Genomic DNA, 144,179 nt, shown 5'->3' with positions numbered 1-144,179 from the left:
TTTCTTCTCTCTGTTGAGCTAAGTACCCATTTCCCTTCATTGCCATCGTTGTTTGTTAGAGTTTGGCTTTGCTGCTTAGAGCAATTGTCTCCGTGAATTTGTGAACTTATGTATTTAAGCATTTCTATGATCCTGCCAATAGAGTAACTGATTTAGGGGTAAAGACTTCAAGCTAGTTCGAACGGTGGTGCTTGGAGTTGCACTTATGGCCAAGGAAATAAGGGAGTACTACCTTGAAATTAGAGATGTAAAAACTTCAATGGTTTCTTGTAAAATCTGGAAAGAATAAAACAAAGAAAAACATGGAGTGGGACAGAATCTCTTTATCCATCCCTAAACTAATGGATGTTGTAGTCTCACCACCATAAAAGGAGTCACTATTCTCATCATACTCAAAAATCTTCAGAAACCAAAAATACATCTTGCATATACTTCTAATAGCGTTGTCTTTTTTTTTTTTTTTTTTGGAGTAAAACATTCATGAATCTTGTTTTGTAGTGACACTGTGAAAGGTTTTTTCATAATTACATAATGGCAAAACCTGAAAAACTTTGATTGCTGCAGTAGGGACTCCAATCCTGCTGGGTTTGGGATGTATGGGGTTTTAAGTAGGGCAATCTCTTTACTTCTATTCCTAGGTACAAAGAGAGTGGCAAATTCTCCATTTTCCCCCTGAAACCAAGTCACAGTCTATGACTAATTTGTGAGCCAAATCAGTTGGATGATTAATTAGTGCAATTATAGGATTCTTCAATATAGCTGAACTGGGTGATAGGGATTGGCGATGACAATCAAATCATTCATTGAAATTTTTTATGTAATGGATATCTTGTTCAGACACTCCAATATTGTAAGGGGCAGGGTCCCTTCCTCCATACCCAGAAAGAGAGGGAGTTTTGATGACCCACTCTCGGGTGATTCCTTATCATCTTCCTTGTAATTTCTTTTTATTTTAATAAAACTTATTTTATCTGAAAAAACAAACAAGTGCCGGGTGCTGTTTTTGTTATTGGTAGAAGGAACATTATTACCCAAAAATATGAAATGAAAAATTTTGACAACTAGATGGATCCACAAATCTTTATATATGATAAAATACTGGATAGGCTTTCGGAATTATTTAAGGGCATGTCCAGCTGTCCAGCCATCATTAGTTGTCAAAGACCATTATACTGCAATGCCATTTCAGTAAATGAAGGAATTTTTATATTTCTTTCTAAAATTTCTGTTCTCTGTAGGAAGTTCCGTGGTCGCATTTTATGGAACTTGATGCCAAAGGTGTCAAAATGACATAAATTACAAGTTTTATCTCCAGTTGCTATTCCCCTTTACTAAGATTTTTTTCTGTGTTACTTTTTATTAAAGAAGAACAGTGGGCATTGCCTCACATCTCAGTACCTTGCATACACTTTTTCAGGTACACTGGCGAAGATGGCTTTGAAATTTCTGTTCCTTCAGAGCATGCAGTGGATCTTGCAAAGACAATTTTGGAGAAATCCGAAGGGAAAATAAGGTTGACTGGGTTGGGTGCTCGTGACAGTCTCCGGCTTGAAGCTGGACTTTGTTTATACGGAAATGACATGGAACAGCACATAACCCCTGTAGAAGCTGGGCTTACGTGGGCCATTGGAAAAAGACGAAGAGCAGAAGGCGGGTTTCTAGGTGCTGAGACAATCCTCAAACAACTTGAAGAGGGTCCATCAATCAGACGTGTTGGTTTTTTCTCTTCGGGCCCACCTCCAAGGAGCCACAGTGAGATTGTGGATGGTACAGGCAAGGGCATTGGAGAAGTGACAAGTGGTGGATTCAGTCCATGCCTCAAGAAGAACATAGCCATGGGTTACGTAAAATCTGGATCACACAAGGCAGGAACAAAGGTGAAGATTGTAATTCGTGGAAAATCCTATGATAGTGTGATCACTAAAATGCCATTTGTTCCTACAAAATATTACAAGCCATCTTAGTTTATTTCTGTGCCTACAAAACAGTACTCTGACCAACCAATTTCACTGAAAAGTCTGAAATGCTGGGTTTCTGTTCTGTCGGCTACCTTCTTGCTTCTTTTCGCTTTACATGATTCTACTGAACCAACTGCTGTAATTAGCATTGAAATTGGTTTTTGTTGCGAGAATTCCATGGTGAATGTGGACCATTTTCTCTCTTTGTGGTGCCTTTATTTTTTTCTTTGTTTTTGTTAATTTTCTTTTGGCGCTCAGGGAGTTAAAAGGTACAAAGATAATCAGAAGAAAACAGCTCTCTCTCTCTCTCTAAATAATTTAAATGACTGGTAGGGATGATGTTTGTATGGTTTGGCCAAGAGGTATGCGGTCTACCATGTGTATGTAAATTTGAAACCTAGAGAAGGGATTATGAATTTGAGAGTTTGAAAAGAAAGACAAAGCAATAAAAAAAAAGTGTGTGTGGGGGGGGGGGGGGAAGAAGGACAAAGCAATAAAAAACGTGTAGTTATAAGAAATAATAAGGGGACGATTTTTTTGGATTTTGAGAGGGGGAAGTTGGTGAATGGGATTTTAGTTCCCATTGTCCAAGAATTTTATGTTCTTTTTTCAAATTTATGTAGGGATCAGGGAAAGTTTATTTTCTTGGATCTATCTCCTAGGTGGGTAAATAACTTTCCCACATAGGGGGTTGTCAACGCTTGAATGGACAAAAATGCCCCTTTTAGTAATGGATTTTTATGGCTAAAATGGCCATTTCCTTATTTGCATGAAAAGTTAAAGAACATGGGTAAATTCACTTACCTAGGTAATGTTTCCCAGGAAAAACTTACCTAGGTAGCATTTACTCGGGTCAGAATCTTACCAAAAAGCGAACAAGGCCTAAGTATCCATATATCCAATATGGTTCGGAGTATCCATATAGGGTTTGGAATCTTCCTTTGCTCCGCATTTTTCTTTTTAATTTTTTTTCAAGAACACCCTCAATCCACAAGGGGAGGATAATGTTAGGGCCTTCTCCTACTCTTGTTTTGGATTTTTAGAGAATGAAGTTGGTCAATCAGATTTTTGTTCTTATTGACTAAGATACTGATCATATTCTTTTTTCGGATTTATGTGAGGTCTATGCAAAATTTATTTTTCTTAGGTATTACAAGATGGTGTGCGACCTGGATGCTCTTAGCTGTAGGGCAACTCGAACGATTGTTGCTAAGTAGATTGCTTGAACTACAAAGAAATGGAAGTACCAGAGAACCCGGGGTGACTAACACGACGAGGTTGCTCTGATGCTTAAGTCAATAATAGTATATAAGAGTTAAGAATTTGAGAAATAGGAGAGTTAAAATGCACTTAATCACGCGTACCTCTTCGTGTCATTGGGGTTGGTGCCTTTATATAAGCTTGTTTGGCGTGGGCATCACACACTGCATCCGAGATTTCCGAGAGGTCGCCTAACCGGTCCGAAATCCCCAGAGGTAACCGCCAGGCACGTTGGTCATCCTCTGGAATACTCGGTACATGGACCAATTTCCGAGAAACTTGGGAGTGTTGAGATATGCATACCGAATTTGTCGACGATCACAACTCGCAAGTCGCCTCCTGGAGCTCAGTCAAATCGACAAGCCCTCAAGGGAGGTTGCTCCTCGTGTCGACGTCACATCGGCCAATGATGAGGTGATACAGGTTGGCCCTAGACGAGGTGCTCTTAGCCAGCCTAAGTTGTGGTCGAAGTCGCTAGGTTAGCAGTAAAGGCAGGTTGCCAGGTCAGGGCGAAGATGAACTATGATTTGGGACTCCAAATCATTGCTTAGGTGGCATCTAGGTGGCATCCAGCTGTTTCAGGATGCCATGTTGTGATGGTCTGACACAGGCTTAGCCTTGTCTACGCTTGGCAGGCTTACGTTAGGGACATGCCCGCCATTTCTGCCTGTAAGATTTTTGGGAGAACTGATGTCATCTTCAGGCAGACCACCAGAAGCTTAACGTACTCTTTGAGGAGGGGTGGTCGACCTCCTTGGGTGCCTAACTTTGGGACTCCTAGACCTTCTTCCCCTTGCGGGGCGGCCCTGGTTAACGGCTAGCATGGCTACCAAGGTTCCTCATGGGCGCACACTTGTTCATGGGGACAATGTTGGACCGGCACTGCACTACCGGCTCTCAAGGGAGGCTTGGCATGTGGGCTTGGCTCAAGCACGTCCCTTCACCACACCAGCCCCTTGCCCAAGCTGAGTGAGCTACCCCGTTGCCCTTGGCGCACGGGTGTGTTCCGGCCCAAGCGGTTGCCTATCATCATGGCACAGGTGCCTGTCATCATTGGCATTCAGGAGACCCATTACATCGGTGCAAAGTCACTACATCGGCACATGGTCGCCTTGCATTATGGTTGTCCCCCCTTTAGCACGTAAGCGCGCCTCCCATGGACTGGTCTGAGCCAAGAGAGTGCCCCAGCCATTAGACTTGAGGTCATGATCTAGTGCTACTGACTTTGGTGGAGCCATCCCATCGGGAAACTCCTAGCCTCTATGCGTATAAAGGCTTGTTCTGGCCTGCCTTGGCCAGGATGCCGCACAGGTTCTTCCGCTGTAGAACTACCCCGTGACAGTTGGTATCGGAGCAAGTTGGCCAATTGCAGCTGCAGTTGGTTTTCAGCAAATTAGCCCAGAGCCAGTTGAAGCGGTCATTTCGACAAGCAGCATTTTGTGGGGTGCGGTCCCTAGGCACTTCCACCCAAGATCGAGCAGATTCCAAATCAGGCCTGGCAAGAGGCCATTTCATTGTTCGTGTCCCCATTCCAATGACACTAAAACAATTTCCCTTGCGGTTGCAGATGCATTGGTTGCTGTCCTCATGCGGGGGCAGACACGTGAGCCTTGATTGGAATGTGGGTACACTGCCCGAGCAGATTGCTTATCAGGCCTAGCAAGAGGCCATTCCTTGTTTGTGTTCCCATTCCAATGACCCAAAAACAACTTCCCTTGCGGGTGCAAACGCATTGGTTGTTGTCTTCATGTGGGGGTAGATGCGTGGGCCTTGTTAGGAATGTGGTTACGCTGGTCGTTGGAGCATGACGGCCCTACACCGCCAAACTTTCAGGTGGACATGCTCAGATTTCAGGTTGAACACTTGCAGCAGCAGAAGCTCATTACAAGGCGAGTGTATGTTCGACAACTCATGGGTAAAAGTTGCCACACTCACACAGATTGCGGTCAGGTCTCCTTGAGGCAGCAGCAGTGGGGCCCCCTCGGAGTGAAGATGTAGCCCGAGTCGGCGAGGCGAAGCGTAGTTTCGAGGGCAAAGAGAGCATAAGCCATGGCTAGGTTTGAGTAACCCGCACAGGGCGAGGTGAAGTCTGCAGGCCAACATGGTGAAAGGGTACCCAGGTCATCGCCAACATGAGGAGTAGACCTATTAGTGTGTTCGGTAGCATCACTGAAAAGCTACCAAGAAGACGGTTGAGCCTTGAGGTAAGATGATACATGGGGCGGACCTCCGCGAAGCACCACACACATTTTTTCGAGGGCCCTTCTTTCACAATTCAACAACATAACCATTGCGCGGTTTGAGTAACCTCAACATTGGAGGGGTGAAGTCCAGGCAGGCCGGCATGGTGAAATGGTTCTGTCCCCATAAATGGACACCAACATAGGCAAGACTCGGGTTGACCAGGTGAGCCCAAGAACTGGTGGAGAAGTGGATGGCGCGGGACAAAGACGCGCATTCACGTGAAGACCATTGTCGAGGTCGACAATGGATTGAGTGGGGGAGCCTGTGACAATTTGACACAGGCTTAGCCTTGCCTATGCTTGGCAGGCTTACGTTAGGGACATGCCCGTCATATTTGCCTGTAAGATTTTTGGGAGAACTAATGTCATCTTTAGGTAGACCACCAGAAGCTTAACGTACTCTTTGAGGAGGGATGGCCGACCTCCTTGGGTGCCTAACTTTGGCACTCCTAGACCTTCATCCCCTTGCGGGGTGGCCCTCGTTAACGGATAGCATGGCTACCAGGGTTCCTCATGGGCGCACACTTGCTCATGGGGGCAGTGTTGTACCGGCACTGCGCTACCGGCTTTCAAGGGAGGCTTGGCATGCGGGCTTGGCTCAAGCACGTCCCTTCACCATGCCAGTCCCTTGCCCAAGCTGAGTGAGCTACCCCATTGCCCTTGGCGCACGGGTATGTTCCGGCCCAAGCAGTTGCCTATCATCATTGCACACAGGTGTCTGTCATCATTGGCATTCAGGAGACCCATTACATCGGTGCATGGTCGCCTTGCATTATGGTTGTCCCTCCTTTAGCACATAAGTGGCGCCTCCCATGGACCGGTCTGAGCCAGGAAAGTGCCCCGACCATTGGACTTGAGGTCATGATCTAATGCTACTGACTTTGGTGGAGCCATCCCATCAGGCAACTCCTAGCCTCTATGCGTATAAAGGCTTGTTCTGGCCTACCTTGGCCAGGACGCCGCACGGGTTCTTCCGCTGTAGAACTACCCCCGTGACAATGTGTCACAATGTCATTGGAGGTCCAAATTCGTCCTCATCAATTGCCCCCCACTCCCGAGCTAAAAGTAGCTCGACAAAGGGAGTAGATCACTCCTTTTGGCCCGGAATGACTGATTTGATAAGCTCTTAATCATAAGCGTCGGTCCAATTTGCTTCTCACGTCGGAAGAGTCCAAGTGTTTGTAGCCTTACACAAGACCTCATCGTCTTGATTATCGGGGCATGAGAGCAAATTCATCAGCTCGAGAAAAGGTGGAGCAGGTACCCCGAGGACATATTCCTTGTTAGGGATGGAACCGTCAAGGGGTTCAGCAATCCGACCATTACCTCAAGAGCGAAGTTTATCATGTCATCCTCAAGAAAGGGTTCTGTGTGACTACTTTATCAAGTCGCTCCACCTAGGTAGACTTCAACGCAGCTTCCTTCGAGTTGGTTCTCAAAAGAGTAGCCAGCGAGTTCGATGCAGAGCCTGAAATTGAGGTGGAGGTCTACTATGAAGAAATCGACTAAGTTTGCGTCTGTCATGGTGCTGAAAGCAAACTAGTCTTTCCTTTGTTCTCTTTCTCATGTTGAATGCGAACTGCTTTTTATTTTGCCCGTGCAAAAGAGGCGACTGGGTCTTATGTGGTGCCGAGGTCTTTTATCAGCTCAGCACCTTAGCCCTTAGGCTCTAGGCAGGGGTGTCCATAAAAAACCAAAAAACCGAACTGAACCGAGAAAACTAAACCGCAAAATGTGGTTAATCAAACCAATCGATTCGGTTTTCAGTTAACCTAAAAAAAACCGACGGTTAACCAAACCGATCGGTATATATATTTTTATGTATATTTTATATATATCTTTAATATATGTCACATATTTTCTATGTATTATATATAAATATATATATATATAAATATAAACTTATATTGTATTTATAATGATATATTTATAAATATATTATATATATTTCAAATATTTATAATATTTTATATATCATTTATTATTTATTACATAATATTATACATATATTTGTATAATATATATTATAAATATAAAAAACTGAAAAACCAAAGAACTGAACCGGTCAAAAACTGAAACCGACGGACCGATTAACTACTGGTACCGGTTTGGTTTTGGTTTGGAGAATTGGAAAAATCGGTACCACTGATTCGGTTTACAAAAAAGTGCTACGGTTCAGTTAACCAAACCATGGACACCCCTAGCTCTAGGAGTGACTCGCGGTCCACTCTCCTTATCCTTGATTTTGCCCATGCCGAAGAGGCGACTGGGTCTTAACACGCCTATGCCGAAAAGGCGACTACGACTTATTTGCCCATGTTGAAGAGGCGACCAGGACTTAGCACGCCTATGCTGAAGAGGCGATTAGGACTTATCTACCCATGCCAAAGAGGCGAATGGGCCTCATGTAGTGCCAATGTCTTTTATTAGCTCGGCACTTTAGCCCTTAAGTTCTGAGAGCAACTTGCGGTCCACTGTCCTTATCCTTATTTAGCCAACATGCAGCCTAACCTTTCCGCCTAAGCGGGTGGTCATTCTATAGTAACTTCTCATATGGCTACTTCTACGTCATCCCGTGGGATTATCTTCCTGCATGAGTGCTTGTGAGACCACGGCATACTTGTTTTTCCCCCCCTTGCAAGGGCATAATGTTGTTGTCGATGTGAGTCAGAAGTTTGGGGCCACGGCTACGCTACATTAGCCTCGTAATGATGTTGGTCGTCCACTCCTACGAGAAGCCATAGGGAGCGACCTCCAGTGTTAGGTCTACTAACTGTAGATCGCCGACTCGCTCGGGAGCCTTGAGGGCCTTGATCCGCAAGGGGGTTTGCATAGTTCGTAAGCCGCTAACTCCCGCAGGAGCTACGAAGGGTTCAATCTATAGGGGAGACCTCGCAAAAAGGACTAATGAGGCTTATCTAGGCTGAAATAAAGTCGGCATAGCTGCTTAGTCTGTTGGTCATCAACTTCCTGCGAGAACCATAACTAGCTCGACCTATGGGGACAGCCTTACTCCGAGGTGCCTGTCGCCAGACTACTGGTTGTTAAGGTCATTTTGCTACTGCCTAATCTGCAGGGACATGAATACGTCAAACTACTCCCATGCTCACATCTGAAAATTCATGCTTCATCTCATGGAACTGCTGCGCTTCGATCCCAACGGGAACTGTTGATGGCTCTACTGCGGGGAGAGGGGCGTTAACATGCGATAGTGGGGTATTTATCTGGGGCACTAGGGATGCTGAGTTCGGCCTGAACTTGTCTGATTGTTACAGGGGGAGTTCTCTAGGTTCATCATAGATGTTTTTGCCCCCAGTAATCAGTATTCGTTATGGGTGTTGATGCTGCTCAAAAGTGCCTTTGAGTTCATAAAAATGGAAATTAGAAAGTGAGAATTTTAATTTCTAAAAGGTGAGATCTTTAGTTTTCTGGAAGATGAGGACTTAGCCTTTTAGAATGTGAGATCTTAGTTTCTTGTAGCATTTCCCACAGACGGCGCCAATTGATAGTGTGCGATTTGGATGCTCCTAGTTGTAGTGCAGCTCGGATGCCTGCCGCCAAGTAGACTGCTCGAACTGCAAAGAAAGGGAGGTAAGAACTCGGGGTGGCTAACCCGGTGAGGTCGCTCTAATGCTTAAGTCAGTAATAGTATATGCGATTTGGGGTTGGTGCCTTTATATAAGCTTTGTTTGGCGTGGACTTCAAACACCGCATCCGAGATTTCCGGGAGGTCGCCTAACCAGTCCAAGATCCCTGGAGGTAACCGTTAGGCATGTTGGCCATCCTCCAGAACACTCGGTTCGTAGGCCAACTTCCAAGAAACTTGGGAGTGTCGGGATATGCATACTGATTTTGTTGGCAAGCACAACTCGCATGTCGCTTCCTGGACCTCAGTCGGGTCGGCAAGCCCTCGAGGGAGGTCACTCTTCGCATCGAGGTCACATCGGTCAATGATGAGGTGCTACAGGTCGGCCTTAGACGAGGTGCTCCTAACCGGCCTAAGTTGTGGTCGAAGTCGCTAGGTTGGCAATAAAGGCAGGTCGCCAGGTCAGGGCGAAGACGAACTACAATTTGAGACTCCAAATCATCACCTAGGTGGCGTTTGGGAGTCGTCTATCTGTTTCGGGATGCCATGTGTCACAATGTCATTGGAGGGTCAAATTCATCCTCATCATTACATATATGGGTAAGTGATACCCATTTGCACGGAAAATTGTCATCAATACTTGGATGGGACAAAATGTCTCTTTTATAATAACTGGCTAAAATAGTTATTTTCTTATTTAGAAAAATATTTCCAAAATATCACTTACCCAAATGTCTGCATTCCTCAACAACGCTCAAGGATTTCCAGTAACAATTAAATAAAAACTATCTTGAGAAAAACTAAACTTAATCCAATTCTCCCAACAAATTAAACATCTATTAGTGACTTAACATAACATGCCGTCTGCTCAACACCACCAATAACAACAACAAACGACGACCACCACAAACCTTGACCATGACGAGACGATAATGACGACGATACAACCTTGCAAGGATACGCATACATCTAGTAATAATAACCATAACCTATATGGATTTGCCGCGTGGAACGAACATGTTCTTGAGCCACATATAGAGTGGTACAAGCATAAAGTATGTTGATGCAATGTAACCGATGATGAAGAGCAGTATGAATTGCGCCGTTCCCACCTTCTTTTCTTCTACTTTGCTCCCAAGCTGCATTAATATAGAGATCATCATACAGACATACACATTCTTTAGTACTATCTCATTTGGTTTTGAGTCTAATCAGTTCAATATCAGAGGTTCGGTCAATTGTGAATAAAACCTATAGGCTCCTTTTGATTTGCAGATTGGAATTAAAATTAAAATTGGAATCAAAATATTTTAGAATCAGAATTAAAATGATCTATTCCCATAATCTAATTAATTTAGATAAGAATGTGAATGAAAATTAGAATAAACAAGAATAATATTTTATTTCTAAGCGAAGAACAGAGAATGACCATTCCCTCAAATAAAAAAAATACAATACTAGCAGGAATGAGAAATAAGATTCAAATTCCACCCAACTTTGGATTAGATGAAGGGAGATGCATCTAGGTGGGGCCACAGCAATAAATTTAAGGTCATGATTTAAAAGCATTGAAGGGAGATGCATACCTCTCTTAATTAATTTTTTATTTGTATTGTCTATCTAATATTGGACAAGTTGGAAAGCATTTAGGTTTCATGTGGTATTAAAAGAAGATAATATTAAGAAAAAAAATCACTTCTAGAAATAACCCCAACCATATGTTTGAAGATGAATTCCCTTGTATCTCTGTCTGAAAGTTTATAAATATTAACGAGATAGATTGGTTGGTTGGGTGGTGTCAAGACATATAGCAGCTGCATGGCGCTTGAATCGACTATCTCTACCCAGCATGGAGTTAATACTTGATTTGTTGTCAGAGATTCAAAATCTCCAGACAGACGAGAATAAATAACGGAAGACAACGTGAATAAAATATATAACAGAAGGACGCATTAATCTGACGGAGAGCGATCGCTGCCGCTAGTGGTATTCGTTCGTATGGATATGCAGACACGTCGAAAAATTAACTCGACGAGTGGTATTCGTTCGTATCCTACATCCTTGCTTACAGGTTACGTGTTTTGTCTGTTCACCGGGTTCGCTAAACAGGTGATCGGGAACTCGTGAGAGTGTGTCACTCACCTCGAGAGCAGATGGACCATGATCAGCCTTGGTGCCGGTGACAACGCAGCCGATGACCAGGCCATGCCTTCGGACTCCCCTGTACCACTCTGGTCCAATCCTCTTGAGCTTTACATCGGTGAAACCAGCCTTCTCGAACCACAGGAGGTAATCTTCTTCTTTAGGAAACAGCATCCAGAGGTCTGCGAAGAATTTTGAAAGCCAGAAAGTCGGATAAACAGGGCCTATGATACACGCCTTTCCTCCCTTCTTCACCACCCTATAAGCCTCCGCGATCCCTCTCTGTGGATCTGGCCAATATTCTATGCTGTGTGCACCAAGTTTACCAAGCCAATTAAAAACCTCTGAAAGAAGGAATGAAATGAAGAAGAAATAACAGTACCTACTGATGATGATCTAAGTACAAAAGGGAAAAGGGAACTATACATACTTTCATGGGTGTGAGTGCAACCGATAATAATAGCAACATAGCAAGGTAGGTAGAAATTAGTAATTAAAATACAGGGTAATTAAGGTACCTTCCGGCAGAGACGTATCTGTCCGCAAAATCGTCGGGGAAAGGGAGATCTTCAGCGTTGCCCACAACAAAAGTAGAATTTTTGAGGGGTGTTTTAGCCATGGCTTTGGCTAACTGATGAGGCGACTGATCGAGCAGAGTAATGTTTTCAGATTTTACGTGGCGTACGAGGCCCAGTGTTGTAAAACCGGTGCCACCTCCAACGTCCACCACCTTGAGATTTTCTTCAGTCAAGTCCAGCTCCTCTATAGCTTCGTCCCTCATCGACTCCGTCCACATGACACACTTAGCAGAATCATAAAAGATCGATAGTACCCTGTAGAACCAGAAGGCCAATTGTTTATTCTGGCAAGAACGCAGAGGCTTCCGCGTCAGCGATTCCATGTCGATAAACTAATAACTTAAAACTTGACCTCTGAACTACTGATGATATTAGGCTTCGACCTTCAACTTTCAATATAACTTTAGGCTTTTCTTCATATCCCCCTCCCCTTCCGTCTACACTACTTATAACCATCGGTTGTCTAGCGTAGGTGGGTTAGAATTTAGTGTTGTTAACAAATCAAGATTGAATTTACAAAACCACCAGACCTTGTCATACGACCCATTTGGCACCAACCCAATGGCGAGAAGCTTCTTTCACGGCGGTTGCATTAGTTATTGAATTGTCATGTACCCAACCAGAAACTACATGATTTTGACATTGTTTGTCCGACCTTATCTTGTCACTTGTCATGTGCCCGCTACAAGCCTTCGATACCAATTCATTGGTGAAAATGTTGCGCATGAGTGAAAAGATAAGGGTATTTGGATGTTTAAAATTCGACGGGCCAAGTTGACAGGGTTCACCCGACATCGAACATGTAAACCCAAGGTTTTCTTACTGATAGTTTCTCAAAAAAAAAAAAAAAAAAAAGGTTTTCTTACTGATAGGATCAATTGGGGGTGGCAATTGGATGGATCGGGTGTAAGTTGAAAATCAACCCACCCACTAACCACTAACCATAATTAATCAGGAGGACAATCATAAATATAGTGGGAGCTGGAATCAGGTTGAAATTAACCACTCATTCACAACACGTGTCCATATATATATTATATCATTGTTTGTACATGATTTAAAGCAGTAAATATTGGAAAAATAGAATACTTTGCAGTGTTTTAACCAGGGTTCAAAATATCGATATGCTGCATGGCGTATCGATAGTTTTTTTTAGTTTTTTTTTTTTAAATCCGGTTTAAAGGGGTCGGTTTAAGTGGTCCTCCGTTGATATTTTGAATCGGTCAAAACCCTAATACATCCTCTGTAGAGGTGTATTGGGAGTTTCCGATATGATGTGTATCAGTCGATACGGGCCAATATGTATCGATACTTTGAAGATTATTTTGAACCGTTTTTTTACTTGAATGATCGGATCGTTCAGCCCATAAACTATTCGGGCAACCAGTTCTATTTCACCCTTAACCCGTTCCTAGGCCAATAACTTGGTCAAAGAACCACTGACACGAGCGATTGAACCATTAACCCGTTAAACCAAGATAGCAGTTCGCGGGCATAGTAGAGAGAGAAGAACATCTCAGATCTCAGATCACTAGATACCATATACAATAGAGAGAAGAAGAAGATTATAGAAGTTGGAGACCGGAGAGAAACTGGATCTCAGATATGAGATCTGCGTTTCTATTGTTGTCGTCGCCGTTGCTATCATCATCACCGCTCCACCTCTTCCTTCTTCTTCCCTCCTACCTTTATTTCTTTATTTTCTTTCTCTCTCCTTCGTTTTTTTTTTTTTTTCTTTTCTCTACTTTCTTTCTTGATCGATAACCACAGGCTCCCATAAAAAATTAATTACCTAAAAGTCTAATTGCCCTAATAATGTAACTGATCCGAACCAATAGACCCGGACGATAGAAACCTGTGGCTAGTCGTTCCATCTCTAGGCCAGCTTTTAAAACGGTAATATTTTGACACATGATATAATGCATAGTTATTTGTTTTAAGATAGGCACCATACATGACACATGAATTGAAAATTTCTACTATTTATAATATAACAAAGAAGGAAATTGATTTTGATATAATTTATAAATTAAAGCTAAATATTATTCTTTACTGTATGCATGCATATACGCTCTTTCAATAGTAACGAAAAACGTCAAAATTGTGCTTCTTCCAAAAATCATATTCACATAACACAAAGTAAGGGATGATATATATACACAATTGTACGATCCTAACCACACACCTCACTATAATGGGTCAGTCTCATGGTAAGATGTGAACATAGGTAATGTTGGAACGTTTTGGAAAAGTATTCCAAACACACACATTGCATGACACTCATATAAACACAATAATATGGACTAGCGGAGGGGGGCTAGAATGCATAGAATTGTAACATTACAATTTATTATATTAAAAAAGATAATAATTTCTTAATAAGAAACTTGTAATTATAAGTATTCAAGTCTTAAAAGTTCATAAAGACTTAAAAGAGATTATCATGTGCTCGTTTTTTAAATATTACTTCAGTAAAGCATTTCATATAAAAGAATACGATCATACAGTGATAGTTCTAAGCTCTATTTCATAATTGTCATTTGTCTCATATCGAAAACTCCCAGTTGACCCGAACAATAGGATTGTTCGGCACGGGAACCATCCAGGCAATCGGTTCCATTTTACCCCAAACCCAATCCCTAACTAAAAATCGTTGAATCAGTTAACGACCTGTTGAACCAGGTCGTCAACCCAATGACCCGTTCAATGGTTTTTGGCCATTTTTTATTTTTAAATTTTTGTTGTCAGAACGGACCACCTATTCAAACCAAACAATCGAACCGTTGACCTAGAAACCAATGGCCAGATTGGTTCCATTTTCGGGTCATTTTTTTCTAGATGTTAATAATTAGATGAAATAAATTTGTAGTCATAGTCATGGGAAGGGTAGACATTGCAAGGGATTCCAAAACCTTGAAAGATAAATTCAAAGTGACCTTAAACATAGAAAAAATTGGTGCTAAGTCCACCAAACTGGAAAAACCAAGGAAAAAAATCAGAAAATCGACGCTTTGAGACGGAGCTCAAGGTTCAAAGTATCGCTACGTATCGGCCCGTATCGACCGATATGTATCATTCCTGAACCCTTCCGATACGCCCCTACAGTGGGTGTATCGGGGGTCTGACCAGTTCAAGGGATGGAGGGGTCCTAGACCGGCTCCCCTGAACCAGTTTTGGGAAAAAAAAGTAAAATAACGAGTATCGAAACGCCCAATATGCCCCTATCAACGTATCGGGAGTATTGATATTTTGAACCTTGATGGAGCTAAACATACATGCAATCAAAGAAAGTGACAAAGCAAGTCGTCTTAAAAGAAAATTAAAAAAAAAACAATGCACAAGAAAACCTAAAGAAAAAACAAAAAGAAAGAAATAAAATGGTGGTAAACCCTAGACTGTTTTGGAGGATCTTAAAGAAGAAGACCAAACACAAAAAAAAAAAAACAAACAAAAAAACAAAACAAAAGTAGAAAATGAAAAAAAAGGAACATATCGCATACGTTCGAATAAAGCCCATAGTAGAAGAAACATTTGAATAGTGAAAATCCAAAAGCATAAATACCATGGTTTTCGAACCGTCGCTGACCCGGATGAACAGACATATCGGCCTGGGAACCGTCCAAGCAACCAGTTCCGTTTTACCCCACTCCCGGTCTCTGGCCAAAAACCGTTGAATCGATCAATGACCCATTAGCACAGGCAATCAAATTGTTGACTGGTTCAATGGTTTTTGGCATTTTTTAATTTTTTTTTTTTAATTGAGAATCGTCCAAGCAACTGGTTCTATTTTATCCCAATCCCAGTCCTTGGCCAAAAACCGTTGAATTGGTCAACGATCCATTGACCCGAATGGTTGAACCGTTGACCCGTTCAATGGTTTTTTGTCTTTTTTTTATTTTTGTTGTCAGAATAGGCCATCTGTTCAAACCAAATTGTCGAACCGTTGACCCGAAAACCAGTGGGCAGAACGGTTCCATTTTCGGGTCATATGAGTCACATGCTCAAATGACATAACACATATGGTACTACTTAATGAACTTCACACTTAATTTTTTGCCTATAATTTTTGTTGTCAAAATGAGTCATCCTTTTGAATTGGGCGATCAAACAATCGTTTTTTATTTTTTTAATTAGGAATTGTCCAAGCAACCGATTCCGTTTTACCACCAAAACAAAAAGGCCAAAATTTTTGAATTTTTTAGTGCATACAACTAAGGAAAGCTTTATTTATTATCTTTACTTCTTTACTTATTATATTGAATGTAGCATTGGAAGATGGGAGAGATGAATACTGTATGAAAGAGAAAAATAGATGGACTAGGTTTTTCACTCATTTATAAAAAAAAAAAAAAAAAAAAAAGTTTTTTCACATGATGGTTTAAACCTATAGAATAAACAATGTGAAATATAAGACTGCCATTTGGCGAAAGAGGAGACCACCCCTTTCCTATTAAAAGATATACTAGCGGAGGGGCATTGCTTCGCAGGGGCTGGAATGGAATCATTGACCAAGTCCTTCGCCAAAAACCGTTGAATTGTTCAATAATCCATTGACCCGAGTGGTCGAACCATCGACCCATTGACCCATTCAATGGTGTCGGCCATTTTTTTTATTTTTTTAATTGGGAACCATCTAGGCAACCAGTTTTGTTATATCCTAATCTCAGACCCTGGCCAAAAATCGTTGAATCGATTAATGGCCCATTGACCCAGGTGGTCAAACCATTGACCCGTTAAATGGTTTTTGGTCTTTTTTTTTTATTTTTTGTTGTTAGAATGAGCCATCCATTCGAACTGAGTAGTTGAACCATTGACTCAAAAACCAGTGGCCTGAATGGTTCCATTTTCAGGTCGTATGAATCACGCGCTCGAATGACATAACACGTATTGTACAACTTAATGGACCTCACACACTCAATTTTTTTTCTTGTAATTTTTGTTGTCAGAACGGGTCGTCCATTTTTTTATTTTTTTAATTGGGAACCGTCTAGGCAACCAGTTCCGCTCTACCCCAATCCCAGTCCCTGGCCAAAAACTGTTGAATTGGTCAATAACTCATTGACCTGAGTGGTCGAACCATCAACCCGTTGATCCATTCAATGGTTTTTGGCCTTTTTTTTCATTTTTGTTGTTAGAGTGGACTATCCGTTCAAACTGAATAGTCGAATCATCAACCTGAAAACTAATGGCCAAAACAGTCCATTTTTTAGTCGCATGAGTCACACGCTCGAATGACATAACATCATGATTTTCAAAACTAACCCAGAGATCAAACCGATCAGGAATTTGGTTATTGGGTTAAATGGTCCAACCGTTTGAACCGAACAGTCAACCCGTTTTAACAAAAAAAATTTATATAGGAAATAGGTTGCTCTCCTCACTGAGGGAGCACCCCTATCCTATTAATATATATATATATATATATAAAGATTCCAAAGGTGCCCATATTTATAATTCAAATTCAACCTACTAAAACCATGGAAAATTGATAATTATAACAATTCACTATTTTTAAGGTGTCTACTGGTTGCCCATATTATAACAATTCAAATTCTCCCATGTTCGTTTGCTGTGGAGAAGATGGAACTTCAAAGCAAGAGAGGGAATTAGAAGGCAAAAGGGGGAAGAAGAAAGAGAAGATGAAGAGATAGGAGGGGTGGTGAGAGAGAAAAAAAACAAAGAACCACTAGTGGTAGGGGTGTAAACGGATTGAATTCGAATCGGATCAGGCAATATCTGAATTTGAATCCTGAATTTGAATCCGATTAAAAATTTTGATTCCATTCGAATTTGAATCAGATTGAATATTCAAATATTTGGTTCAATTAGAATTCGACTAATTAATTATTTTAGGTAATTAATAAATATATAAATTATTTATATAATTTATATTATTATATATATATATATATTATAAAACATTTAAAAATTTTATAGATTATATATAAGAATTAAATAATGATCGAACTAGAGCCGCCCCCCGAACACATAGAGGAGTGAGCTATCCCAATGGAGGAGATAGTCCAGGTCCCGAGCCGACGAAGACCCTCTAGATCGGCGCTCTACTAAGCAAACCACTTTGGTCACAACTAGTAAGTTTCTTACTTAGTAATTAAGATATTTTTGCTTGGTCCACGTAAGAAATGTCTAACATTGACCCAAGTATTATAACTCATAAACTTAATGTGGATCCCTTAGTCGGGCCAATTAGACAAAGAAAGCAGAACCTTACCCCGGAGTGGTTGAGGGTAGTTGATGAGGAGGTCAGGAAGCTCCTCACAACAGACTTTGCTAAAGAGGTCTAATACCGGAGCAGGGTGGCCAACCCAGTGCTCGTGAAAAAGGCTAACGGAGAGTGGCGCTTGTGCGTCAACTACCCAGAATAGATCTCCTAGTAGACGTGACCTCGGGGTATGAGTTGGTGAGCTTCATGGACACCTACTCCGGCTACAACCAGATTAGGATGGACCTAGCAAATTAGGATAAAATTGCTTTTGTAACCTAACTGGTCTTATACTGCTATAAAGTAATGCCCTTTGGATTGAAAAATGCTGGAGTAACCTTCCAGCGACTTGTAAACAAAGTTTTTGAACCACTTATCGGAAATAAAGTTAAATGCTATGTTGATGACATGGTCATGAAGACCTTTCAAATTCTTTAATCAATGATTTAAGTTCTATTTTTCAAATTCTAATGAAATATAACATGAAGCCCAACCCAAACAAATGTGTCTTCGGGGTCATGTCAAGAAAGTTTATTGGCTATATAGTGAATCAACGTGGCATCAAGGTCAACCCAAACAAAATAAAGGCCATACTAGATATGTGACCACCTCGAGAGATAAAGGAAGTGCAAAGACTAACTGGCCAGGTAGCCGCCTTAAATCAGTTTAGGTCTAAATCGGTGATGAGAATAAAATTTATCATATTTTTATCCCCAAATATTCAGTCTTTTATACTGAAATAGTACTTTTTTGGACTCATATTTCTTGTATTTCAGTTCAGGGCATGGAAGAAGGCATCAGGAGAAAAGCAAGGCAAATTGGATGATTTTTTACAATTTTGGCACCGTTCAGTAATCTGGACCTAACTCTCATATACGAGATCCGATTGGGCTGATTCAAGACTCACTGGAAAGATAAGAGAGAAAAGCTACAACTTTCATATTTTGGGCTTTCGCAGATTCGGCCTAAATTGAAGTCAAATCCAGGCCTGAATTTGGGGCAAATTCGTAGGAAGGCCCAATTCGCAGATAAAGCCCAACTTGCAAAAAAGCCTTGCAGCAGCCCAATTCGTAGAGGAAGCCTAATATGAATGCAACAAGAAACTGAGAAGAGTCCTACCAGATTTAAATTTGTGATGTAATCCTAGAAAGATAAAGAGATTGAGTTCACTACATAAAGAGATAAGAGTAGGATTAGACTAGGACTTTCTATTTTTGAAAGATAAACTCCAAGGAGTTGGAGACCACCCCCTCCCCTTTAAGCTATATAAAGGGAGCAACCAATCCATCAAGCAAGAGAGGTATCAAGAAGCAGAGGAGCAACCAATCCAAGGAGATAAGACTAGGATTAGACTAGAGAGGTATCAAGAAGCAGAGGAGCAACCAATCCATCAAGCAAGAAGACTGCAAGAAGGAGGTGGCGGCAAGGAGAAGAGGAAATCTCAGCTCCAAGGGCGATAACATGAGTTCTTTCTTTCCTCTTGTTTGCTTTATTTCCTCTAGTATGAGCTGATTTATTTGTAGCTAGGGGTGTGGAAAGCCTAATCATAATAATGAATATATGTTTATTTTGATTTTTTTCCAAGATCGTGATTTCCATATAGTCTATGAGTTATCTTGCTTAATGCTATTAGGAGTGACCATCTCTTAATTGATTAAGTTTATGTGAATGAATTGAGAGAGGATTTCATATAGTAGACCAAATAATTCATGGTGTGAATTGAATGGTACATAGGAGTATATACACATGATTCATCTGAATGTAATAGTTTTTCCTTGAACTTTATGCATTGCTATCTTGAGAACTCTAGTCGAGAGATCGAGGGGTTACCTAATTGAAGTAGTTTTGATATATCTTGAGAAAGAATATTGAATAAAATTGGAAAAACTTCAGCTTATGGGAATGACAAGTTATCTTCTATAATCTCATCTATTACCATTCATTGGAATAGTTAGGCGGACCAAAGGTCCTATCGAATTCAGTCAATCGTCGCATACTTCAATATTGATACTCTTGCTCTTGTTTTCTTTTTCTGTTTTTTAGTAGCTTTTACTCTTAAATCTGAAATTCGATTGTCCACATAATTAGGGAAGGTTGTAATTCTAATACTTATTTTGTTAAATCCTCGTATGAACGATATTTTTATACTACTTGATAACTAGTGCACTTGCTAGGATTATAATCATAGCTATCAAGTTTTTTGCGTCGTTGCTGGGGATTTAATCCTAATATAATATTAGAGCTTGTTAACCTTGGTTAATTTTGCCTTTTTATTTCTGTTTCTATTTTTTTATTTTATTTGCTCGAATTCTAGTTGTGTTTAGATTCACTAGTGCATGACACGCACTAGACAAGAAGGACTAGCATGATTTGATCCTGAAATAGAGAGGACCCTTCGCTTGTTGCAAAGAGCCAACAAGAGGCAAAACGAGAGAGGAGGTTGAAATTGGCAAACCAGCAATAGAAGTTGAGGAAGAGATGGCAGAAGCAAATCACACCCTTTTGGACTATGCCTGTCCAACCATTGATGGGGCTACTTCCAGTATTTGCAAACCCACAATTCAAACCAACAATTTCAAAATCAAGTTTGCAATCATTCAAATGATTCAGACAAGTATTCAATTTAGTGGGTTGCCAAGTGATGACCCTAATGCACATATTGTTAACTTCCTAGAAATATGTGATACATTTAAACATAATGGAGTTAGTGATGAAGCCATTAGGCTTAGACTATTTTCATTTTCATTGCGTGATAGAGCTTAAGATTGGTTTAACTCACTCCCTACAAGAAGTATCACCACTTGGAATGACTTGACCCAAAAATTCTTGGCTAAGTATTTTCCACCCTCTAAAACAACAAAATTAATTAATGATATTACTACTTTTGCTCAATTAGAGAGGGAATCTATGTATGAAGCATGGGAACAATTCAAGGAGATGCTTAGGAAGTGTCCTCACCATGGGATGCCAACTTGGCATCAAATTCAAACCTTTTATAATGGTATTACCCCTTCTAATCGTTCTATTATTGATGCAGCTGCAAGTGGCACAATCATGATAAAAACACCAGAGGAAGCTTATGATCTAGTAGAAGAGATGGTGTCGAACAGCTACCAGTGGAGTAATGACCGAACTGATCGAAGGGGAGTACACCACATCGATTCCCTTGGAGCCATATCTGCTCAACTTGCTAGTTTGAATAAAAAATTTGATACTTTTAATATTGCGGCAATGAATACATCATCTAGCATCCCATGTGATTTCTATGGTGAAATAGAATGTACTAATTATGACTGTCAATTAGGTAACCCTTTTGCATCACATGAGCATGCTAATTTTATCTCTCATACTGGCAGGCCGAATTTCAACCCCTATTCAAACACATACAACCCAAGGTGGAGGAATCGTCCAAATTTTTCAATGAACAACAACCAGCAAAAAGCACCCATTGGATTCCAACAACAGTCGCCCCCACAAGAAAAGAAGAGTAATTTGGAAGAAATGATTTCTAAGTTCATCAATACTACTGAAGCAAAGCTCCAAGAACATGATAAGAGATTCTTAAGTCAAGAAGCATCAATCAAAAACTTAGAAGTCCAAATGGGGCAGATTGTGAATCTGTTGTCAAAAAGAAAGGAGGGACGGCTGCCCAGCAATATGGAGAAGAATCCAAGAGAGCAAGTAAATTCTATAGCTTTGAGAAGTGGGAAGACAATTGGCAAGACCCAGAATGATGACAAGGAAGCTGAAATAGCAGATTCACAAAAGGATACTGAAGGGAGTACACCTAAACTGAATTTAGATTCTATTAAACTTTCCCTTCCCTACTCTGGAAGAGTTTTGAAAGCTAACATGGATAAACAATTTGAGAAATTTTTGGAAGTGTTTAAAAAGATACATATTAACATCCCTCTTCTTGATGTATTGTAACAGATGCCAAAATATGCCAAATTCTTGAAGGAGGTGATGTCGAACAAAAGGAAATGGGAGGAATGTGAGATGGTGAAATTGAACGAAGAGTGCTTAGCCATCCTCCAAAATAAATTGCCCCCAAAGCTTAAGGATCCAAGGAGTTTTTCTATACCTTGCACCATAGGAAATGCTGAATTTGAAAAAGCTTTATGTGATTTGGGTGCTAGTATAAATCTAATGCCATATTCTATTTTCGAAAAACTTTGATTGCATGAACTAACACCTACTACTATTACCCTTCAATTAGCTTATATAAGCATTAAATATCCTATGGGAATAGTAGAAGATGTTTTAGTCAAACTGGGCAATTTTATTTTTCCTACTGATTTCATTATGTTGGATATGGTGAAAGATAGGGCAATGCCTCTGATTTTAGGGAGACCTTTTCTTGCTAGGGGTAATGCTTTAATTCATGTGCGAAAAAGGTTTACTTACCCTTAGAATCAATGGTGAAGAAGTGGTGTTTAATGTATTTAAAACCATGAAATATCCCAACACAATTGAACAATAAATATATGCAACCGATTGCATTGGTGTTGGCGCAGCTGAAATTAGCACATCTAAATTAGATGATCCTTTAGGAAGCTGCATTCCTAATTCTTGTAAAACTATATAGGTCTTGGATAAATAAATTAAGGAGATTTTGAACTGTTTGGTGGCCGGTCAAGAAGAGTTCAAGACAAGGTAATGCTCATTATATTATGTTGTCGATTTCTAATGAGAGACCATTACCCTCTGCTTTGCAAGCCCCTATTCCAGATTTGAACCCACCCATGATGGATGAAAGGAGAGTACACCGAAAGTTGCAACCACGAGAGTTAGAGGATCTGAGTTCATGATATTAAAAATAGGGAAGTTTGTTTTTACATTTCTAGTTTAGTTTTTCTGCACTTTCTTTGCATTTAACCTTACATTGGGGACAATGTAAGTTTTAAGTGTGGGGGAGGGGATTTAGGATTTAAGTTAGAATTTAGGTTGTGTTTTAAAATTTTATTTAGGTCGTGCTTTTCGGCAAAAAAAAAAAAAATACTCAACTCTTTTGAAATCAATTGAAACAATATTCTGGGAAAATTCTTGTGAACTGAGTAAAGAAATATGATCAGGGAGTATACCATTCATTTGAAACCATCCCTTTTTAGCTAGTCCTAAAGTTAGGTTTAAGTAAATAGGGTAAATATTTTACCAAGCAATTCAATTGGTAGGATAGAGCATAAAATGCACCTACCAACCAAAGCAATTCAAATAGTAGGATGGAGCATAAAATGCACCTACTAGCCAGCAAATTCAATAGTAAGACGGATCATAAAATGCACCTACTGACCAAGTAATCCTAAAAGTGAGATGGAGCATAAAATGCACTCACTTCCACCATGTTTTTTAAAAAGAGAGAGAGAGAGAGAGAGAGAGAGAGGAAATGAAAATGTTTTCCCAAGTTTACTACCTGGTTTGTAGTAGCAAGAATTGGATTGACTGATGAATTAGTCATGTATGAATTGGTTGTGTTGATTTAACGGTTTGCAATAGTTAACATAGAATATTTGTGGAGAAAGATGAAGGAGAGTTGAGTTTAAAAATCATTAGGATAGGTAGTTTGTTCTTGTTTCATTTTTTTCTTGAGTTTTGTCTTGCTCGCTGATGGGAAAAGTTTAATGAGCGGGTCAGTGCCTACCTTTTTTCAAGGAAATTAAGAAGAATGAGGACTTCTAATGGTCCGACGAGTGCCTGTTCACGTTTGACGAGCTAAGGAAATACCTAAGTATACCACCGATTTTAACCCGACTTGAAGTAGGAGACGAGCTGAGACTGTACCTCTCTACGAGTGACGAGGTGGTCAGCTCGGTACTAATGAGAGGAGTAGACTGGGTCCAGCGGCCCATCTATTATGTAAGCAAAGTTTTGTAGGCAACTGAGACAATGTACCCCGACATCGAGAAACTGGCCTATGCCTTGGTTATTGCAACTCAAAAGCTACACCCTTACTTCCAAGCTCACACGATCATCTTCTTCACCAATAGACCCCTGAGGCACGTCTTGCAGAAGCCCGAGGTCTCAGGCAGACTAACGAAGTGGGCCATCAAGCTGAGCGAGTATGACATCCAGTTCAAGCCACGCCCAGCGATTAAAGCCCAAGTCTTCACGGATTTCATCGCGGAATGCATGTTCAGTGCGCTAGCCCCTGAGGTGTCTGAGTTGATTAGTATGTCAGAGGCGTCAACCAGAGTGGCACCAGTTCCAGTCAGGGAAGGCCTGATCTGGGATGAGAAGCCCTGGATCCTCCACATTGACGGCTCGTCTAATCAGCGAGGAAGCGGTGTTGGATTCATATTCGAGGCATCGAACAACGAGGAGTACAAGGCATTGATAGTCGGGCTGAACTTGGTGAAGGAGGTCGGCGTGAAGTACGTCATGGTATGTAGTGATTCCCAGCTGGTCGTGAACTAAGTAAACAGAGAGTACGAGGCATGGGAACCTATCATGATGGTTTACTTGGCCAAGGTGAGAGAACTCTTGCCCGGCTTGCTTTCTTGGTTCATCCAGTAAGTACCGAGGTCATAGAATGCCAAGACCAACACACTATTGAAGTTGGCAAGCATAGACGACAACACAATGAGGACGGTGTAAATAGAAGACATGCCTCGACCCAACATTCTCAGGGGGGGCAGAAGAGGTTGCTCTTATGTTGCAAGCAGAACCGAGCTAGGTCAACCCGCTTGTTGACTATTTGCTCCACGGGACCCTACCAGCAAACCGTACTGCAACTCGGAGTGTAGAGCGTCAGTCAACCCAGTACATCCTTATTGGCGGGCAGTTGTATAGGAGATCCTTCATGCTCCCCTACTTGCATTGCTTGCAGCCTTCAAAAGTAGACTGGGTACTGCACGAGATCCACGAAGGTCTTTGTGGAGGACATCTAGGGGGTAGGGTGCACACCCAAAAAGCGCTAAGCTAAGGGTACTACTAGCCCACAATGAAAGTTGATGCACTCGAGATCATCAAGAAGTGTGACAATTGCTAGAGGCATGCTAACATCCTTCATCAACTTGTCGTTGATTTGAAGTACTTGACCAGCCCGTGGCCTTTTGCCCAGTGGGGAATAGATATCCTTGGTCCATTCCCACCAGCAACCGGGCAAAGGAGATTTCTAGTCATGGCAATGGACTACTTTATGAAGTGGGTGGAGGCCAAGCTGCTGGTGACGATCATAGCCCGGAACATGCAGAATTTCTTCTACAATAACATAGTGTGCCGCTTTGGACTACCCAAGGTGTTGATATCAGACAACAGGAAGCAGTTCGAAGATATCAAGTTCTAGAACTGGTGTGCTGAGATGGGGATCCAGCAGAACTTCACATCGGTAGCACACTCGCAAGCAAACGGACAGGCCGAGGTGACAAACAGGGCCATCCCTCGCGGACTGAAAGCTCGCTTAGCGCGAGCTAAAGGTTTGTTGGTGGACGAGCTGTCCAGTGTCCTTTGGGCCTACAGAACAACTATCAAGACTGCAATAGGTGAGACACCCTTCAATTTGACGTACAGTACGGAGGCTGCCATCCTAACCGAGATCGAAGTAACGACCCTGCGGCTTGAGGTGTATGACAAGGAGGTCAACGACAGCAAACTATGGATGAACCTCAACCTGATCGAAGAGGTATACAACCTGGCCTACATCCGGACTATGACCTACTAATAGCGAGTAGCTCGATACTACAATGCCCAGGTCAAGAGGCACCAGTTCCGAGTTGGCGACTTAGTACTCCGAAAGGTGATGGTACCTAAGCCTGACGTGGGTAAGCTCGAACCAAACTAGAAGGGTCAGTACAGGGTGAGACGGGTTTTCGGTGAAGGTACGTACGAACTCGAGACACTGGAAGGGAAGTAGGTGCCTCGTGCTTGGAACATCGATAATTTGAAGAAGTACTACCTATGAGCTCAAGAGTAAGACATCCACAAACTTTTTAAAATCTAGAAGACCAGCGAATTGGTTAGGTCACACAATGGAGAGTGGACTATGAGTCACTCCCAATGCCCAAGGGCCATGGCACCGAGCTACTAAGTGACCCAAGTTCTAAAATAAGACCTAGTCGCTTCTATGCATGGGCAATGGACAAGTCCAGCTTACACCTCATCGGTGCGCAAACAGGTCGGGTCTATACCCTACAGTGTCTGCTCACCTCGGCTTACATCAAAGTCAGGTTACTCCTAACTGTGCTTCGCTCGTCACCTCAACACCTCAGGGTAATCTATACTCAGAAATTTTTTGCAAACATATGTTATTGTACACGAAGTGACAAAAAGGTGGCATTTCATTACTTTGTAAAAGTAGTTCCAGTATAATAAAAAAAAAAGAGAGAGAGAGATAGGGAGAAAGAGGCAAAACATCAGTCTTCATTGGGCTCCTCACCCCCACTATCGATATGCTCGGAGTCCTTGGATGGCTCAACCTCCATAAACTCATCTGTAGCAATAACCTCATCGGTCTCCAGGACCTCGTCGACTGCCGCATACAAACTGCCCGACTTCTCCCCAAACTCCTCGCCGACGCAATCATCGCCTTCTTCCTTGGAGTCAGGGTCTTCCTTCTCTAATTGGATCACCATCTCCATAGTAACCCTAGCAATGGTTAGTGGTCTGAGGTTGGGCTGAGGAAACACATGCCTGGCCAACCAATGACAAAGTTTAAAGCCCTTACGGAAGGCCGAGGTAGCAGTATCTTGTACAAATTTGCCAAACTCTAGAGAATCTTTATAAGATCGCCTAACCTACCGAGGTGACATGTCAAACTTCTAGAAGCATGCCAGCTGTATCTGAGCTCTTCGGGGTCACAACCGAGGGACTTATTCATATCCCACTCGGATCGGACGGACACGATGGGCCTTATTAGCTAACACGTTATTCACCTCCCAAGGTAGAACAGACTCCTAACAACGCGGGGCGAGGATCTTGAAGGTGTTTCATGAGACCCACGACAGCCCAACTATATAAGGGCGTCAGCCCCTACAGTCCAGGTATGCACGATTTAGTGCATTCTAGCTCCTTCCAAACTGAATTGTAAGGTCTATAACGATAAACTCAGAACCCATCCAATTATTCATTGGGATTATTAGGCCCAACCCAATACATCCGATTAATCTCTTTTATTATTATTATTATTATTATTATTATTATTATTATTATTATTATATTATTATTATTATTATTATTATTATTTTGGTATTTGGTGATACAAACTACACTAATAACCCCTCCTCTTCCCCAAACGTTGATGGTTGCAGGAATCTAATATGCATCCATGTTGAATATAACCAACCAATATACCAATTGAACCACTCCTTGATACATTTGAACATAATAATATAATACAACATTACAAGTATACCATGATAAAAGAGCGGCACTATCTGTTTTGGATGTTCAATTCCACAAGAATCAAATACAATGTAGTTTTCTCAGATAAAATGGTCAATCACGGGTACTGGAGAGTGTGATTACAGCAATGGGGGAGAAAAGGCACAGTATGGATCAGGTAGGCACAACCTTATAAGTTATAAGCACATTCACTTAAAAAAAATTTGGCATCTGTCCCTTAAATTTAAATACCCCCAACCTATCCTTGGAAAATATTAAAATCCACTTTTTACAGTTGTCAAAATATTTATCAAGTACTTATTGAACGTGCTTACTATTTCTGCATTCCTCAACAATGCTCAAGGCTTTCTATTAGCAAACAATTAAGACAATTAAATAAAAATCATCCTATTTCACCAGAATAACTAGAATCCCCATCACCCAATAACAAATTAAATACCTTATTGACATTAATACATGCCGGGTTTTTTCAACACCACCAATGGCATAAATAAAAATATCATAAATGTGTAATTCTTTCTAATTTTTTGTAATTTTATATAATTATTTTCTATTTTAAAAAATTTATTACCTAACTATGATTTCATAATTGATCGATTTGATTTGAATGGTTGAATTGCTTAGCCACCACTTAGATAAAGAGTGCTTTTGTTTTTTAGTCAGTTTTAAAATATATGATATTATATTGCTAAAAATATTGACATAGATATAATTAGTATCATTTATTATTGAAAAATAACTTAAATATATGATTTAATAAAAGAAAATGGGATTTAATACCTTAAATATAAGACTTAATGATAAGAGATTAAATGAAGTGGAAAGTAATACTTGAAGTTACGCTTTCAATCCTTATAATTAGACATGGACTAAATACACAAATATAAACATTTTAATAGTCATTAAAACTAAAATAAACCCTTTCTCAAACAAAAAAAAATAGAGGGTAATTTTAGTCCAAAAAAAAGTTTCACGCTGCATCCACACTTTTATATATAGTACTAGTAAATGTGCACGTTCTTTGCACATGACAATTCTAGATGATGATAATGATAGTAATAATGTATTCACAATTTTCTATAAATTTTATGTATTTTTTATTTTTTGTTATTATTGATAATATATAAATTGCAAAATCCAAATCTGATTACATAAATACCTCACCCAAATATGTAATAATTAGATAAAGTTGTATATCTTTATTTTGCTTTTTTTTCAAAATTTATGTATTTTTCATTTTTATATTTTAGTAATTTTTATTAGTTATCTATGATATTAAAGGTTAAGACATTTGACCCGAAAGTTGAACTATTGATCTTTTCTAAACAATAAAATAATTTCATTTTTGATCAATTCTAAATTATGTATTTCATTTTCACTATCAGTAAAAATAATTCATGTTTATTACACTTAGTTTTTTAATTTGATTAATAAAAATATCACAAATGTGCCTTATTTTTCTACATATTTATAAATTTCTATATTTATTTTTATTTAATAAATTTATTACCTATAACTTCATATGTTGATCAATTTGATTCAATGGTTGAATTGTTTAACTACCACTTAGATAAAGAATGGTTTTATTTTTTAGTCAATTTTAAAATATATGGGTTTGTATTGTTAAAAATATTGTCATAGATCTAATTAGTAGCATTTATTAGTGAAAAATAACTTAAATATATGATTTTATAAGAGAAAATGAAAGTTAATACCTTAAGCATAAGACTTAAAAAGATGAGATTAAATGAGATGGAAAGTAATAATTGAAGTTGCATTTTAAACATTTACAATTAAAGAATGACTAAATGCACATATATGGGTATTTTATTAGCCATTAAAATTACGAACAAGTACGGATACACACGATGCAGAATTCTGAATTCCAGTCCACCCCCCTATAAACCACATCCTGCCCGTGAATTTGGCATCAATTCATGGTCAGGATGCATTCCCCCTGTACTTTGGGGCTATAAAATTCTGATCTGTGTTGATTGGTCATTCTCCCTTAAAATTATAATAAAATTACTTTTATAACATTTATGAAACAAAGAAATAGAGGACAAATTTAGCACAAAATATTTTCACTCTACATCTACACTTTTATATATAGTATAGATAGATATAGATATAGATTCACACTTTTAATAGTAGGGCTAAGACAAAGCTTGAAATTTTCTGGCTGGACTGATCACCCCTGTGCACAACCTATGCATACAAATTTTAAGAAATTCATAATCAAGGATGTTATGTCAAATTCCAGATTGCAGGTATGATTATAGACGAAGAGAGAATGCATTAACTTTCAGTCAGCACTTATCGTATAACCTAGTTAATTTTAGTCCATCCCATCTCTCTCTCTCCCTCTCATCAATAAATAAATTAGTTGAGATTATGAGAGGTTTAGATGAAGACATACAACTGATTATTTCAACTCGAATAACACCCATGCCTACCTCCATTAATCGTGCGTGAAGCCATGGATTAGTGTTTATTTTCAATCAAGAACAATTGCACACCCTCATGTTGATTGGAGAGGCACAACTACCACACCAAACACAACCTCTCATTCTCTGAACCTTAAGCCGATTATTTGGCTGAGCTCTTGCTAAGAACTCAGAGCTGCTACCCACAAAATATGTAACTGCTTTTTAGGAAACTCATCCAGCATTCTACTGTTAAAAAAGAAAGAAAGTTTTGACTAAAATGCAAATCTTCTGTGCAAAGGAGTGTGCCACGTGATTATAATAGAATGCCCTTTGAGAAAAAGCTCGTTCAAGAGCTTCATCTCAAATTTTCAATATTGATAGAGATTAGACTAAGCGCACAGTATAATTGGTGTTTATTGTTTAATGCAGAAAAAATTAAAAAAGAAGAACCAATAAAAAAATATGTACTGGCCTACTAGTTAATTTCTTTATGTTCCATTATATTATCATATAAAGAACACAAAAACAAATGAAGCCCTATTAAAAAATGGAAATGTTTTTTGGGTGAAGTTTATCTATACATACCTCCTGAATGGACCAGGATAAGATTAGCCAGAACGCCTGATATTTGGTGTCTTAAGTTTACATTGACCTGTCCATGGGCCAGGCTTCGGGCCCAATTTTACACTGTCTTGAGTATACTTTGATAAAAGCCAAACCCAAACCCGGCCTACAGGTTTACTTACAAGTTACGGCCTAAAATGACACTTCAGTGTAGGGTCAACCCTAAAAAGGCATTAAATCTGGTTTTTATTAGTTGGGTCCAAAGCCTAATCCCAAAGTTGACTTTGAGTCAACTTGATGAAGATGTCAATAGAACTCAAGGAAAAAGGAAATTAATGAAAGCAAAATAAGTATATATACCATGGCATAAGGCAGGGGTTTTCCGGTGGAGTCATCAATGTTTATGTTTATGTTTATATTAGAAAGAGAAAGGAGGGGATGTGAGGGGGTCCTCTCACCACAAATCTCCCTCTTCCTCCTCTCATTTATCATACATGTGGGTATTTATTTTTAAATCAAATTATGAGAAAAATAAGAAGTCAAGGTAAAAACCCTCTAAGGTCTTAACTGTTTTTAATAAAATCCATTACTCTCTCTCTTTCTCTAATAAAGTAGGAGAAATTTTTTCAATGGTTTCTACTCCAAGCCTAAGGAAGTTGAAATTTTTCAAATTTGGCAACCCAACTTGCAGCCTTAAATTAGTGGTGCTCATGGGTAGGGTTGGTCTAGGCCTTACACCTGTGATAAGGGCTTTAGCTCAGCCCAAGCCTGACTTAGCCCAGGTTCCGGGCTGAAAATGATCATCCCTACTCTAATTCCAAACTTAGTCAAATTTCTACTAGGGTTTACTTTCTAGTCCTTAGAAGTCTAGAACCAAAAGAATTCCACAGGGCCCTAATGGCTGTCGTGCAAAATTATCCAATCAATTAATTCATGCCTTTAATGAATAGAGAGTGGAGTGATGGTCTGATCACTTCAGATCTGCTACCCACAAACTGTTCTCACACCCCTACCCACAAAACACCACCATTGTGTCTAGGGAACATTTCCCCATGAATGAACAACTCTAATGTCCAGTGGGTAGGGATGTGGAAATAGATCGTAGTATTATGCATTTGTAGTGCAAATTAAACTGCATGGAAACATAGCCTAACAAACAATTTAATGTACATTGTGGTTACAATACTTGGGTACTATGTTCCCTTATAGATGTTGAATTGCCGTTCAAGCTTTTTTTAGATGCGTTTGGTTCCACTATTATTTACGTTTTAGTGTAATGAAGGCATAAAACTGTAATTTGAGGCAGTTTATAGTTGAAACATGCATATTGTGTGAGGCTGCTTGTAGAAATGTCAAATTGATGCTTCTTCCTCCGGGGTGAAATGTTGAATTGATGTAGTATGCCTAATCGATTCAAAATGTTTCAAGTAGAAACAACACTGGCAACAAACACAACTCTGATCATTCTAGCTGAATAGACTTTTATGTCATGTGACAATACATGTTTCTCACCAATTTGTATTGATCAACCTAATATTTCATGTAAAAACAACAATGATAGTAAACACAATCCGAACTGAGTCTCATATGTGATGTGACAACACATGTCTTTCACTATTTGTCTGATGAACCTGATGAGGGCAGATTTGGTCCTCTAGTAAAATTATGACACGTGGCACCACGTGACAACTAGGAAAACACCCAGCCAACAAACTTACGAAGTTGGTGACCCACCCGGGCACCTGTCTGGCCGGCCTAGCGCGACCTGCACGCAGCCTGACGTGCGCCAGCGCGGCGCGCACGCGAACTACGAGAACTGCGCGCGGCCTGCGCGACTTGGCCGACCTGGACCAGCCTAGCGCATGATCCGACCAAGGCGCCAGTTTGACGACCTGATCTAGACACTGACCCGCCGACTGACACAGGCGCCAGCTTGACGACCTGATCTAGGCACTGTCCCGCCGACTGACACAGGCGCCGACCTGGCGACCTAGCATAAACACTGACCCGCCGACTGATGCAGGCACCCCTCTGAGAACCCGGCCCAGGCGCCGACCTGGCCGCCTAACACAAGCGCCAGCCTGACGACCTCGAGGAGTTCACCACCGTACCCCGGTTCTGACAGGATGCGACGAGTCTTACCGTTTGGAGGCTTTTCACCCACCTAACCCACAAAGACTCCGGTATATAAAGACCTCACCCCCCAAAGGGGAGAGGAGGGAAAAGAAAGGGAAGTAACCCTGCTCTCTAGCTCTCTCATATTATCTTCAAAGCTCTCTACAATAAGAGTGTTAACTTAAGCATCGGAGAGCCCCCACCGGGAAAGTACCCCCGGGACCTCTGATTCGGTTCTCGCAGGTCCTTCAGCTCCCGCCGCCTACGAAGAGGAGGAAAAGATGCAGTTCTCGGAAGTCACTCAGCTCCCCCGACCTACAAGGAGGAGGAAGAGATGGAGTTCTCGGAGGTCCCTCAACTCCAGCCACCTACAAGGAGGAGGAAAAGATGGAGTTCTCGGAGGTCCCTTAGCTCCCGCCACCTACAAAGATGAGGAAAAGATAGAGTTCTCGCAGGTCTCTCAGCTCCTGCCACCTACAAAGAGGAGGAAAAGATGAAGTTCTCGCAAGTCCCTCATCTCCCGCAGCCTACAAAGGAAAGAAGGCCACCTCATGCTGAGGGCAGTTGGATTGCGCCGCACCAGGGAGCTCCAACATTCTCTAAGGCATCGACCGCCTAGTAGGGAGTTCGCCACCAGGCATTCGCCCCCAGGCGTTCGCCTCCAGGCAGTTCGCCACCGAGGCAGTTCGCAACAAGGCAGTTCACCCCAAGGCAGTTCGCCCCCAAGTAGTTCGCCACCAGGCAATTTGCCCCCAGGCAGTTCGCCTCCAGGCAGTTCGTCACCAAGGCAATTTGCCCCCAGGCAGTTCGCCACCAAGGCAGTTCACCCCGAGGCAGTTTGCCACCGAGGCAGTTCGCCACAAGGCAGTTCGCCCCCAAGTAGTTCGCCACCAGGCAATTCGCCCCTAGGCAGTTCGCCTCCAGGCAGTTCGCCACCAAGGCTATTCGCCCCCAGGCAGTTCGCCTCCAGGCAGTTCGCCACCAAGGCAGTTCGCCCCGAGGCAGTTCGCCCCCAGACACTTCGCCACCAAGGCAGTTCGCCACCAAGGCAGTTAGTCACCAAGGAGTTCGCCACCAGGCAGTTCGCCCCCAGGCAGTTCGCCACCAAGGCAGTTCGCCCCCAGGCAGTTCGCCCCCAGACAGTTCGCCACCAAGGCAGTTCACCCCCAGGCAGTTCATCACCAGGCAGTTCGCCCCCAAGCAGTTCGCCACCAAGGCAGTTTGCCACCAAGCAGTTCTCCCCCAGGGAGTTCGCCACCAAGTAGCTCGTCACTAAGGCACGCCACCACCGGGTCGAATTACGAGGTACTTTGCCAAAAAAATTTACATCACAAAACATTGGTACGTGGCCGAAAACGGTTACATCAATTGGCGCCGTCTGTGGAAACCCGCTACAAAAAGCTAAGCTCTCATCCTACCAAAGCTAAGTTCTCATCTTGCCAAAACTAAGTCCTCACTTTTTAGAAATTGAAGCTATCGCTTTATAGTTTACATTTTTTATGAACTCAGAGACTGTGCAGGGAGCTAACGGACTAAGTAACTCTACCAACCTTACTTTCAATTCAGATAATGCCACATCAGTCCTCTCCTCAAGGTCCCCCTACAAAGATGAGCTCTTCGTGGCTTCCGCGGTTGTTGGCGGCCAACTAACTACATAGGCGCCCTTACTGGTCGAGCCTTCCAAGGCTCCCGTGTGAGCTAGCAACCTAAAGTTAGTGGTGTTGCCCCCGAAGGTCGAGCCCCTAGTAGCTTCTTGTAGAAGTAGGTGACCGGCATTACGAAGCTGATGCAGGCCAAGCCTACGGGCCACCTCACTACTTAAGACCCGGTTGCCTCTCCGGCATGGGCAAAAGTCATAAAAGAGTAGACTACGAGTCGCTCCCAAAAGCCTACAGGCCACATTACTGCTTAAGACCCGGTCGCCTCTCCAGCACGGGCAAAAGTCAAAAAAGAGTAGACTACGAGTCACTCCCAAAAGCCTACGGGCCACATTACTGCTTAAGACCCGGTTGCCTCTCCGGCATGGGCAAAAGTAAAAAAAGAGTAGACTACGAGTCACTCCCAAAAGCCTACGGGCCACATTACTGCTTAAGGCCCGGTTGCCTCTCCGGCACGGGCAAAAGTAAAAAAAGAGAGTAGACTACGAGTCACTCCCAAAAGCCTACGGGCCACATTACTGCTTAAGACCCGGTCGCCTCTCCGGCATGGGCAAAAGTAAAAAAAGAGTAGACTACAAGTCACTCCCAAAAGCCTATGGGCCACATTACTGCTTAAGACCCGGTCGCCTCTCCGGCACGGGCAAAAGTCAAGATAAGAGAGTAGACTACGAGTCGCTCCCAAAAGCCTACGGGCTACATTACTGCTCAAGACCCGGTCGCCTCTTCGGCACGGGCAAAGTCAATAAAGAATAGACTACGAGTCGCTCCCAAAGCCTACGGGCCATACTAGCAATTGGATCAGCACTTACTAGCTCATCGACTTACAGGCCAAAAGAAATCTACTCCCTTCGCTGAGTTACTATCAACTCAGGAGTGGGGGGCTATTGATGAGGGCATATTTGGCCCTCCAGTAAAATTATGCCACGTGGCACCCCGTGACAACTAGGAAAACACCCAACCAACAAACTTACGAAGTTGGTGACCCACCCGGGCACCTGTCTGGCCGGCCTCGCGCGACCTACGCACGGCCTGACGCGCGCCTGAGCGGCACGCGCGAACTGCGAGAACTGCGCGCGGCCTAGCGCGCGGCCTGCGCGACCTGGACCAGCCTAGCGCATGATCCGACCAAGGTGCCAGCTTGACGACCTCATCTAGACACTGTCCCGCCGACTGACACAGGCGCCAGCTTGACGACCTGATCTAGGCACTGTCCTGGCGACCTGGCCTAAACACTGACCCGCCGACTGATGCAGGCACCCCTCTGACAACCCGGCCCAGGTGCCGACCTGGCCGCCGGACACAAGCACCAGCCTGACGACCTCGAGGAGTTCACCACCGTACCACGGTTCTGACAGGATGCGACGAGTCTTACCGTTTGGAGGCTTTTCACCCACCTAACCCGCGAAGACTCCGGTATATAAAGACCTCACCCCCCAAAGGGGAGAGGAGGTAAAAGAAAGGGAAGTAACCCTGCTCTCTAGCTCTCTCATATTATCTTCAAAGCTCTCTACAATAAGAGTGTTAACTTAAGCATCGGAGAGCCCCCACTGGGAAAGTACCCCCGAGACCTCTGATTCGGTTCTCGCAGGTCCTTCAGCTCCCGCCGCCTACGAAGAGGAGAAAAAGATGCAGTTCTCGGAAGTCAATCAGCTCCCCCCACCTACAAGGAGGAGGAAGAGATGGAGTTCTCGGAGGTCCCTCAACTCCCACCACCTAGAAGGAGGAGGAAAAGATGGAGTTCTCGGAGGTTCCTTAGCTCCCGCCACCTACAAAGAGGAGGAAAAGATAGAGTTCTCGCAGGTCTCTCAGCTCCCGCCACCTACAAAGAGGAGGAAAAGATGAAGTTCTCGCAAATCCATCATCTCCCGCAGCCTACAAAGGAAAGAAGACCACTTCATGCTGAGGGCAGTCGGATTGCGCCGCACCAGGGAGCTCCAACATTCTCTAAGGCATCGACCGCCTAGTAGGGAGTTCGCCACTAGGCAATTCACCCCTAGGCAGTTTGCCTCCAGGCAGTTCGCCACCGAGGCAGTTCGCCACAAGGCAGTTCGCCCCAAGGCAGTTCGCCCCCAAGTAGTTCGCCACTAGGCAATTCGCCCCCAGGCAGTTCGCCCCAGGCAGTTCGCCACCAAGGCAATTCGCCCCCAGACAGATCGCCTCCAGGCAGTTCGCCACCAAGGCAGTTCGCCCCGAGGCAGTTCGCCCCCAGACAGTTCGCCACCAAGGCAGTTCGCCACCAAGGCAGTTAGTCACCAGGGAGTTCGCCACCAGGCAGTTCGCCCCCAGGCAGTTCGCCACCAAGGCAGTTCGCCCCCAAGCAGTTCGCCCCCAGACAGTTCGCCACCAAGGCAGTTCACCCCTAGGCAGTTCGTCACCAGGGAGTTCGCCCCTAGGCAGTTCGCCCCCATGCAGTTCGCCCCCATGCAGTTCGCCACCAAGACAGTTCGCCACCAAGCAGTTAGTTACCAAGCAGTTCTCCCCAGGGATTTCGCCACCAAGTAGCTCATCACTAAGGCACGCCACCACCGGGTCGAATAACGAGGTACTTTGTCAAAAAAATTTACATCGCAAAACATTGGTTCGTGGCCGAAAACGGTTACATCAGAACCCAAAACATTTCAAGTAGAAATGGATATTGTACCAAACAGGCAAACACCCCTTCATCTTAGAGAGAGAGAGAGAGCATCTTATTGCTAGTTAGATTTCTCTTTGTTTTTCTCATATTTCTCTTTTATACATGTGACCAAGGTTTTTAAAATTGAACTAGACAACGAACCGGTCAGGGTTCCATTCCCAGGTCAAATAGTTCGACTGTTCAAATCAAACAATCGGCTCATTCTGAAAAAAAAAATTAAAAAATAAAAAATGATCAAACCGTTGAACGGTTCAACGGCCCAGATTAGTAGTTTGCAGACCAAACCAACGGATTTTGGCAAAATAACGGTTCTAGAATAAAACGAAACTGATCACCTGACTGGTTCCCGGTTTTTCCAGTCCGACTGTCCAGTCTAATCCAATTTTAAAAACGATGCATGTGACTAGGTCTTCCTCTAAAAGGGCTAATGAAATTTGAGTTAAAAATTAATATATTAGACATATGATCCCTATCTTTGATCAAACAAAGTCTAACTTTCTTTCCTATGTTAAATTAATGGTACATTCAAAGGTCCTATCTATTACTATATTCTAAAATCTTATTCTCTTTATTCCTTGACTTTTCATTGAAAAAAAAAAAACGGCTCAGTTTCCTTTTTATTAGAAAATTGAAATCACTCCCTTGCAAAATATAATCATTCTTTAACAACATCCCGTGCATCGTACAAGGCTTTTCTAATTTTAGATCGGTTTTTAATCACAAATGGTATTGAGATGGCCACTCTGCATCCCTCCAACAAAGACGCATGCATCAAACTTGTATAAGTGCATGTTTTCTGTGGTTATCATTGGCCCACACCTGCACCTGGCTTTATCCCCACCTCCTTATAATATGTAATACCAAAAACATACAAATGGAATCTTAGTTTCCAAATCAAAAAAAACAAACTCAGTCCAAGGGCTATTTAGTGTTAGTGGAAACCTTACTGCCTTGTAGTTTATGGCATTGTGGCATGTTTTAACCAGTGGCATATTTAGATCGTTAGAGTGCATCTTACATAGCTACCCAATGTAGATGATGAACTTACATATCTAATCTATTTATGAGGCGACGAACACCACTTACATAGCTATCCTGTTTGGGGGGAGGAAGTCATCCCCAAACAGGATTCAATTCCAACTCCCAAATCTCTACTATAACCACTCAAGATAACTTTAGCTATCAATCAACAAGTGGTTTGTTGGTGTATTAGCTAGTTTGTTTCAGTACTGGTGTGTTATAGATACATCATTGTGGTGTAGTTACAGGTAGCGGCATGCACAACAGGCCGCGCAGCAGCACGCACCGCCCGACAGCGCGCAGCACGCATCGCACGACAACAGCATGTGCCACACGACAATAGCATCGTGAGACATGCACGTCGCCCGGCAGCAGCAGTAGGGTGGGACCCACATGATAGCTCATCAGGGTGGGTCCACACTTATCATTCCTCGCCAACTCGCCGCCAGCTACGCCATCTTATCTTATCTTATCTAAAACAGGAGTTGTGTTAGTAGGTAATTAGGAGTTTGAGTTTAAGTTGGAGTTTGAATTTAATTAGGAATTTCCTTCTGTAATCTCCTATTTAAGGATCCACGAATTAATGAAAAGGGATAGAATTTTCGATCAAGAGAAGAGCTTAGGAGAGTTAGGGTGATCTCTTGGACAAATCACCCCCTAGTTTGCCACAATAGGGTCAGCACGCAAAGGAAAGGGCAAGGGAAGGCTAGGAGTTTTACCTATGGACCGCCCTGTGACGAGATCCTATGCGCGGGCCCATAACATTTTGGTATCAGAGCCAAGCGTCATGGGCGACATGGAGCAGCTGTCATCCAAGGTCCACTAAATGGAACACCGACTCGTGGAAAACCACGCAAAAGTAAGAGAAGTCAAGGAAGATGTTAGGGAGCTTCGGCATCTACTAGAGTTATACTTCGCCACCAGAGAAAGGAGCCCTGAAGAGGCAGCCAGCAACCACAGCCGCCGTCCCGATCAGGCCAAAGGCTCTGGTGAACGACAGAACGCCACCCCAGCTACAGCAGTCATACCCAAATACAGTCGTTTGGAGTTTCCCTTGTACAATGGCAACGATGACCCACTGAGATGGTTGTACCGCTGTGAGCAATTCTTCCGTAATCAGCGCATGGAGGAGAAGGAAAAGGTCAGTCTGGCTACATTTCACCTAACCGAAGAAGTGCTGCTCTAGTTCTACTGAGTAGAGCAGGGCGAACTAGGTCTTAGTTGGGAGCAGTTCAAGTTGTACTGCATCCTTCGAATTGGACCCCCATTAACAAGCAACCCCGTGGGGGAACTCATTAACCTCAAGCAGACAAGGACCATAGCAAAATATCAGTGGCAATTTCAGACCCTTCACGCCAGAGCCTCTTCAGTATGCCCAGACGAGCAGGAGGATATGTTCACAACTGGCCTATCCGAACCTCTGCGAGTTGACGTAGAGATGCAGAGCCCGCCTAACCTGGTCACAGCAATGAATTTAGCCCGAGCCTTCAAGCGCAAGTTGTAGATTAGCAGAGGGTCATCCAGCATGAGACGCCCAGCAACGACTTGGACAAACCCGAAGCCTGCTGGAGGAGGATCTTCGCTGGCAGCCAACAGGGAACTACAGCCTTTCAATAGTAACCCTCCCCGATCTACAACCAGCATAGGGAGCAGCACGACGGCACCTCCCATCAGACGCCTATCCAGAGCCGAGATGGCAGAACGCCGAGCCAAGGGCCAATGCTTCAACTGTGATGAATTGTACTCTGCCGGCCACCGCTGCAAGCGGTTGTTCTGCCTCCTGGTAGATGAATTGGAGGAGGAAGAAGAGGAGCAGACAACTCTAGAACCCGAGATCTCCCTTCACGCCATCACCGGAATACAAAACTCTCAAACCATGCAGCTGCAGGCCCAAGTAGCAAGAAAACAGGTACGGGTTCTGGTGGACTCGGGGAGCACACATAATTTCATCAGCAAGCAAGCGGCGCTCCAACTGAAACTACCGGTGGAAGACAGACCACGGCTTCAGGTAGCCATAGCAAATGGGGAGAGAGTTCACAGCCCAGGGATCTGCCAAAACATCCAAATACATGTGGATTTTGAACCATTCCTTGCTGATCTGTTTGTATTGCCCCTAGACGAGTTTGATGTAATATTGAGAATCAAGTGGCTCATCACCCTCGGCCCTATCCTATGGGACTTCAGTGCCTTGACCATGATGTTTAACCTACATGGAAAACAAGTTACCTGGAAAGGGACCAAGATGAGAGAAAAAAGACGACAAGTACATACTCTCCATGGCGACGCCTTGCACACTGCCGAGATAGAGAAACTTCTGGCCGGTTTTCCAAACATGTTCTCAGAACCCAAGGGCCTTCCCCCTGTTCGATCGTGTCACCATCGGATACCATTAATACCAGGGACAGGACCCGTGGTCGTTCGGCCATACCGCCACCCACACCTTCAGAATGATGAGATAGAGAACCAGTGTACAAAAATGCTGAAGCAGGGTATTATCCTCCCAAGCCGCTCCCCATTCTCTTCGCCAGTCTTGTTGGTGACAAAACAGGACAGCACTTGGAGGTTTTGTGTAGACTATCGGGAGCTCAACGACAGGACTGTCAAAGACAAGTTTCTGATCCCTGTGGTGGACGAACTGCTAGATGAGCTCCACGGGTCTCAATATTTCTCTAAGTTGGATCTCAGGTCAGGCTACTTCTAGGTTCGAATGGCCCTAGAAGATGTGAAGAAAACAGCCTTCCGAACGCATCACGACCACTTTGAATTCTTGGTCATGCCTTTTGGTCTCACAAACGCTCCATCCACATTTTAGGCCTTGATGAACGAGGTATTTAGACTCCACCTCTGCAGGTTCGTCCTAGTATTTTTTTACAACATCCTGATTTACAGTGCGTCGTGGGTGGAACACGTTTGGCACCTACGAACAGTTTTGGAGCTGCTTCGCCAATATAAGCTCTTCCTAAAATGAACCAAGTGTTCCTTCGGAGAGCAACAGGTCCTTTATCTTGGACATATAATCAACAGGGAAGGAGTCTCGATAGATGACTCCAAGATTCAAGCCATTCGAGAGTGGCCCAAGCCTCAGTCCACTAGGGCTCTCCGTGGGTTCTTAGGTCTCACAGAATACTACCGAAAGTTTGTAAGAGACTACAGACTCCTGACTGCCCCATTAACCAAATTGTTGAAGAAGAATGCATTCCAATGGGATGAAGCAGCGGATGCCGCCTTCACAAACTTAAGAGAGGCACTCTCCTCTACCCCCGTGCTGCAGCTACCAAACTTTAATCAGGAGTTTACGATTGAGTGTGATGCTTCTGGCATGGGCATCGGCGTAGTGCTGCAACAGCAAGAGCACCCCCATAGCCTTCTTCAGCTGCAAGCTAGCAGATCGGCACCTAAAGCTACCCGCCTACAAGCATGAATTAATTGGGCTTGCCAAGGTCGTCCAACACTGGAGGCCATACTTGTGGGGCAGACCTTTCATTGTCAAGACAGACCATTACGGCCTCAAGTACCTTCTAGAGCAGTGGCTTACTACTCCACCCCAGCAACACTGGACAAGTAAACTGCTAGGGTTTGACTTCCGCGTCGACCACAAGGCAGGGGCCTCAAACCAGGCTGTTGATGCACTATCTAGGCGTGATGAAGACACGGTCCACCTTTGCCCCAATCACCAACTTGGAGGGATCGGTTTATGACAAATTAATTACATTCAATCAGTCTGTGACAAATTATTTTTATGGATGACAGCCCAATGAACTTCGACACACAAGTTCTGGATGCACACCTTTTACATGAGTTTGGATGGGCTCCCAGTCCCTACAAAGGGCGCCCAACAGACACATCCACCCATGCGTTTAGAACATTCTCCCATATTTTTCAAAGATGTTCAAAAGACATGGGGGATGTGATTGTTGGGTCCGTGTGACGCATACAGTGCCTCACACCAAACTTACAATCCAGATTTGGTCCTCACACCAACATCACAATGCCTTTTCTTCACACATCGGGAACATTTCCCATACTTTGTATTATTATTTACAAGAAAATATTCTCAATACACGATGATATAAGGCTATAAGGTCAGTGTGAAGGGCATTATGCAAGAGTAAATCCTAATTCAATAAATATATAAATATATAGATTAAGAAAAGCATTCAAAAAACAAATTCAACTTCTCCAAAAGAAAACTCAATAGCCACAACAAACTAATTGGTGCTTTTTGTCCATGGTCCAAACTCGAAAAGTACCTCACAAATTTTAGAGTCCATGTATTTAATGTCTAACTACGGGGACTTGTGCGATGCACGGGGTTTGTTAAGCACAAGTTAAATAATTTTTTATATTTTTAACTTTTCAAATAATTAATAATTATTTATATTTTATATATTACTTATAATATTTTTTATAATATAAAAATAACAATAATTAATTTCAGTTTGGTTTGTTCATCAAATTGATGAAATGATAAACCGGCTAATTCGACTGGAGTTGGTCGATTTTTTAGTATATTCGATCGGCTTTGGTTCAACAATTTTCAAACCTGACCAAATTGGATCAGTTTCACTTTGTCTACTTTTAGACTAACCAAAATCGAACGACCTGACTATAAATATATATTAATATTTTATATTTTAAATATTTTTTTAATACAGGAAAGTGGGAAAATTAACATTTTTTTAGTTAAAATGTTTTATATCACAAAATTATTTTTTAATAATTCCACTACAATTTTTTAAAATGTATTTTTATTTTTTAAGTTTAAATCATTTAACACAACTAACAAAATTGAAAATTGACCCGATAAAACCCGAGTTGGCCGATTTTCACTAATGGTCAATCAGTTTCAAGTGGCCAACTCCCCAATCTGACCAAGTTGATTTGGTTGGCCAAACAACATAGAACCAAACTTAACCAACCTGTGAAACCTCCTAATCTCAACTAAGTTAAAAGTCTAATCTCTAATAAATGCACAACTATTAAAAATACATTGATAATGAAAATACAATAAATAACTAATAAAAATACAATAAATAAATAATTGAAAAGATACAATAAATGCTAAAAGTCTAATCTCTAATAAATGCACAACTATTAAAAATACATTGATAATGAAAATACAATAAATAAATAATTGAAAAGATACAATAAATGCTAAAAAATATTAAATTAGTTAATAAATAGTGTAATCTCAAATAATAGTTTAATCTCTAATAAATATTACTAAAAAATTATAATAAAAATATAATAAATAAAATAAACTAAATTTAAAATGTTAAATAATAGTAGTTAATCTTCAATAAATATTGAAATTTTTTTGTTAAATAAGAAAACAAAAATAGATTTATGCATAATTATTGAAAATATATATTATAAAGAGCAAAAAATAATTACTGAAAATACAATAAGTATTAATTTTAGAATATATAAATATATAATAAATATAGATTAAGATTTTAAAATTATTATTAATAAATATTATTTCATAAAAGATATTTTTTATAATTATTAATAGATATAATTGAATTTAGTTATTTGCAATATTATTTAGCTATTAAAATAATATAATTATTTAAAATTTAAAATATTAATTATTTAATAATTAATATATTATTTAGAATTATTTTTATACTTTTAATTTTTTTAATTTATTACATAATTTCGTTATTTTAACTATTTAAAATCTAGTTATGTTAAATATTTTTTATTTAAAATATTTATTTATTTATTTAAATATTTAAATAATATGTAAATTGTTTAAAATTTTTTATTTGAATTTATTTATTTAAAGTTATTACAAATTATTAAATATTTTTTATATAATTAATTAGATATTTTTAATATTTTTCTGTTTAATATATTTAGTTATTGAAATATGTAAGTAATATTCTATTTTTAATGTTAATTTTTTATTATTTGAATAACATTTAAATTGTATAATCCAGAAAATCATAATTTATATTATTAGTACATAATTTTGTGACAAATTTTGTAAAAATATAAAAATATTGATAATATGAATATTATTAAATCTTTTATAATTATTTTATTGTTTTAATAAATGTTTTAAAGTTTTTATATAATTCCGTTTGAATATTTAAATAATTCTGAATTTTTTTAATTCAAACTTTCTTTAGATAGATATAGATAAGAAGTGGGGGAGTGGATAAATAAGAATTAGAGATAATTTAGGAGAAAGTGGGGGATAGTGGAGGAGGTAGTTTAGGAGAATTTTTAGGAGAAGAGAATATTTAGGTTATTGGGAAGGAGAACATGTTTGGTTGTTTCGGAAATGATATAAAATAAAAAATAAATAAATATTTCAAAAATAGGCATAGTGTATTGTGTTGGTTGTTGGACGTTTGTTGCCTTGGTAAGCAAAAACTTTGGACTCGATCTACTTCTCACCTAGCGTTCCTCACACATCTCACAACAACCACACATCATAAACATCTCCTCATAAATGAAACATATGAGTAAGGGAGATGTTCCAATGTTAGCTCGAATTGTTGTGAACTTGTGATGTTGGTATAAGGAGTATATCAAGAGTAAATCCCGTTTCCTTCCAATCTTGCCTATAGCACCAATATAGAGGTGTAAATCGGGTTGTGTTGGGCCAGCATGGCATGACACGGATGTGACCCGTGTAAAGAGTGGGCCGAGCTTAGCCGTACTTCCCTCCTCTAGGATAATTTGGGGGGTCGGCATTGTGTCATGCCATAAGGTTTAGCAGGTTGGGGCTATGGGTTGGATCTTCGGCCTAGGCCGAACCAAGCTAAAAAGGTCCATACTATTCTTTTTTTGGTATTTTTAACATTTTGATTTTTAAATTTTTTTTTCTAAGTAAAACTAAAACACTTAACTTCCCATTTGGGAACAAATTGAAAAAATAAAAATTATAACAAAGAATTGAAAAAAAATACTTACCAAAATACAAAATGGACAACATGTTAGAAAAAAAAAGAAATTTATTTCATTTAAAATACAAAAAATTACATTGTTGAAAAAATAACAAATAATTTAAATAAATTGAAAAGATTACTCCATCTCCTTGACTTTAATCGTTGTTTCATCAGGTGTAGTAGTGTCATGCCCTCCTTTGTCTTGTAATTTATCCTCAACATTCAACAAATCTTTAAAGTAAAGTAAATGTCTTTTTTTTTTTTTTTGTTTCTCATGGAAGAGCAAATGTTTGCCCACGCAGTCAATACCACCCTTGCTACTAAATCTAAAGTCTATCTTACATTTTTAGCAAATGGCTCTTTTTCCCTTCACCTCAACCTCCTCTACTTTAAATATTTTCCAAATTGGGCTAGTGAACTTATTGTTGTGGAATTGGTTTCGGGAGGAGGAGCCGGCCATTTTTTCAATTCTAAAATTATAAAAATTAATTTGATTGCACTTACTTGAATGACCGAATTGCCGGTTCAGAATCTTAACTTGATATCAACTGTTGAAGACTCAAAGCCTCCTAAATTGCTAAATTGGTGTGATAAAATTGGTGGAGGATAGCGTTATTTATAAGAATTGAAAATAATTCAATTCTTATAAATAACCTAAAAACTAGTCATTTTTAGTTGTTGAAAGGAGTATTTTGGTCATTGTAAAATCACTTATCACTTTACCCAAATGCCCCAAAAGTCCCAAACTAGTTGTTATATAAGATATAGTTACAGGAGGGGCATTATTGTCTTTTTCTTCCCCTAAAACCAAAATACATAAATACCCTTCTATATAGCTATTTATAGGTTTATAACTATTGATTGAGGGGGTATTTCTGTAAAAATCCCCTAAAAAAAACTGAAACTAACCTTTTGGGGGTTCTCTAAGGACCACAACGGCTTGTTTCTTGAACAGGTTGCTATGCCGACCCACGGGCCTAAAACCCTCTGCCCAGCATGGCCCACACGATTATGCCGTTGTGCTAGCCGATCCAAAATTGTATCGGGTCATGCCGCCCACAACTGGACCCGATTTACACCTTTACACCCACAATAACATATGAATTGCCATGTGTCAAGTGTTAACTGATTGGGACCCACAATTTATTAACATGTGTAGTGGTAAGGGGATCATATTATCCACACTGGTTTATAAATTTACAATTCTATATGGGGCGTGGGGTGGCAGGCAGGGGAGACCCTATTACGATGTTTGAATGTGGTGATAATGATTATGGTTTGATTTAGAATATCATGATTCCACAATACAAAGTGCTATGTCATTATGTTCCGTGTATTTCACTGATCTTCCAATTCTTGAGTACCAACTAACAAGAAGCTTCATCATCACTGATCTTCCGAACTTAAGGAGAATCAGAAGTGTCCCACCTATGGGCTATGTCCTATACTCCTACGTCTATGTGCAAGTCGGGCCGGGCGCCCGGGCCCATTCACAGTTTAACATGGTCACAATCTGGAATAATCGTATGCAATTTGACAACGTGAGCATCCCTATCAATTTGAAGAATTTCCAGTTTTTCACTGCATGGCCCTTAGACATTTGGGCCGGGCCCAGCCCCAGCCCAAGTTGCACCCCATGTTAAAAAGCATTTCTGGCACTATCGCAGTAAGGATCCAGTTTGGTAACAGTCTAAATGCAAATATGTACAATGATGGATGCACAGTTTTCATCTTCTTTACAAATACTCTTTGCTTCAAGAAAAGGTAGATGATATTATTGGGTATATAACGTAACGTCTCAGTTGTGGAATTTCTTCACTTGAACGACTTGTAAATGTTTAAGAAAAATTCTGAACGACAAACTATTGGATAAGGAGGACGAGTGTAAGGAGATGAGAAATTAAAGGATGGTAGCCATTCGTTAGGGTGAGTGCCCAACTTGTATTTGATCATTCATCTATGAAAAGGCGAATAATATGAGAGATGATTGAGTTCAGGACTTTTGCTCGGTTTATTTGTGTATATATTGATTATTGAATAAATGTTTAGCAGCAGTTTACTGTTTAAAGAGAAATCAAGAAAGGATATCTAATCCTGATTTCTTTCGGGGTGGAAAGTGGAAAGCCCATGAATGAAGCATCTACGAAAATTGACACTCATCTGTTTTTTTTTTTCTCTTTCTTTTATTTTTATTCCAATTAGTGGGGGTGTACGTGTATGTTTCAGTTGCCAAAATTAGGGTGTTCACGGTCCAGTTCAGTGCGATTTAGAGAAAATCTCTGACCAAACTGGTAAATTACAATTTGAGAATTGTTTAAATCAAACCAAACCATTTTATTACAGTTTGAGAATTTTGGACCATTTTATCTTCTTTTGGGATTAAACCAATTAGAAAGCTCAAATAGCTCCCCTAAAAAGTAAAACTTAAAAACTTTTATTTATTAAATCATTCATTATATATTTATAATTTTATGCATTCCATTTAGATATATTATATATAATATTTATATATCATATATTCATATTATATATATATATATATATATATATATATATATATATATTTTTGGTTCAGTTTATAAAATTAAATAAACCAAACCAAATTTGTAAATTGTAATTTAGAAAATTCTCAAATCGAACCAAACCACAAACTCGGTTTGGTTCGGCTCAATTTTGCGATTTGAACCATATAATGAACCCCCCTAACTAGTCAAAATAACATATTTGAATTGGAGTGACTAAAAAAATAATTGATTTTCAAGTACCAAAAAAATAATACACAAAACAACCGGACAACGACAATAATGACTAAATTCACTATGAATTTATAATCTAACTTAGCATTATAATCATTATTTGAACAGTAATCAATCAAAGCTACTAAGCTAGAAAGTGAACATAACGAAAACGACTCAGCAACACCACCCAACAATTGAGCATGAAAAAATAACACAAATGGAAAATTTAAGTTCAAATATTTTTCGATCATTCTCTAATTTAAACTCCTCTTCTTGTTTTCTTGTTTGATCTATAAAATTAATAGCGGTGTTCCTTCCATCTGAAAGCATTCCATATAGACTAATCCAAAACGACCATGTCAAAACAAAAATAGTAATCTTCCCAAAGCTATTTAAAAGTGAAGAGTTGAACCACTATCTCAATTGCAAGGTATAGGGTTGTATAATCACCTTTCTCTTCATATAAACTGCTATACACCCAAAACAAATTAACCAAAAAGACCAGCATAAAATAGAAACCAAAAGAGAGTGCAAGTTAAATCAAAACTTAGAATTTTAGACAAAAATAAAAAAATAATAATAATAATAAACTAACTACTTCGTTGAATGAACTCTTATTTTGGATTCTAAATTGATTGTGTAAAACGAAATAGCATTCAAATCCTATAACATACTACACCCCTATATAGGTTCAAATTGGAGGATTTTTATAAACTTGATCACATTTTTATTAATAATGGGGAGATACATCCATTCAACTTATCAATTAAGTTTATCCTTGAAGGAGAAATTTTGAACTTATCATGATGATTTGATTCCATTTAATATCATGAAAACAATCCACAGTAATGTGACAGTTGTTCAGCCCAAGGTTTTTAAAACTGACTCAGACAACAAACCGGTCAGGGGTCCGATTCCATGGTCAAACGGACCGACCATTTGTAATGAATGAACGACCCATTTTGACAAAAAAGTTAAAAAAAAAGGCCAAAGCATTGAACGGCTTTAACAGCTCAACCACCCGGGTCAACGGTTTATTGACCAAATCTATGGTTTGGGGGGAAATAACGGTTATGGGGTAAAACAGAACCAATCACTTAAGTGATTCTCGGTTTTTCCAGTCCGGTAATCATGGTTCAGCCACACTGATATTTCATAAAAATTTAACCAACACCATGGCTAACTTAATAGGGCTATAATAAATTTGTATTATTAATAAGCGTAAGTTTAGAAATAAAAATCAGGGTGGTCAACGAAGAGCCATTAATCATTCTCATTTTTAATAGTGGTAATAGATATCAAAGTAAAAAAAAAACTACGTGCAAAAAAAAACAATAATCACCTTTGAAAACTACAATAGCAAAAGAAAAAAAAAACAGAAAATGCTTCATATATTAAAAATAAAAGCTGATGTGGGGTGACCCACCCAGCCCATTTGAGGCTAGGAGGCCCAGCCCTTGAGCGCCAGACTTGGGAACGAGATCCGCTATAGCAGGAGTTATTCTGCTCCCCCTCGTACGAAGCCAATCGCAAAGCGCCCACGCGTGCTCGCAAAGCACTCTGACTACCCTCATACGGCACCCATCCCAGGCATTCATCTCCACCCACCTCCAAGCGGCTCAAGTATAAATAGGGGTGCCCCCTCTAGGTAAGGGGAATCAAATGCAATCTGCATCTAGACTTGGAACTGATCTCAAAAGCTATATTCTAACTCCCCTTTTCGTACCCCGTACTAACTTGACTGTCAGAGACTCTGCCTCGGGTTCTCACTATGGGCCTCTAACGTATTCTACCTTGCAGCACCTCGGCCACCTGCCTTCGTCTTCTATAGTATTCGGAGCCCTCTCCGCTTTGGCATGCATACCTCGACCTCAGCAACAAGCTCCCCGAACACTCAAAGCCTTCGGCTAACCTTGGGATCTAGGGGCAAAATTACTTTGTTGTCCACGGACATCCTGAGCATCAACAATTGGTGTCGTCTGTGGGAATCGTCGCTAAGATGTTCCCTAAAAGAACTTTAACAAGCTAACAAGTCCCCAAGCTCCAACCAACCAACATGGTACGAAGAACAAGAAATACACAAAATCTTGTCACCAATGAACAGTTCCAGGCCGTGCTCGACCACCTGTAATACTTGACACAACGAGTCGAGCACAACTACCCCCAAGCAGGAGGCCACCCCTAGGGTGGTTGCCCCGCCGGGGAGTTAACACAATCGAGCTGCATGGGTCCACCAGCCAATCGGTCCCCAGCCTCGGCCACGCGCAGCAGACCAAGTCCTCAGAGTCTGGTAGCAGTTGCCCAGCCGACCCACTCTCCTGAACCACCAGACCTCCCAGCCAAAGGGAGGACAACTCCAGACCTCCCAACTAAAGGGAGGAGGAGTCGAAATGACTAGAGGATAGCCGTCAGCCATCTGGGCAACATCACTGACGCCGAAGGGCCAATCCGAGGGACAAAGGCGTATGTCGTGATCACCCCAGCGCCCATTCCAGGGCTGAGGGCCGGCATTGAGCCTCTTCCCTTCACGTCTCGGACCTCCGGGACGTCCTGAACAACCATCGCACTAAGCGCAAAGCATGCGGTCTCAACTCCGAGCACTCCAGAGTCTGTGTCGAGCACCATCGTGTTCGTGAAGACTGGGTTGGCACGCAAACCGTGCCCGATCCCATGTTCACTGAACTCTGAGCTAAGCTCGATGCTGTCAAAGCCGAACTCCGACAAGTTAAGGAATGTTGAACTGACACCTCGGTCGGGCAAAGCAATTGCCTAGGGAGAATGGATGTCTTCTCCCCTAATATCGTCGCCGAGCCTCTGCCCCCGAATTTCAAGGCTCCTGCCTTGGAGATGTACAATGGGAATACAGACCCGAACAACCACCTGGAGAACTTCAGGGCACTCATGATCCTAGGTGGATACTCTAACGCCTTGACGTGCCGGACTTTCCAGGCGACCTTCAAGGAAGCCACTTGGTGGTGGTTTTCTAGCCTCCCTCCTCGATCCACCACCTCATGGGAGCAGTTTTCTAGCATGTTCCTCGCCCGCTTCATCAGCAGTCGGTGCCCCTAGAAAAGCGTTATCTCACCAATGACTGTCAAGCAGAAGCGATGAGAGAGTTTGCGGTCATACATCGACCATTTCAAAAAAGAAGAACTCGAGGTCTATGACCTCGACCACCTGGTCTTCATGCATGTAGCCATCAGTGGACTCCTCCCCGGCTCAGTTCTCAAATGCTCTATTGCAAAAGTCATCCAAAGACAAAGTTGGAGTTCCTAGAAAGGGTCCAGAAATACATTGCCATCGAAGAGGCTTCGTCTACGAATGCCCATGAAAAAGGCACAGAGCACCAGGATGGATACCCCGAGAATAAGAGGAAGAACGGGGACCAGGGCTGTAGCAACAGCAATAGGAAGCCATCGGCTTCAACCTTGGCTTACAAACAATACATGCCACTCAACTTCACTCGCACATAGATTCTAATGCAGATCGGGCAAGAGAAATTTATGAAGTGGCCTGAAAAGTTGAAGAAGAACCCCAACAGGGGGAACCCCAAAAAATACTGCAATTTCCACTAAGGTACCGGCCACAACACCGAGGACTATTATGATCTCAAAAACAAGATAGAGTCCTTCATTCGTCGGGGCCACCTCATGCAGTACGTCAGAGGCGAGGCCGGTGCTTCATCCTCTCAGTAGTAGCAGCAGCACCAACAAGCAGCAGGCATCATTGACGTCATAGTGGGAGGCATGACATCGAGTGGAGCCTCGGTCTTGGTTTGCAAAGCCTACGCCAGGCAATTGAACATCCAGGGGCCGACCCCCAAGAAGTAGAAGAAAGAACCCCTCTCATTCACAGACGAGGACCTAAAGGAGGTAGCAGTCCCCCATGACGATGCATTGGTGGTCTCGACCATCATTGCAAACTTCGTAGTTAAAAAGATCCTTGTTGATAGTGGCTCCTTAACCGACATTCTTTTCTACGAAGCTTTCGAAAAAATGAAAATAGCTCAAGAGCGCCTCGAATCAGTAGATGCCCCATTAGTTAGCTTCTCTGGCAACATCGTTAAACCAGAGGGCAAGATCTCCCTACCAGTCATAGTAGGGGTAGAGCCCCACCAGGTGACAAGGATGATAGAATTCCTGGTCGTGAAGATCGGCTCACCCTACAACACTATCATGGGGAAACCAACTCTTCACGCACTCCGGGCAGCCATCTCCTCCTACCACCTCGCCTTGAAGTTCTCCATCGAGCACGACAGAGTTGTTCATAGGGACCAAAACGCCACCCGTCAGTGCTATGTGGCAGAACTAAAGGGCAAGAATAAAGAAGCTCTACCACTAGAAGGGCTCGACCTCAGGGAGGAGTGAGCTAGCTGAGGCCAACCGGCCAAGGACCTCGTCACGGTCCCCATAGACAAGGATGAGCCCAACAAAAAGTCCGTGTCGGGTCCAACCTTACCCCGAGAGCCTATCCAAACTGGTAAGTTTCCTCAGAGTTAATGCCAACGTCTTTGCTTGGTCTGCCACTGACATGCCCAGAATTGACCCCTCGGTCATTACACACAAGTTGAGTGTGGACCCGAGCTCTAGGCCAGTTCGACAGAAGAAGAACTTTGCACTAGAGCATTGGAAGGCTATAGAGGAGGAAGTTGAAAAGCTACTCGATGCCGGTGTCATCCGAGAGGTACACTACCCTAACTAGTTGTCAAATGTGGTTATGGTAAAGAAAACTAACAGGAAATGGTAGATCTGTATTGATTTCACAAACCTTAATCGAGCTTACCCCAATGATAGTTTTCCTTTGCCGAGGATATACTACCTTGTTGACCCCATTGCAAGGTACGAGCTACTTAGTTTCATGGAAGCCTTCTCCGGATACAACCAGATTATGGTGCACCCGGATGATGAAGAGAAGACCTCATTCATCACCGAACATGTCACATACTGCTATTGTGTGATGCCCTTCGGCCTCAAGAATATTGGGACCACCTACCAGCGCCTTGTCAACAAGGTGTTCAAAGAACAGATGGGGAGGAACGTCAAAACCTATGTGGATGACATGGTAGTGAAGAGCCTGAAAGCTAAGACTCGCGTCTCGGATATAGCCAAGACCTTCGACACCTTGCGGAAGTATAACATGAAACTCAACCCAGCAAGTGTGCCTTCGGCGTCACATCAGGCAAGTTCTTAGGTTTCGTCGTCACTCAGAGAGGTATTGAGGTTAATCCTGAGAAGATATAGGCCACACTAGACATGGCATCCCCGCAGACGGTGAAGGAGACCAAAAAACTCACCTACCAAATAGCAGCCCCCAATCGCTTCATGTCAAAGTCAGCCGACCACTGCCTACCATTCTTCCGTGCCATCAAGAAGCTAAAAGAGTTTCAATGGACGAAGGAGTGCCAATGTGCCTTTGACGAGCTCAAGGTGTACCTGAATTTGCCTCCCCTCCTCACCCAGCTGACTGAAGGAGAAACCTTGCACCTGTACCTATCAATCGGGGTTGAAGTAGTTAGTTTAGTCCTCATCAAGGAAGATGGCATGCAGAAGCTAGTGCACTAAGCCAATAAGGTCCTCTATGATGCCGAGACCAGGTACCCCAAGATAGAAAAGTTGGCTTTCGCCCTCATGATTTTGGCAAGGTAACTCTGGTCATATTTCCATGCCCACATTGTAGTGGTTTTGACGAACCAATCCCTCAAGGCTGTCCTTGTCAAGCCTGACGAAATGGACGATCGAGCTGTCTGAGTTAGACATCCAGTACCATTTGAGGCCTGTGATCAAAGCACAAGCCCTGACAGATTTCATAGTAGCATGCACCTTCAGCCGAGCCCTTCGCTAGTCCCCAGAAAACACTGAGGGGGATAATGTGGACAACGAGGCTCAACCTCGACAGAAGCTCTTTGTCGACGGTTCCTCCAATGCTAAAGAAAGCGGAGCAGGCCTCATCCTCCTCACCTCAGATGATGTTGCCCTGGAGTACGCGCTAAGGTTTGACTTCCCAACATCAAATAATGAATCCAAGTATGAGGCCCTCATCGCTGGTCTACAACTTGCTTGGGACCTCGGCTCCTCATACGTCGGAGCCTTTAGCGACTCTTAGTTGGTGGTGAATCAGGTGAATGGTGAGTACGAGGCTAGGGAACAAAGTAAGTGCAAGTACCTCACCAAAGTCCAAGATCCAGCCTGCCACTTCCTAAGCTTCTCCCTGCAATGGGTCCCTCGAGTCAAGAACGCACGAGCCGACGCCCTCTCTAAGTTGGCAAGCACCTCGAGCGGATCCCCTGGCTGGACCGTGCATGTTGAAAAGCTACTTCGGCTCTCAATTGAAGAAACTCAAGTACTTCCAATAGAGGTCGAACCCTCATGGATGGTTTCCATCGTCAACTTCCTATCAAATGGATGGTTTCCCAAAGACATAAATGAGGCAAAACGGCAGGCAACCCACTATACCCGGCTGGAAAGCTGTACCAAAAATCCTTCCCCTTGCCTTACCTCCAATGCCTTCGTCCGTAGGAGGGCAATTATGTGCTACAAGAAATTCACGATGACATCTGCGGTAACCACCTCAACGGGAGAGCGCTAGCCCAAAAAGCCCTAAGGCAGGGCTACTTCAGGCCTACCCTCCACAAGAACACAACTAGATTGGTGCAAAAGTGTAATCCATAACAGAGGCACACCAACTTATGCCACAAGCCGGCCACTGCTCTCTCGGCCCTCAACAGACCCTGGCCCTTTGCCAAATGGGGCGTGGACCTCCTTGGCCCCTTTCCTCCGACCATAGGGGGCAAAAAGTACCTCGTTGTTGCAGTAAACTACTTCACTAAGTGGGTGTAAGTCTAGCCCTTGGCCACCATCACGGCGTGAGCCATCCAAAGTTTATTTTGGAAAAACATCATCTCCCACTTTAGCCCACCCTACATGCTGGTCATTGACAACGGGAAGCAATTTGATGACGCCAAGTTTTGGGAGTGGTGTGCCTCCCTTGGCATCAAGCAACAGTACACCTCGGTAGGCTATCCTCAAACCAATGGCCTAGTCGAGGTCACCAACAGGACAATACTAGATGGACTAAAGACCAGATTGGACCGAGCAAAAGACCTATGGGCTGATGAACTGAATAGTGTACTCTGGGCCTACCGAACTACGCCTCGGACAGCTATAGGAGAAACTTCCTTCGGCTTAACCTATGGCACAAAAGCAATAATCCCAATAGAGATCGGCTAGCCGACACTCTGAGTTGAGGCATACAACGAAGCCAAGAATGATGAAGCCCTCAAAGCAAACTTAGACCTGCTAGAAGAAGCCCGAGAGCAAGCACAAATAAGGGTAGCCGCTTACCAGCAACGAGTGGCCCGCTACTACAACTTCAAGGTAAAAGAAAGACACTATCAAAAGGAAGACTTTTTCATCAGAAAAGTCATAGTCCCCGAACCTAGATTAGGGAAGCTGGGCTCCAATTGGGAAGGCCCCAACAAAATCAAGCGAGTCGGCAGCCTCGACACTTTTCACCTAAAACACCTAGATGGAAGAGCTGTACCTCGGACATGGAACTCGGAGAACCTCTGGATGTACTACAAACGATTGTAACTTCTTTTTGAAATTATAGAATGAATGAAGCAAAGTTCCTCTTCGGCTCAATGCTCAGTGCATGTACCTACTAAGTTCTTACAACTCTTCGGCCTCGCGACTAGTAGGGCGCACAACCCCCTCTGAGGGCTATACTCCTTCGCTAGGCCAACGTCAAGATTTAACGAATAAGTAGTGAACACCCAAACTAAAGACTTTCACACTTAACGCTACAAGCAAAGGAAGCAAGCCTCATCAGAGCATTGTGCTCGACCTCATCTAAACAAGTATGCGGGGATATGGGAGCTAGGCGAGCCTCATCTTTGCCTAAGCCTCGTGGAGCCAGACGAGCCTTAGCTGCCTCAATCACCCCCCAATAGGGAAGGCCACCTTGGCCTCGCCAAAGCTAATGCACAGGGATACGGGAGTCAAGTGAGCTTCAGCTCTGCCTAGGCCTCACGGAGCCAAACGAGCCTCAGCTCTGTCTCAGCCACCCCCCCAACACGGTAGGGCACTTAGGCCTCGCCGAAGTCAACACTTAGAAGAATGGGAGGTAGGCAAGTCTCAGATCAGCCTCGGCCCCCATGCTCTACTTCCCTCCATCACAGGCCTCTTCGATCTTGCCTAAGTGAACACTTAAAAGGGCATCAGGTCAGGCAAGCCTAACCGCAGAGGTTTCAACTCTCACACTGTGTTTTTTCTTTTGGAAAGGCAAGAACCCTTTGGCAACAAAAACATAAGTGCAAAAATACAAGGAAAAAAACACAGCAAAGCACAAGTGCAACAGTTGAAGCAAAAAATCCAAAAATGCCACAGATTTTCATTTTGCACAAAAATTCTTTTGGCTTTACAAATTTGTTTCACGATCCCTCAGGCCGAATACATGTACATTGTAAAAAAAAAGAGAAAATTTAACAAGAAAATAGAAAAAACCCAGCTTAAGCCTTGCCTCCTGTAGGAGGGGGAAGAGAAGAGTTGGTAGCCTCCTCTAGAGAATCAAGGATCACCTTCAGTGATTTGGCGTCGAAGTTAGGCAGAGCCACTATGGGTGCCTTCTTAGTGTCCTCAATCCCATCCAAGTAAGCTTCTGAGGCAAGACTGGCTAGTTCTTCAGCCCACTTCTTTGCCTCCTGGGCCCTTGTCTCGACCTCCGTGGTACGGTTTGTTGCCCCCTTGACCCTCTTATCCGCCTCGTCCACCCTCTTCTTCGCCTTCGCCGTATCCCCTTCGGCCTGAGTGAGGCGTCGCTCTGCCTCGGAAAGAAGGCCTGCGATACGGGTCATCTCCATCTACTCCTTGGAGAGGCTCTCCTACGCCTCCTTCAGTTGCGCTTGAGCCTCCATACGGAATTTCTATTCGTCGATGAGGATTTGCCGAAACTTGTGATACTTTTCCTTAGCAGCGGTGACAACTTGTTGGAGCTTCCTCTTCTCCTCTTGCTTGTCCATCTAGGCCAAGGTTAGCTTCAGCCGGTCCCCAAGATCAACATGGTGAAGGCAGACTTGCAACAAAGAAACAGTCATTACTCCACAGAAAAACAAAAAGGCATGGAGAAGAAGGAAGAAATGTTACCTCAACCAGGATTCCCAGGCCCTGAGTGTAGACTCTCTCGAGCGTGCTCCCTAGCATCTGAAAGTAGCCTCTTGAGAGGAGGGTCCTGCTCACCAGGGCTTGACCAACCCCCTCATTCCGGATGGAGTCCCCCTCGCGGATGTTCCACTAGGGATGGAAGATTTGGTTGGACCGCTCGGTGAGCTCCTCCAAGGGTGTGGGGGTAGAAAACGACCCCATTTGCTCTATGGGACCCCCTCAAAGCGTTTCCCGTCAAGCCCCCAGAATGGGCCACCTTTTGTGGGGGCTGATCCCCCACGACTTCCTCAAGTGGCCTCTTCTGCCCCACCTCGTTCTCCTGGGCGGGCTTCTGTGACCCAGTGGTCGGCTTTGGTGGCATGTGCTGCTCTCGCCTCGGCGGCACCTCCTCGACAGGTTTCTTCCCCTTGGCAGGGACTTGTGAAGTTGCTCCCTTCGTGGAAGCCACTGGTGTGGTCCCTTTACTAGGGACCTGACAAGAGGACGCCCCCTTCGCAGGGGTAGGGACCTTCTCCTTCTACCTGTGAAAAGGCCTCTAGGGCGTTTTAGCCCGTTCCTTCTACATGGCTTAAGCACGTTCTATAACAGCTTTGCAGGCATTCATCGGCACCTTTGCAAACAAAGCAAAGCCATTAGCAATGCAGCAAAAGAAAAAAAAAAGGGTGGGGAAGGACGTGTTAAGGGACCACAGGGTCTTCCTACTGAGGGGATCAGGGCTGAGCCCCTTAAAAACTAGTGGGACCTCCTCCTCCACCAAAGGCTGGGCTCGGACTATCACTAGGTCGAGCAACTACACAAGATCATCGTTCTCCTCACTCGTGAGCACGAGGACATTCTTCTCTGCAACCTGCTAACCTTTCCCCACCCCGACTTGAAGGACCATCCCTCGGAACATGACAAAAAGAAGAATTTTGCCTTCCAGTTATGCATGGAAGAAGGGTTTTCTATCAGCTTGGTCCAACGGGGTTGGAGGTAGTACATGCCATTCTCGGAAGAATGCCTCCTTGGCACAAACATCGCTCGGAAGAGACTTGGTGTCAGTTCCATCCCCTAGAACCGAGCCACCACCAGCATGGCCACTATGATCGTAATGGCGTTGGGCACCAATTGGCTAAGAGTAATCCCATACGCCCTCAACAGTTCGGAAATCAGTGGATGAAGGGGAAACCAAAGACCGAACTGGAGAAAATGTTGGTAGATGCATATCTCCCCCTCTTTAGGAGTCCACGACCATTTGGGCATATCCTCTTCCTTGGGATGCTTTCTGGTGTGGTGTATTCCAAGGAGTTGTTCTTTAGTGAGGAGGATTATTCTTTGTTCTAGCATATCTTTCCGGTGCAGCTCAATCATTTCCGTTCAGTCTCTGGCACTATCCAGCCTTTCAGTTATTGGAGGAACCGTTTTTTGGCACTTTTTTTGGACCATCTTATCTTTTAGTGGGGATGTGGCTTTTTCTTGCCTCATGCCTAGGGATGGTTTGCCTTGGAAGGAGTTTTACTTTGCAAGATAACTATTACGTCGAAGCATGGGTGAGACAATGGTTGACTCTCTTCTTTTCACCTTTAAGTTTGAAGTTTTTAGTTGCGATTGCCTTAGAACAGGTGACTTTGGCAATTTTTTTCTGTGTATCCCCCGTCTTTGGGAGTTTTTTGTGGAGTTTTGACTCTGTTGGAGGTCAGTCCTCTTTTATTGTTGCACCGTTTGTAGAGCGCTTACAAGAATTTCTCTTGGTGCTCAAGATTTATTGCAATTTGTATTGGGTTTATCTTTTCCTTTTTGTTTGCTGATTGTACTCTCATGAATTGTATTTGAGTTTCTCAGCATTCTTAATGAAATTAGCCATTGCCTTAAAAAAAAAAGAAAGAATGGCCTTAAATATTACATGTTACACGGGATTATAGGGTGGGAATAGCTCAGGGTGTACATAAGGTCCACTAACCTTGAGTGAGCCTGCATTTACACAGTTTTGGTCTCAAACCTCTATATGTGGAGGGTTGCTAAGTGAACATCTCAACCACTGAGTCATTTATATTACCAGAAAAGAAAAACTACTGGGCCAATTAGCAACACAAAGCGTCCCAATGGCTCAGGTTAGCATTTTATACTGTTTTGGGCCCAGGCCTTCAGGCAGGGCAAATTCAGATTTTGAGAAAAAAAAAAAAAAAAGAAACTCAATAGCTGTTCAACAGACTGAACAACTATTGTGTTCTATCTTATCTATGGTTGTATTAGGGAGAATGGATTAGCTGAGCTTGATAGATATTTTTGTAGGCTTTGGGACCAATTATTTTATTCCACGCCAGTCATAAAGTGAATATGGCCCACAATCATTCAATCCCTCACTTGCATTTATAACAGCTATCAAGTTTATTTACATTATAATGCATCACATTAAATTATTATAGGTTTTTCTACCTTTCTCTACCTTCTCTTTTAAACCAAACACAGCTTTATAAAGCTATTTCTGCTTTTCATCCTCATCTAAGCTTGTAAAAATTCAAAATAGTGTTCAGAGAAGCTAAACAGTAAACAGTAAACGCCCCTTCGCATCATAAGAGATGGTGTTTGACAAAAATTTCACCCATGAGCAATTTGTTATACCAACTTCTACGTCAGCACTTATGCAGCATAAACAACAAAAACATGCTTGGTAATACTGATTCATGCAGAAACGGTGATTCAATGGTTCTCTTATGAGTTATGACATTGAGCAGGAGGATGAACTTGAATCACCATTTTAAGTTTTTAACGCATCTACACAAGGAGGGCGTTGCAGCAATGCCTTGCCAACTTGCTTCACGTTAAAAACAAAAAAGTAGAAAGCATAAGTACTTTTCTGAGATGTCACATCTCCAATAAAAACAAAATTTATCAATATAAAAAACAAACCACTTTAAACTTTAAAGACCAAACGCCTAATAAGCAAAAATCTCGACCAGACACATTTTAACAAAAAATGAGACTTAATTGAAGGATTGGATTTTTCTGATTCACAGTAAAAAGCATCCGTCAAGCACCTCTGGGGCTCGGAGTTTGAGAGAGCATTTCTCAAATCTCAATTGCATGAACGAGGGCATTCATTCGTAAACAAGGTTTCTGTCCGCTAATGTGGCTAGATTGAATAGCACCAAGACCAGGAGGCTAGGCATCTCGGCTACGTAAAAAATCCTGAAAATGAAGATTTACAAAAGAAATGAGAATGTATAAAAAATTACCTTAAATAATTAATAAAACACACGAATAAGGACATTCTTAACATCAGCAGGGTCTGTGGCTCTCTGCTGCTGCTCGCACTGGTTACTAGTTAGTACTTAGTTTGAGCGCCAAAAGAAAAAAGGGTCGCTGGTTAACTGGTTAGTGGTAAATTTGCGTCGCGAAAAGCAATGTTAATTTGTCTCGCTGGAGGTGATAAACAGTTATTTTACCCTCCTTGCTCTTCACTCCCCTTCTAGAGAGCCGTTGCTACCTCGGTTCTTACCCTAGAAGCGGCGGCGATAACGTCCAACGGTCGACCCCGGTCTGGCGAGGGCAACGGAGCTAAGATTCGGACAGATCTGGTTCAGACGATTCGCTGTATGTATTTTTCTTTGAGATTCATAGGGTTTTTGATCTGCATGATGAAATCTGACGTTCAGACCTGCTCTGTGTCAGATCCTACTCTGAGAACGAAATGTGATAGATCACTTAAAATAAAGGTGCAAGAGATCCCTTAAAACCCTAATTTTGAGTTCATTCTATGTGCAAATCATGCCAGGAAGTATCAATTTGTCTTCATGACATGCCATAACCATTGGTGGTTGTAGCCTGAATTGACAACTTATTCAACGATACCGTCTGATTTATGGATCCTCCCTTGACTAAATCCTATAGTTGAGCTCCTAGAGGAACGGCAATTGCAATGGAGCTTAGTAGACCACAGATCTGGAGTAGGAGAGTAGGTGGCTCAATGTTGACTTTGTGACTGAGAATCCGACCACCACGCTTTGATCTCAAGCCATTTAGTTGTGAAAATTCGACTGCTACAGCGTTGCTGAACTCATTTCGTTTCTGAACCATCTCCTGTGCTTGAGGTACTATCCATCTTCTTCTTCTACTTCGGTACATTTTAGTTCGAAATCAAAACCTCAGAGTGTAGGGGGCAGAAAGGGAGCTTCCAGCTTCAGTTCCAAACTTCCACCTAGAACGCTGGCTTCTGGTGTTTTGCTTTGGAGGGAGCATTAGTGTATCTGCACTTCCCTGTTCTGCTACCAAACAAACGGTGTGGTGTCCCTTGCTATATCTTCATTAAAGGTTGTTGCAACGGTTTATATTGTTGCCTGCTTTTGGAAATGTAGCTCATACCCCTTATACTTTGTCACTATTTTTCTATCTTTCCTTTGGGGATGCATAATGCAGGGGATTGGTGCTGAAGAATTTTTATTTACAATGCAAGCGAGCTGCTATTTTTCTTTTGTTCTTTTACTTTGTTTTAGTGATATTGGACATTTGATGGCTGAATCCGATAGACTAAAGGATTCGGTGTTTGAACTTGTTTATTTGTTAGCTAGGATTATTGGTTTAGGTATTGTCTACCTAGTGGATCTAGTTTGTCTACCTAGTGGATCTAGTTTGTTGTCTGCCACTATGTAGCTTAGAAGTTATGTTTGAACAAGTTAAAAATCTTTGCTTGGGTAGAGGACTAGAGGGTTGAGGGAACTTGGGGAGAATGACTTTAAAGGTACGGTTCTGCAATGTGAATGTTTGTTGTGTGGAATTCTTTTGCTCATCTAAAGGACTTTAGATTTTTGAGTTCAACAATGGAAACATATGTGTTTTAGAGGGATCATAGGGTTGTGTAGGAGGAGCATGCATTCTAGAATGGGGACACTGCAATCCACTATTGTATTGGTGCATGAAACTGCTGCCAAAGTACCCAGGTGTCCATGGGCCAGCATCCGTTATGTCAACCTTTGAAAATCATGGAATAGGGACATGGAAAAAATACAGGTTATACAAAAAAACCAAAGTGAAGGCATAGGAAAATAAGAAGATAAAATTTTTGACAAGTCATTAGTGAAAGGTTTTTGCTAACTTCAGTTGGAGCATTATCAAGACGTCACAAGAAGTGTTGGGCCAAGTATAAAGTTTTCGCATGGTTGTGTTCTTGAGGTGTCCTGGTAACACTTCAATTCTTTGTAGTGTATACATTGTTATCGAAGAATCATCAAACTGATAAAGAAAATCAAATCTCTAGTTCCTGACTTGTCAGTTAGGGCCCATGCTGATGCATCACTAACTAGTCAATCAATACCCATGATTTAGTCACCTGGACAATTGTCCATTAACTACATTGACAAGGCAAATGACAACTAGTTGTCCTAATCAACAACAAAGTTATTTTAAAGCTTTATTTGTACTTTCTATATCTTATTAACACACTTGAAACTTACTGAGAAACATAGTTTGAACCTGGGTGGAAATTGGGTTGGTTTTGATGGTTTTTCTCCAGGACTTTAGACCAGGTCCTCAGTTGTTGAGATTGTTTGATAATGTGCATAGATGACTAATAACTTCACTGGTGAGAAGGGTTGATTTGGTGTAAGTAGAACTATAGAAGGCTTGAAAAGAGCAAGGTATGACCAATGAAAATGTTGTCTGAAGACTCTGAACTGGTAAGAAATGATCTAAAGAGTTTTGATTTGACAGAAAATGTGGCTCTTAATGGTGCAAAATGACCTGACAGGATTCATGTAGCTGATTCAAAATTGTTGTGGTTAAGGCTGAGTTGAATAGGTAACTGAAGGAAGCTATCCAATGGCACCAAAGTCAAGAAAATAGACAATTTGTCCCCTGAAAATTAGGTAGAAAGAAAAATGAGGAACCTACAACTTTAACTACTCAAAATTCCAAATGTTCTCTACTTACTCTTTAGGCGGCTTTTAGTCTTTGACCCTTTAAGACATTTTCTCTAATTCACTCTATTCCTATGACATCAACACAGTAGAAAGTAACTCTTAAAAACAAACTGACCAAAGTTATAATTATGCAAAAATTGTAAGATTAGCTTTGGCGGAGAAACTTGTTTTTTAGGTTACATTGGCATGCTTTCAGAGCCTCAGAGGATTGATTCTGATATGGGTTCTTCATTAGTGATCAACTGCTGCGATCTATTGGTCCATACATGATCTCAGGATCCTGACCTGGTTACTTCATCCCATGGATGTTCCGTGTGGATAGGCATAAAAAAACCTTTTGACTTCTCATTTTTGGAGTGGAATACAGGGTGGGAGAATGTACTAGAATCCAGTTCTGGCTGGATAGAATGACCTGTTTCTTTCCATTTCTATTTGCTTCTTAGTTAATTTTTTCTTTGGTAATTCTGGTTGGACAGTGTTTGCCAGTGATTCCATATTTGTATATTATATGTACTTAATCATCTCTGATTGTGGTTTCAGGCAATGGAAGAATCACCATCTGGTGGACATCGGTTTAGAAGAATACCACATCAACTATTTGATTCTTGTCCAGAGTTAGATCCACTGGTATGTTTCCTATTTCCAATCAAATAATAATGAAGTCATGACTGTTAAAGGAAAAAAAAGGAATGATTATTGTGGTGGACTTGATAAAGTTTTAAAATTTCTGTAATCAGAAGTTGCATGTTTGAGAAGATCTTGTTGCCATTATTTCTCCTCCTTTTTTCATGTGTTTAGGAGGTTATATATATATATATTTATTCTTTTTGGCTGCTGTCATATTAAATTTGTTTTGGTAATAAGGCATAACTTTATTAAACAAAACAAAAGAACAACAGATGAAGAGATTTAACCTAAAAAAAGTTTTTGGTCCAATTTAGAGAAAAATAACCTGCTAAACACCATCAATAAATAAGTCCAAAGTCAATCAAAGGTCAGCACCAAATGCAAGGTTTTTGTAACTATTATTGTTATTGCCAAGGTTTAAAATTTCGATACAATACGCCCGATACAGGGCGTATCGTATTGTATCTTTGAAAAATAGATACGGGATATGCATGGAAATCGAACATTTCGTCTTTTTTCATGCTTATTGGACCCGCATTGGGGCGTATCGGTAGCATATCGACGAAAAGGATACGGCCAAAGAGTAAAAAAAAAAAATTAAAGGGGGAAAGCGAGCTTCTTTTTCCCGAAATAAGCCTTCTTTCAACCCCAAATGACTCTAAAACTCCAAAGTTCATTCCTAGAGTGCTAGATTTGCAAAATTTTGCAAGAAACAAATGTGAATCGTTATTTTTTTAAAGATTTTTCAAAATTTGAAAAAATATGGCAAAATTGGTAAATTTTTCAATTTTTTTATAATATCTTGTGATTTCTTTTTTCTCTTGAATGCTTAAATTTATGTTGATCTACATTTCTTACATTCAAAATCACACTTTTTTTGTGTTATCAGTAGATTTATGGAAATTTCATGAAGATATTTGGGGAAATATAAATTAACAAAAAATTTGAAAATGTAATTTTATCTTTGCCTATAAAGACTAAATATGTTTTAGATCTATGGATTTATCTATAATATCCATAGAGCAATTGAAATTTATTCTTTAATATATTTTTTGATTTTTTGTATTTTTAGAATTATAAATAAATAATAATTAATTATATTTTATCATTTGATCACAACAATTGAATATATTATAATTCTATGGATGATTTATCATATCCATAGACCAATTTAAATTTCTTCTTTAATATATATATTTTTTTATTTTTATATTTTTAGAATTAAAAAATGAATAAATAATTAATTATATTTTATCATTTGATCACAATGATTGAATATATTATAATTCTATGGATGATCTATCATATCCACAAAGCAATTGAAATTTCTTCTTTAATAACTATTTTTTGAATATATTATATAATGTTTATTTATTTTTATAATTTTTGGAAATGAATAATAAATCATAATTATTTAAATAATAAATAATTATTAATTATATTTTCACATACAAGTTGTGTCAATGCATGTTTTATGGCTGGATAGGAGAGTTGGGTTTTTCCCATCCCATAAAACATTAGAACTTAAGAATTATAATTTATAAATTATAGTTAAGCATAGGATTTTTGATGAAATAATAATTAGCTACAATTTATTTCTTCATAAAACCATTAAAATATATTAATTTAATGTATATACACCTCATTGAGGTCTTATATTTAGTGTTGTTGATGTATTTTTATGATTTATTAAAGTATTTATAGTGTTTCCAAGCGTATCTTAGTTTTTCTCCGATACGCATGCGCATCCAAGGTGTATCTCGATACATCTCTTAAAATTGTCTTTCCGATACACTTGGTGTTTCCGATACTTTGAACCTTGGAGATTGCTATTGTGATGTTTTTAATGATCAAAACAACATGTCCAAAAAATGACTGGCAGAAATGCGTATGCTTGGATGAGTAGTAAAACCAGAATCAGAATAAAAAATGAAGTCATACAAAGGAACATAGGAGTAATCTATCAAAAAAAAAAAAAAAAAAAGAAGGAACATAGGAGTAGCTCCAATAGGTGATAAAATGAGAGAAACTAGATATAGGTGGTTTGGTCACGTGCATAGAAGATCATCTACATCACTCGTTAGAAGAAGTGATCTGTTACAAGTTGAAGGGGCTAGAAGAGCTAGTGGTAGATTGAAAGGGACTTGGGTAGAAGCAGTAAGAAATGATTTAAGTGCCCATAATTTGATGATGGACGTGGCACTGAACAGACTAGAATGGCAAAACAGGGTTCATATTAGCTGACCCCATATAGTTGGGACAAGGCTTAGATGATGGTGATGATGATGTGTGTGCCATGGAGTAAAAAGGGACAAATTAATGCAGGATTAGTGGGGAAATTTAGGGAAAAAGCCACATTGATGCGAAAATAAGTAAAACTATTGTAAATTTGTGGGATTAATGGTATGGAAGGGGTAGAATTGATAAAAGTACATAATCACGACAACTTTTGATGGCAATTGGGATTTAGAATACTTTAATTAGGGATCTGAAAAGGGATGAAATGGATGGAAGGATATGGGGGCAGCTGGGTTATGTGTAATTTCTTTTGATAATGGTAATTGTTTTGATCAATCTTTTGATAATGGTAATTTTTTTTTTGATAATTGTTTTGATAATGGTAAATTATTGTATTTTTTATCCAAAAAAGTTTATTGTATTATCTGCCAAAATCAGGTTACTGTACATGAGTTATATGTAAATCACCTTTCCTACTGCCCTCCTAGTCACCATCTCCTCTGTAGAGATCTTGCTTTCAAGAAATTTCTCTCTCCAAGTTGTAATTACTGCTAAAGTAATGATGCTCCACAAGATCCTGCCTTTTTTAAACCTTTCACCTTTTTGCCCTTGAGGTAGCTTGACCACTGATCTTGGACAGCACCAGTTGAAGTTAATTACAAGTGAAAAAGTTTGCAAAAATGTGGAAGCTGACTGAGCAGTATAAGAAGATTTGGGAGTCCTGCTATTCCCACCTTTGAGAGTTATTAATGTGTTGCATTAAATACCAAAAAAAAAAAGATATGCATAATTTATATTGATGAAAAAAGTACAAGGATATTTGGCCTACAGTTTGGAGATCGAGTGGGATTCAGCAATGGTGATTGGATGGATTGGATAACCATCAAGGTCCTAACCCTTCAGCTGATGAATTAACATGAGGGGGATTGGAGAGAACAATTGCATGGGGGATGGTGATCGAGAAAAAGCTGTACTCTGGCCCTTTTGGGACGACAGTCAGAAGGGTAGAGTAAGGGTGATGGAAACTTTCTTTTTTTTTTGGTATCTGAATAGTCAGGTTAGTTGGTCAGAGGTTAGTAGGGGCGTGAGTTGGGGACAGAGCAGGTGCAACTGAGCCTTCAGTTCTGTGGGTTTGATCCTGTGTTTTGGCTATGCTTTTGCTGAGATGGAGTGTGTGGCTCCATTTGTTTTACTATGGGTTGTACTGCAATTGGAAAGTACTGTTGTTATTGTTATTGTTTTTGATAATTGAAAGATTATTTTATTAAATCAAAAGATAGAACTGTTACAAGCATCCCTGAGAGAGGCGTGAGGTGTAGCCTCACTCTTAATAGAGTTTACAATCAGCCAAAGAGGGGAAGAACACAGCCTTACCCTTAGTTGGCGAGTACTGTTATATATATGTAGTATTTTTGTTTCTGTTGATGAAACCCTTCAGATTACCTATCCAAAAGAGGAAAAAAAACTTCTCTGTTAATGATTAAAAAGTGGAGATTCTGTTCCTAGTGGAGGATGGACTTGCCATGGAGTGTGATGTATAAAATCGTCAGTGAGTTGCAGTGAAGGGTTGTTCTTTGTACCATATTGGTTCTTCTTCTCAGCACTAGAGATGGAATGTTTCATGTATCTAAAATTTTCTATTAATGAAAATATGAAAATATGGAGTGCTTCTTCTGAAGGGAGGGGCACTGTTGGAATGGTGGGAGGGAGGGCAATTTGTAATTAAATTGTGATGATCTGGTATTGCTTTTGAGCTTTCTTGCTTCCGGTGTCTCTTCTTGCATGTGACATACACATATCTGCACACACACACAGCCGGTGGGTAACCAGCTATATGTCTTGGCACATCTATTGTCCAACATCTTTGGTAACACTCAATAGTCCATTGCTAGTATCTCAAATCAAATAGATTCATGAAATTTCATCATGTTATGTGGGAATGCTTGTTACTCTGCGTAAGCAAAAGAAACACTTTTCTCTCCTCCATGTAAATGCCATTTACGTTTTGTTTTTCTGTCAGCTCAATGAAAATTTGGAGCAGTGGCCGCATCTCAATGAACTGGTTCAATGCTATAAGGCAGATTGGGTAAAGGATGATAACAAGTATGGGCACTATGAAAGCGTATCTCCTATTTTGTTTCAAAATCAACTATTTGAAGGGCCTGATACTGATGTAGAAACGGGTGAGTAGTTTGATGAGAACTAAATAGCTAATATGTTTCTCTAGGGACTGTTTTTACTGCTCAATGTACATTATAGGGAATAGGTTTGCTAGTTGAGTTGCTTTGGGAAGCTTCTAAATGACCTAGGAATCTTCCATGTGGTAAACTTTTTGTCCCCCAAAAAGTGCCATATCTCTAAAATAATCCCTTTCTTATATATGCAATGTTTGTTATGCTAAAAAAATATACTTTGGTGGCTTGTATTACTTATCAAAAACTCTGTTAGCTTATATTAATTGGGCAAGTCACCAATACAAGGTGGATATATGGGTAGACTGGGGGATTAAGCATGTGGTCTATCTAGAGGGTTCTTTACTCAGTGGGCAATTTGGATAGTCTACATTATCTATCCTTGTGGCAGAAATAGAGTAGTTGTTTGGTCAGGCTTCTATACTTGATCAGATTATGAAATCTTTTTCCAAATATATATATATATATAATTATATATATATATATTATATTTACATAACTTGTAAGCCTTAATTTATCTGTGAAGAGATTTAGTTGTTTTGGGCTGTGATGTAATTGATTGGGCAGGGCTGTGTTATTGCCTGGATTGTAAATCTGTATTTATTGCTAACTTAATAAAATCTTCCTGTTATCGATAAAAAAATTGTCTGTGAAGAGATTCAGTTTGACCAATAGACCACGATAAACTCCTGCCCTTGGCTGGTCATATCTCAAGGGGTTTCTGGACAGAAGTTTAACCTGTATTGTTGGAGTCCAGACTGATTTGCTTGTGGCTACTTTCTGAATGGTTAATGGAAATGCTACTCTTTGGTGCTAGTTGCCAGAGAGGAGTTCATGTTTTCCTCTTGTGACTTGCCAACTTTTTTTCTGTTCCTTTTGATCTGGCTGCAGAGATGCGTCTTGCCAATGTAAGGCATTCCAAGGCTGAAGATGCTACTGATGATGATGCTCCTAGCACATCAGGAAGGCAATCCTCAGATATTGGCTCTACTAACATGCCGTACTCAAAGGTTTTGAAGGTATGCACCACAGCACCAGATATCAATAAATGAGAGCCTTATGCACAAAATGGCCAATTTTGTTTTCAATTCCTTATTCTTTACCTTTTTTGATTTTGGGATATAGTGATTGTTCTACTCATTACAACATAAACTTGACATGGATTTTGTTCTTTTTCTTCTTGAAAAATGTATTTCCAGCATTTTGGTGAATCTCCATTGCCTGCTTATGAGCCAGCTTTTGATTGGGAAAATGAGAGGTCAAAAATATTTGGGCAAAGGACTCCAGAAAGTCATCCAATGCAGTATAAAAGGTTTAACTGTATATTTCAGAATAAACTTTTTTTCATGAGTATCTTGCAAATAGTGTCAAATTTTGTGGTGGCCAGGCTCAATTTTTTTCTCGTGTTTTTATAGAAACACCTTGTTTTGAGGTATCTAAATGTGCTGCTTTCTTTGCCCCAGTGGATTGAAGATCTCTGTGAAACTTTTGTCATTATCATTTCAGGCTGGGCTTGTTGGTAAATTTTAGTCCTTAAAATGATCTTTCTGTTGTCCCTCCTTGGTTTTACTGACTTTTGCTTACTGCTTTACTCTTCTAATGATATATTATCTAAATCCGTCTGTCTTGTAGAGCCATTTTATGGTACAATTTGCTTATATAATAGAGAGAGAAGAGAGAAACTGTCGGAGGATTTCTATTTTCGTGTGCTACCAACAGACATACAGGATGTAAGCTTGGAAGATTATTGATAGTATTTATTTTCTTTTGCTTCTTAAGAGTCTTGACTCCTTCAACTGTTTGTGCTTTTAGGGTTCTGGTATGGGTAATTTGTTGCTATGATGTCTTAGTTTGTTTTAGATGGTTAAGAAAAGTTAATTTTTTGTTGTTTGTTTTCACTTGCCAGGATAGACTTTCTTCTGAGCGACACGGTGTTTTCTCTTTAGATGCTCCATCACCAGCAGTTTGCCTGCTGATACAGCTAGAGAGGCCAGCAACAGAAGAAGGAGGGGTTACTCCTTCTGTATATTCACGCAAAGAACCAGTAAGTTAAAGGATGTTTCTGCTCTGCTTTGTGCCATCTCTAGACTATCTTGCACTTCATTTCTGTTTTCTGTTTCGTTTTTCTTGTTCTTTATTTTAGTTGTTTTCTCACTTTACAATCATGTAAGCATGTTTTTGACCTCTTGAAAAATTAATATTCATTCTCCAGACTAAGATGGTGTTTGGTATGGATGGCGTTTTTTGGAGCAATGGTTCCAGCTCAGCGCCAAATAGGCATTTTACAGAAAAATGACCCATTTATTGTTTGGTTGAGCCGTTTAAGTGATAAATGTTTCTCTCTGATTACGTGAGAGCTGTTTATCAGAAAAACGCCAAAAATGACATTCTTTCAGATCTATGGGCAATTTTTTACTGTTTGATGCATGTGGTTCCTAATGGCACCTAGTGGTGCTGATGTATAAAGGCAATTTTTTTTCTTGTTTTTTGAGGCAACTTCGTATAAAATGTTTATTGGTTAAACACCACCGATACAAAACAGCCTCTAAATGTGTCACATTGCCTATATTAAATATTATTAATTCTTGGCCGCCCCCTAGTCCCCCAGACCTCTGGTGCATGTCATTCTTCAATTTGATGGCAGCTGCATATGTGTTTTGAGCCATAGGGAACAGGCTGGGATAGGGGGTCAAATTATTAAAGGTAACGGTGAGCTGCTCTGGGTGTTCAGTGGACTGATTGGTATAACAGACTCAGGAGAAGGCCAGAAGCATAAGTTCATGCCTTGCTTGTGGGTTTGAGAGCTGCAGCTAATCTGAATTTAATTGATCTGGTGGTGGAAGGAGATTCTAAAATGGTTACCAGCTGTATGAAGGATTTAGAAGATGGTCCATGGAGATTCAGCTTCATCTTTAATGAAATCAAAGACCTGTTGTCCTCGGTTTTTTGTCATTTTAGATGGATTCTTAGAGATTCCTCTGGGGTGAGGAGGGATTTTTTTTCTTAGTGATTCTCAATGCCTCTGTAAATCCTTGGTGATTTTTGTACATCTCCTCATGTACATTATCTGTTTTTAATGAAAGTTATCTTTCTCTCCAAGAAATATTAATTTTCCTTTTTGGTGTGGTGGTGGTGGTTTATACACATCTTGTTCTTTGCAATTATAGAACATCCTTACTTAATGCAACTCCACACTTGTATATAGTTTTCTAAATTGGGACATCTTTTTCATGTTCTTTTCTGACCAATAACAATGATCTAAAGAGTTTTTTATTTATCAATAGATAAGAAACAGAGATATGCTGATACATTCCAACAGCTAGGAACAAGATGTACAAATTTCTTATTGCTGGCCAAAATCATTAACAATACAAATCACATTGCAGCAAAAATTGGCTTGTTGCAGCTATGATCCTCATGTACATGGGAACCCACCCTCTTGCAAGAAAATCAGCCAAGGCATTAGCTGACCTGAGAATCCACCCAAACAAACTATTCAAGCTAGTAGCTAATACTCTAAGCTCTCTTGTAAGAAACCTAAGGGCCAGATGCTCATCCACAAGCATGTAAACCCAACCAATGTTCTGCCATTAACTCAGTCTAGCCTGAAAAAAAAGCCAACTTTTATCCTTGAAGAGGAGTAAGCAGTTCATCCCTTAGTGAATTACCTTCTTGCACTGGATCTAGGAGTCTCAAGAGAATGGCCCCTTCTTGGTTTACAAAAATACAAGAAATGCTCGACACCCAATATTACCGAAAACATAACCATCAAGTTGAATTTGATAAATCCACTGTCAGAGTGTTTTTCCTTTTATAAGTGAAAAATGATTGTTTTAATAAGAAAAAGAATGTACATTCATCCAAAGAGGAAGCACGAGATGTTACCTCCCCTTAGAGGTGAGAGCATAAACCAAACTTAAACTGAATACAATCATAGAGTGGTAGAAAATAACTTTACCCTTGAGACTCCTTTGTTTTGCCAAAGAATCTGCCACGGCATTTGCTGATCGTCTGACCCACTGATAGGTGATTGACATATTCCTTGTGAGCCAATTAACTTTCTTAAGAAGATCCATGTAGCCCCACCGAACTGTTTCTGGACTCGACAACCAACTTACTACCACCTTAGAATCTCCCTCAACTATCAGATTTTCCACTCCTAGTTGGTTTGCAGCATGTATTCCTTGCACCGCAGCCAGTATCTCAGCCCTTGTTGAATCTCCAACTCCCACTGGTCCTGATAATAGGGATAGGATGTTTCTATCCTTATCTCTTAAGTTCCCTCCTATTCCCGAAGGCCCTGGATTGCCTAGATGCTACCATGAAAGTTTATCTTTACCACACCCTCTGTAGGAGGTTTCCACTCTATCTGCCGTATATTCTTTTAGGGGGCTATGGAGGCCACCTCTGCCCAACTTTTCCAGAGATCATCGAAAGAATAACCTCTGAACAGATCTGAAGTTTTTAGCCAATGAGTTGTTCTTGTCATAATGCACTTCTTTGCTTCACCAATGCTTCTTTCCTTTTCTTGGAATATTCTAAAATTCCTTTCCTCCCAGATAGTCTACAAAATGGCTGCTCTGATACACTTCCACATTAGTTTCCCTCTCTTAGTTGGCTGCCCAAAAGTAGGTGGATCAAAAAGCAGGTTTACTTCAGAGGGCAAGGTCCACCTGCACCCAAATAACATAAAGACCCAATTCCAAATATTATCAGCAAAAACACAAGATAACAACAAGTGGTGGTGATCCTCATTATGCATTTTTACACAAAATACACCAGTTTGGGATATAGTAATACAAGGAAAAGGTCTCTTCTTTTGTAGGTTATCCATAGTATTGATCTTACCGTAAAAAGCTTCCCAACAGAAAACAACTACTTTAGGGGGAATGGGCCTTGACCAAATTTCTTTGATAGGGAACTCCAAAGAGGGAGGGGCAGAATAAAGGGACTCGAGATAAGAAGCGTAAGTAAAGGAGCCATTAGGAGTTAGGGTCCAAATTCTTCTATTGGGTTTAGAGAGGTCCAAACAAACAAAGTCCAAAAGAAGCAAGATCTCAGAGACACAATCAGATTCCTCATCCCTTAAACCTCTATGAAACCCAAAATTCCAATTCAAAGACAAAGGGAGAACTGGGGGAGAAAGAAATCTTGAAACAGACTCCTTTTTAAAGAGGGAGATAGTGTAACGGGAGGGAAAGCGATCTTTTAGAGGTTGAGAGCCCATCCAAATATCTTCCTAGAAAAGAACAAAATTACCAGAGTAGACATCATATCTTACATACTTGAGGAAATTAAGGAGGGTGCCTGAAATAGCCTTCCAAGGGGTTGTGAGTGAAGCCCGTCGAGATACCCCCGCATCCCAACTAGTCTCAGAACAACCATGAATGCTAGCTACTACCTCATGCCATAACCTCTCTCTTTCCAAGGGCCACCTCCAAAGTCACTTACCTAGAAGAACTTCGTTCTTCCTAGTTATCTGTCGTGACCCTAGCCACCCTTCTTTTTTGATTTAGCTCACTACTTCCCAACTAACCAAATGATCCTTTTTTCATTCCCTTGGCTCCCACAGGAAGTCCCTCATCAATTTTTGAATCCTCTTTGCTTAGGTATCCTAAAGACTGACAGGAAATAAATTGAAAGATTAGCCAGTGTAGCTTTTATTAAGGTCACTCTACCCCCTAAAGAAATGTAGTTCCTCCTCCAAGTTGCCAATTTTTTTTCCAAACTTTTCCACTACAAGGTTCCAAAATCGACTTTCCTTTGGGTTGGCACCTAGGGGAAGTCCTAAATAGGTCAAAGGCCACTTGGAATAGGAACAATCTAAGCAGGCAGTGATAGACTCCAAAACCCCTTCATCCAAGTTCAATCTAACCACACAACTCTTTTCAAAATTGATTTTCAAATTAGAGGCATTCTCAAAGAGGATAATTAGATTCTTCAAGTTTCTTACTTCCACCAAATCACAACCCTCACAAAAATGATAATGTTGTCTACAAACTGAAGGTGGGTTATCGGAATTGTATCTCTACCTATTCTCCAACCTCTTAATAACCCAACCCTATTTGTATTCGATAAAAGTCTACTAAAAGCATTAGCAAGCAAAGTGAATAAGAAAGGGGATAGTGGATGACCTTGTCTTAGGACCCTACAAGCTGGGTAAAAAATCATTAACTACCCCATTGACTAGAACAAAAAAATGACAAGAGGAAAAGTATCCCTTCATCTATTTAGTATTTACACCATTTATTCCTAAACCCGCACTTCTTGAGCACCTCTAACAAGAAACTTTGGTTTACTAGATCATAGGCCTTTTCAAGATCCAATTTACAAACAAAGCCTTGATTACCTGATCTTCGCATTTTCTCCACACATTCATTTGCTATTAAAATTTGATCAATTATTTGTCTCTCCTAAACAAAAGCACCTTGAGCTTGACTAGGGATTGAGGGGAGCACCTTTTTGATCATTAATGACAAGACCTTGGCCAAAATCTTGTAAATGCTAGTCACCAATCTGATAGGTCTAAAATCTTTTGGAATTAGGGCTAAAAAAGTAGCATTAACTCCTCGGCTTATTATTGAGCTTTCCTCAAACTCTGTAAAGACCTTGAGCAAATCATCCTTAATGACATTCCAACAATCTTGAAAGAAAGCCATGGTAAAGCCATCTGTCCCGGACGGGCTTGAACAGGCTTTTTGGCCCGTGGGCTTAACCTCGGGCCAAAAAGCCCGACCCGCATAAAATTCGAGCCGGGCTCGAGCTTTGCCAAAATAGCCCGGCCCAAGCCCGACCTTTAGTTAAACCTAAGTAAAAACCTTATGTGATGTCCATTTGAATAAATTTTTTGATTTGAGAAGGTTGTTGATTCACTTGTAGGCCCATTGTTCATTTAAATAGGGGAAAAACATCTGAATTAAAATAGATAATGTCTATTTAAATAGGGAAAATTTTGATTTTCTTTTATTTGGTCAGACTTCGGGCTCGGGCTCGGGCCTATTATTTTCTGTTAATAAACACTAAAAGCTCGGCCTGAGCCCGGCTCGGCCCGGCCCATGAACAGGTCTATTTCCAACTATCCTTTATTTTCCTTAGAAAGTCTGCGCCAAATAACACCTTCCAACTCCACCCTATTACCTAGAGGCCTCTTTTGAATAGATTTGAAGTGGGCAACAAAACAATTGGCTATCTTCTCTTGAGACTCATAAGTCACTTCATCCACTTCAAGCTTAGTCACCAAGTTTTTCCTCCTCCCATTGGACATCTGATGGAAGAATTTAGTGTTTCCATCACCTTCCTTAATTCATTTGCATCTAGATTTTTGCCTCTAGGAAATTTCTTTCCTTAGCAGTACCTCTTCTAGATCCCCCTTCAACTTCTATTCTCACTTTGCATGTTCATGGTTCTTTGGGACTCCTTCCCATCTAACTCCTCTATCTGGGTTAGCAAAGATGATTTTGATTCCTCTAATCTCCCAAAGTGGTCTTTATTGCAATCCTTTAATTTTGATCTCAAACTTCTTAGTTTTTTTGTGGAATCTCTCCCCTTTCCACCTCACCCCACTTATATCTTCCCTCCACCATTCTTCAATCTTCTTCATGAAGTCAGGGTGTGTTAGCTACATGTTTTCAAATCTGAAGGATCGAGGACCGAGCATAAAAGGTTCCTGTCCTAACTCAATGGGGCAATGATCAGAAGTAACTCTGGGTAAAGCTCTAGCTACCAAATCCCTCCAATCGACTTTCCCAATTTTCATTAAAAAGAAATCTGTCTAGCTTTGAACAAGTTGGGGTTTCCTGGTAAGTAGACCATGTAAAGTGAGCTTGTAACAAAGGAAGTTCCTTTAACTCGCAACATTTAATGAACTCATTGAACTTCGCTTCCTTGGGTGAAACTGGGTACTGAGAGGGCTTTATTTGGATACCTTCTATTGAGCTCGAGCTTTTATCTTCTAGAAACAATTGTTCGGTGCTGAAACCTTCATCCTCAGGAAAGGCCATTTACATCTACTGATCTACGCTTCCAAGACTAACTGTATCCTTGGTGTCGGAGTCTAAACAGTTCTCTTCCTCCGACGAGAACTCCACTCTAATGAATTCAATTTCACTACAACCTGCTGCTTTTGAAACCTCAGAAGACTTCGATTGAGCATGCGAAGGAGGCTTCTGGTATTTTGGATTGTGTCGTTCTGGGGAAATGGCTTGTTTTCCTTTGCTTGGGACCCAAAAACAAGATGAAATCGCTGCCGAACTGCTGTTTCCTGTTGCAGAGAGTTGAAGGGTGTTCGAAGGGGATGATGATGGACCAAACATAGCGTCCATTGTCGCCCCAGCAGGCTTGGTCACGTGCCCTTTTAAAGTAGCGCGTGTCTTGTTAAGAACTGGGCCAGCCTCTTTTAGAGTATGAGGCCCACTGAATCTGTTGACTGGCCCATTTGTTTCAATTGTGTCACCTTTTAAATGTTCCTCCCCCGCGACATGATTGCTTAAAGAGTCATGTGATTGACCCCGGTTCAGATGATCCACCTGACTCAAACCCATTGTCCGGTCCAAACCCTGATTTTCTCTCAATCCTTGCTCCATTTTTGTTATCTTTTGAACTTCCTGCGTATGCCTTACATTAATTTCTCCTGCCACCACCTGGGCATAGCAACTGCCACATGTCTATCTTCTCCGCCCAACATTGTTTCCCCAGGTGCTAAAATCATCAACTTGCTTCTTTTCTTTTTTGTTTTCCACTTTTGACTTCGCCAATTTTATGCTAAAATCTCTGTATTGCAGTCCTCTCAAGCAGACCTGCTCTGTCTCCTCATCTTCTACCCTGCGACCTTCCTTTAACAACTGAGCTTCAATGGAGGTCACCAGACAAACCGGGCATTGAAGTCCATCCACCAGTAAATCTATCCTTCTTGGAATGTCACAAGGTTTTACTCCACCAAGCTTTATCGCAGCTGAGTGAAGATCATAGACAAAAACAACATCTAACTTGGCCTCACATATGGAATCTATGGACTGCAACATATCTAGCTTCCAAAGGTTGAATGGAAGGCCAAGCAACCAGACAGTTACATTATCTTCAATATCAATAATTTTTGTATTTGAAAGAGGGCACCACTTTGAAACAGTGAAGGAACCTGCCTCTGACTGAAATTTTTTTTGCCATGATTTCTACTTCACTATCACCCAAATCAAGCACTGCCTTGCATCTGTCATAGGGTGTGATAACAATCGAGTTCTTCAGTCTTAACTCTCTCAGAATCACTTGTGCTATTCTTCTCCACTCAGAATCACTTGTGCTATTCTTCTTCAGTCTTTTGGTGGGCTTGGTGTTTCAACCACATACTTCCTTCCCCACTCCTCCTTTCCAGCTGAGGCTACTAACTTACAGTTTCTTCTTCCCTTTCCCACAATTACCAAACTCTGCTCAGAGATATCTTCTAATCTAGATTTTCTCTCCAGCTCTCTAGCTTTTGTCATTAACTCTGCTTGTTTGGATTTCAGTCGAAGCACACAATCTCTCAGCAATTTCCTTCCATCCTTGACCCTTTTTTCCTTCAGGGAAGCAAACTAGCTGCTTCCTTCTTTTATCAAAGTGTTCCTGTAATGCCATGTAGGAACATTTGGCATTCTTTTTGCATTCCAGCACATACCTCTTTCTTGCTTCCAAGTGAAACTCCTTGTAGTTTTCTTGCTTTCCTTTTGAGCTTGCTCACGTAACGAAGTCCTGCAACCATTAAATCATTCCAAGGCCTTCCAGCAAAACCATTGCTTTCCTGGCCTCCCTAATCTTCAAACTCACCAGACCTTTGATCCTGATATGAGATGGATAACAAGATACTTGAATGCTACGATGATGAGCTGGTGGAATCTGGGTCGTGAGATTAAGAGTGGTGTAATGGGTCACCCATAACTCCATGATATCTTGTTTAGAATATGACTTGCATCTGGGAATGGACTTATTAACTTTTGTTTGGCAAAATCCTTTTTTTTTTTAATTTTCTGATTGCAATATATTTTTTTTTTTATTTTTTGCTTATATGTTTTATATGACTTTGTATTTCTTTAAAAAAATAAAATCTTAATGTTGCATTTAAGTGAAAAAATACAATGAGATGACGAGATATGCAACTTTTGTCTTGTTAAACTAATTATTTACTTTTATAACATGCAAATTCGGATCCTTTTCAGTTGCTATTGGCATGTATCAAATTTACTTCTATGATCCTGCTATTGGATACCTTTATAATTTCTAATTACTGCAATTTCTCTACCTTAACAGGTCCATTTAACTGAGAGAGAAAGGCAGAAGCTTCAAGTGTGGTCCCGAATCATGCCTTACAGAGAGTCTTTTGCTTGGGCTTTGGTTCCACTGTTTGATAACCACATTGCTGCATCTTCTGGTGGTGCTACCTCTCCTAGCAGCCCCCTTGCCGCTAGTATGTCTGTGTCAAGTTCCCAAGAGAGTGCTGAACCTGTTACAAGAATTATGTTAGATGGGAAACCAACCCAATATTCAAGTGAAAGCTGTGTTGTTGTCGAAATTTCAAACCTAAATAAGGTTAAAGAATGCTATACTGAGGACTCACTTCAGGTGTGGCTATTGTTTTCTTTTTTTATTGTTTTTAATGTCTGTGTTCTCCCAAATTGAATCAAATATGGCTCGATCTTTTGGTTTTATATTCCTTTTTAGGTTTCTGTGGTGGCTTACGATAACCATCTAGTTTTTTAATTCATACATCAAGACATGGATATGGCACTGAGCAGAGAAGAATGGTGGAACAGGATTAATGTAGCCGACCTCATATAGTTGGGACAAGGCTTTGTTGAGTTGAACTTGATTGTCTATATAACATAGAAGTTAAAGCTACTGAGGAAAGAGTCTTCCAGCTGACATTGTCCTTTCCTCTTCTGTTTTCTGTTTTCCCCCTTTTCCATATCTTTCTTCAAATTATTTTGCATTCAGGGCACAGCTTATGCTTTCTTTTCTGTAGTCAGTCCTGTTTTCTTTCTGGTGGTAATGACATGGGTGATGGACATTTCTTCAGTAATTTAATGGTGAAGATTGTGAATCACACATTTTTCCATTGCATATTTGCATCAACACCTCACCCCTTAATTTTTTTTTTTGAAAGGTAATGTAAAGATTTTATTGATGAAAGAGGAGAATAGTACAGCAACTTCCCGGCAGACAGAGGAATGAGGATTAACGATGAAAAAAAACCAGCTTACAAATTCCACAAAGAATGAGAGTTAATCAACTGGAACATATTGTGGAACTTAAACTCATTGATTACAAATATCCAAGAGATCAATTTGTTCCCAGCATTCTGGACTAGCTCATCTTTCAGACTAGATTGACACAAGAGCAGCTGTAGGAATGGTTTTCCAAATCAGCTTCCCTTTCTTCTTCAAACCAGGCAGCTTCCAGCAACATATTAAATCTTTGACAGAACCCGGCATGACCCAGCAAATGCCAGTAGCCTTGAGGAAATGCTCCCAAACCTTAGCAGAGATAGAACAATGATTGCTTAGGTGATCAGTAGTCTCAGGAAGGAGCCCACATAGACCACACTTCAGATCTTGGAGCTGCATCCCTTGCCTACCTAGATTGGCTTTAGAAAGGTGTTTATTCAGCACCAAAACCCAGACCAAAAAAATTGACTTAGAAGGAGTCATTGGGTTCCAGACCTGTTTGCTAGGGAAGCCAATAATGTTTGCCTTGCTAAGGTTAGATGCCAAGGGTTTAACTGAATAACAGCCATTTCCACTCCACTTCCATCTCTACTCATCCTCAAGGTTTGTAGAAATAGCTTGCCTTTGTAAGAGCTGCAGCAACCCCAACATCTCATCCAATTTCCAGTCAAAAAGGTTTCATCTAAGCTGAGGGCTCCAGGACAAGAAACTCTCAGTCATATCATAGGAGTCAGCTACTGAGGCATCTTGGTTAATAGAGAACACTGAAAGAGGAGGGGGAAAACCTCTAAAGGGCTATCCAAGCACCATGGATGCTTCTCGAATCTCAGCCTATCACCTCTGCCAATCTTGAAACCCAAACCCTCAGAGAAAACAGGGAGTGACTTCTTGATAAAATAAAACAGTGAGTGACTTCATGATTCCTTTCCACAGAGAGAGCAACCCCAGCTGGGTAGAGGGTCCAAGGAGATCCAGTTACCCCAATCGACACCATATTTAGTGGCTATTAGAATCCTCCACCAAGAATTTCTCAGACCCAAATCTCCATAGCCATTTGCTCAGAAGAGCAGTATTAAATACCTTTATTTTCCTTATTCCCAAGCCACCTTCCTCCACTGGCAAGCAGACTTGATCCCAATTAACAAGATGGGTTTTTTCTTTCTTCTTCCCAGCTTCTCCAAAGGAAGCTTCTCTGCAAGGTCTCTAACTTCTTGGCTACTTTAGAAGGGAAAGGAAATAAAGAGAGAAAATAAGTAGGAACGTTTGAAAGAGTACTCTTGATAAGAGTCACTCTACCCTCTGAAGAGAGATATTTTGCCATCCAGGAAGGTAATTTCTCTTCCATCTGCTCAATTATTGGGTCACAAATAGAAGAGGAGGTACATTTTGCCCCAAGGGGAAGCCCTAGGTATTTCACTAGGAGATAATTCACCTGACAAGCCAACACCCCAGCCAACTCCTCCAAGTTATCTACTTGACGAATTCCCCTCCAAAAAACCAGCCAACTCTTCTTGAATCATGTAGTTTGCACAATTTTTTTTTTTTTTTTTTAAATATTTGGCATTTGGAAATCCTGAAACTGTTTAACTTGTTTTTTTATTCTCAAAAGTAGAATAGAGAATTGAATTGCCTCATGGCTGGGATTTGTATTTTTAGTGCACTATGAACTCAGTGAAATTGAAATAATCCCTTAAGAAATTCGCTCAATTTAAAATTCTGTTCTGCTTATTTGTTCTAGAGTCCAAAACTAATGGTATCTAATATCTTATGTTGTTCTTTAACACCCTAAAAATTTTCTTTGATAGGATCCTAAACGGAAGGTTCATAAGCCAGTGAAAGGTGTTCTGAGGTTGGAAATTGAAAAGCTACAATCTGGCCATTTTGATCTGGACAATATTTCAGAATGTGGCAGCATGACCAACGATTCCATTGATGCTGGCGACCGTTTTGCTGATTCTGCGTTCTCTAAATGCCTCAGTAATGGTTCTGAAGGTGCTCGGAATGGCAATTCTAGATGGAATGTCCTTGAGGGTAAAGAATTGCGCAGAAATGGTTCCAGTGTTGTTACTGGAAATAATCCTGATTTCAGTGCTGATGATGTAAGTATTAAGCTCACATTCAACATTCATATTCTTTCAATGGGCTTGGTATAATTTATCTTCTCTCTCTCTCTCTCTCTCTCTCTCTGATTGCCTAGGGGGTTCATAAAAAGGATGCTGTGGTAAAAAAAAAAGCATAGAAGAAGATAAAAAGAGGAAAAACAGAACTCCAAGCTCACCTACTCCATGTATACAACCTATACAATTTCATGCCTCTCAAAAGGGTAAACAACTATAAATTGGAAAATAGTTGCTGAATCCTCTTCGGCTAGATCACAGATTACTGCTGAATGGAGCCCTCCACCTTCCCCATATTTCAAGCTGAATTTTGATGGGTGCAATCTTGGAAACCTAGGGATCTCAGGAGTGGAGGCATAATTAATTGGATATTGTGGAAATATAACAGCTATATATTCAGGTCCTATTTGGGGTTAGGGCTTTAACCAAGCAGTGCTGTCCTCATGGGTCTTGAAAGTTATTGGATTTACTCATGGGTTGTGTTGTAATGGAATGGTTGGGAACAAATTAGGTGGGTACTTGGGGGTACAGATGCATGGCCAGGGATATAATTAATGAACTGTGGACTAGCATCATGTGGATACCTAGATCTGCCAACAGTCTAGCAGATGGGTTAGCAAAAAACAGCACTTGTTGTCGGGCTTAGTCTCTCGGGGGGGGGGGACTTGTAAGCAACAATTTTTGTAATGGTGGTTAGCTGTGTCTATATCTACCATCTTATGATGCACTTTGAACATATATTTCTTTCATTATCAATGAATACTTTGCTACTGATAAAAAGGGTAAACAACCAGAACCAGTGGTTCACAGACATCACAATAGCAATTACCACCTTGGCTCTGCTCTGCTTCCTGGGAAAGGGAGGTGAAAAATTACTCCTAGGAAATGACCTAGACTGAGGTTCCCCCAAGCAACTAGCATCAGAGGTTCACAAGCATTGCAAGATAGAGCAGTTGCCACATTGGTTCTGCTTTTGCTTCCCAGTGTGGAGATTGTCCACCCAAGAAAGGTGAACAATGTTTTGGTCCTTGGTAGAGTCACGTGGAGTGTATAAACAGGATTAATGTAGTCCCGACCCACATATAGTTAGAATAAGGTTTTGCTGACCTCTGATGGGAGTGTTTTGTTGGAGAATATGTGGAAACAACCATGATTGTGTTTCCCAATAATACCTAAAGTTTGTAATAAAGAGAAAGGAATAAATCTACAAAAACAGAAAGAAGTGATGTTATTTAAGAGTGGTTTAAATGCATAAATAATCAGCACACCAGACTTTCTTTAGACTTTAAAACAAGATATGCATGCTTTTTTCCTTTATGGTGGTTAATTGTAATGTATTGTAAATTAGCAATAGGTTGATTCAATTGTGAAACAGGGGGTGAACAGGGAACTGTTGTACTGGGGGGTAGCCATATAACCATGCATGCAAAATTACAAGTTGGGTTGTATAACTAACGTTACCCTAACAAAAGGGGTTTAGCCTATTCTTTTAGTTTACATACCATTATTTTATTAATTACAATAAGATTATAAACTAAATAATACAAATCATTTGTATCGTAATGGGTCTAACATGTAAATAAAATAGTGTGGCAAGATCTTAGAACATGAAGTTTCATTGTTATGTTGGTTCTACAGTTTTGGTAAAGAGGGTCTACTTTGCTAACTATGATGAAAGGCATTTTCAAGCTCAGTGGTTGCTAATTCAAATAAAACTGCAAACAGGAAAAATTTTAAATCACTACTTTGTTCCACCATGTGTAATTGTTTAAAATTGTCTTGATTCAAGAAGTCTGTTGATTCAAATGAAACTTCATACAAGAAAATTTTTAATTACTACTTTTTCCACCATGTATAACTTTGCAAGTTTATCATGATTCAAGAAGTCTATTGATTCTTTGGTATGATTTCTCTTGAATTCTTGCACATATTGGCTTATGTTTCAATTTTTTGGTTAATATCAACTATATTGGTTCATTGACAGTTCCATGCTTTTGACTTCCGTACTATGACAAAAAGTGAACCATTTTCAGAGCTTCTTCATTGTCTTTATTTGTATCCATTGACTGTCAATTTGAGTCGGAAAAGAAATTTATTTATAAGGGTGGAATTGAGAAAAGATGATGCAGATATCCGTAAGCAACCTGTTGAGGTACGTGTTTGTTAGTCAAATTTTAGAAACAGTTAAATAGAGATCTATTAACGCCATTAGCTGACACTCTTTGTACTAGGCAATGTATCCAAGAGGCCCAGGTTTATCGCTTCAGAAGTGGGTTCATACCCAAGTAGCTGTTGGTGCTCGGGTGGCCTGTTACCATGATGAAATTAAGCTCTGTCTTCCTGCTCTTTTGGCACTGCAACATCATATTTTATTTACTTTCTTTCATATTGATCTTCAAACAAAAGTTGAAGCTCCAAAACCTGTAAGTTGTTGTGTTAAAAATTTTCTAAGTCCATTTCAAGTATGGAATTCTGGAGCATGCTTCATTGTCTATTTGAGCTTGGAAAGCCACAGTTATTTTGATTACATCATGAATATGTTCTGGGCTTTCTATATGTTTTTGCACATTCATATTTTTGTTGATTTGCAAATGTTGATGACAGACCTTATGCATATGAAAATTTATGCAATTTAAACTTCTAATCCTGTATGATAGTTTAAAACTGACAAAATGCTCATTATGCCAAATGAACTTGCAGGTGATAGTTGGTTATGCTGCACTCCCATTGTCTGCACATATTCAGTATGTCCTTTCTGTACCTAAGATTTTTCACATTTTTTTTTTTTAATTTTCTCTTGTTCTTTTATCTGTGTTGCCACATTTGTTTCTAGTGGTTAGATAACTCCAGTTACTTTTGTGCACTTGCACTAAGTACTTAATTGGTTGTTTATTTCTGTACAATGTATTTAAGGCAATCGTGGTGACTGGACCTCCTAGTATAATGGGACCAGTGATGCAAAGGTGGTGCTTGCCTCATCAAACAATCTATTTTGTGAAGAGTTTAGAATAAACAAAAATGATAGTGGCCTATTTGATAGAATAAAGGAAAATATGGTTGGAATGGGGAATGACCTATTTGTATAAAAGAATGCAAGTAAAGGATTAGCTTATTGCATTTAAACTTTAATGGCTATGATAGGCCCCAATTAATGCCAGGAAGAGGAAAGGTCAACAATCAGCTAAGGGGGGGAAATAATTGAACAATTAATCACATGAGGGCAATTATAGCATGAGGGAATAAGGAGTCTTGGGGCATTTATAGCTATGTCAGTTATGAATAAGAAGAGTTTTTGGGCATTTATAACTAGGCCAGCTGGGCATTTATAGAGGGAGTCAGTTATGCTATCAGTAGAGTATAAGAAGGGGCTTTGGGGGATGGAAGTGGTATGCTTTTCTTTGAGTGAAGAATATTGTGAGTGTTTGGGAGAGCCGGCGGTCTCTCGAAGAACCGACCAACTGTTAATGTTTTCTGCTGAATGAATACTAGTTTCTTTTGTTGATGTTCGAGTGTGAACTCTGCTGTGAGTCTGAGAACTGTGTGTGAAGTTTCTGGGTCATATCAGGCTATTGGAAAGCTTTTGGATTAGTAAGTCAAGCAGATGATCATGGAATTTTAAGGAGATATATGGTGGGGGAGGGGCAACGCGATTGTGTTCTGCTTGCATTTCATGGATATGTTATTGTTTATTGCATTTATTTACTTTTTAGAATATGGGGTGAGGGATTAGGAAATTGACTGCCATTTCCTTGGGTTGTGCTGTTTTAGAGGTGCCTCTCAAATACTCGAAACTTCGACATGGGGCTGTTGGATTTTGAATTTGTGTATTCAAGTGTGGGAGCAAAAAGATTTTACTAACTGGCTGGAGGATTCTACTTGCACCTAAATAAAGAAAATAACCAAATCCAAATACAAGAAACAAATGGACAGGAGATTAGAAAGTGATAGAAAATCTCCCCATTCGCTTTGCCATCGGATGCCCTAATGAGGAGATAAACAATAGGAAGGTCTCCTCTTTTGACACAAGTCACAAGTGTTAACTTTCCTATGAAAACTTCCCAAGGGAAAACTTTGATTTTATGTGGAATTGATCTGCACCAAATTTCTTTTACAGTAAATGGCTGCATTGGAATGGAGGGCTGAGTAAAGACCTTAAAGGAAGGATGCACAAGTAAAGGAACCTGAAGGAGAGTGAGTCCATATCTAACCATCAGAGTTTAAGGGGTCCTAGAACACCATCCAGAATTTCCAGAATTCTATGAAGACTAGGAAGCTCAAGAGTCTTTACTTTTTCACCCATCCATCTTGCATATGCATTTCTGCTACCCATTTTTTGGACACCATGTTTATTGACTGGTCAACACTTCTCTCCATACGGCCTAGCTGGCCTTACAACTATTTTTATAGAATTTCCTTCAAATCTAAGTGGTATTTGCCTATTACATAAGACTCTGGTTTCCCCCTTCCGTTTTGCCCATCCTGCTCTAATTCTATGGGTAAAATCCTCAATCTCAATTGCCCATCCTGCTCATGTCATAAATCAATTTGAAGACTGAACATAATAAGAGAGAACATAGAGGAAGAAAGAAAGGAACAACCACTGGAGAGAGAAAAAATGTCCACCTACTAGCCATTTTGTATTTATATGTTCTCTAATGCAAATCAAGGTAACCAAAATGCCCTACTTAAGTGAGCTATTTGAAAAGACTTGAATATCCTGCTGTCTACTACAAAAGACTTCTAACATGGCTCTTATAAACATGTTGCAGCTGCCACAAGCACCTGAACTCATGGAAACTTTTTCTTTTTTCTTGTTGGTTAATTGTGTGAGAAGTTGATACTGTTTTCAGTGTTAGATTCCTTAGAAGAGATGAAGAGAGCAAGAGAGGAAGAGAAGAGAGACAAGAATTTGGAGCTGTCAAAAGTGTTTGGGCAGCAGCCCCACTTACTATTTATAATGGGGTGACCATAGTACAAAGGAAAAACACACAAATACTCCCAGTGCTAGTAAAAACATAAGAAACAGGATAGAAACCAGCAAACTACACTACAAAACTCCCCCTCAAGTTGGGTCATAAATATCAATCATTCCCAACTTGTTAAAAAGATCCATATGAAGAGAGGTGGGGACTCCTTTTGTAAGAATATATGCTTACTGATTCAAGGAGGTAATGTAAGGAGTACAAATATCTCTGGTCTCCAACTTCTCGTTGATGCAGTGCTTGTCAATTTCAATATACTTCGTGTTTTCATGGAGAATAGGGTTGTTGACAATACTGATAGTAGCTTTGTTATTGCAATATAATTACTTAGGGCTGATCACAGGAAGCCCCAACTCAAGAAGCATATTTTTTACCCATAACATCTTAGTCACCCCATTTACCATTGCACAGTACTCTGCCTTTGCACTTGATCGGGCCACCATTGATTGCTTCTTATTCCAAGTTATTAGGTTCCCTTTCACAAAAATGCAATATCTAGAAGTTGACCTCCTATGACCTATCATCTATAGAGCTTGCCCAATCTGCATTTGTGTAGGCTTCAACCCTTAAGTGTCCATTATTAGCAAAAAATACACATATAACTGGATGTTTCTTTAAATACTTAAATGTTCTTTTAGCTTCTAAGACATGAGATGTTTTAGGAGCATGCATATGCTGACTGAGAACACCAACAACATATGTAATTTTAGATTGGGTCATAGTAAGGTATAACAACCACCCGTCAAGTCTTTGAAACTATCTAACATCTACCACAAAATCCCTTGTACAATCTCCCAACCTATGATTAGGCTCAATTGCAGTGTTAACTAGTTTACACCCAAGTTTACCTGTATCTTGTTAAGAGATCTTGGATATATTTCTGTTGGGAAATGAAGATGCCCTTTTTTAACCTAGCAACTTCAATCCGAAGAAAATATTTAAGAGGACTTAGATCGTTAACCTCAAATTGAGAAGCCAGGAACTGTTTCAACCTTTGTATCTCTATCTCCCATTCATCTGTGATGATGATATTTTCCACATATACAATGAGAACAACAATTTTCCAGCTTCCTTCTTCACAAACATCATATGATCTGATTGGCATTGTTTGAACCCCATCTATTGAACTGCTTTGTTGAATCGACCAAACCACACCCTTGATGATTGTTTCAACCCATATAGAGACTTCTTGAGATGACAAATTTTCCCTTCACTTCATTTTTTATGAAAAACTTGGAGGCTTTAACTATGTACATTTCTTCTAAGCCTTCATTCAAGAAAACATTCTCACATCAAGTTGATGAAGTTGCCATCCCTAATTGGCTACCAAGAACAATAAAACCTGTATAAAGTTCGTCTTTGCAATGGCTGCAAATGTCTCCATGTAATTAAACACCATACATCTACGTGAAACCTTTTGCTACCAGTCTCGCTTTATATCTTTCAATGGATCCATCAACTTTGTGCTTTACTATAAGGACCCACTTACACCCAATAGGTTTGTTTTCCTTTAGGAAGATCAACTAGTTCCCACATGTTGTTCTTAGTAGGGCATTGACCTCTTCCAACATTGCATATATATCCATTTAGGAGATTCTATGGCTTTTGCAATGGATTTAGGTATAGACACACTAGACGTAGTAGAAATGTATGCATAGTAGGAAGAAGATAAAGAATCAAGAGAGGTGTAGTGAGCAATAGGGTGCTTGGTAGTGCAAGATATGACACCCTTACGATGTGTAATAGGAACATTAAGATCATAAATGATATGTGGCGAGAGTAAGGGACCACAGTTTTTGGCTGCTCTACTATTGGTGGCACATATTGGACCCACCGGCGATAAGGATCACGAGAAAAGGATGACAAGGACACGAAGGACAAGTAGGATACCTTCCCCTGAGGAGAAGTACGAGAAGGGGATGAAACAAGAGGATTTTGTAGAATTGACAGGAATGGACATACGAAACAGAACTTGCCTTTGCCCCTCTCATCACAGCTCTCCCCTGATGAGGTAGGGAAATAAGACTGGGATTTAAAGAATATGACATCTAAAGAAACTTAAGACTTAAGAGGTCATAGGGTTATAAAACTTATAACCCTTTTGAGAAGAAGGATACCTGAGAAAGACACAAGGAATAGATTTAGGGCCAAGTTTACCTTGTGAAGGCGACTAGTCATGATTCATGAACAGAACATTTACACCCAAAAGCCCAAAGAGGATAGAAATCAGAGGAGTTTGGGGATGAAGGAGCTGATGGGGCCCTGTACTCAAGAATTCTGCTAGGCATATAATTGATCAAGTTTGAGAAGGACATCACCCCAAAATTTCTTTGACATGTGCATCTGTAACATTAATCCACAAATAACTTCTAACAAGTGTGTTTTTTCTTTCTGCAGCACCATTTTGTTGAGGTGTTTGAGTGCAAGAGCTATGGTGTAACATCCCATTTACAGAGAAATGTTCATTGATATCTGCAGTGAAGTACTCCTTGGCATTATCGATTGAAAAATCTCAACATCGACATGAAACTGAGTGTACACCATATGTGAGAAATCCTTAACGACAACGAAGCAAATATACCCATGTATAGCGAGAATAGTCATCAATAAATGTTATAAAGAATCTGTAGCCTCCGTTGGCCAAAATGGTAGCAGGACCCCACACATTGGAGTGGGAAAGATGTCCCAATGTTTGCTCAGTTGACAAGTCTGGCATTGTAAAAGTGTAAAAGAGGAAACAGACATAGACTGAATGCAGCTGTATACATAGTTGACCAGCCTAGGGCATTTTTTTTTGATTGTTGACCAGCCTAGTGCATTGGAACATAAACTGAATGCAGCTGTAGACATAGTTGTGATCCCACACCAGAAATTGAAGGGGATAGATGCATTAAACAGGCCACTCAGACATCCCACGAACTGCTGGAATATTCCATTAGGGTGTCAGTACCTGTAGATCACGAATAGGGAAGAAAACTTCCAAATAGGAACTTTTCGCATGGTCCACGAACAGGTCTGAAAGAATCTGCCTTGGTTCTACAACCAAGGACAAAGAATAAAATAAAAGAAAAAGAGGAGTTGCTTCGGTCAGATCAATGTGTTCTGTTGTTCCTCCAAGTATGGTGAAGAAAACCAAAAAGGATGGAAAGAGCACAGTATAGAGAACTAGAGAAGTCCTTTCTAATCAGATCTATGGCTCTGATACCATGTTTTCAGTGTTAGATTTCCTTGGGAGAAGAGTAGAAGAGTAGAAAAGAGGAAGAGAAGAGAGACAAGTATTTTGGCAGCTCCACTTATTATTTATAATAGAGCAACCATAATATAAAGGGAAAAGACGTAAATACCCCTGGTCCTAGTAAAAACATATAAGAAATGGGATAGAAACCAGCAAACTACACTACAACAGAGTGGTTAAATTTTCGCAAAAAAAAAAAAAAAGAAACTATACTACAACAGATACTGTCAATGTCATATGATATGGTTTGACATCTTTTAATTATTTTTGGATTCTTACCAATGTGTTTATCTTGTGAGTATCTGAAAGATGCTTGTTTGGCCTCAGGTTACATTCTGAAATATCCCTTCCGATTATGAGAGAGCTGGTTCCACACTATCTGCAAGACAATAGCAAGGTATATTTTGATCATTTTCTTTGGGTTGTGACTTGGGAAAATTCCATTTTAGTATAAACCAGGTGTAACTCTAATACAAAAGTACTTATTTTTAAAAGAGAAAGTGTTGCCATATTTGCTTAAAAAGTTATCTCTAATGTACAAATATTATCATTGTTTCACTTTCATCATGGAGCTTTCTCAGATATAAAAAATTGGGTCTGCCCAACTTGACCTTCTTTTTCTTTTTCTTTTTCTATTACCTCTTTTATTATGTTATATTTTTTGGGGACAAAAATCTCTTATGTGTTTTGGTTTGTAAGCTGGGATCCCACCTACAGACTCATGGTTATGGTGAAAATTCCAACCACTTGATCTTGTTTTTGTTGACAAGTTTGTGTTTTTCTTTTTCTTTTTTTTTTTTTCTTCCCTAAATGTTTGAATACTATATTTGACTTTTTATTTGATGCCAATTTGCTTTAACTTGTTCTTTTGAAAAGTACTTAGATGCAAAGTAATCATTGCACATAATTAAGTGGTTCATCAATACATAGTGGAAAGGGAAAAATTGAGATTTTGAAGAAAGTCATGGAGGGAGAGTTCGAAGTAGTGGGAAGGTGGAGAAAGGAAATCTCGTTCGAAGCAAAGCAATACAAACTAGAAGAAGTGAAAACGAGGCTTCTGGTGTTTCTGAAGATAAGAGAAGAAAAAAGAGCCACAGTGTATATCCAAAGGGAGGTAGTAGCATGGCTGAAAGGTTTCCTAGATGTAGCCTTAGTGTCAAGGAAAATGCAAGCCTGGAAGAACTCAATCAAAACCAATGGAAAGGAGTTTGTAGCTGAACTTCGACTAAATAGGAAGGGCTGGTTTGTAACAGTTTCAGAATGGTTCGGTGAAGGTAGAAGACAAATGATTTGTATTCCTATGGGAAAACAGAGCAAGGGGTGGTTGCTGTTCTTTAAGGAATTGCAGATGTTCTTATGGAGAAACGAAAACAGGCCAACGAATATCCAACCCAACCAAGCTCTAGAAAATCTATTGCATACAGTTGGTGAAAAGGAAGTTGCAGGGAAGTAAGACCAAGCATACCAGAACTGACGTAAAAAATATGTGATACTTGCAAACAACAGAGTAGGCAGCTGGGGATGTGTCGCAGAGGAGATTAAAAGAAAACTGAAAGTGGACGGAAGCATCGTTCTTTGGCCATTTCAAGAAGATAAGGCATTACTAGAACTAGGAGCAGAGAATCGGGTGGAAGAAATACATGCTCTTCCCATTCAGACTGCTAAAGGAGTAATGGTGATCAGTCAGTGGTGTCCGAATGCGAATCGTGTAAGATCAGACAAAAACCTTTTGCATCAAAGTGCTAGGACTCCCATTTCATCTTTGGTCCCGTGAAAACTTCAAGTAAATTGCAGATCTGTGCGGCGGTGTTCTGGAGGAAGTGGACGTATCTAATATCAGAGCAGTTTCAATGAAACTGGGGGAGTTAAAGTAGAATCAATATCGAGAACAGTGAGATTGGAGGTAGGCGACACACATGAGGTAGTTTGGTTGCTGTCGTTGGTGGAAGAGAGACTATGTAGAATCCTGCAAAGACGTAGAAGACGATGACGTGGCAAAGGTAAAAAATGGAGAAGCTTAGAGGAGAAGGCTGACCCGTCTTTGCAAGGAGAAGGAAAATGGGCAGACAACAAACTCGAAAGATGACAGTCAGAATTCTAAAGAAGGATTAGAATTTGAGGCATTTATTTCAGATCATCGAGCTAAGAAAAAATCCTATGCTGATGTGGTAGCTGGAGGGGGCTGGAAATAAAAGAACAAATTTTGAAAGGGCACCAAAATTGGACCTAGGGTCTAAACTGGTCGAACCAGGTAACTTAAATAGGTCACGTGACCACTTAAAAGTCACATGGGCGTAGGTCGACCCAAAGGTTTGGGGATGGTTGCTAGGGTCTATCGTCGCCCAAATCGACCCCTGCAACCTCCTCTATTGTAGTGGGTGTGGAAAACATCTTTGGAACCCCTCTGAAAGTAGTCGATGACGATGCTGGAGTAAAAACCGTCTAGTCAGATAGCAACTGGAAATGGATGCTGGTTGCGAAGACGAACTCCACAACCCTAGACAAGCCGAATCCGAAATTTAACAGGTCTGAGCGTGAAGACTCCGAAGAAGAAGACGATTGGGAAGGTCCAAGGCAAGAAGATGTCTGGCACGATGAAAGCAGCATTGGAAGTGTTTCACACACTAAAGCTTTTAATCTGTGGAATGATGAGATGGCAGGGACACATCTACTGTTTGAAGAACCCTCTAGAACCTTTGTATTGTCACCAGAAGAAGAAATAGAGGTGAGACTTGCCTCATCCCCTAAGGCGGACCTAGTTGTAGCTGATAGTGATCCAAGAGAAATACCAAGGGAGACATAACCTCAGGATATCCAAGACAAAGATCAAGATATCAACACTATCCGAAGCATGGATACACGAGGAACAGAAGTTAGATGCTATCCCAGTGTTACTTGCCAGGGATTCTCAGTCATCTTGTATCGATCGAAGGAAGGTTTTGGACGTGCCGAACCAGGGAACCCCTACACCTTTATCTCTTGTTCTTTTTTCCTCTCCTTTGCTTCCTTATAAAGAGGGCTCTAATTTGTTCTTGGCTACCTCTACAGGTCCTGTCATAACCCCACCTACCATGGAACTCTCAATCCAAAGTGCCACAATTTTGGAGCCAAAGAATCTACTGGGAGATGGAGTAGAGAAGGAGAGGGCTAGGGTTATATCATTAGTCCTGGAAGTTCTAGCTGATCGAACCCTAGGTTTGGATAGTGCTGATGCTAGCTTAAACCCACTCACTACCCAGACAAAACAACCCTAGAACGAAACCCTGGAGGGGACAAAGGAAGATGGGTAGGAGGGAAAGGAGGGGTTAGAAGGAGATAGGGTGGGCGATACAAAGGCAAAAGGAAAAAAAATCTACCTGAGAAAAAAGAGTAAGCAAAGGAAAAGGAAAATGATTGGGATTGAGAAGCTTAAGAGTGGAATAATTTATGAGAAGGAGGAAAATGGGAAGAAAAGAAGAGGGGATTGTTGAGAAGTACCAATCCAGGGGTGTCAAAAATCACTAAGATGAAAATAATAAGTTGGAATGTTAGAGGATAAGGAAGTGCCAAGAAGAGAAGGTTAATTAGGAAAGAAAAACCAGATTTGATCATGATTCAAGAAACCAAATTACCAGAGCTGAATAGAAGGTGGATAAGGAACATTTGGGGAGACAGGGGTTTGAGTTGGTCATATACACCCTCGTGGGCAGCTTCAAGGGGAATTCTGACCATATGGAGGAATGAGGAAATGGAATGTATGGAAGAATTGATTGGCCAATATTCAATTTCCCTACAAATTAAAAGAAAGATGGACATAAGAGAATGGGCTTTAACAAATGTGTATGGCCCTAATTCTTACAGAGAAAGAAAAGCTTTCTAGGAGGAATTATGTGCCATCAGGGGATTGTGGAATGGCCCGTGGTGTGTGTGGGGGGTGATTTCAATGTCATCAGATATTTGGGGGAATCAAACAACCCAAATCAGGGATTTACTACTAGCATGAGGAGGTTCAATAGGCTAATAGACTCTCTGGAATTAAGAGACCCCCCTTGCTTTAGGTAGATTATACTTGGTCAAATTTTCAATCCCCCCAACCTGCTCCAAACTAGACAGATTCCTTTTATCTCCTGAGTTGGAAGAAATGTGGGGATCCTTGATATCAAGAGGCTTACCCAGAGTTACCTCATATCATTGTCTTATTTGTATCGAGAAAGAAATCCCAAGGGGAGGCCCTTCTCCGTTCATATTTGAGAACATGTGGTTTGAAGACCATACTTCTAAGATTAGGCTAAAGGAGTGGTAGGAGGCACTCAGACCTTTGGGGAGGTTGAAAATGGTAGGTTTCTCTAGAAAACTGAAGAGGTTAAAAGAAAAAAATAAAAGAATGGAATAAAGCCCATTTCGGAAGGGTAGAGGAAATAAAAGATAGTTTGGTTAAAAGGATTGAGGAGCTAGATAGGAAAGAGGCTCTCAGAGTCATTTTACAAGAAGAAAGAGGGGAAAGATGGAATCAAAAGCAAAAACTTGAAGAGATACTATGAAAGGAGGAGATTTGTTGGAGACAGAAATCAAGATGTCAGTGGCTTGCAGAGGGGGACGGAAACACTAAGTTTTTTCACTCTCTTGCAATGGGAAGGAGAAAGAAGAACTTAATCTTGAGTGTGGAGGAAGAGGGACAAGTGGTAAGAGAAAGCCAGGGGATTACAAGGATTTTTGTAAATCATTTTAAAGAAATTTTCTCAAGCTCATATGGAGTGTTGCCAGAATTGCCAAAGATGGAAGGGGATACTATATCAGAAGAACAATCTCGTGTCCTAGAAAGGAGATTTTCTCTGCAAGAAATCAAGGATGTTATTTTTTCAATGGACAGATCTAAAGCCTCTGGGCCGGATGACTTCTCCATGGCCTTCTATCACGAGTGTTGGGATATAGTAAAATCAGGCATCCTAGAAGTCTTTAATGAATTTTTCTCCAAAGGGGAGGTATCACTAGGAGGAAATGCCACTTTTATCACTTTGATTCCAAAGAAGAGGGAGGCCAAAACCCCTAAAGACTTTAGACCAATAAGTCTCATTGGGAGTGTTTACAAAATTCTGTCGAAGGTCTTAGTAGAAAGACTAAAAAAAGTATTTACCCTCGATCATCTCTCCTTTTCAAGGAGCTTTTGTAGAAGGAAGGCAGATTGTGGATCAAATCTTTATGGCTAATGAATGTGTAGGGGAAAGAAGAAAGGATAGAGAAAAGGGGCTGGTTTGTAAGGTAGATATAGAAAAAGCCTATGACTTGGTTAATTGAGATGTCCTTCTAAAAGTTTTAGAAAGATTTGGATTCGGAGATAGATGGAGGGCTTGGATCAAAGGATGCTAAAGTTCAGCTCAGTACTCGATCCTAATCAATGGTATAGCAAAGGATTTATTCCCGGCCAGGAGAGGAGTTAGGCAAGGTGACCCCCTATCCCCATTCTTGTTTACCTTAGTGGCAGAAGTGTTAAGTAGAATGGTGGAAAAAGTTGATGCTCAAGGCCTCATCAGAGGGTGGAGGGTAGGTAGAAACCGAGTGATTGTTACCCATCTCCAATTTGCAGATGGAACCACATTTTTTTGTGAAGGAAACAACGAGGAGTTGGTGGAAAATTTGAGGGTGCTGCTGAATAATTTTGTGGGAGTGACAAGGTTGAGGATAGATTGGACCAAAAGTGGAATTGTAGGGGTCAATTTGGAAGAAGGAGAATGATGAGATTTGCAGAAATCTTGGGGTGTGAGACTAGAAGCTAGCCTGTTAGTTACCTAGGTTTACCCTTAGGAGGAAACCCCAAGTCAGTTGGTTTCTAGAAACTAGTATTAGAAAGGTTTGATAGGAAGTTAGCCCTTTGGAAGAGGAATTACATTTTGTTGGGTGGAAGAATAGCCTTGATTAGAGCCACTCTGGCAAACCTCCCCACCTATTTCGTTTCAACTTTTAGAATCCCTTCTAAGGTAGCAAGATGCCTAGAGAAGTATATGAGAGATTTTCTTTGGGACCCAGGAGAGGAAGGGAAGGATCACTTGATCAAGTGGGAGCAGGTTAGTAAACCCAAGGAGCAAGGGGGTTTGGGAATTGGAAACATCCTTTTAAGGAACACAACTCTACTAGGTAAGTGGCTTTGGAGGTTTCCCTTTGAGGGTGACAGATTGTGGCACAAAGTGATTGAGAGCATTCACGGGGTGGCTGGAAATGGCTGGGATGCAAAAGTTGCCCCTCACAGCTCTTTGACTTCTCCTTGGAAAGCATTTTATGAAATCTATCCTATTTTCCTTGATTCCATCCGGTTTGATGTGGGACAAGGTAATAGAATTCTGTTTTGGGAAGATTTATGGGTAGGGGAAACCCCACTAAAAGACCAATTCCTTGATCTCTTTGCACTATCTAACCCTAAGGGGAAATCTATATCCATGTTGGGATCACTGTGTTCAACTGGTGTGAACTGGAACTTAGGCTTTAGAAGGGGACTAAGGGAGAATGAGTGTGAATCCTTAACCCGCTTGCTGAACCTCTTAGGGCAGATCCACCTAGACCCTTCGTCGGAAGACTCAAGAATCTGGGTAGGCTCTCCAGACGGCCTCTTTTCTTGCTCCTCTTTCTTCAAATTACTTGCTTCCCCCAACCCTCTAGGTGGGACCTTCCCCGTGAAAGAAATCTGGTGCAAGCCTATTCCTCCGAAGATCCAAGCTTTCTGTTGGGAAGTATTCCTTGGTAAGGTAAACACTTGTGATATGCTGTAGAAAAGAAGGCCATACATGTGCCTTTCTCCTCATGTGTGTTCACTGTGTAAGGGAAGTGGTGAGACCCTTTCTCATTTAACGATATCTTGTTCTTTTGTGCATCGAATTTGGGATTTCTTTTGTACTCTCTTTGGCTGTAGGTGAGCTCCCCCTCAAGATGTGGCAGGACTCTTCAACCATGATTTCTTGAGACAGAAGAAAAGAGGGATGATAATGTGGAAAGCAACAAAGGCAACAATTTGTTGGGTAATATGGGAAGAGAGAAACAACAGAATTTTCTTGGAAAAAAGTAGAAAAGAAGAGGAAGTGATTGATAATATCAAGGTGAAAGTAGCCCATTGGGTAAAACTCTTGGACTGCTTTCAAGTCTTCTCAGTCGTAGATATTCTAAGAACATGGTCCGAAGTAGCACAATCTTCGAGAGTAAGAGATAAAGTAAGGCCGGAGTGGAAACCACCTGAAGGCAATAAAGTAAAGCTGAATTTTGATGGGTGCTCATATGGAAATCCAGGCATTTCAGGAATAGGAGGAGTATTAAGAAACCCTGACAGGAGGATATTGGGTATGTTCTCAGGGCCGATTGGCAACGATAACTCGCTGAAGGCTGAACTATTGGCAAGGGTTAAAGCTAGCCAAACAACTAGGATGCAGACATGTTGAAGTGGAAGGGGATTCAAATGTAGCAATTTCATGGGCAACAAATAGCAGCCACACCCCATGGACGTTTAAACATGTGATTAGGGAAGTGGAGAAAATTGCCAAGGAGGTTGAGGCTGAATTTAAATGGGTCCGAAGAAGTGCAAATGGGCTAGCTGATGGATTAGCAAAACAAGGGGCATTGAGACAGCAATTATTTTGGTCTACACTATAATGAGGGATGAATAGAGTGAGGAAAAGGGATCAACAGTCCCGTCATCAAATTGTATAAAATGCTTACAATCTGATTTTTAATAAACCACATATTTACTGATAAAAAAAATCAATACATGGTGGAACCGCACAAGTTACACATTCTTTTTTCTAAGAAGTTTTCTGGTTTCTTGATTTAGTGGATTTATAGGAATTAGAGTGTTGGGATATGTAACTTTGGAATGCCATCTATGGTTTTATAATTTGGTTTTGTTGCAAAACATTAGTCCATGTGCAAGTGGAATGAATTTATTGATGTTTTAGGGAGTTCATGGAAACATTATAAGATTATTGAAACTATGGAAACACTATTGCAATGTTATGAGTCAACGATAGACCAACTCAAAGGATTTATAATAAGCATTAGTCATTGTTGTCAACACATTGCCTTGGCGACAGGGCACCTCTGATGGAATGCCAGCCCGAACACCATGAGGTATATTAAGAAGTTGTTTGTGTCTAGGTGAATAGATGCCAATTTAAGCTACAAAAATCACAAAGAAGACACCTAATTAATATTTATTATTAGTATGGTGGATCTTATTAGTTTATATGTTGTTACATCATATTATATATTATTTATATTACTCATTTTATTTTAGGGTTTCACTATTGAGACAAAATATGAAGGGTTTGAGAAACGAGAAAGAAAGAAGAGTAGGAAAGATGAAGTTTCTTCTTCTCTTATGCAATTAGTCTTTTATTCTATCATTAAGAATGATTAGGGGCTCCAGCTCTTGATTTTCCATCATTTTTTTTAATCAATAACTAATCATTTTACCAATGCAAATCAAAATGTACATGTTACAAGCATCTGTGGGAGTGAGAAATTTTCCATCTTTTATTACTTGCTTTCTCTTACATCTTCTATTAGTATAAAATTGCTGCCTTCTTTAGTTGCTTTTAAAATTTTGACATGCAATTGCTTGATTACATACTTGGTTATATTATAGTGTTGTGTTTGAGACGTTGAAATTAATAAACATATTTAAAATGGATATTTTGAGGGGTGGGCCCATTCAAATTTTGACAAAAGCCCAACCTGAGCCTGTACAAGCTGCACCCCTTATTCTCTTTTAGATATGATGTTTTCGATTTTGCCATCTTTTCATATGAAATTCAGTGTTATTCAATGAACAATATTGCTATTATTATTGTTTAAATTATATGCATGCTGATTGCTGATTCCATACAGTTGGGATAAGGCATGATGGTGATGCATGCTGATTCATCATCATCATCATCTAAGCCTTATCCCAACTATATGGGATCAGATACCTGAATTCTGTTCTGTTTGGTGGCATATTTATGTCCTTTTATTTGAAGGGGGAACTATATATATCTTCATTTAAACAATTACCCACCATGTCAAATTCTTAGTTTTTACCAGAAAACAGGAAAGAGAATCATCCACAAAGAAGTAAAATTCCCAAATCAATCGGTTCTGGTAATCCTAAAGTAAAATGCTATCAATCCCAAAACCCGTCACTAGATGGTTCTGATGGTTGGGGCACTCTCTTGCAAAATTCCCTTGCTCCCCACAGTTGAAGCAACTTCTGCCATCACCATAATATCTTCCACCGCTGCCTGATCTCCAAGTGCTGCCTCCACCACCATTTCTCTGATCACAATCCCTAGCACGATGTCCAGTTTGACCATAGTTATAAGTTATAACAAGCACCAGCAGCACCTCCATCATTGCCCTGATTACAATCCTTAGTAGGATAACCAGTTTTCCCACAGTTGTAAGTTATAACGAGCACTGGCACTACCCCCACTGTAGCCTACACCAGCAATTACCTGATTACAATCCCTGGCAAGATGACCAATTTGACCATAGTTACAAGCACTAGCATCACCTCCACCACCACCTCCATACCCTCCACTCCTAACTACCATAACTGCCACCTCTTCCCCGTCCACCAAAAAAACACCTCTTCCACTACTACATCCAGAGTCGTTTCCTCCACCTAGTTCCGACACGTCAATGCCCTTCGACTGTCCATCCTCACGAACTCAACCTGCTCACCCTCTGAAAGGGTCCGGTAACCATCACATCGGATTGATGACTAGTGAACAAAGAGATTTTCTCCCTCTTTGGGAGTGATGAACCCAATATCCTTCTGCCCATTGAACCACTTCATAGTCCCCATCACTCTCTTTCCCTGCAGCATTGCCTTGAATTCTCCATCGCAAAAGAACTCTTGTTCTGCAGCTAAGTTTCCAATAACTCTTTATAACCATTTTTGTGTTGAACTTCAAATTGTAACAGATAGTACAGTTGCTGTAGGTGGTCTTCTATGCTTGTAAACAAACCACGTTAGTCTACTTTCTCTCAGTTTATCACCTATTGGACTACTCCTAGGTTCTTTTGAATGATTTCATTTCTGAACCTATCCTTCTAGTTTTTCTGTTCATCCATCTCAGCATATGCAATTCTGCCATTTGCATGCTGATTGGTATATAAAAATAAGGAAATTAACCTATAATTTAGTTTTGTTTCTTTGTCAAATTCAATCACCTAGGTGATTAAGTGTTCCATTGTCTTTTAGAGTTGGAATTCAGTCTGACAGCTATGGCTCTGGTACACACTTTGGACTCCTTACACAACCAATGTAACTATTTGAAATAAGAAACAGAATATTTTTTTTGAGGAGGTATCCAATCTCTGTATCAATGCCTCTCATTTCTCTTTGCTTTGAATGATAATCTTGTTTTGTTCTTTACCAAAAATAAATAGGAAAGATGGAATAAAGAGAGTAATGCTTGTCCATTGTACAGGTCAACTATTTGAAATAAGAAACAGAATATTTTTTTTGAGGAGGTATCCAATCTCTGTATCAATGCCTCTCATTTCTCTTTGCTTTGAATGATAATCTTGTTTTGTTCTTTACCAAAAATAAATAGGAAAGATGGAATAAAGAGAGTAATGCTTGTCCATTGTACAGGTCAACTATTCACAAAATCCAAATTGTACATAAATAAATGTTTTGGTGTCGTGATGATAATGCAACACATCTTCTATATCAAAGAAATCTGACTAACACATTTCATTTATACTGATTTAATATTTTAAATACTTTTTTAGTTTGTTGATTTTCTTAAGTTTTATAGAGAACCTGCCCCTTTTTTATTGTTTACAGTGAGAAGACCCTTTTTTAGCTGTTTTATTTTTAAGAGTTCTAGTTTACATGTTTTTGATTTAAATCATGTAATTTCACTGCTATGGATGTATATTTTGATGGGAGCAATTTATTAAAGTTTGACCAAATTTTATTGAGGTTTGTCCAAAACTTTAGCAAGGAATGTTTTTTCTTTGTTGTCATGGTAGTGGAAGTATTCTGGTGGGTTAATTTTGGTTCTGGTGTAAGTTTATAACCACTGCCATCTAATAATCTAAATTGGCATTTCACAATTTGAATATTTTGCAGGAGAGGCTGGATTACTTGGAAGATGGAAAGAATGTGTTCAGATTGCGGTTGAGGCTGTGTTCCTCTTTATTTCCGATTAATGAGCGCATTCGAGATTTTTTTCTTGAATATGATAGGCATACTCTTCGCACAAGTCCACCTTGGGGATCTGAACTTCTGGAAGTATTTTTCTACTTTTCTTTTTTCTTTTTCATTTTGTTTTTCCCTTTTTTTTTCCATGGTTGGTTGTGAACCATTGGTACATGTTTTTCATTTAAAACCATTTTGATATGGACCTTGCCTAAATATGTGTTTCTGTCATTAGTTTTTGACAACCACATATCTGTTTTTACTTTCAGGCAATCAACAGCTTGAAGAATGTTGAATCCATGTTCTTGCTGCAGTTTCTGCAGCCAATCTTGAATATGCTTCTCCATCTTATAGGCGATGGTGGTGAAACACTTCAGGTCTTCTTATAGAAACTTCGATTGATCCTTTTGTACTTTGTTTTGAAGTCTGAATGTTCCCTTAACTTTCTCTTATCTGTTGTTTCTAATCTATTTTCAGGTTGCAGCCTTTCGAGCCATGGTCAATATATTAACCCGGTATGCATTTTAATTGTGGCTATTATTGGAATGTGATACTGAATGCTTATTTTGAATGGACTACTCTGTGAGCAAAAATTTATTGTGTTCCTAAATGAAAATGGTTGTATTATTATATACACAAATGGCCATTAAGATACAATCTCTTTATATGGTTCTCAGTTTATCTGAACTCAATGAGGTCTATCCCAGTTGCCAGCCATATACATTTATAAATCCTATCTATGCTTTTTCTTTAATAAATGGTGATAATGCCATCAACTGAATAATTGCACCAAAATCTCAAGATGGTACCAACTGGCCCAGTTGGTAAGGTCTCTGGCTGGTTGTAGCGGAGACGGGATCAAATCCTGCTGTTATGTGGTTAGGGCTGCCATGTGTTGGACAATATGGGAAGAAAGGAATTCAATGATTTTTTTTTTCCAGAAAAGGAAAGGAATAAAGAGGCCATCATTTGAAGCAGTAACATTTAGAGTGGTGCAATGGGTAAAATCTTTGGAGCTGTTTGTTGATGTCTCTATGGATATGCTGCTTAACAAATGGAAGGAAGTGGCTAATTCAGCACCTGTTCACTCAACTGCTAGTCCTATTTGGTCCACACCAGGTTCTGGTTCTATTAAGTTAATTTTGATGGAAGCAGTGAAGTTAATCTGGGGACTTAGGAACATGAGCCTTCAAAGACGAGGATGGGAGAGTGGTTCCAATGTATTCTGGTCCTATTGGAATAGGTGACTCTCTTAGAGCTGAGATTATAGCATTAATGGAAGGGTTAAGGAAGACAAAGGAGCTGAACATTGAATGGTTAGTGGATAAGGTTACTGCACCTGAATCTGTCTTACAATCTCTCAGCCTAGAGACGTCCTCGGATCCTTTGTTACCAGGTATCGTAGTCAATTTGTTTTGTGCTACTGATTGTGCTTCTTTGCCTGTTACAGATGCATCTGCACCATTGCCATTCTCCCAACCAGTAGGTGATGTAGATTCCTGTGGGTCTGACAAGGAAGATGTGGAAGTAGAGAGAGAAGTGGAAGACAGGTTAGGGGTAAGAGAGGAGGTTGATAGGATTTGGAATCTGATTTGCACTGAGCTCGAGGAGCTTAAGGAGAGGGATCTAGAATCAGAAGAGATAAGCTGATAGATCTAGTCCAGGAGGAAGGAATCATCTCTAGGGACAAGGAGAGTGGGAAAATAGGGAGAGCCGGCAAAAGGTATATCGCAGGAAGAATGAAGAAAAGAAGAAAAAGAGAAGGAAGAAGAGAGCAGAAGTGGAGAGGCTGAAGTTAGACATTGAGGGGGACTTAGAGTTCAGTGGTAGGGGTGAAAGAAGGAAAACTCAAGTCTAAGGAATTTGCAGAAAACAAGGGTTGCATCCTACATAGAATTATGAAGCTGATTAGTTGGAATGTCAGAGGCTTAGGGAGTGTATGGAAAAGAATAGTTATTGAAGACCTACTTAGAAGGGAGAATCCAGATGTTGTCTTGTTACGAGAAACAAAAATCTTCAAGTTGGATAGGTTCTAGATCAGAAATATTTGGGGTTCTAGAGGAATTAGATGGTCCTGTGTTCCTTCGTGTGGGGCTTCAAGGGGAATTGTGACCATGTGGAAGGACGAAGTAGTGGTGGTTGTAGAGGAACTGATTGGTAATTTCTCGGTTTCTTTGAAGTTTAAAAACATAGAGATGGCTTTACTTAGGTTCTCGCCAATGTTTATGGACCAAACAGTTATCGAGAAAGGAATGATATGTGGGAGGAGTTATTTGGTGTTAGGGGTTTATGGGAAGGACCTTGGTGTGTGGCAGGGGATTTCAATGCAATAAGATTCTCAAATGAATCTAGTTGCCCAAACCAATGGGTGACCTCCAGTATGAGGAAGTTCAGTAACTTCATAGATTCATGTGAGCTGAAGGAACTCCCGCTATTGCCCGCTAGATTTCACTTGGTCCAATCTTAAAGAAGTTCCCCATTGCTCAAAACTGGATAGGTTTTTGTTTAACAAAGAATGAGAGAACTATGAGGAGAACCTAGTTTCCAGAACCTTACCTAGAGTCACTTCAGACCATTTCCCTATCAAGTTAGGTCTTGAAACCTTCTTAAGTGGTCCCACTCCATTTAGATTTGAAAACATGTGGCTCACACATCCAGACTTTGTAAGGAAAGTAGATACTTGGTGGAAGGAGGATGTGGGTGATGTGAGATGGAAGGGTGTGAAATTTCATAAGAAGTTAAAAAGGTTGAGAGGAAAAATCAAGGAGTGGAATAAGGATTGTTTTGGAAGATTAGAGGAGAAAAAACTCAATCTAGTGTCCAGCATAGAGGAATTAGATAAGAAGGAAGAGCAAGGGTCTATTGTTGTTGAGGAGAGAGCTGTGAGATCCAAATTGAAGAGAGAGCTAGAGGAAATCTTACTAAGGGAAGACATTGGTTGGAGACAGAAATCCTGGTGCAAGTGGCTAAAAGAAGGGGATGGTAATACAAAACATTTTCATGCATTGGCAAATGGGAGAAAGGGGACAAAACCTATGTGGCTAAATTGGAAGTAGAATGCCAAGAGGTAACCAATCAAAGTGATACTGGACTTGAATGATAGAGTGGTTATGGAGGATCTTGATTGGACTTGCCTAGAAGATACAAAAGCTTGTTTGTTGGAAAGAAATTTTGAAGAAGAAGAGATAAAAAGGCAGTTTTTTCAATGAATAGATCTAAAGCCCTTGGGCCAAATGGTTTCACTATGGCCTTCTATCAAGATTTCTAGGAAATTGTGAAACAAGATCTAGTTGATGTGTTCATTGAATTTGCGGAGAAGGGTTTCATTAGTCCAGGGATAAATGTGACCTTTTTAGCTCGTCCCCAAAATTCTTGATGCTTGCCACCCAAAGGATTTCAGACCGATCAACTTAGTGACCAGCTTGTATAAGATTATTGCTAAGGTACTCTCCGCAAGGTTAAAAACAGTTCTTCCTGCCTTAATCAACCAGCAACAAGGGGCTTTTGTAAAAGGGAAACATAGTTGATCAAATCCTCATTGCCAATGAATGTGTGGAAAAAATGAAAAGACCTAGGAAAGAAGGCTTTATATGTAAGTTGGACCTTGAGAAAGCTTATGATATGGTGGACTGGGCATTTTTAATTGAGGTAATGGAATTTTGTGGTTTCGGGGAGAGATGGTGTAATTGGATCTTTGGATGCATTAAGACTTGTCATTATTCAATTCTAGTCAATGGGATTGTGAGAGACTTCTTTCCAGCTTGTAGAGGTTTGAGGCAGGGAGACCCCCTATCACCCTTTCTCTTCACTCTAGTTCCGGATGTTTTGAGTAGTATGATCTATAAGGCTGAAATGGAGAAATTTGAAGGACATGGTGAGGAATTTTGAACTTGTCTCTAACCTTAAGATTAATCTTGAGAAGAGCTGTATTGGGGGAATTGACATGGAGGAAAGAGATCTTATAGTTGCAAATGTCCTAGAATGTTCCATCTCAAGTTGGTCTCTGACTTACTTCGGACTTCCCCTAGGTGCAAACCCTAGAGAGACTAGATTTTGGGTTCCAATCTTTGAGAGGTGCGCTAGGAAACTAGCAAGTTGGAAAAGAAACTACATCTCTATTGGGGGTAGGGCTACTCTGATTAAGTCCACACTTGCTAACCCGCCAATCTACTACTTGTCGGTCTTTTTGATCCCTAAAAAGGAGATAAATATGATAGAGAAACTGATGAGGAACTTTTTGTGGGAATCATGAGAAGGTAAAAAAGATCACTTGGTTAATTGGGAGATTGTGTGTGGAGGTTTAGAAGTAGGAGGATTGGGAATTGGGAATGTGGATAAAAAGAACTCGTCATTGCCAAGAAAATGGTTATGGAGGTGGCCACGAGAACGGGATAGACTCTGGCGTAAAGTAATAACTAGTATACATGAAAGGTTGGGGAATGGCTGGGATGCATGTGTCTCTAATGGGGCTACGTTAGCATCTCCGTGGAAGGCAATTCATCATATTTTGCCCACTTTCCTCCAGTTTGTCAGGTATGACGCTTGTTCAGGGGATACTATTAAATTCTGGGAGGATATCTGGATCAGGTCTTACCCGTTGAAGGATCTCTTCCCATCTTTATACTCAGTTTCCTTGTACAAAATTGAATGTATTGCCAAATTTATTGCTTCCCCAGTTCTCCCAGTGGACCATAATTGGGACTTCGACTTTTGTAGAGGGTTAAGGGGTGACGAGTTTAGGGCTTGTACGGAGTTGCTTCAATTAGTTCAAAATGTATGCCTTGATCCTACTAACTCAGACAAGCATATTTTGGCCCCTCAACCTAAGGGTCTGTTTTCACATGCCTCCTTCTTCAAGTCTGTTTGTAATTATTCCCCCTCTCCTTTGTTCCCCTTGGAAGAGTTCTGGTGCAAATCCATTCCCCCTAAAGTAAGAGTTTTTTGTTGGGAAGTAATTCATGGAAAAATTATTACCTTGGAAATGCTACAGAAGAGGAAACCCAATTTATGTCTCTCTCCTAACTGGTGTGTCTTGTGCAGATCTGATAATGAGAGTTGCTCTCATTTATTGATTTCCTGTTCTTTTGTTGCAGATATATGGAATTGGTTTTTTTCTTTGTTTGGGTGCAGGTGGTCCTTAGCAGCGGAGGCTAATTTTTTGTTTGATCCTTCTATGTTTACTTGGCCAAAAAAGAGGGGAAGGATACTGTGGGGGTGTGTCAGAGCAGCCTTGGTTTGGACTATTTGGGAAGAGAGGAATATGAGAATCTTCTCTGAGAAGGAGGAGAAGCAAGGAATAGATAAGGGACTGTGTGATGATTAGAGTGATTCATTGGATCAGTTCTATGGATCTGTTTTCTTAAGTTTCTCCTAGTGACCTGTGGAGAAATTGGGAAGGAGTGACAAGAAGTTCTTCCAGAAGGGAAAGGATAAATGCTGTATGGCTACTACCCCCGCCTGAAAACTATGTGAAGCTGAATTTTGACAGGAGCAGCAGGGGGAATCCAGGACCTGCTGGTATAGGAGGGGTTGTGAACTTGAGGATAGAATGGATGAGGAGATTGGCTAATGGGTTAGCTGATACCCTTGCCAAACAAGGGGTAAATAGACAATCTTTGTTTTGGGCTCAACTGTAATATTTTTGCAATAGTTTATGTTCTGCTTTTGCTTATAGAGAGGGAGCATCTCGTGCCTCTCTAAGGGGATGCTTGTAATGCCTAGACCTTCAGAATTAATAAAATCTATCCTCATTTATCAAAAAAAAAAAACATTGAAAGGTTAGTTATTGAAGGAAACTCAAAGTTGGTTATAGGTTGGTTGCAGGACAGTGGGCTTTGGAAGTTTGCTAATGAGAGAAGGGAGTTCGAATGGCTAACCAGGGCTTTAGAAATTCAGATTCAATGGGTGAAGGGAAGTGCAAATACACTTGTGAATACTCTAGCAAAATAAGGGGTGGGAAGGATTGATCAAAAAAAGGGGGTGGGAAGGGATTGAATGTTGTGGGCTGTATTGTAATTTTTGCTCTTGCTTTTCTTGGGGAGAGTTAAGACATTTTGTCTCTCCCTGCAGTCTCCCCCTGTGTAGCCCCATGAACTGCACACACACACATGTATGTCTAAATTTCAATTTAATTAAGATCAATACATGATTGTCCATAAAAAAAGTTTAAACAAATGGTTAATGCAAATATAATGTACTTCCACTATAGGTAAAAGAGTTGAGATCTTCAATTTTTTGTAAATATGCAACTTGATAACAGTCACCAAGAGTGAGTTCTTAGAATTGAAAATGAGTCTCTAGGTTCAAGTCATAGAGAAAGTGGTTGAGTGTGTTTACTTATGGAAGTACAATAATGAGAGGAGGAAATTCAAGTGGCTGGTGCGGGAGATGGAGGTTAAGATACGTTGGGTTAAAAGATCGGCTAATTCCCTAGCTGACGGTTTAGCTAAACAAGGGGCAGAAAGGGATTCACTTTTTTGGGCCAAGCTGTAACTTTAGTGTGTTTTCTTTCTTTTCTCTTTTTTCCTTTTCTTGAGGTTCTTTGTTGCTCTTGGAAGATCAACGTGTTTGTCTTCCTTTTGTAAATCTTCTATTGATGAATTAATGAAAGTGTTATTGATAAAAAAAAAAAAAAAGAAAGTGGTTGAGTGTCTCAGTTGTCAAATTATGCATTTAGACCCAACAACAACTAAACCAATCTATACAATCCATTAATTTTATTAAAACACCCTGTAGAATGTAACTATGGTTGTGGTTTGGCTAGAAACATCGCAGTTCTTTTCTTTCTTTGTTTGGGTGGTTGACTGGGTGCTGAAAAATGTAGTCTCCTTTGGTTTAGTACCTTTGTGGGAGGGTTATCCCACTACAACTTTTTATCATTCATGGGTTTCAAGGTATGGAAAGGTAAGAAGAAATGTTTGGTGAAAAAATATGGAGAGCTTGAGCATAGATTGTTCAGCACTTGAATGGTCATCTTAAGTTCCTTTTCCATGGTTTTAAGCCAGATTTCTGTGTTCCCTTTTTAAAACATTATTTCTTAATGAGAAAAAGACAAGTGCTGTAATTTTTTGGTTTATCCCTTGTAATCATTCATGGAGAGAGAGAGAAGAGAAGAGAGAAGAGAGGAGAAGAGGAAGATACAATTGAGAGTCTCAAAACTATATCTGGCGGCAGCCAGTTTGTTTATTTACATTAACTTAATATAAAAGAATGGGAAATTACAAGTATGCTCCTGGTGGCACTCCCTGGTAACAAGCTAATAAGAAAGAAAGAAACTAACTGGCTGACAACATCTTAAGCTGACAGCACACTAACAGCAATTGTAAAATAACAATTAAATAATCCTCACAACACTCCCCCTCAAGTTGGGCTGAGTATGTCTATCATGCCCAGCTTGTCACATAACTCATTGTGCCACGAGTATGGAAGTCCTTTTGTGAGGACGTCAGCAAGTTGTTCCTTGGAGTTGACATAAGGGATGCAAATTTCACTTTTTTTTCCAATTTTCCCGTATGAAGTGTTTGTCCACTTCATACGGCGTGTACGTTGGAAGACACGAAAGGGAGCAAGGTTCAGAATAGAAGGAAGAGAGACATGGCGAACCTGGACCTGCTTCTCCTCTTCCACACTACTCTCCCCTTGAGGAGAAGCAGGGAAGAACAGTTCTAACTCAAAGGACACATCCATAGACACAAAAAATTTATAACTAACGGGATCAAAGCACCGATACCCTTTTTGAGAGGAGGGGTACCCTAGAAAGATGCAAGGAATGGACTGAGGGTCTAACTTACCCCAAGACGGAGACAAATAATGGACAAAGGCACAACAACCAAAAACTTTCATGGGAATGGAAAATAAAGGGGACTAGGGGAACAACAATTGATGAGGGGCCATGTAGTTCAGCACTCTGGAGGGCACGCGATTGATGACATAAGCAACTGCAAGTATAGTATCCATCCAAAACCTTTTTGGATCGTTCATGTGTAACATCATCCCTCGAGCTACCTCAAGGAGGTGTCTATTTTTTATTTCTGCAATACCATTTTGTTGTGGTGTTCTTGCGCATAAACTCCTATGAATAGATCCATGGGAGGCAAAGAACGCATTGAGCTCACCATGGAAATATTCCTTTGCATTGTCTGATTGAAAGATATGTATTTCAACATGGAATTGTGTAAACACCATCATCTGTAAGTCTTTCACAATCTTTGGAACTTCGTCTCTACTGCGCATAGGGAATACCCATGTATAGCGAGAGAAATCATCAATCAATGTGATAAAGTACTTATACCCGCCCTCAGAGATTATAGTAGTAGGCTCCCATACATCAGAATACACAACATGAAAAGGAAAACTTGATCTTTTATTATTTGAGTGAAAAGTTATTCTACATTGTTTGCTCAACTGACATGTTTGACACTGAAACTCTGACACTGAACATGACTTAAATAAAACTGGAAACAAAGACTTTACTATTTCAAAAGAAACATGACCTAACCGACCATGCCAAAAAAAAATTTGACTCTTATTTGATTGACTATATGACTCTGAGGACGACACCGAGAGACTAGCTGTGCTGTCAAGAATGTAGAGACCATCCACTAGGCTCCCTCTACCAATCGTCCTCCCAGAAGTTAGATCCTGAAAAACACATGAACCGGGAAAAAAGGTTACACTACAATTTAAAGAGTTTGTGATACTATTGATTGAAAGTAAATTTATAGGAAGTTGAGGGACATGCAATACACAATTCAGGTTAAGGCCATGGGGAAGAGATATTGATCATTGGCCTGTTATGGAGGAGAATGATCCATTTGCAAGCCTCACTTTATCCCTTCCTGACAAAAGGCTAAGTCTGAAACAAGTTTGGCTTACCGGCCATGTGGTCAGAGGCCCTTGAGTCAATGATCCAAGGGAGTCAGTGGTAGTGGTGACATGGAATGCAAAAGCCGCATTACCTGATGTAGATGCAAATGGAGTAGGAGTACCAGTAACTAAACTATCCATTTGTCGCAAAGCCCTACCATATGACTCCACGTGATCTCTGAAGGAATTCATGATATCTTCCTTGGGGTCAAAACCAGTAAAGTGGTCCTGAGTAATACCAACAGACTGAGTATCTTGGGTTGCCACATGTGCTGCATTATGTGTTGTATTCGACTTCTTCTGACCTTGTACTCTACCCTGCTCTTGGTTCTTCACTGCCCACTTGGGCTTCCCGTGAATCTCCCAACATGTCTCACGTGTATGTCTCAGCGCCGACAATGGGTATAAAACAACTTGTCTTTATCATCAGCCTTCTTGGAGTCACTTTTCTTTCCCATATTGTTACTACCTATTGCAGCCAATGCTACCCGTTGCTCCCCCTCAGTTGTAACCATCACACTCCGCTTACTTTCCTCAGATTGAATGAGGGCATACACCTCTTGAACCGAAGGCAAATCTTTACTTCCTAAGATCTGAACTCTCAAGGGTTCATAAGCAGGGTTTAGACCCAACAAGAATGCAAAAACTCGCTGTTGAGAAACTAACTTCTTATAGGCCTTAGCATCATCATCATCATGCTTCCATTCTATAGCCTGATAGTGATCCAATTCTTTCCACACTGAAGTAAGGGCTGAATAATAGGTAGACAAACTACGAGTCCCCTGTTTACAGGTTGAGGATTCAGCTTGCAACCAGTAAATCTTGGCATAATGCCTTTGCTCAGAATAGGTGGTTTTGGCTTGTTACCAAATCTCACTAGTGGTGTCTACCCACATAAAGTTCTTCTTCACATCAGGTTCCATGGCTGCAAGGAGCCAAGACATCACCACACTGTTTTCTTGGTCCCACCTATCATGTTCAGCTATCTCACTCTTGGGTTCTTTCACTCTTCCATTATTGTAACCAGCTTTTCCCCTTGCTGTTACATAAAGTTTTACACTTTTAGCCCACTCCAGGTAGTTTAGACCATTTAAAGGGGTAATGGGCATGGGAAACATCATGTTTTTACCTCCCATACCAGCTGTGCTACGGATTGGTGTAACCCCCGATGAGGCTGAATCATAGTTTGCCATTGAGGGAGAGAGTCTACACTACAAGAACCAGAATTACAAGTGTACCAGACCAAATCCCACACAACTACACAACAACCACAATCAGAATACTAAACCCCCAAGAAATTTACTTCTGGAATGAGAGAAAAAAAAAGCTGCTGAGATCAACCCAGTAGTGGTTCAGCCATTAAAACAGCCCAGTTATCAGTCCAGCAACCTGCTGTTAGAATAGTATACTAGCAGTTCGACTACAGCACATGCTTACTAACAGTCCAGCATCTAAACGAAGGTGTCCAGCAACCAGCCGTTAGAATAGTATACTAGCAGTTTGACTACAGCACATGCTTACTAACAGTCCAGCATCTAAACGAAGGTGTAAAACTAAAAAATAAGGCCTTCACACCATTGGCCACAGAAAAAAACACAAGAGCACATACCCTGTCCAGCACCTGTACGAAGGTGCAAACCCAGAAATTAATTTTCACAGCATCAAACAAAGAGAAGGGAGTCTTTACTGCATTACCCTTCTTCTGCTAGGGTTTCCTTGGTGTTACGACCAATGAAGAACCCAAAGGAAGTAGCCGCAAGTGGCCTGACCAGTCCGGTTAGGTTTCTCTGTCTTCCACGTCCAAGAAATCAACGAAAAAAAGGAACTGAGAATAGCCCAGAATGATGCTAGGTTCAGATGAGAGAAACAGTTTTTTTTTTTACTCTCCAATGCAATTATGCAACTAGGCTTTTTTTTCAGATGTTCTATCAGCTAATTATGCAATAATCACTAAGGTTTTCAGAACTAGGCCAAGGTTTAGCTGTAATTAGTTATTGTAAATTGTGTATTACTGTTAATGCTGCCACATTGATGGTTTTCTTCCCATGGTTCTACTCCCTTTTTAGCTGTTGACATCTATTGTGCTCTTTGGTTCTTGAAGTTGGTAGTTGGTACCACACGGCATGACAATTCAATCACTTTATTTGCAGTGTTTTTTTTTTTTTTTTTTTTTAATTTCCATTCTTTAATGATTCATCCTAGGTATTGGACTTTGGGACTTTTGTTTAGCATGCTACTTGTTGGGATTTGGCTTGATGAGCAACATGTGTGAGAAATATTTGTTAAAAGGATTTTATGTCTGACAAAGCACCTGTTTTTAGGTGTCCATGCCACATGACATAAAAACACATAAATGCTTTGGGATGTGCCTATTGCTTAACCTTATCAGCTCATTATCTGATATTTGGTGTTCTGTAGGGTACAACAGGAATCAGCAGATGGTGCTGAAAGAAACCGTTTTCTTGTTAATTATGTGGATTATGCTTTTGATGACTTTGGGGGTAGACAGCCACCAGTTTATCCTGGCTTATCCACGGTCTGGGGCAGCTTGGCTCGCAGCAAGGTATATGTGTTGCCTCTGATTTTGTTCATTTTTATGGAATACTACACATTTGTTTGTGTGTAGGCTTATGAACTATTATTTCATTGCCATTTTATTTTCTGTATTCTTGTAACTTTGTAGTGGAAGTTTTTAAAATCTTTGTGAGAGAGTAATTGAGACTCATGTCCCAATGTGTATGGTACTTGTCTTATAATATGGATGCTGGATGCAACACTGCTGAAAACTCTAAAATGTATTCCGTTTGTGAATGTTTTGGGAATTGTATTCAATATACTTTAATACTGAAATTATAAATTATAAGTTTTGTCTTGTCATATTTGTATAGCTACAAGTCAACTAAAATATGTATGTGGTTCAACTCATGGCCGACTGGCCAGATTCTGCTAACTTCTTGTCCTAAAAGTAGGGCTGCAAATGGTATCCGATTGTCCATTATTCGAATTTGAATTCGATTCTATTAAGGGTGATCCAAATTTGACCTGTTTATTTAATTGGATCAAATATCCATCCACTCCTATCTGATCCGATATAATCAGATTTGATGTACACACACACACTTAAAATTTATAGTATATCTATAAGTACTGTTAGTTTGAATGTTTTATTTTCACTAAATTGTCATTGGCTCATTTTTAGTTTATCTCATTTATACTATTTAATATTCTGATCATTTTGAGATACTTAGTTTATGGTCTAGATCTTATTAAAACATAGTTGAAATTAAGTAAGGGTAGTTCTGTTCAATTTTTCTTTATTGGTTTGAAATTTCCCTTGCATTTATGAATTATGCATGTTTCTTATGCTTTGCAGGCTAAAGGTTACCGTGTTGGGCCAGTTTATGATGATGTGTTAGCAATGGCTTGGTTTTTTCTAGAATTAATAGTGAAGTCAATGGCGCTAGAGCAGACTCGTCTATTCTATCATAGTCTTCCTTTAGGTAGTTTCTATAATCTGCTATAGGGCTTTGATATATCAATCAACCGGTTCATCTAATACAATTTTATTAGATTGCATATATTGTAAAAACATGCTTTTAGCAGTATTTTTGTTATAGTTGTATTTGTTATATTTGTTTATGACAAGTCAACTCATTAATACTGTTTTCTTTAAATGTATATGCACTGTCTGATCCAAACATTCTCTTTGAATTAAGCTTTTTGTGCCATTTTTCTATGTCTAACTTGATTTTCTGAACTTTGCAGTTAATGCCTTTATTTATATGTGATTTTAATTATTGCATCTGGTGCTTGCATAAAATTTGGAGAGTGCATTATGGTTGTCTATAATTGTTGATAAAACTCAACTGACTGGGTTGTCTTCATTTTGGGGACACTTACAAGATGGCATATGAAAGGTTTGATCTGTTGTAATTGCATAGCCTTATCAAGAAGTTTGAAACATTAGTGACTACATTGAATGGATTGGGGTGACAGTCATAACTATTTGTATTACTTATGGCTTGCTGTGGAGACACAAAAGTTGACTCTCCTTTAGGGTCTGAGTTACTATTTTGTTGAGAGAGAAGTTTCTATCTCACCTTACAAGGTCTTTTGATTTGTTATCCACTCCTTGAGGCAGGGGATTCATGAAGAAGATGGCTCACATGGGCTCTACAACATGCAATTTGTTAAGAAAAATTTCTAGCTTCTATTATGAATTACTTGTTTGGCAGAAAGAGGTGTTAATTGCATGGGGTTGTAAGGTGTGCCCTACTGTGTTTGACTGTTGGTTATTGATGTGTATTTTTAGTGGAGAAGCTGGAAATGGCTACTTCTACTTTCATTGTAAGGAGAGATCAATGGGCTGAGTTGATTTTTTTTTTAATAAAACTATTTGACCTGTTAGTGTAAAGATACATGTAAAAAATTGACTGACATGTCATTAACTTAAGGAAAAAAAGGTTTAGAGGTATGTTCTGTTCTTATAAGATCAATTCCAAAAAAATAAATCTGACTGTTTGAAGTGCTATTGAACTTTAAAGATGCTTAGATATTATAAAGGTAAAGTAATATTGTAGTTTGGGAATTTCTTTATACCATTCCTTTTTTTTTTTTTTTTCTCTACATGATAGGGTATTCCTGCTAAGTGATGGCTTTATTGGACCTTGTAATTCTGTTCTTTAAGATTATGTTATCTATTTGTTTATTTCTGTCACGGGTGAAAAGCATCAATTTGCCATTTTGTTGCTGTCTAAACTTGGTGATGCAATTTCCAATCTTTTTTCTTTTATGGGTACTCGTGTATTTTAAGAAATAAATGTCTAGTTTTGTGAACATCTTCTGTTTGTGTAATAGGTGAAGATGTTCCACCATTACAATTGAAGGAAGGTGTATTCCGATGCATCATGCAGCTGTATGACTGCCTACTTACAGAGGTGCATGAACGCTGCAAGAAGGGGTTAAGCTTGGCAAAACGTTTGAATAGCAGCTTGGCCTTCTTTTGTTATGATCTTTTGTCTGTTGTTGAGCCTAGACAGGTTTTCGAGCTGGTGTGTATGCTTTTACTTGAAAAGTTCTATTTATTTATTTATTTTTTGATTGGTTAAAGTGTTCTTCATTTTTCTTTTGGTTGCTATACAGAATTTGATTACCAAAAAAAATATTCTATCCACAAGCTGGAAGTTTCTCTTAGGTCTAGTTCCTGTAAAACTTGTATTTATATTGTTTGTAAGTTTTGTAGGACCTATACCATGAAGTAGAATTGCAACATAGGTTTATGTGATATGGCTACTTGGTATGGGCTTGAGAATCCAGTCTGATTGAAATTGCATCAAATGACAAAAGGGTTCCTGGAAATCAAACAAAGGGGTCAATTGGGAAAAGGAATTCCTTCTAAGTGATAATTTGGAGTCATGGTTTAGAATGTTTGAATACTGTCCTGAAATTTGGTATCAGAAAGTATGAAATCAAAGTTGCCAGCTAAGTCACTGTGGGTGTCACCCAGTGGGAAAACCTAAAAAGAAACATTGATTTGCTATCATATTTCTTTTCTGGAGACTTGTCTTTTCTCTTATTTTTCCTTTTTACTGCAGTTATTAAATATTATTTAGCTGTGACTTTTCTTTGTTGTAGCTGTTGCAGTCTTTTCATCTTTTTTTATATAATCTTTTTGAAAATTTCAGATTTGACAGGTTCTAGTTAGATACTGCAGAAGCAGAACCATTTCCCTTCCTCTTGTTTTTTCCATTCATTTCTCATAAAATGAACTGTTTTTGGTTTTTTCACAGGTATCATTGTACATGGACAAATTCTCTGGGGTTTGCCAATCTGTTTTGCATGACTGCAAACTTACGTACTTGCAGATATTATGTGATCATGATCTTTTCGTGGAAATGCCAGGGAGGGATCCTTCTGATAGGTACCCGTTTAATAAAATTTCTTGTTTGGTCAGTGTCATTTTCTTCCTTTAAGCAATTTTTGATCGATGACCCAGTACTCTCGCATCCTTTTATTAGAAACAAAATGTATTTTGTTAAATCAAGTGAAAGGAATGATGTCAAGAAATGTCATGGTTTATCACTTCATCCGATTATCACTAAAAAACATGCTTGGAGGAAAGATTGACTGTTTGACATGGTAACATTGCCTTCTATTGTGCCTTTTACAGTCTTCAATGCTGGTGATGCTCCTTGGCATTACCTGCTAGTATTGTTCATTATAGCGAGGACTAATATGAGAAAGAAGTCATGTAGTACAATGATACCAAACCCTCCACTGTGTTAATGTTTGGCCAATAATTGAAGGGCAAGGTGCTATTATGGCAGAATGACCTATCTCCATTATTGAGGTGCCACGTTCCACAAAACCAAATTAATTCCATAGAAACGCTTCCACTTTCATGGAAACCAAAATGAAAAGTTCCTGGTTGCTATATATCTGAATACTTGTATAACAATAAAAAAAATGAGTATGTTGGAAACTTCCAACTTTTAGTGTAAACTGTGTACAATGTCTAGCTGTATTTTTTTTCATGGATCATTTTTCTTAATACAAAAGATTTTTATTAAAAATAAAGAAAAATGAGATTTTTCTTCCTCTTCTTCCTCTTCCTTCTTCCTCATCCCCCCCTCCTCTTAAGGAGGCTTATGCCTCCTTGTGTTTGGCAGGCTTGCGCCTCTTATGTTCTGAACTATGCCTCACGCCTCTAGGTAGTGGAACGCCTTGTGTCAAACCTCCACATTTTAAAACATTGATACAATCAGCCCCTGTTGCAGTTGTATCCTTATTTACTGCAATCTTGAACAGATCAGGAAATAAGATCTCTAGTAGGCCATCCCCGCACCAGTAGTCTTTCCAAAAATGCACTCTGTGTCCCTTACCCACTTCATATTTTATACCCTTAATAAACTGTGAATGGATTTTCTGAATTGCCTTCCAAATTGAACATCTATAGGAGGACCGTACATCTTTATTCTCCCACTCCCTGCTACTGGAGCCATACTTGGAAGCAACTAGCCTTCTCTACAGACTATTTGGTTGTTCATTGAACCTCCATAACCACTTCTCTAACAAGGAAGCTTTGACATCCTTTACTGCTCTGATCCCTAGGTCCCCATTTTCCCTGTAACTGCAGATTTTATTCCAGTTCACCAAATGACATTTTGCTTCCTCCTCCACAGATAATCTCACATCTTTTCTAACACCGCAGCTGTTCTTTCCGGAGTTGGGAACAAAGACATGTACTTAACAGGAAGAGAAGACAAGACACTTTTGATTAAAGTGAATTTACCTCTTTTTATTAAGATTATAGGCAATTAATAGTGAAAAATGGTTGCTGCTTGCTATGGAACCTAGGGAATTATCCTAGGATTCATGGTTTTTATTCAAAAGGATCCTATTGCCTGGCCTCACCTTGGTGCCTTAAAAACTATCATGAATTGAGGTTGAACTGTTATATCTACAGCAAATTAGATTATAGTAATCAAAACATGAAAACTTGATAAAAACTCTAGAAAAATCCATTAACAAAAGAAGACATTTTATAAAAAATAAAAGAACATATTTTCATTAATACTTAAGAGACCATCTGTTTTTTTCTCTATTTTCTAAATCAATGGCTATTTTATCAAAACCACTGTATATTTGTTCACATCTTTAGCAAGGCACTTACTTATTTCCTTTCCACCAAACTTCCTTTTCACACTCCCTAGATTGAATCAAATCACTGTTGGTTATTTGGGCCGAATATGTGAATTGCTAAATGAGTGGTCTCTTGCAGGAACTACCTTTCATCTGTTCTAATACAGGAGCTTTTCCTTACATGGGATCATGATGATTTATCTCTGCGATCCAAAGTGAGTTGTTCACTTATTACATATCATATTTTTGTTTTTTAGCAATTCTATCGCTTTGGTTCTTCCTTTAAAAGATCAAATGGCCTAACATAATGCTTTCTCTTTGATACCTGCAGGCGGCTCGAATCTTGGTTGTGCTTACGTGCAAGCATGAGTTTGATGTTCGATACCAAAAGCCTGAGGATAAATTATACATTGCCCAGTTGTATTTTCCACTTATAGGACAGGTGCATATCATTGTTAAAATCTGTTTTTCTGCATTTTGATGTTTCTAAATTAATTAATTTTGCTTGATTTGCAAAGTTTGTGGTTCTAGAAGGGGTTCTTTGAAACTCAAGAAGTTCTGGAGTAGTGGAGTATGGGGTGTGTTCTGTAATTGGGAAGTTCCTTGTTTTTTTATTTTTTGTTTTTTTTGATATGCGACAGATAAATTTCATTAAAGAGAAACCACTGCAAAAACAGTGGATTTAAGTACAGTACAAGAGGAAAGAGCACATCCAAACCAGCTTCAAAAAGGAAAAAAAAAACAAGATCTCTATTAAGCACAAACACATGGCAAAAACAGAGAAAACCTCAAAAAAGAGATACAAATGTTACAAGTTTGCTCCTGGTCCTGGACAACCCCAATCCAGTAGACTCTTTTGTACCTCAGCGTTGGCTGAGGAGTCAGCGAGGCCATTAGCACTTCTAGATACCCACTTGAATTAGCTATTCAATAAGGATCCCAAGTGTTATGCCTGCCTTACCAATGGTCTAACTTTCCAAGGGACCAAATCCTGCTTCTTCGGCCAACTTATTAAAGTTTGACAATCACTTTCCACCTCCACATATTTTAGGATCGTTAATTTCATCAATTTCAATCCCTAAATTAAGGCATTCAGTTCAGCTGTTTAAGAATTGCCAAAACCGCTAGGCCCAGAAAAGCTTAGTAGGATACATCCATTGTGATCTCTGACCACATCCCCAATACCTGAATTACCTGGGTTTCCAAGGCTGCACCCATCAAAATTCAACTTGAGTTTATCTATTGCTGGAACACACCAACTGACTAACCTCATTGGTTTACTGACCTGAAAATCAGCAACTGTTTTCCATTCCCTTAACATATCATTTAAGGACACACCTTTGAACTCTTTACATACCATGGTCCAGTGGGCAGTTCTGGTCATGGTTAGTTCAATTAACTCCTCCACCCTCCTATCCTTTTCCTCAAATTTCCTGGTGTTCCTTTCTTGCCAAATACTCCGAAGTACAGAACCTCTAACGCATTGCCATAAAATCTTGTGTCTCTTTGTGCAGCATGTTAACCCAGTTTGTGCTAAACAGCTCTTTGACTTCTGCTGAAGGCACCCATACATTCCCCAAAAGAGAGAAAAAATGAGCCCACAGTTCGGTTGTAAAAGTACAATGCAATAAGAGGTGGTTAGTAGTTTCCCCTTTTCTGAAACAAAGGACACAAATATGAGGTGACTCTAATTGGGAAGGAAATATCCTACTTTTACATTCTGGGTCAGCTGGTTCTGGTAACTCTACTTGGACTATGAATGGGCAGTACTACATGGATTAAGGATGTCAAAATCATTGCTCTACAAAGATATATTGATTGAAGGGGATTCACATGTAATGATAGGGTAGCTAAGAAGAAACAGCATTACGTCATGAGATGCCGGCACACTATAAGCGAAACCATTCAGAAACAAATGAAATTGAGGACAGTTAAATGGTGGAGTCTGTAATCAGACCTAGAATAAAATTAAATAGGGCAGAAAACAAGGTAGAAACAGTTCAGGTTTAAGCAGAAATAGAAGAGAAGAGAATGGAGAGAAAAAACTAGGGCTAAGATGTTAGGGTGGCTAAGAAGAAAACAAGGTAGAAACAGTTCAGGTTTAAGCAGGAGAGGTTGAACATAACTGATCTCAATTCCTGCACTCTTTTATTATTATCATAATGGAAGATGGAATTACAAGACTACCCTTCCTTAAATAATAAAAGAAATAAGAAATATAACTAGAGAGAGACAGCTGCCACATAGATAAATAGAGAGAATACAGCTTCTAACACTCCCCCTCAAGTTGGAGCATAAATGCCATAATGTTCCAACTTGCTGCAAATATGATTCCTTCGTGCATGGCATAAGCCTTTGGCTAGATGATCTCCTGTAATTTCATCTTTGGAATTTCTATTTTCTTACTCATTTGTTATATGATACATTTGGAAGCTTCAAAAGTCTTTGTTTGTTGTTCAACCATGCATCTATTTATGTTTGCGTTCTTTTAGCTATGAGTGTTTCATCTTATAATCCTCCAAAGTTGGTAATGCTTTATATATGCAGATCCTAGATGAAATGCCCGTTTTTTACAACCTGAATGCGGTTGAAAAGCGTGAGGTCTTAATAGTTGTTATGCAAATTCTGCGCAATTTGGACAATGCATCACTTGTCAAGGCCTGGCAACAAAGTGTTGCTCGAACCAGATTATTCTTCAAACTCCTGGAGGAGTGTCTTGTTCTTTTTGAGGTTTGTATCTCAGGGAAATTCTCTTTTCTTTCTGATATGTTAGCTAATGGGCACTGTAATAAAACTCTTTCCAAGAAAGTTGTTATTCTTTTAAGTTGGTTGAATATGAGACAATATGGTCTATCCTGGTCGATATGTTTTTTTTTTTTTTTTTTTATGAGAATTCATAAACTGATTTAGAATTGTAATTTCATACAACATCCCATGGAGAGGCACAAACTGCAGCCTCTCCCAATAGCCATAGTTTTCAAGGCGCCAAGGTGAGGCTAGGTGACACCCCCTTGTTGCCTAGTCGCCTAGGCATCACCTAGGCTATGGATTTTTTCAAGAAAAAATATGTATTCTAGGGCTGAAAACTGTGGCCCCTATTTCTGTTATAGGAAAAGATGAAAAGAAAAGGTGGAAGAAGAAAATTGGTATATAGTATACACACAAAATTAGTAAAGAAAAAGAAGTAAGTGTGTTGGTTAGCCAACATTTTAAGTTCTTCCTTACTTATTGGTTCCGGTTTTGATGTCTTTTAGGGTTCAATACAGCATTTAGCAATGTTTGTGTTGATTAAACCCTAACAAATAAGAAATAATAAAAAGAAATTAGTATATTTACACACAAAATGAATATTTTAGTTTAAAAATGTCTATTTTAAAATTATAACCTCAAAAAATTAAAGTTTTGTCTAACACGCTATAGTAAACTACTTGGCGATTAGGTGAGGCGAGCCTCCAAGGGCGCCTTGTTGCCTTGACAACTATGCCAATAGCTCACAAGTAAACTAGTAATAAAGTACATAAATCACAGCTGAGCCCAAAACAATTCTTCCCGATTTACCCCTTGTTTGGGTAACACACCAGCCAAAACATTTGCTGATCTCCCCATCCACTGTATAGAAACCAACATATTCCTTGTCAACCTATTAAATTTCTTAATTTCATTCTTGTAGCACTACAGTATCCTTGGGGGTTTTCAGCCAGTCCACCACAACTTGGAATCCCCTTCATTGATTAAATGCTCTACCCCCAATTGGTTTGCAAATTGCACCCCTTGTACAGCAGTAAAAGCTCTGCCCTAGCAGAATCTCCAACTCCTAAAGGACTCGAGTAGAGCAGTACCACCCCTCCCAATCCATTCCTCAGAACACCCCCATCCCAGATAACCCTGGATTGCCTGAGCTACTTCCATTGAAGTTCAGCTTTAAAGAGCCTTCAGATGGGGGAGACCATCTTGTAACTGTCTTATTCTTAATGGAAGAACACCTCGTTACTGCTGCCCAGTTTCTCCAAAGGTCATCATCATATGAGAATTGATGAAAAATTTCCAAAGTCTACAGCAACAATCCTGGTTGATATGTTATGGAACGCCTTTTTGTTCTTTCTAGTTGCTATTTTGGTAAAACTCCCTAGAGAGTGAAAAATGTGTACCACTGATTATTGCATCATTTTAACCACTTTATACTGCCAGTGTTATACATATATTACAATGTCTACATTTGCAAGAATGCATTCTTTTCTGATAAAATCATAAATCATCATCATCATCATGATGGAACCCAGGAATAGCTCCAATAGGTGATAAAATGAGAGAAAGTAGACTGAGGTGATTTAGTCACATGCATAGAATCTGTATCACCTGTTAGAAGAAGTGATCTGTTACAAGTTGAAGGAGATAGAAGAGATAGGGGCAGACTGAAAAGGACTTGGGTGGTGGTGGTATTAAATTGATTTAAGTGCCCATAAATTGATGATGGATATGGCACTGACTGAACAGAACGGAATGGCTAAACAGTATTCATGTAGCTGACCACATATGGTTGGGACAAGGCTTAGATGATGATGTTACTCATTAAATAACTCTATTTTTTATTGGCAATGGAATCACTTTAAAAGATGAGAGGAAAGACTTTACTTTCCAGAAGACTTCAGAGAGATGGAGATGGAGATAACAAACAACCAAAGGCTGACAAACTATTTCAAACCTATTCCTGGTCCTGGCAATCCCTGTTCTGTTTTGAAGTGGTGTATATATTCTGTAACAGGATAAAGTTATAGCACAGAAGATGTGGAAATACTGACATATAGCATGGATAAATGCATGCAAAAACACTTGGGATGAACAACTCAACCCCCAAGGAGGATATGGGTGGAAATGTTACACCCAAAATTGATGGGTAGGGACAATCCTCAAGACAACTCTCTCTTCCAAACATCTCTTCTGGTTAACAGACCAGGTAATTGGTTAACTGATCTTTGGACCAAATGGAATGAGATGTACCCTCTAGATGCCAAATGTCTAGCTTGTTTAAGATCATGCTGAAGGTCCTGAGGTTATCCTTCTTCATCTTCATTGATGTTATCGCTACTTCAGAGTACCCTACACTTAAAGGGAGCATGCAGGTGTGAGATATCTTCCTCATGGCTTGCAAAGGCACCTCCCTAAAGTCAAGTTGCCAACCAGCTGGTTGCCAAGGTCTCCTGCTGATTGTAGCGGAGACTTGGGAACGAATCCTGCCTGCACCTAGGTTGGGGGATGGGTTAGCCCCCGTTGTGTAGCCCTTCAGAACATATCTTAAAAAGGAACCTCCCTAAACATTAAGGTCCTGCTTCCCCCAAGAGCAGCTATCAAAATTTAGCCACTAATATATATTTTTTTTACTTCTTTCTTATGCCTGTGTAAAGAACAGAAGGCAACAAACAGAAGTCTGTCACTAGATCATCAATGGAGAATCTCACTAAACTGCTCTGTAATGAGGATGCAGTATGCCCTAACAGTGATAATTAACGTTTTGGAAATTGTAAACATATTGTAAATCATAAAGAAGGTTGAATTGGATCTTATTATACTTATTAGGGAAATTGTCTTAAACTCATCAAGACTTTTCATCATTTCTCTTAAACTTACCATAATTTTTCAAAACGTCCAGGGAACCCCATATCAATAAGTTGACGTTAAATAGACTAATGGATGTGGGTAGATTACTGTTTTACCCTTTGTTCAGTTGTAAATGGAAAATAAATCTAAACTTTGATAAAAAAAACAACAAAAATATATCTTAAATACTTCAGTCTAAAAATGTTTCTGCCCATTTTATATATTTAAGTAAAAGGGGAGCTTCAAATAAAAAAAGAACACTTTTGATTCAAATCAAGCTCATCTGATGCTCCATATCTACTTGCACAGCCCAACTGTCACTATATCCCTTTTAATTTAAAATGCAACAAGAACTGAAATCAAGAAAAGATCTGTGGTCAAGAAGAGGACATGTGGCTCTGTAGGACCCAACATCGACTTGTATCAGATGTTTGGCTAGAACAAAGGTGTATTGAATAAAAGTTAGGATGACATAAAAATATTTTTAACAAGGCTGATATGCCATTCAGGGGCATTTTGATCATAAAAATTGCATTTATTCTGGCATTGACAAATTCTGTCAATGAACACTAGTGGTGCTCTAACGGGTGGTGAGTTTTGGAAAACAAAAAGTCACTGACATGGGTTGCCTGGAAGTTTTGAAAAGTTATAGTGAGTTTAAGAGAAATGCGGAAAAGTCATGGTGAGTTTTAGACAATTTCCCTACTTATTAAGATCATTTCTGTTTTTATAAATTTGTCAGAAAATAAAACATATACATATATGTATATATTTAAAACTTGTATACAAAGAAATGATTTACCCCATTTTTAATCCATTTCTACCATCTCTATACCCAATACGACAGAGTTTACCACTTTGTACACTAGAAGCATAAGATGATATATTTAACACTCATAGTGCAAGGAAAAAAATTGAATTCTTAGAGACATTAATTGTGTTTATCTTCAGTATCAATCTCGCAATGAAGAGTGAGAAAATGTTATCCTGAATGCCCAACAAAGTACGGGGGATTAATAGGTGATGTATGATCTTGCTACTAGCTCCGCAAATAGAGCATATCTATGGTGAAATGGACCGATTAGTTCCTTGATTGAATCATATCATTAGTATTGTTATTCAAGTGTATATTGCCTTCTGCAAAATTCTCTTGTTTTTTATGGAGTTGAACCTAGCCATTAAGCCTTTCCTAGAAAGGATGAGGAGAAGCTGAAGGACAAAGGGCTTCAACAAATGAAGATCATGAAAATGGTAAAGGCTTACAATATCAGATAAAAAAGGATTCTTTCATTGATTCACTTTTTTAGCCTCTGGAGAATTGCAGTTTAAGTGGGGGCCCTCTTCCATGTGAAGTATAAGCATCCTTAGGCATGAAGAGTGGGCAATTTCTTTTGTATCTCGTATTGATCATGAATGTTATATATTCGCTGTTCATCCTGAAAGTATTTTAGTTTTGCCATTGTTTTTGGTCTTCTGGTTGTTATCTGCATCCTGATGTTCCACCATATGTTCTACAGCACAAAAAACCAAATGACAGCACACTACTGGGGTGTAGTTCTCGTAGCCCTGACAGAGAAGGACCCGTTTCCCCAAAGTACTCTGATAAGCTCTCACCTGCAATCAACAACTATCTTTCTGAGGCATCTCGACAAGAAGTTAGAGTATGATTACCTTTTTTTATTTTCAATTGTTCTTCTGAAACCATATGCAGTTACCGTTGGGTGCATCTATTCCATTATTCATGATACTTGCTTATAATTGGGTTTTCACTTCTGTTCTTGCTTCCAGTCCTTCAGTATATGTTATTGGTGTGTGAGTGTGTCTTAGCAATTAAGTGAAAGAATATTTTTGGATGGCATAAGCCCTGAGGTGTTCTTAGGATGTTTTGACACTCATATTTGACGTGCAGGTGGCACATAGATTTATCCTCAAACCACGAGGTGTTTACAATGCAAACATCTCTAGATGAGGCATATGCATGAAATACATGCATATCTGATGTATGCACTTAAAATGAAAAATTATTGCCCCAATATTTCAATTAAAAAATATATATCTTTTTAGGGTAAAATATAAAAACCTCCCCTGAGGATTCTGACCCTAGATGGAAAATGTACAACTGATGCATTAATTTGTTCAAAATACCCATCCTACTCTTTGCACATATGATTTTGCATACAATTTTACTAAAATAACCCTGACTTTAACTTGAAATAACCCATTTTCCATCCTCTTTCTTCTTTTTCAATCTCCTACCCCTGAAATGCCATCAAGTCAAGAAGAGGGGTAGAGTCAAGACTCCTATCAAGCACAAATAATTTTCTATACCCAGTACAGAGGATGCAAGTTCTGTTCTTATTATCGAAAACTCCCTTTGTTTCAGCTGCAAATGACCCAATGCGGGTGATCTCTGGATTCCAGAAATACCTGCAAATCAACAGAGCCCATCTGAACCCTGATTCCTCCCTAGCCCTAGAATATCAAACCGTAGAGTTCATCAAAGGGAAACCTGTGATTGTCGTCAAATGGCCTGGTCGGGTGATCTCTGGATTCCAGAAATACCTGCAAATCAACAGAGCCCATCTGAACCCTGATTCCTCCCTAGCCCTAGAATATCAAACCATAGAGTTCATCAAAGGGAAACCTGTGATTGTCGTCAAATGGCCTGGTAAAAATGTGGACCGTCCTTCAAATCTCCTGAACTTACACGCTGACATTGTTCCCGTTGAGCTCCAGAAATGGACTCACCCCCCTTTTGATGCCCGCCTCAACCAAGCTGGCAATATGGACTGAAATGTATTGGCATGCAGTACCTTGAGGCCATCTGCAGATTGAAGGATTCTGGATTGCAATGTGGTCTCAAATGGCCTGGATTGCATCGCCAAGAATAACGATGAATTTCCTTTTCTAAAGCAGACATGCCAAGTGAATTTCGTTTTTTCCCTCTTCATTTCTTGATATTAATTTAAATATTCTATTACACTAGTTATTATCACTTTGATATTTTACAGAAGGTAAAATTTTGTGGCACCAATTGTCATTATCATCGTCTTGACCAGACTGGGTGAGCAACTCTTCCTCAACCAGAAATGAGTAATAGATTTGTACCAAAAGCAAGAAAAGAAGAGAAAAGAAAAAAAAAAGAAAATACAGACCAGGGCATTACACAAAAAAACACAGCCATCTGGAAGTTGTCCTTGCCTAACCAAAAATTCCAAATAAGGGATTCTAACCATTTCAAAGTTGAAGCATTAACATCATTCTGATATAATAGTTACAAATCAAAGAACTCCATTTGGGTTCACTGAACGGCTAATCTCCTACATGCTTTAATCCTGCAATACCTGTTCCTGGAAGTGATCCTCGAACAATAAATGACAGAAATTGAAAATAAAATTAGACTTGGCACTTGGGGAAGGATGGAGCATAAGAGGCAACAGGTATGATAAGAAATGATGCATATGAAACTAGGTTAAGAACTTAAAATTTCCCACTCATTTATGAACCAGAATGCAGCAAGTATTGCTTTCCTTTCTTTTTTGTTTCTGTTCTATCAGCCTCTAGAGGTCTTCAGCCAATGGCTTGTGACTGGGGAGCCAGAATGGGCTGAATGGTGCTCAACCTAAAGAGCATGCAGCACACTAACAGAGCTGAAGAATACTTCAATTGATGGGAATGGCATTTTCATGTCCTGCAAGAATCATAACAGGGCTCGAGAATCCTTTAAAAGGGTAGAATGGGTATTTTGAAAAAACTAATGCATTAGTGAACATTTTCCATCTGGGTCAGTGATGGAAGGGAGGTATGCGTTGAGTTTTTTAAAAGTTTAAGGGGGTTTTGTTAATGTGATACTTGAGGGGAGGTTTTTGTGATTGTCAGAAACCTCGGGAGGTTTTTATATTTTACCCTATTTTTCTAAACTCATGGGATGATTAATTGTTTGACTGTGCTCTATATTTTGCTATTGTCAAACCCTTTTCAGCCCTTGGCTTCACCAATGCTGATTCCTTGGAGATCTAATACTTGTGGGTTGAAAGAACAAGAAAAAGAACTTTGTATCCTCTTATGAGAAAATTTGAGGGAATATTGTGGGATACTGTAGACTATAAAAAAAAGCATTAATACATGTAACACCAACAGCTTGCTTTCTCGTGAAGACTGTTACTTTGTCAAAGAAGGAACTTTTATTGGTTACTTGATATAAAATACATAAAAAATAAACTCAATATAGGTGTCCTAATATGGTGAGGCATTCATTTTGGCCCGTTGAGTATTAACTAATTCCCGAGAATATGTACTGCAGCCTCAGGGAACACCAGAAAATGGTTATTTGTGGCAGAGAATCAGTCCCCAGTTGAGCTCCCCTAGCCAGCCATATTCTTTGAGAGAAGCTCTTGCTCAGGCACAATCTTCTAGGATTGGACCTTCAACACGGGCACTAAGAGAGTCTTTGCACCCGATATTAAGGCAAAAGCTGGTATGGTTTTCTACATCATCCATTTAAAGGATTTCCCATTACCTGGTTTTTGAAGCTGACAGTGTTGTTTTACTCGTTTTCCCATTCAATTCAGGAGCTTTGGGAAGAAAACCTAAGTGCATCTGTTAGTCTTCAAGTTTTAGAGATCACTGAGAAGTTTTCAACTGCTGCAGCATCCCACAGCATATCTACTGATTATGGAAAGCTAGATTGTATCACTTCAATACTTATGAGTTTTTTCTCACGAAGCCAGTCACTGGCCTTTTGGAAATTTTTGTTTCCTGTGTTTAACAATATCTTCAATCTTGATGGTGCAACACTAATGGCAAGGGAGAATGATCGCTTCTTGAAGCAAATTGCATTCCATCTTCTTCGACTAGCGGTTTTCCGAAATGATAATATTAGGAAAAGGGCAGTCATTGGTCTCCAAATACTTGTTAGGGTAGGTACTTTAGCCCTAGAATATTTGCAATTTACATTTATCACTTTGTAACATCTAATCTTTGCATTTGCAGAGTTCCTTCTATTACTTCATGCAGACAACAAGGTTGAGGGTAATGTTGACAATAACCTTGTCAGAGTTGATGTCTGATGTTCAAGTGACTCAAATGAAATCTGACGGATCACTTGAGAAGAGTGGTGAAGCTAAGCGTCTTGGGAAATCCTTAGAGGAAATGGCAGATGATGTTAGGAGTCCTAACCTATTAAAAGAATGTGGACTTTCAGAGGATGTTCTTACGGCAGTTCCTGAAGGTTCTACAGAGATTCGGTGGTCATGGTTAGAAGTGAAATCTCTCTCTGACAGTCTACTTCAGGCCCTTGATGCTGGTTTGGAACATGCACTTCTTGTAAGCTCTTAATGTTTTGTGCAGCATTTTAGGCCTTGAACACAAACTATTTTATTAATGTATTTTTGCATTGACATAATGACATTGTTCTTATCTTGTAGGCTTCCACAATGACAGTAGATCGATATGCGGCTGCAGAGAGCTTCTATCGACTTGCAATGGCATATGCACCTGTTCCTGATCTTCACATAATGTGGTTGTTGCATTTATGTGATGCACATCAGGAGATGCAGTCCTGGGCTGAAGCTGCACAATGTGCTGTTGCTGTGGCTGGCGTTATCATGCAGGTGAATAATCTTCTTGCTATGAATGTCATGTAAAAGCTATGTCACTTGCAACTCCTGTTTAGGTGTGGGTTAAAAGTTTTCTAAATCAACAATTACATTATTACCTAGTAATTCTTTTAGTGGAAGAGTTCTGGAGTATGTTTTGGTTATTTAGGAGATATGTGTTTTAATTGTGACTCATCCTCATATGTGTTTTAATTGGGACTGGTCCCCATTGACTAATTTGGATGAACCACATTTTATCTGTGTGCATGTATGTACTTTTGTGTAGCAAGGTTTAACTGAATGCTTTAGCTGTTCAGCGGGCTGTGGAACCAATGATAAGGTTCCACACCAGTATTTAAATACATGGGGCCTGCATTTTTACAGTGGGGCCCCTGAATTTATTACTGGCGTGAAACCTCATCATTGGTTCCACAGCCCGCTGAACAACTAAGGCATTCAGCTAATCCGAATTCATTTGTGTGCATATGTGCATGCAACCATGTAATCCATTTCTATACTTATGCACGTTGATTTGTTTCTACTTTATATGGTAAAAATGAAACAAAAACCTTCCCTGAAATCTAGCAGGTGCTTATGTTACTTTTACTTGTAGGCCCTTGTTGGAAGAAATGATGCTGTGTGGAGCAGAGACCATGTTGCTGCTTTACGGAAAATCTGTCCCATGGTCAGCAGTGAGATTACTGCTGAGGCTTCTGCGGCTGAAGTAGAGGGTTATGGTGCATCAAAGCTTACTGTTGACTCTGCTGTGAAATACCTACAGCTTGCAAACAAGCTATTCTCTCAAGCAGAGCTTTATCATTTTTGTGCAAGCATTCAAGAACTGATCATTCCAGTTTATAAGAGTCGGAGGGCATATGGGCAGCTTGCAAAATGCCATACAACCCTGACCAACATCTATGAGTCGATCCTTGAGCAGGAATCAAGCCCAATACCATTCACTGATGCTACATACTACCGTGTGGGGTTCTATGGAGAAAGATTTGGCAAGCTAGACAGGAAGGAGTATGTATACAGAGAACCCCGTGATGTACGCCTTGGTGATATAATGGAGAAGCTTAGTCATATCTACGAGTCCAGGATGGATGGGAATCAAACACTGCATATAATTCCTGATTCTAGACAAGTCAATGCAGATGAGTTGCAGCCAGGGGTATGCTATTTGCAGATAACTGCAGTGGATCCTGTCATGGAGGACGAGGATCTTGGCAGCAGAAGAGAGAGGATCTTCTCTCTTTCTACTGGGAGCATGCGTGCACGTGTCTTTGATCGCTTCTTGTTTGACACTCCATTTACAAAAAATGGAAAGACCCAAGGTGGCCTGGAAGATCAGTGGAAGAGACGAACTGTACTTCAGACAAAGGGCTCATTCCCAGCTCTAGTAAATCGTCTTCTGGTGATCAAATCTGAATCACTTGAGTTCTCACCAGTAGAGAATGCAATTGGGATGATTGAAACTCGTACAGCTGCACTAAGGAATGAGCTTGAAGAGCCTCGCAGTTCTGAAGGAGATCAGCTTCCACGTCTCCAAAGTTTACAAAGAATACTCCAGGGCAGTGTAGCTGTTCAGGTGAGCTACTAGCATCTTAGTAAGCCAATATATGTTTTCCATTGCAAGCCTATAAACTACCACTACCAAATGCAAATTCTCGTTTAATATTGTTTTGTATTTAACTTTATTCTGCTTCATGTCTTAATTTACTTCATTTGTACTGTAATCAAACAAAATAAGCTAAATTTTGATACAAAAGTAGGTCAGGATTTACATTCAAATCATTTGCACTGTCATGATTTTGCATCAGCGCAAATTTATTTGCATTGCAACCAAACACAGCTTATGTACACCTGCTAAAGGCTATCTATGAATGAATTTTATTGATTAATTTTACAAGTGAATTATGAATCTTCAGGTGAACAGTGGAGTTCTGAGCGTGTGTACAGCCTTTCTATCAGGCGAGCCTGCAACCAGGCTGCGTTCACAAGAACTGCAGCAACTTATTGCTGCTCTGCTTGAATTCATGGCAGTTTGCAAGCGTGCAATCAGGGTGCACTTTAGGTTAATTGGAGAGGAAGACCAAGATTTCCACACGCAGCTTGTGAATGGATTCCAGTCCTTGACTGCCGAGCTTTCCCACTACATTCCTGCAATTCTCTCAGAATTATGACGTGTTTACATGTTTTGTGTTCATTTGGATTGTTTATATGCTTTTTATTCTTTTGATTTTGGGCGTTATTTTCTGGGCTGATGTTCATATGGTTACCTGTATTTTATCCTGTATATGTTATCCCACCCTGATAGTGTTTCGTTTATTGTTTTCCTCCAATGGTTCTTTGTTTCAAATTCACTGAGCAAAAATCATATATTTGGTTCCAGGTTGATGTTCCTAGTACTGAGAGGTTTTGGCTGTTAGGGAGTTGCATTATCGTTGAAATGAAATGGTAAACCAAAATTTTTGACTTCGATTGCTGCCTGGTTCAGTTTTGCAGCTGTTTGTAAGAGTGCAGATTTTGTTTTCAATTTAGGTTTAAAAATGTTTCTTGACCATTTTTCATATTTGCACTCTTTCGGATTCAGGGAGCCAAAGGTTCAAAATATCGCAATGTATAGGTTTTCAGGGTCACACACTAAATATTTGGATTTAGATGATTTCGTTAAACTATCAAATCAGAAAAGTTAAAGGAAAAAAAAAACTGTTTCGATCAAAATAATCTCTTGATATGCAAGTGTGCATGCTTTGAACCAAGGTTCAAACTTCAAAGTATCGACATATATCGGCCCATATTGGCCATACGTATCCCTGAACTGGTTTCAGAAAAAAAAAATAAAAAAAAGTAAAATAAATAATATCAATTTGCCTGATACGCCCCTATCGGTGTATCAGGCGTATTGATATTTTCAACCTTGCTTTGAACTTTATTGGGAGCAACCTTTGCTTCAAAAAAAGATTATAAACTTTGCACCAAGGTTCAAAGTATCGACACGGATGGGCCAATATGTATTGTTTCGGGACTCCTTTGATATGCCCCTACAGTTGATGTATCAGGGGTCTGATTGGTTCAGGGGATGGAGGAGCCCTAAACCGCCCCCCTGAATCGGTTGCAAAAAAAAAAAAAATAAATAAAGCATAAAAGAACAGTACTGATTTGCCGATACGCCCCTACCGGCATATCGGGCATATTGATATTTTGAACCTTGTTTTGCACCCTTTGTTTGTTAACGTAAAAATGATAAAAAAAAATGTAATCAAGGAGAATAAATGGTTAAAAAGCCTCTTTTTTAGCATTTATCTTATCCCAAATTCCCAATGTCCATCTAAGGTTCAAAGTATTGATATGCTCCAAAAAATATTGATATGCTCCAAAAAATATTGATATGTGCAATACACGAAAGTTGTGTATCACGTGTTTTAAAGGGGTGATGCTTTTTTGATTATTTCTTTTTTATGAGCCAAAAATTGGGTCATGACATCTCTAGAATGGGTGTTGGCCTTCAAAAGTGGCTAAATTGGGTCATGACATCTCCATGGGTTCAAAAACTGCACGTATCATGCCATATGTACTAATACATATCGTTAGTTTGAAGTTTGAACATTCTGTCCGAGCATACAACAGTAAAATTATATTTCCTTTGGAACCACCACAATTCACAATCAAACAGAATATTGTATATTTGTTGGCAAAACTTATGGTTCATGAATAGCATCATGAACCTAAAAACATGAACCGGTGATAAAACTCGTTACTTTTGAGTTTTTCTTTAGTGTTGAAGTGTTGATGGTAACTAGTAAGTATACCTTGTGGAACATGAATCAATGAAAAACAGACCATTTAATAGTTGAATTCATTTTTAATGCGAATTTAAACTGAATTTATACTTTTCTATTCCAACACCAACCATTTTCCCTTAGCTTTCTGCATTTCTCTTATTTTGTCAAAGTGAATGTAGCCTTAGAGCTCGAAATCTTTGTAAAAGATATACATATATGCAACACCCTTCTTATTGAATTTGGGATTAGAGACGGTAGAAGTACATGTATGCAATTCTTTGCTGCAGGTGATTTGCCATGAGTCCACCTGCCAACAATATATATTCCAACCACCTACCAACATGATTTGACACTGCACATCTCATACATGGCAGGTCCCACTTTTATGATGAGTCCGGTGAGATGTGCGATGTTAGATCAAATTGATAGGAGGTTAGAACTTGTTTTATTGGTAGAAGATCCCAATTCACTAGCCATGAGTGATCCAATCATTTGTTTACCCAATAAAAGATATTTTCTGTGGATTTGTATCTAAATATGTGCCTGATTATGATTCCTGAAAGGCATGACATCTAAAAAACTTGTAACCAAATATCAATTATATGGCAATACTTAATTGCTTACCTAAGCTCCATGTCCAAACCATCATTAATCCGGTCCATTTGTAGTCATCAATTATATGATAATACTTACCTTATCAATTACATGACAGAACTATACTTTCCTCCTCACTCTTCTTATATGTGCCAAGTTGCAGTGTTGCACTTGTAGTCACCACAAAGGAAAATGAAAGAATTCCCTGTGGGTTAGTCACTAAATGCGATCATGAGGATGGCCACATGGCAATGAGAACCATTGACATGAATGATTCTAGACTCCATGTCCGACCCCAAATATTACTTCTTCCAAAATTTATAAATTTGATCACATCAGACAACTAGAGGGTAACCCAAGCATGATTCTTTCCGGGAACATTGTCTTTAGGGAAAAAGACTTAAACCTCCCTTTTCAAAAACTTCTCCTACTTTTCGTAAAATGACCTTGTGATGATGTCATCAGACAAAGACATTTCCTCTGTTAACAATATATTAAGATCTGTTTGTACCTGACATCACATTTGACTAAAATATTTAACCCAATTTTGCTCTTTTATGATCCTTTTAATTCTTGTGTAGACCTGGATGGTCTGACGGTCTGGTCTAATCTAACTCGTTTTAAATCGGGTTTAAACATGAATTTAGACCCACGAGCTTGAACTCAGGTCTGACATTTTTCAGATGGGGCTTGGACTGTCTCAAAAAAGTTGAGCCCAAACCCGAGCTTTCATTATCTAGTTGTTGGTCTTTATTGGGAATAATCCCTTTCAAGAATAAGATCTTTGAAGAATAGGAAGTGTAAGAAAATTGTTCTGACATATGAATTGGGAGCTTGCTCTTCCTTCACTGTATATATCTTTCTTCATGTCTCCTACCTCTCAAGTGGGTTGAATTAGGAATATTTCAACAACACTTGTTCATCAGGCATCACTGAATTTGACTGGTAATTTGCTGTGGCAAAGACTGGGAAGAGGCCTAGATTGCCACCCACAAAAGGGTGGAAATGTAATATGTTCAGGGGCTCTCATCTGGGCTGAATGCCAAAGGATTTCGTTTTAGTAGAAAAAAACCCATCATCTAATTAATCTAACATATAACTTATAAGGGTATATTTGTCTTTTTAACTCTTCCGTTAGACACGACGGTTAAAAAAGTTAAAACATCTGAAATGTGATAGCCTGATAGGGGAGGGCGAGGGGAGGTATTCAGGTATGGTAGTTGGTTGGTAGGAGAAAAATCCGATTTCGGGGTGACGGAATCTGCTCCTCACTAATGGGCGCCTCGCAGGTACATTCACCATTGGGAACATACCCGTGAATGATAACCAATAAATACGGGAGATGTTCTCGATGTATGATAGGATGTGCGTATGAGGCGCCAGGTGTGAGGAGGAGAGCAGATCCTGCCTCGATTTCGGGAGGTAGCATTCATTTTGAAAAGAGAGGAAAAATATCTGCCCACTGACCACTGTGGAGTGTGGAGTGTGGCCAACCAAGCCCAGAGGTGACAGCTTCGTCTTCGCTCATCCCTCCTTCCTTCAAGGACGATTTTGTCCTTCCGAGAGACGGAGGACATACACGTAATACGAATATCATAGTTTAATATCCTAGCAGAGTAGAAGAAGGTCAGGGAGGAGGAGAGACCGGATCACCGGAGACGGACAAGAAGAAAGTCGGAATCTCTCTCTTTCTTCACTGCGCTGAGCAGAAAAAAATATGGGGGCAATAGTGAAGAAGGGATGGCAACGATACATGATACAGCTTCAGCTTCATCCCTTGAGAACCAAGGTATACATGATATGGTTTCCTTATTTCCTTTCTATTTGAGAATCGGGATGCGTTTCGTTCAATTTTGATTTCTGAATTGCAACAGCCCCTCTGATTTGGGTTCTTTTCCTTTCACCTGATCCTGCTTTACTTCCTTGTTGGTAATGGCTATTCAATTGCAGGCGATTACTGCCGGTATTTTGGCGGGAATCAGCGACTCAGTCGCTCAGAAGCTCTCCGGATTTCAGAGACTTCAACTAAGACGGCTTCTTCTTAAAGTGGTAAATGGCCTCCCTTCGTCCATAATATTTCTAATTTTCTGTTCTTAATTACGGTGTCTTGGCGTGTCTGTTTTATTCTATTCCTTGCTCTGTTATTATTACCAATTATTGGTGGGAAATTGTGCGTAAGCTCAAAGCTCAGTTGGCCTGTCCAACCTCGATGTGATGCGTTGTATCCCAACTTAAGGAAACACGGAATATAATGGAGTTTGGTATCCGAGTGAAGAATTAAGCTCCACTTATTGAATCCGTGTCTTGTCGTCGTCATCATCATCATCTAAGCCTTGTCGGCTAACATAAATCCTGTTTTTCGCCACCTGTTTTTTCTCTGCTCCTAGCCCCTCTAACTCCTTCAATTTGCAACAGATTGTGCATGTCATTAAACCATCTATTCTACTTACTTTCTTAGAGCTACTCTTAGGTTCCGTTCAATGACCATTTCTGAACATCTTTAGTCTACTTTTTCTTTTTTCTTTTTCTTTTTCTTTTTCTTTTTTTTTTTCTGGTTTTTTCACTAATCAATCTTAGCAGCACATGTATTTCTGCCATACTCATTTTTGGACATATTTCTTGGTTGCCCAACTCCACTAGTATGAATTTGTCTTACACCGCAGGTCCAACTCCCAAGCCCGAATAAAGGAGGAGGATTTTGCCAGGTTGTCAGTAAACATTAAAACATTTGCCAAACTGTTATGGTCATGGATCATTGAATCCGTTTCTTGTAAAATCCCAAAATTTTCATCCTCATTTTCACGTTAAGACAAGAGCCTTATGTTTTGGCAATTATTATTTTCAACTTATGGCGCGACATGATTTCATAATATCATAATCTGCAGGATGTATTACATTTTTGTGTTTTTCCTTTATCTTTTGTTCACTTGCCACTATGAAATATGAAAACATATACATCGTTTGCCCTCTGTAAGTCTGTAACCCATGTCCTTTGCTGCAGTGAGCACTGCTTCCAGGAGCAGTCTGAGCCCCTGACAGGGATCTTTTTCCCAGACATTCTTCAGTTAATCTTCACCACCCAAGCTAACCCCTTAGTCTAATCAGAGGAGAAAACTAAAGTTGGAACTGCTTTTTCTATCCGGTCATTCCCATGTATGGATCCTAAGATTTAATGAGTCAGAACATTTACTATGTATGGATCCTAGTCACATAGATTGGTTCCTAATGTTTTTTCTACCACAAACTAAATAGTCTTTCTCGATAGCTTTGACTGTACTTTTGACTTACTCTTGTGTATGAGTGGCAGAGTGGGTTTGTCGTGTGGCCTCCGAATGCTAATTAATATGGTGGTTAATTATTTAGTACTAGGACAGAACATTACTAGATGATGAAAGATTTACTTTTCTTTTTGTCATGTGATATTTTTTTTAGGTTGTATTTGATTCCATATTGAAGGGCTGAATACAAAGTTTTCATCATAAAAAAGGAAAAATATAGCTGGAATATTTCACATAGAAAATTTTTGCTCCATTTACATTGAAACAGATGGACTCCTAGGGATGTTATCTCTAACGTAAATTTGGTATTGCACACAGGTGTGAGTGACTTACAAGTCACAGGTCATTCTAGAACAGAAATATTTCTATGGTGCTCAGTTTTCATCATTCTTGCAACTTTGATTTTACCATTCCGTGGTCATTTTCTATTCATATTCACATTCTAATTGGATAAAAAAAGTGTGAATGCTATATGCAAGAAATTTGCATATAAAGTAACTCTGAGTTTTGAAAACCATTTGAAACAATCCTTTGTACCAAATGGTTCTTAAAAATGCTTATCTGAGTATGATTCAAAGGGAAATGATACTGCTAAAGCATTTTTCTATTAAGGGAAGATTTCCCTGATGGCACTTCAATTCATTTGAATCCTGTAGCATTAGCACCTAGTAGTTAAAAGCACTATCTTTTAATGTATGTTTTATTGCTAGATCAGTTCTTTATATCTTTAGAAATATTCTCTATTGGTGGACTAAAATGAGGTCTTTAAACTATATCTTAAAAAGGCCTGACAGCATCATTTTCCTTTAAAATCAGAAAATTATTTGGTCCTAATGTCATATATGCAATTTCTTTCCCTGATGGCACTTCAATTCATGTGAATCCTGTAGCATTAGCACTTAGCAGTTAAAAGCACTATCTTTTCATGCATGTTTTATTGCTAGACCAGTTCTTGATATTACTAGAAAAAATCTCTATTGGTGGACTGAAATGAGGTCTTTTGTTTATATCTTAAAAAGGCATGACAGCATCATTTGTCTTTAAAATTAGAAAATTATTTTGTCTTAATGTCATATATGCAGTTTCATTCCTATGACCACACAATAATTGAAATGGATTACAAAGCTTACCATGTATTGGCACCACCTGCTTTTGATGTTGCAAATACAATGTTAAAACGGGATGTCATTCTTACAGAATTGAATCTTTATGTATTAAATTTTGGAGGTGCAGCCTTCGCAATCCAGGTGTTAAAGATGTGGGAGGATTTTTCAGAACCCATCAAGTGAAGACTATATTAATATATTTAATCCAATAGTAGTTGGTGACTATCAGCATAGAACTCTTCTTGTTATTACAGGTTCTTGGTCTGCGCCAATCCTTGGGCTATGGCAATCTCAATGTAGAAAGTGATCCTCAAGTAATTATTATTTTGATGAGGGATAGTCTAGGATCTTGGCAGCTAAGACAGTCTTTGGGTGGGTTAATATTAGGTTACCTCTGTGAATATCTTGTTCAGGTAAATTGTCCAAGATAGTTTGTTAATAGGAAGGGGCAAATAGACAGGCCTTGATTAAGGGAACACGTTTTTCATTCTTGTATTGGATTACAGGCAGCCATACGGGAAGATAGAAAGTTACTTAGCTCTCATTATCTCTTTGGATTGTTTATGTACCTTATTTATTATACTTTATTTAGTTCATCATTAATAAAACCTTTGTACTCTGTTCTCAGATAAAAAAATAGGAATCTTTCTGCATTTTGTATTAACTTAAAGTTTTGAACTTTTAGACTGGTACCATATCTAAGAGTTTTAAGAACAATTAAACTTATTTTTTCTTCTTCTATTGTTCTTCAAGGGCCATTAATCGACCTTATTGTTCTCTTTTTCTTATTTTTTTTTCTCTTTCTTTCTTTTGGTGGAGTGGATGTTATCAAGAGAAATAAGTTACCATTTCCAGGCAAAGCTGTGGTTATCTGTGTATTTGTGTGGGTGTGGGTGTGTCCTTTCATTTGCAAGTATTTCTTTTAAAGTAAACTTGTGCATTCACTCATCTATGGCTGCATATATTTGTTTTTGTTTTTGATAAATGGCTGTATCTATTTGTCTGTGGTTGCATATCCTGACATGACTAAATTCAGCTTTTTGGATTTGCTTATGGAGGACCATTTGGGCATTTTCTGCACATATTGATGGATAAAATTTTCAAGGGGAAGAGGGATACACGAACAGTTGCAAAGAAGGTGTTCTTCTGATTTCTCTTCCATCTCAAGTTCTGTCTTATCAATTCCAAAACTAGTTTTGGTTAATTTTAAGAATTCTTAGATTGTAAATTTGTAACTAAGTCCATTTATCATTTAACAAATCACATAATTCTAGCATGCCCTATTATCTTATTTTTCAGGTGTTGCTGGAGCAACTGACATCTTCTCCTTGGAATAACATCTTGTTTATGCTGTACTATGGGCTCGTTGTTGAACGTAAGTCCATTTCACAGAGCTTACAGCATATCATCCTCCAAAAAATGTTGAGATCCTGAGAAATTAATGATTTCAACATAACAACTATTTGAAATCAGTTAACCATTCAAACTAAAAAATGGACTTAATATATATATATATATAGCTAACTAATTAAATAGATTCCTTCAAGAAGAAAATCATAAAAGGAAGCAGTAATGCTTATTTGTTGGGTCAATATTCTGCGTTTATTAAAGGGAAACTTCATTACACACTTCCAGTGAGGAATTGTCTAATAAAGATTATTGATAAAAAAGAAAAGTCTAATAGAGCTTAAAAGGAGTAGCCTGTCTTCCTTGGAATGGCAGGTATCCTTCCATACTGATGCCAAATTATGAAAATTCTGGAATATAGTGTGTAACTTAACAGTGGTTTAGGCATTTTTCTTAACCAACTTCCTAGAAAATGATGATGAGGTTCCTTGGCCAGAAATTTTCCCTTGATTTTAGTTAGAAATGGAAATTTCATCCACCTTCTCTTTATGAGGTTTTTCTCTTCAGCAATTTTGAAAAAAGAAAATTGTTACCATTGATCAAACCAAAATTACTGACTGAACATTTGGTTTAACAGCTGCTTTATAATTTGGCTGTGGATCTATTTATCATTGAAGAAGTCATAGTTTCTTTGTAATATTCCTCTTCTATGCAGGAAGACCCTGGGTTCAGATCCAGAGTAAACTCAAGAAGGATTATCCCTCTGTACAATTGACAGCATGGATGGTATATTCCAGTTTTGTTACCTTTGTTTTGCAAGTGATTGTATAACCTTTTGTTATATTGAAACTTGGGGTTCAAATGAGTAAATATGTTGATTTAAAAATATGCAGTTTTGGCCTATTGTGGGGTGGGTAAACCACCAATATATGCCACTCCAGTTTCGTGTCATCTTTCACAGCTTTGTTGCATGCTGCTGGTATCTATTTTATTGATTTCCTGGATTTGTTATTTGTTAATTTGCATTCTTCAGTGCTGCAGTTTTTTTAATAATTAAAACTCACGATTTAATTTATGCTGTTTAGGGGAATATTTCTGAACTTACGGGCAAGGTCTATGATGCTGACCAAGGGATAGATAGATTTTACAAGGAAAGACACCTTTGCCAATAACACCTAATTCATGTTCGCAACAATGCTCAGGAATATAGTTGATGTCCCAAATCTTTGATGTGACAGGCTTCTTTTTGGGTGATGATTTCATATGCACTTGTTATCTGAGATTCTAGGTACTCTTTCTATTTGATCTTTTGGTGCACTGTTGAATGTTCAGGCCTGTTATTTGAATTAGTTATTTGATACCTTATCATTCTCGAGTTTGACTAAGCATTGGTTGTGCATATTTAAAATTTTTAATAATAGCTTTTCTTCTCCCTTTAATTGCTTCCATGTTTTTTGCTCAGATTATTATTTTAGATTAAATGTTAAATTATTAATCAATTAATTCTGAACCTGCATTAGGTAACCGTGTATTACCAATCTTAAATACCGTGGCCATGTGGATAAACCTGGGAGTGCTTTTGGTAATTTTACATTCAATTTGTAAGCCCCATCTGGATATTTTCAATCGTGAAATCTATCCAATTAGATAATATGACCAAATACAAGATTGAATAAACTTTTAAGTTTTAATTGGTTGAAGGAAACAAATAGTACTCTCCACAAAAGGATATTTTTTATTTGATTACATAAGATATAGAAGCAAGTTGGCCTTTTGCATTACTATTTCTCCATGATGCTATCTACTCATCTTCCAAAGCGATCCATATTATTTTGGATTAACAACCTGTATGGAGCCTTATCTTGGTTTATTTAGCATCTTTACGATAGTGTCTCTTTTGATGTTTTATGTTTTTCTTTTTCGGATTCTAGGGTAACCTTGCTCGATAGTATAGATAGAGAGGCTTATCATATATAGGAATCAATGTCAAAAGCTCGTGACGTGTAGTCTACTTTATCCATTCATGAGAGTAGCAGATGCTATTATTTGTCCCAATTATAATATTTTAATTTTTAACTCCTATTTATCCAAAGTCCATTGCTCGACTCATTTGTGAGAGGCTTTATTTTTGACTGAAGAGATCATCTAGAGTAAATATTGATGGAGCCTCAATGAAAATTTCTTTGGGGATCGGTGGCTAAAGACTTTTAAGCATTTAAGGTCTGTTACTTAGTAGACTTTTTGATGCTTTTGAGGTCCTCATGAAAGGGGATGTGTTGGTGAATTCTTTCTCTTTGTTGTGGAGTATCTTGACTCTTCAGGCCTTCCATGTGGGTTTTGTCATTGACAGCTGATTGCAGAAAAATTCTTAGCCAAGCTCCTCACATCTTGGTTGTCTATACTCCTTGGAGTTTCAATATGGCAGCTCATAGCATGGCCAAACTAGCTTCTAATTCGCATTCTTTCTGGAGTTGTGATCCTGACGCACCCGACTGTATCTCCTTTCTAATCTCTGTCTAGAAATCTACCATGTAGCAGGATGAAAGTTTAGTTAAATGAAATCGGTCTTCCAATGGTTGAATGGAGAGGCTACATATGCACTGGTTTTGTTTTGGATTAAAGGGAATGAAACTCACCATTCATCATTCCCAGTGAAAATTTTTAGTTTGAATGTGTTTAAAAGAGTGGATATGAATTAGTTGAAGAGATGTTCATTCCAAAATAAAACAGGCTGATTGAAATGGATGTAAACACACAAACCGATCTATGCAAAATGTAGAACGAACATGTTTTACTCCCTTTTCCAAAATTCTTTTCATGTTTTTGGTAGGACTACTATTCATCTTCTTATTCTTACTACAGTTTTAATTTAGTGCAAGGGGATATTTTTCTGTTCTTAACCTTTAATTTCCATAATCTCCTTTATGAAATAAGTTCATTATTCCTTCATTTTAAATACTTATTTTTAATTTTGTTCTCAAAATGAAAATTTTATTGTGCGTTTTAAATTATTGTGAGTTCATTACTTTCTTCTTTTGAAATCTCAATATTACAAAGACCGAAAGCACCTTCAATTTCGGAAGAAACATTAATATTTGAAATATATGTAATCAACATTGCCTTTGTTATTGAGCTTTAGATTTGCATCAAAATTGAGGTTTTTAGTGTCAACATTACAATATTGATTTCTATCAATCAAGCATATCTATTGTGGTCATGGTTTTCAAGGTGATCTCTCAAGCTCTCACTACAGTTTATCAATTCTGAGATGGAAGCATAGCCAGAATTTATGGATTTGAGAGGGGGGAAGATTTCAGATTTCGGCTACTAAAGTTTTGAGATTTGATATATCGAATCGAGATATCTAGGATTCTGGGTCCCCCACCAAACTGGTTGATCTTTTCATATTGTTAATTGTTTGTTTGTTGAGTAATCAGGTCGGACTTGGTGCTGATCCACCCAGACATGGCTCCTGATGCGATCCGGCATGGAACTTACCATATTACCAAACCTGGATCCAGATATGATACGGATCCTGTTATTGTGATCCATATCTGGTGCAAACATCATAACTATTTAACATGTCAAATGATTTGTTGTTGAAAAAGTATTGTTTCATGGATGTATTATCATTTGGACAAAATTTCGATACAAAGTCTTGTTTTGGTAAAACTGAAGTTAAGGCTCGGTTTGGAAGGAGTACAAATATAAATATGTAGAGTACATTACAAAATCTTGTATTTTGTATTTTTTTGTATATATTAACACTACATATTTGTATTTGTATTCTTTCCAAACTGAGCCTAATTAAAAAAAAAAGGACGGGGATTTTTTTTTTCTTTTTTGATAAAAAGGAAGAGGTGATGCATAAGACGGGGGGAAGTTTTTATTTCGACTTTGATTGAACTTTTTGCCTAGCCGATTATGTAATCTATCCAATGAACGGTGGAGATCAACCATAGAATCCTTCCACTTAGCAGAAGAAGGGTCATATGACCCGATAAAAAAAATAGTTCAGGTGACATAAGATTAGTGGGTAAGATATTATAACTTACAAGTATGAGACTCTCACCCCTTGTGAATTGGCATGCTGCTTACTTTATGATCTCAGCTCCCATGAACCGATACTTGGAGGCTGAGATTATCCCTTATCATTAACCCCAATAATTCACACTGGTAAAGCATGGGAATCTCGCCCTACATTGAGAAAACCTTTTAATGAATTTAACATAAATGTACGGGAAATATCCCCAATATGTGATTGGATGTCATGTGAACAGAATTTTTGTTTGCAGGAGATCTGGGCTCCATGCCTCCATGGAAGGGTCCATAGATTCCACTTTGAAGGAAGATTACATTGAGAGAAGGGAGAATGGAGAATTTTTTGAAATTAAGGTAGCTTTACTAAGCAGGAGCACGTTAGAGCTTAGGGATCTCGCTGCAATGCCATCTTCAAGAGATGGGGAGTCCATAGAAGAGTTTGCAATCTTTCTTTATTCTTCTTTTTTTTTTTTTTTTGGTAAACCAGAAGTCAATTCCTTTCAAGCAGACAATACAGGGATATATCTTGAGAGTTATCCCCATTTAAGGTTTGAGTTAAGAAATTAGGAGAATCCTCGTGATGATTAGATAGAGCAAACTGAGCAAACTTCCCTGTTAATATGCAAGATCTCAACGTTGGCAAAAGATAGGAGTGCTATGCAATCCCTAACAATGTGCCATTGTGGAGATCGCTCAAGAATGAATTACGTTCCGCTATATAGGCTGTCTTAGAATGCTTTCAGAGAATTAATTTTGATGACTTTTAAATTCTAAAGTTACTTTTAAGTTTGTACTTTATAAAACAATTATTATTAGTTCTTCTTGTGCACTTAAAACTGATAAGAATCGGTTCTTTGATGCTAAAAATCAAGGCATCTTTCTTCTTTTCTTTACATGATATCAATTAAAGCTTGGTGGCTATAATGCCAGAAAGACATGATAGTGGAAAAACTTAAAACCAATCAACTGGTTTCAAAGCAACTTGGATTAGCTGAACATGATGGTGGCTATATGGTAGACTGTAGATCCAATGATAATGTCCTACACTGGTCATAAAATACATGGGGCCAGGTGATATAATAGGTTTCATAGTCCACTTAACAGAAAATGTGTTCAGTTAATCCGATCTCGTGTCAAAGTAGTAACCAATCAAGACATGATGATGATACAGAAAGACGTTTTTAACGGCTGACCCACAAATAGGGCCCTATGAATTTTATGATTGGCATGAGGCGATATCATTGGTTTCACAGCCCATTTAACAGCCAATGTGTTTGGTTAATCCGATCTTATTTCAAAGGAATTTACATCTGTGCCCCACAGAGTGCACCTCAAAAACATCCCACATGCACATCTCAGTATGCATTGGGAACACCTTGTCATTGGAAGATATTCTCAAAATACTGTTGGGATGTACTGTGGGGCATTTTTTGGGCACGCTTTGTGGGGTGCAGATGTGCATTCGTTTCAAAATGGTAACCACTCAAGAGAGAAAGACATTCTTAACAGCAGACCCACAAATAGAAGGTTTATTGGCATAGTTTTCTTGTAAATTCAGATCTCCTACCCACACCTATCCATACATCACTACAGCCGCACATTGAGAAGGTCTCCAATATTTGTATGTTACCATTCATGGCGAGTTGTTTTCAATATACAGTGTAATATCCTGTGGCTAGGTGTGTGTAAGATTCTTGTGAGTAGGACATTGGCAGATTCCTGATCTGCTAAAAATTAGGCATGTATAACCCAATCAAGAAATGATGCACGAAAACCCATGCATGTAGGGATCACTAATATATTCACTCTTAACTAGGATCTGCTACATATAAAGACATGTACTATGAATTACTGATACATGTTTAAGGCTGTCAATGAGTTGGGTATGACCCGATGGACCCAAACCGATTGGGCCAATTCTGGTTTTAAAATCTGGTACTGATGAACCAGTTTCAATTCTTGATCTATTATCCCAATTATTATCAGTTTGAAATCGACTCTACCCTGCCCCAAATTGATTCAGACCCGTTATATTAAATATATAACATTTTCAGCAGGTTTATAATAATTCAGTCTGTCGGATCAGACCTGATTTTCCTAAGTGGTTCAATTTTAGGTCTAAAATTACAGGCCCTATAGAGTTGGATTCAGTTCCT

The 144,179-nt window shown here is 39.7% G+C and overlaps 5 protein-coding genes, 1 non-coding gene and 1 pseudogene across 6 annotated transcripts in view; 4 read left to right on the top strand and 3 right to left on the bottom strand.

Moving 5' to 3' along the window:
• LOC148875335 (aminomethyltransferase, mitochondrial-like) overlaps positions 1-2,159 on the top strand; it is a 5,018-nt gene extending 2,859 nt beyond the window's left edge. The window contains exon 4 of the mRNA XM_088964467.1: positions 1,418-2,159. Within this exon, the coding sequence (XP_088820593.1) occupies positions 1,418-1,964 (547 nt within the window). The 3' untranslated portion in view covers positions 1,965-2,159. The remainder of the gene's footprint in view (positions 1-1,417) is intronic.
• A 7,549-nt stretch (positions 2,160-9,708) lies between these two features.
• LOC148875334 (2-methyl-6-phytyl-1,4-hydroquinone methyltransferase, chloroplastic-like) lies at positions 9,709-12,227 on the bottom strand. The gene is made up of 3 exons (XM_088964466.1): positions 11,708-12,227; positions 11,190-11,496; positions 9,709-10,186 (listed from the first exon to the last, which is right to left on the bottom strand). The coding sequence occupies exons 1-3, from the start codon at positions 12,088-12,090 to the stop codon at positions 10,037-10,039; spliced, it is 840 nt and encodes a 279-aa protein (XP_088820592.1). The 5' UTR covers positions 12,091-12,227; the 3' UTR covers positions 9,709-10,036.
• Positions 12,228-20,849: 8,622 nt separating this feature from the next.
• Positions 20,850-20,956, bottom strand: LOC148875333 (small nucleolar RNA R71). Its single transcript, XR_016106212.1, has one exon. It is a non-coding gene; the product is annotated as a small nucleolar RNA R71 (small nucleolar RNA).
• Positions 20,957-23,876: 2,920 nt separating this feature from the next.
• LOC148875332 (uncharacterized) lies at positions 23,877-24,404 on the top strand. Its single transcript, XM_088964195.1, has one exon. The coding sequence runs from the start codon at positions 23,877-23,879 to the stop codon at positions 24,402-24,404; it is 528 nt and encodes a 175-aa protein (XP_088820321.1).
• Positions 24,405-59,805: 35,401 nt separating this feature from the next.
• SPK1 (guanyl-nucleotide exchange factor) lies at positions 59,806-130,231 on the top strand. Its single transcript, XM_088964465.1, has 32 exons — positions 59,806-60,121; positions 60,200-60,618; positions 62,983-63,069; positions 67,328-67,490; positions 68,391-68,518; positions 68,699-68,811; positions 68,963-69,018; positions 69,132-69,229; positions 69,406-69,543; positions 77,778-78,089; positions 80,497-80,790; positions 82,793-82,960; positions 83,040-83,231; positions 83,509-83,552; positions 89,353-89,422; positions 100,106-100,267; positions 100,444-100,551; positions 100,652-100,689; positions 111,458-111,602; positions 112,413-112,539; positions 113,897-114,090; positions 114,829-114,959; positions 116,820-116,895; positions 117,012-117,122; positions 119,228-119,410; positions 123,793-123,936; positions 126,579-126,752; positions 126,847-127,194; positions 127,268-127,600; positions 127,702-127,887; positions 128,486-129,460; positions 129,801-130,231. The coding sequence occupies exons 3-32, from the start codon at positions 62,986-62,988 to the stop codon at positions 130,053-130,055; spliced, it is 5,550 nt and encodes a 1,849-aa protein (XP_088820591.1). The 5' UTR covers positions 59,806-60,121; positions 60,200-60,618; positions 62,983-62,985; the 3' UTR covers positions 130,056-130,231.
• Positions 98,128-98,848, bottom strand: LOC148875331 (uncharacterized; annotated as a pseudogene).
• A 3,167-nt stretch (positions 130,232-133,398) lies between the features above and the next one.
• On the top strand, positions 133,399-139,421 carry LOC148875329 (peroxisomal membrane protein PMP22-like). Its single transcript, XM_088964461.1, has 7 exons — positions 133,399-134,040; positions 134,202-134,300; positions 137,672-137,773; positions 137,935-138,010; positions 138,698-138,768; positions 138,876-138,961; positions 139,068-139,421. Exons 1-7 carry the CDS (start codon positions 133,969-133,971, stop codon positions 139,117-139,119), a joined length of 558 nt encoding a protein of 185 aa, XP_088820587.1. The 5' UTR covers positions 133,399-133,968; the 3' UTR covers positions 139,120-139,421.
• The last annotated feature ends 4,758 nt before the right edge of the window (positions 139,422-144,179 follow it).

The sequence above is a fragment of the Nelumbo lutea genome, chromosome 1 (genome assembly GCF_056320005.1).
Source record: "Nelumbo lutea isolate HS-2025 chromosome 1, American lotus-T2T, whole genome shotgun sequence".
Taxonomy (NCBI): Eukaryota; Viridiplantae; Streptophyta; class Magnoliopsida; order Proteales; family Nelumbonaceae; genus Nelumbo; species Nelumbo lutea.
The sequence above is the reverse complement of the archived record's forward strand: the minus strand, read 5'-3'. Positions and strand labels throughout refer to the sequence as shown.

Coding starts and splice junctions, on each gene's coding strand:
- LOC148875334 (XM_088964466.1), bottom strand. CDS start 12,090: ATGGAATCGCTGACGCGGAAGCCTCTGCGTTCTTGCCAGAATAAACAA. Junction 11,497..11,707: donor AGATACGTCTCTGCCGGAAG/GTACCTTAATTA, acceptor TGGTGCACACAG/CATAGAATATTGGCCAGATC. Junction 10,187..11,189: donor ATGGTCCATCTGCTCTCGAG/GTGAGTGACACA, acceptor ATATTAATGCAG/CTTGGGAGCAAAGTAGAAGA.
- LOC148875332 (XM_088964195.1), top strand. CDS start 23,877: ATGTACCCCGACATCGAGAAACTGGCCTATGCCTTGGTTATTGCAACT.
- SPK1 (XM_088964465.1), top strand. CDS start 62,986: ATGGAAGAATCACCATCTGGTGGACATCGGTTTAGAAGAATACCACAT. Junction 83,232..83,508: donor AAGTTGAAGCTCCAAAACCT/GTAAGTTGTTGT, acceptor ATGAACTTGCAG/GTGATAGTTGGTTATGCTGC. Junction 100,552..100,651: donor ATGGTGGTGAAACACTTCAG/GTCTTCTTATAG, acceptor ATCTATTTTCAG/GTTGCAGCCTTTCGAGCCAT.
- LOC148875329 (XM_088964461.1), top strand. CDS start 133,969: ATGGGGGCAATAGTGAAGAAGGGATGGCAACGATACATGATACAGCTT. Junction 138,011..138,697: donor CTATGGGCTCGTTGTTGAAC/GTAAGTCCATTT, acceptor TCTTCTATGCAG/GAAGACCCTGGGTTCAGATC. Junction 138,962..139,067: donor AGCTTTGTTGCATGCTGCTG/GTATCTATTTTA, acceptor TATGCTGTTTAG/GGGAATATTTCTGAACTTAC.